Source organism: Vigna umbellata, chromosome 7, assembly GCF_029865625.1.
Source record: "Vigna umbellata cultivar VRB3 chromosome 7, Vumbellata_1.0, whole genome shotgun sequence".
Lineage (NCBI taxonomy): Eukaryota > Viridiplantae > Streptophyta > Magnoliopsida > Fabales > Fabaceae > Vigna > Vigna umbellata.
The window spans coordinates 38,330,678-38,461,713 of NC_142171.1; the positions used below are offsets into that span (position 1 = coordinate 38,330,678).

General features: G+C 31.7%; 14 protein-coding genes across 16 annotated transcripts; 8 read left to right on the forward strand and 6 right to left on the reverse strand.

Annotated features, from left to right (window-relative positions):
• Window positions 1–6,652: 6,652 nt before the first annotated feature.
• On the forward strand, window positions 6,653–8,855 carry LOC124833264 (putative N-acetyltransferase HLS1). The gene is made up of 3 exons (XM_047307693.2): window positions 6,653–7,152; window positions 7,301–7,473; window positions 7,571–8,855. Exons 1-3 carry the CDS (start codon window positions 6,970–6,972, stop codon window positions 8,433–8,435), a joined length of 1,221 nt encoding a protein of 406 aa, XP_047163649.1. The 5' UTR covers window positions 6,653–6,969; the 3' UTR covers window positions 8,436–8,855.
• An 11,653-nt stretch (window positions 8,856–20,508) lies between these two features.
• Window positions 20,509–22,425, reverse strand: LOC124829928 (glucan endo-1,3-beta-glucosidase 13). Its single transcript, XM_047303517.2, has 3 exons — window positions 22,164–22,425; window positions 20,944–22,056; window positions 20,509–20,828 (listed from the first exon to the last, which is right to left on the reverse strand). The coding sequence occupies exons 1-3, from the start codon at window positions 22,282–22,284 to the stop codon at window positions 20,797–20,799; spliced, it is 1,266 nt and encodes a 421-aa protein (XP_047159473.2). The 5' UTR covers window positions 22,285–22,425; the 3' UTR covers window positions 20,509–20,796.
• Window positions 22,426–36,435: 14,010 nt separating this feature from the next.
• LOC148195937 (formin-like protein 6) lies at window positions 36,436–42,333 on the forward strand. The gene is made up of 4 exons (XM_088094292.1): window positions 36,436–38,210; window positions 38,307–38,506; window positions 40,717–40,958; window positions 41,068–42,333. The coding sequence occupies exons 1-4, from the start codon at window positions 36,805–36,807 to the stop codon at window positions 41,857–41,859; spliced, it is 2,640 nt and encodes an 879-aa protein (XP_087950418.1). The 5' UTR covers window positions 36,436–36,804; the 3' UTR covers window positions 41,860–42,333.
• A 9,307-nt stretch (window positions 42,334–51,640) lies between these two features.
• LOC124829929 (BTB/POZ and TAZ domain-containing protein 4) lies at window positions 51,641–53,754 on the reverse strand. The gene is made up of 5 exons (XM_047303518.2): window positions 53,488–53,754; window positions 53,095–53,225; window positions 52,555–52,861; window positions 51,856–52,166; window positions 51,641–51,761 (listed from the first exon to the last, which is right to left on the reverse strand). Exons 1-5 carry the CDS (start codon window positions 53,752–53,754, stop codon window positions 51,641–51,643), a joined length of 1,137 nt encoding a protein of 378 aa, XP_047159474.2.
• A 4,258-nt stretch (window positions 53,755–58,012) lies between these two features.
• On the forward strand, window positions 58,013–65,771 carry LOC148195938 (uncharacterized). 2 transcript variants are annotated; one of them, XM_088094645.1, is made up of 6 exons: window positions 58,013–58,409; window positions 58,480–60,478; window positions 61,075–61,539; window positions 61,625–62,686; window positions 63,690–63,873; window positions 64,631–65,771. In XM_088094645.1, exons 2-6 carry the CDS (start codon window positions 59,429–59,431, stop codon window positions 65,593–65,595), a joined length of 3,726 nt encoding a protein of 1,241 aa, XP_087950771.1. In that variant the 5' UTR covers window positions 58,013–58,409; window positions 58,480–59,428; the 3' UTR covers window positions 65,596–65,771. The 2 variants fall into 2 exon arrangements, with proteins under 2 accessions (XP_087950771.1, XP_087950770.1); XM_088094644.1 differs by having other exon boundaries at window positions 58,013–60,478.
• A 228-nt stretch (window positions 65,772–65,999) lies between these two features.
• Window positions 66,000–71,324, reverse strand: LOC124829926 (calcium-transporting ATPase 2, plasma membrane-type-like). Its single transcript, XM_047303515.2, has 7 exons — window positions 70,735–71,324; window positions 69,644–69,698; window positions 67,623–69,568; window positions 67,379–67,537; window positions 67,073–67,244; window positions 66,660–66,958; window positions 66,000–66,535 (listed from the first exon to the last, which is right to left on the reverse strand). The coding sequence occupies exons 1-7, from the start codon at window positions 70,906–70,908 to the stop codon at window positions 66,296–66,298; spliced, it is 3,045 nt and encodes a 1,014-aa protein (XP_047159471.1). The 5' UTR covers window positions 70,909–71,324; the 3' UTR covers window positions 66,000–66,295.
• Window positions 71,325–74,615: 3,291 nt separating this feature from the next.
• LOC124829924 (protein SIEL-like) lies at window positions 74,616–85,511 on the reverse strand. The gene is made up of 15 exons (XM_088095325.1): window positions 85,458–85,511; window positions 84,474–84,533; window positions 84,074–84,154; window positions 83,814–83,986; window positions 83,367–83,463; window positions 82,701–82,748; window positions 82,266–82,331; window positions 81,399–81,818; window positions 79,842–79,919; window positions 79,479–79,712; window positions 79,190–79,381; window positions 77,936–78,076; window positions 76,937–77,026; window positions 76,335–76,788; window positions 74,616–75,547 (listed from the first exon to the last, which is right to left on the reverse strand). Exons 1-15 carry the CDS (start codon window positions 85,509–85,511, stop codon window positions 75,540–75,542), a joined length of 2,196 nt encoding a protein of 731 aa, XP_087951451.1. The 3' UTR covers window positions 74,616–75,539.
• Window positions 85,512–85,599: 88 nt separating this feature from the next.
• On the forward strand, window positions 85,600–91,076 carry LOC148195939 (mitochondrial outer membrane protein porin 2-like). The gene is made up of 6 exons (XM_088094825.1): window positions 85,600–85,757; window positions 85,865–85,932; window positions 89,927–90,037; window positions 90,119–90,205; window positions 90,292–90,500; window positions 90,602–91,076. The coding sequence occupies exons 1-6, from the start codon at window positions 85,709–85,711 to the stop codon at window positions 90,906–90,908; spliced, it is 831 nt and encodes a 276-aa protein (XP_087950951.1). The 5' UTR covers window positions 85,600–85,708; the 3' UTR covers window positions 90,909–91,076.
• A 3,563-nt stretch (window positions 91,077–94,639) lies between these two features.
• LOC148195940 (large ribosomal subunit protein uL24z) lies at window positions 94,640–95,358 on the reverse strand. The gene has a single exon (XM_088094002.1). It carries the CDS (start codon window positions 95,280–95,282, stop codon window positions 94,842–94,844), a length of 441 nt encoding a protein of 146 aa, XP_087950128.1. The 5' UTR covers window positions 95,283–95,358; the 3' UTR covers window positions 94,640–94,841.
• Window positions 95,359–98,177: 2,819 nt separating this feature from the next.
• LOC124829920 (BTB/POZ domain-containing protein At3g49900-like) lies at window positions 98,178–101,597 on the forward strand. Its single transcript, XM_088095539.1, has 4 exons — window positions 98,178–98,331; window positions 98,416–98,485; window positions 98,883–99,362; window positions 100,842–101,597. Exons 1-4 carry the CDS (start codon window positions 98,216–98,218, stop codon window positions 101,484–101,486), a joined length of 1,311 nt encoding a protein of 436 aa, XP_087951665.1. The 5' UTR covers window positions 98,178–98,215; the 3' UTR covers window positions 101,487–101,597.
• A 1,063-nt stretch (window positions 101,598–102,660) lies between these two features.
• LOC148195941 (adenylyl-sulfate kinase 3-like) lies at window positions 102,661–106,362 on the forward strand. The gene is made up of 8 exons (XM_088094586.1): window positions 102,661–102,830; window positions 102,973–103,234; window positions 104,175–104,315; window positions 104,905–105,054; window positions 105,172–105,290; window positions 105,437–105,521; window positions 105,713–105,759; window positions 106,001–106,362. Exons 2-8 carry the CDS (start codon window positions 102,973–102,975, stop codon window positions 106,097–106,099), a joined length of 903 nt encoding a protein of 300 aa, XP_087950712.1. The 5' UTR covers window positions 102,661–102,830; the 3' UTR covers window positions 106,100–106,362.
• Window positions 106,363–107,776: 1,414 nt separating this feature from the next.
• LOC124829918 (peptidyl-prolyl cis-trans isomerase CYP65) lies at window positions 107,777–116,805 on the forward strand. Of its 2 annotated transcripts, XM_047303504.2 has the most exons (12): window positions 107,777–108,169; window positions 108,265–108,327; window positions 108,413–108,516; window positions 112,558–112,649; window positions 112,735–112,824; window positions 112,918–112,993; window positions 113,112–113,485; window positions 114,355–114,611; window positions 114,694–114,982; window positions 115,549–115,659; window positions 115,750–115,952; window positions 116,358–116,805. In XM_047303504.2, the coding sequence occupies exons 1-12, from the start codon at window positions 108,042–108,044 to the stop codon at window positions 116,464–116,466; spliced, it is 1,896 nt and encodes a 631-aa protein (XP_047159460.1). In that variant the 5' UTR covers window positions 107,777–108,041; the 3' UTR covers window positions 116,467–116,805. The 2 variants fall into 2 exon arrangements, with proteins under 2 accessions (XP_047159460.1, XP_047159462.1); XM_047303506.2 differs by lacking the exon at window positions 116,358–116,805 and having other exon boundaries at window positions 107,779–108,169; window positions 115,750–116,199.
• Window positions 116,806–121,083: 4,278 nt separating this feature from the next.
• On the forward strand, window positions 121,084–123,568 carry LOC124829917 (protein SHORT-ROOT-like). Its single transcript, XM_088093782.1, has one exon. The coding sequence runs from the start codon at window positions 121,865–121,867 to the stop codon at window positions 123,314–123,316; it is 1,452 nt and encodes a 483-aa protein (XP_087949908.1). The 5' UTR covers window positions 121,084–121,864; the 3' UTR covers window positions 123,317–123,568.
• A 2,149-nt stretch (window positions 123,569–125,717) lies between these two features.
• Window positions 125,718–129,762, reverse strand: LOC148195942 (uncharacterized). Its single transcript, XM_088095483.1, has 3 exons — window positions 129,415–129,762; window positions 128,213–128,828; window positions 125,718–126,885 (listed from the first exon to the last, which is right to left on the reverse strand). The coding sequence occupies exons 2-3, from the start codon at window positions 128,765–128,767 to the stop codon at window positions 126,037–126,039; spliced, it is 1,404 nt and encodes a 467-aa protein (XP_087951609.1). The 5' UTR covers window positions 128,768–128,828; window positions 129,415–129,762; the 3' UTR covers window positions 125,718–126,036.
• Window positions 129,763–131,036: the final 1,274 nt, after the last annotated feature.

The window sequence follows — 131,036 nt, forward strand, 5'->3', positions numbered from 1 at the left end:
ACCGGTTTAGCTCAACGAAGATGGAAACAGGTCAAAGGGGCATGTAGCAGTGATGAAGTAAGCAACGTCATTTTTCCACCATCCTACATTATTTTCGTCGTCAAATGTCACCACATAGTCGCTTCACCACAACTACTACTTCTTCATTCTTTTTTCTTTTCCTTCCCCACGTGAACTCCACAACCTTCACTTTGCTTTCATTTCAAAATCCCGCAAGAAAATCGCTTAAGTTGTTTTTTATATATTTTTATTTGTAAGGCTAATGTAACTAACTTTTGTTGAGGTTTTTCACATTATCTCAGAAAATTTATGTGGCTTCCAATTTTAACTTGTTTTGTATTCCCAAGTTCATGAAAAATTTTAATTTTTTATAAATATGTTTTTAATATTTTTTTTTGTATATTTACGTTAAAGTATTTTCTTTTATGTTTGATGTACTTTTTTGTATTTTTTGTATATGTTAAATTAGTATTTAACACATTTACTTGTTGTAAAGATAACTTATTCTTATATTTAAATTTTTGCATATTATGGGTATGATAAATATAATGTATTGTTTCTATGCTAGTTTTGTAATATTTTATACATGTATAATATGTAAAAAGAAATTAAAAACAAAAAAATATTATATAAAAAACACTTTCATTAGGTTTGGTTATAATCATAACTCAAATATAGAGTGATATTTAGTTTCAATTCTTGAAAAACCGAAATCTAATATCCTTTCTAATTAAAAATATTATTTAATTTTAAGGATATTTTACATCAATTCTTCCGATGTCAAATACCTTATTTTGTCTTTGTTCTTGTAAGAATTGATATGAAATAGTCTTAAAATCAAAAATAATTTGTTTCGGTTATTATTTGAACCGAAGACTAATCCACATTTTGTTATATTTGTTATTATTTATTTATAGTTGCATATTTCAATTCCAAGATAATTGAAGCATAATAGATACCTTAATGATTCGTTTGATAAATTAATGAACACAAAAAGTCAATATTTTTTCACCTTGCTTAGATATGTTTCAATTATAAAACCGAAATTCAATATTTAAAATAATTGGTGTCAAAACTCTTTTAGTACCGTAATAATAAACTTCATAAAACATTAACAAACTATACTTATTATAAAAAAATATAAATAAATTTACAAAAATAAAATATTAAACCACTTATTATAAATAGAAATTAATTTAACTTACTTATTTTCATTAAGGAAATAATGAAAGACTTTACAACACAGAATATATCATAAGTAAATTATAACAAATTAACCTAAGTGTTCTTTTTTCCTTTTCGCACTTTTGTGTATATTTGTCTTTTAACTCCTAGTCTTACCATCTCATATAAGTTATTGCCACTATTAAAAAAAACTATGAAATTGATAATATATTAGATTTTAAGTAGTTTAACTGTCCTTTCTCATTTTTGTATTAGATATCAACTACGTAGTATTTTTGTTTTGTTTAGTTGTATGATTTGTGAGATAATGGTTATTTATTTTTAGTGAATATAGTTTGATTCCATGTTTTTATAATTTTTATTGTAGTATAGAGAGCAGTATTTCAATTTATCAAATTCTATTCACATTAAAACTTATAAAAATCAACTAATTACGTCCGTAAAAAATTAAACAGTTTATTTTCTTTCTTTTTTTAGTAATATTCATCTCAATATAATACCGGTTGAAGACTTCTTTTATGTTTTAAATTAATATTTATTTTACAGGAAGAAAAAATAATACATAATAATTTATTTTATTTTCAATTAAAAATATTATAATAATGTTAATATTTCCACATAAAGTCATATATTAAGTGAATTTTGAAATCCCATATATTGAATATCTAAAACTCATCTATTTTATCATCATGAAAAATTATTAAAAATAAAATAATACAAAACATTTTAGAATTTCTCAAATTGTTGTGAATGATAAAAAAAGTAACTTAGATACAAAGAAAGTAAACTAACTTGTATTATTAACTAATGCTGTGAATGGTAAAAAAAAGTTACTTAGATACGAAGAAAGTAAAGAAACTTGTATTATTAACTAAGATCAATATTGTTGTGAGATAACCATATTCTAATTTAAAAAATAAATTATACTATTTTGATGAAAAAGTCAAATTAATTTTTTATTGTTATATGCGTTCCTTTTTATTATCTTTTGGCAAAGCAAACTAAGTGGTGATGTACACTTATTGTCACGCTGTATAAATACATTTATATAATATAACATAATAGAGGTTAGTTCGTCATAAATAAATTTAAATTTAAATATGAAAACAATATTCAATTATTTTTTATTAATGATTATATATATTAAATAAAATACCATTATTAAAAATCGAAATTATTTTGGTTGTATTCTTTTACACTTTGCATTTCTTGTAGTTAATGTCGTTGTCATTAGTTATTATCACAAAAGAAATTAAATATTAGGGAATATTTCTTTATATAAATCAGAGGGAGGAACCATTTGACATGACCCCTATGCATGCATGATGTATACATTATATAGATTTAATTCTTGTTGATTGAATATTCTTGTGCAAGTAGAAAGTTGTATATTATCAGTTTTTCAGCTTTATTATATGAATTGAGGATCATTTCTGCCTCTGTTTTACTTCAATTCGTCACCTACACGGTGTGGAAGAAAAGTTTGGACATGGGAATCAAATAATTTTAACTTTATAGAAACGGTTTCAAATAACCAGCAAACCACAATAAGACAATATGTCAAATTTGCAGGAAATGGTGAAGTTTTGCTCAACCTTTTTCCGGACAAAGATGGCATAAAATATTCAATAAATTTCAATCACACAGAGTAGAGAGTGTTTTTTTTTTCTAAAATTTTAAAAAAAAGAAATTCTTCAGAGTGATAGAGTCAGACTACTTCTAAAATATTAAAATTAAAGGGGTTTCTATACATATTTTATTATTTTAATTTTTGGTATTAAAATGAGAAAAAAAATTATATTTGTGCTTGTTATATTTTGTGATTTTATCGATAAAATCTGCCCTACAATGAAATTATGTTTTTATAAGTTTTAATCAAATGGACAAAGCGTGTTCAAAAAATGTGTCACTATCGTTCTTGTTACTCAAGTTAGAATTAAGAGATTGTTTATGTAGAAAAAACAAATTAATAAAAAGAAGAGAAGAAAGAAGGGAGACAGATGTAACTCAAGCAATTAAATAAAAGAGCATCTGACCTATATTAAACTTTAAATCCTTATTATTTTAGTAAACATTGTACCCTATTTCTTAACCAATAAGTTAAAAATTATAACATATGTTATAATTTTTAAAATATTAAATATTAATACTTAACATCTGACCTATAATTATTTTAGTATGCATACTTAAAATATTAAATATTAATACTTAAATGCTTCCTCGACTTATCTACTAGATGTTGACATGTTAATATTATATAAGAGTTAAAAAAATAATGATGGCAGTGATTTTTTAGAGAGAGGATCAATCATTTAAATAGAAAATAAACTAATATTAACAATTCTTTAGTGTTTTTATTTTGAAATAAATTGTTTCTTATTTTATATTAAAATAATACAAATAATAAATTTTGCATATAAATAAAAATATAGTTATAATTTTATACTAAAACTTATGATTGTACTCAGCATTATGCCATCATTTTTTTTCTAAATGTATCATCTGTAATGGTACGCATATCTTACTAGGTAGAAAATTACACTAATTTAAATATATATATATATATATATATATATATATATATATATATATATATATATATATATATATATATATATATATATATATATATATATCTGCAAATTCAAACCCATTTTAAGAATGACTTATATTATTAGCATCTCTTAGTAGGATAAAGACCTTCATTCCTTCATATTTTATAAAATAGGGTCATTTTATCTTCTCTAGATATAATATCTATAATACTTTCATATCGATATGTATTATTATCTAAAAGCATAAATATACATTATAGAGAATTGAGTCATGCCTTTGAAATCTATGAAATTACATATTAACATTATTAAAGTAAATATAAATATTAAGAATAGTCTTTTCTAGGTAAGAAATTACCTGTGAGCGAAACTTCAGAAATTATAAACATAAGTTAGGGTGGTTGTAGAATGTTGTTCACTAACTCAATGAAAAAAAAGCAAATTAATTAAATTTAATACTTATAACAATATTTTAATTAATAATATAAACTTTTTGTTTATTATAATACAACTACTTTAAGAAAATAGAGGAAAAAATATTAAAAAAAGTTCCCTTAGATTCTTATCACATCCCTTCTAATGTGGCAGTTGCGTCATACAAGAATAAAAGTAATAGAAAATGATTGAGTCATTAATTATTAATTAAAACCCAAAACTATGGTAACGTATTAACTTCTTTCATTACTAATGATGATTAAGGTGGTTTTCAAAATAAACCTTTTGGTTTGCACTACCTTAAATATGCCAAATTGGTGCATTAAACAATAGGACACGTACATAAATGTCAATCAAACACGGTTTAGCCTTAGTCAAGTCCTTTTTTTCATTATAGAATTTGCCTTATATTTATATTTTTTCGAGGTGTTCTAATGAAATATTATTTAATTTAAAAAATCATTTTTAATTAAAAAAATTTATATTTATTGAAAGGAATAAATTATGTTAATAGAATTGTTTAAGAATATAATATACTTATTTTTATCATATTTTTTTTCAATAATGATAGGATTGATCATTTTAAAATTAAAAGCTATCTTGTGAATTGTTAAGATAAGAATAGTTATGCTAGATGCTCTCATCGTATATATTGGGAATAATGTTAAGAGTATAGTTAAAAAATATTAAATAGGTCACAACAAAATAGATATTTTTATTATAATTATATCACTATTGCATTAACATCTTTGAGACAATTAATTTATTATCACTATTGCATTTACAATGCAAATATTTGTAATGTATTTTTTTTTATCTTGTCTCATGGTAATAACACTAACGATATTTATTAACATATTATCTGCAAATGAATAAAATAATCTTAAGAAGGATTTTTTGAAAGCATGACATCTAATGTTGTAAATAGATTTTTTTTGTCATGTACCATGTTATAATGATGTTGATTTTATTAGTATTATTTTTTTGCATAATTAATTAAAAGTGAATTTTTAATCATTACTTTAGGACACGACATCTTCTAATCTTGTGGCAGTATGTACGAGCCTCCCATAGGAGTAGTGAAAATTTTGGCTCATAGGCTTTAATCAGTGGTATGATAAAAGTAAGGAGAATCTTTGCTGCTCACGAGCAAAGAAATCCTAGCAGTCGGTTCAGCGACAATGATATCAACGGCCACGATCGTGTTCAGAAAATCAACTAACAGCAGAGCAGTGTAAGAGGAATCGATTTTGCAGTTCAATGGTCACTGCGACAATACATAAATAAACAAAAATAAATTAGAATTTAATTCTATTAATAATTAAACAATATATAAGAAAATCATAATATTTAGTATATTAAAATTACAATTTTATTTACCATGATTACGTCATATAATATGTGTAGAAAAGGAAGAGATCACGTACTGATATGTCGCTTTTGAATTTTACAATTTAAAACATAAATTTTAAAAAATATATATTAAATTCAATTTCATCGAAAAAGTTGATGGAAAATACAAACTAAATAGGTTGCTGGTTGGGGTTTCACTATAGTTTGGTAGAAAGGGAATACAACATTGATATTATCGCTGGCATCCTATGGATGCAAACAGTTCACAACATTCCACACACACTAATGTGTATGTACCGTAGGTTAAAATATACGTATAATTCAAGGTATATAAGAATTTTTCTCGTGTTTAATTTGAAAAAACAAAATAAAAAGATGAAAATAAAAATAAACATTTTATTGTTGATGAATAAAAATGTCTTAGAATACATGATCAAATTATCTGATGCAAAATAAAGAGATAAATAAAAAAAACAGATGGAAAATAAATACAACTGATTTTATATTTTAAAAATATTTTTAATGTTTTCTATAAATTAAAAAAATAAAACAGGTATGTTCTTCTATGTAATGCATACATAGTAAGGAAAGTGAGAGTATGTAGTAGTATTAAAGGTAATGATTACAAATGGGGTCATGATGGCAACGCATCCTTCCGTATAAAATAAATGATTAAAAATTAAATTAAGAACATCACCACAATACTGCGCAGTCATAGCCGCCACTTATTCGTCCCATTGCCTTTTCTCCTGCCTCTGGCAATCAATATTATTCATTCATTTCCGTCATTATTATTGCTACTCATAAAGAAGAAAATTAAAAATGTTAAGTCCAAAAACAGAAGAAAAAAAAGTCTCCCCAATATAGAAAAAACAATAGATGGAGGAAGGAAGAATAGATAAAGACATATTCCAAATTATTTTAAAGTTATAGTATATATAATTGAATAATAGGAAATGAAAGCAAAAGGAAGTGGTAGATTCTAGAGAGAGAAACTAAAAAATAATCATGTATTGAAAATGAACAAAACCAAGAAAAATATAAACTAACAGAGAAGAACTCAAAAGTTCAGTATTTAAAGGCCACAAGAGTTGTACCTGGCAACTGCGGAGGAATAATAGAAGCTGAAATATCTAAATAAACAGCCCCTTCTCTTCTCTTTCTTTTTTTTATTTATTGACTTTCCAAATTCATTCATACCTATACAAATCATTTTTCAGCCTCTGTTTGGGTTCTCAAATTTCGAACTTGGTAGTTTAGGTTTTTTGCTTATGGCACAGTGTAACTATTAATCAGTCTTGAAAAAGCTGCAATTTCCTCACTCTCAGACTCCTCTATAAAACTCTATCCTTCCCTTGCTATAGTTCTTCGCACTTCCTTCTGCCGTCTATCTCTTCTATCTTATTTCTCACCACCACAGGAATATCCTACCTTTCTTCTGATGGATGAAGAGTTAAAACCTATGCTGTCTGTGAGAGAGTTCGATCCTGATCGAGATAGAGAGAGAGTAGAAGCTGTTGAAAGGATATGCGAAGTTGGACCCAGTGGCAAGCTTTCTCTCTTCACGGACATGCTCGGTGACCCAATTTGCAGGGTTCGCCATTCGCCTGCTTTTCTCATGCTGGTATATATCAACTGACCAACTTCAATCAATGTATCTACACAGACACTTTTCTCACCAACTCAATGAGAGACGATTATGCTACTGTAAAGTTTCAACGAGATAATAAGATGTTCTGTGTACATAATTATTTTCTCATGTGGATCAACAGGTGGCGGAGATTGGTGAAGAGGTAGTAGGAATGATAAGAGGATGCATAAAAACGGTGACATGCGGAAAAAGACTATCCAGGAACGGAAAACACAATGCCAATAACACTAAGCATGTTCCGGTGTACACTAAAGTCGCCTACATACTAGGCCTTCGCGTTTCGCCCAATCAACGGTAAGAATAAATTAGATAGATGATTGTGTTAATGATATACTGATGAAGATGTTGATGAGATGTTAATTGATTATTTGCTTGTGCTGTGATGATGCAGGAGAATGGGAATAGGGTTGAAGCTGGTGCACAGGATGGAGGCGTGGTTCAGGGATAATGGTGCCGAGTATTCCTACATGGCAACGGAAAACGACAATTTAGCTTCCGTTAAACTCTTCACCGACAAATGCGGGTATTCAAAGTTCCGTACCCCGTCCATTCTTGTCAACCCCGTTTTCGCCCACAGAGCAAGGGTGTCCCCCAAGGTCACAATCATTAGCCTTTCCCCTTCCGACGCGGAGGTTCTCTACCGTCGCCGTTTCGCCACGACGGAGTTCTTCCCGCGCGACATTGACTCCGTCCTGAAGAACAAGCTGAGTCTGGGGACGTTTCTGGCGGTCCCGGGCGGGTCCTACAGTGCCGAGACATGGCCTGGGCCAGATCTTTTCCTGTCGGACCCACCCAAGTCGTGGGCCTTGGTGAGCGTGTGGAACTCTAAGGAGGTGTTCACGCTCGAGGTGCGAGGCGCGTCGCGCGTGAAGCGCACGCTCGCGAAGACGACGAGGGTGGTGGACCGGGCCCTGCCGTGGCTGCGGGTACCGTCGATCCCAGACTTGTTCAGGCCATTCGGGTTTCACTTCATGTACGGGCTTGGAGGTGAAGGCCCAGATGCAGCGAAGATGGTGAAGGCCCTCTGTGGGTTCGCTCACAACCTCGCGATGGAAAAAGGTTGCAGGGTGGTGGCCACGGAAGTATCACCAAACGAGCCCTTACGGTCCGGTATACCCCACTGGAAGATGCTGTCTTGTGACGAAGATTTATGGTGTATGAAGCGGTTGGGTGAAGATTACAGTGACGGTTCCGTTGGTGACTGGACCAAATCTCAACCCGGAATGTCCATTTTTGTTGACCCGAGAGAGGTCTAACGAGTCAACGTCCATCTCCACTTTTTGGTTCTCTTGTCTTTTTCTTTCTTTTTCGGTTCCTCCTATTTCCTTTTCTCTCTCCTTTTGTGCATACTTTCTCAAACTATATTATCTAGTTAGGGTAACGAGTTGGGGGTGGAAATGCAGATAGTTGAGGTATATGTGATTTTATTGTCGTTTTTGCTATGTTGAAGGAATATCCTTGTAAGTTATATCCACCATATCCCTTCACCTTTTGTTGTTACGAATTAGCTTTTTCTTAGGACCCTTTTAGTTTCCGCTCTTATTTACCTATCCTCTTTAGCAATTTGGACTTTGCTTCTTTTTTTTATTGTTTTTTATAATATAGTTATTTTACTAAATATAAGTATCGGAATCTATGACTATGCTACGCTTTTATATCAATAATGGGATATGGCTTTTGAGAGAGGGGGATATGAACTCGTGGGTGAATCCCAATATACTTTTTTGTTTGGACATGTCTTGTTTCTAATCTTTTCTTAAAGAACCTTTTTGACGCCAATGTCTTCTGTCCTTTGATAATATGCCCGCAGCTCAGGATCTTATCTTTGCCTAACTTTATTTGATTATTGAGTTCCTCGCATATTTCTTAGATAAATTGTAGTTGCAGGATGCATTTGCATAATTTTTTTATGCAAACAGATTACAACAGAACAAAGAATGTGAGATAAGATTATAAGTGTGATACGATAAAAACCCTGTTATTTAAATTTAAAGAATATAATATACATTTATGTCTTAATGGTGCTAGTACGAGTCAAAAGCTCCCAATTGTAAGCACACCCATGAAATTTATTTAGGCCTCATTATATTCGCAGTTTTTCTTAACTTTTTTCTCTTATTCACTCAATAGCGATGGCTTTTATTCTCCCCATAAAAATTTATTTCTAAACTACTTTGTCCTTTTTTTTTTATTTAACTTCCTTTCTCTCTGATGATTATTTTTTCATCGAAGGATTAAAATGGAATTTTTAAAGTGAGAAAACGTCTAAAAAATGTTATAAAGATAGAGAGTAAGAATAAAAGACAGTTAAGATGATTAAATATGTTGTATTAAAACGGTCAACATATATTTGACACCGTTTTGTATGGTAATTTGATTAGTATTTATGTTAATGGAATGTATAATGTCAGAGTGTTGTAATGGTTTTTTTTTGTGTTATTTAGTAATGTTTGTGTGGGGAAGAAGTAAAGTGTGGAAGGCATGAAAGTAATGGGGAGAGGTGATGATGAGGTGGCGGATGGAGAGTGAAGAGTGTGTGTGGCCTTAGGATTGCACTAAAGTGATGAGTACTAACTTGTTGGAAGTGTGGGACTTAGTGGTGTTATCTTTTCTTTGTGATTCATTTTCCTTCTAATCATAGTATCTTTTTGGGGTTTGCCACCCCCATTCATAATATCCTTCACCCCCATCTTTTTTGGGTGATGGACATGCCATTCATTTTCTTTGACACATGACTCCTCGTTCCAAAAGAGATAGCTACAAAACTGTACCTGCGGTCTGGAAAGGATAACTTAGTCATTTTGCAAGTCAATCGAACTACATGGAGTTGACCACGTACCTAGCATTACCTAATTCCTTCAAAAGTATCGTAGTGCTATCAACTTTGCTCTTATCCTTCACTCACTCCTTGTCGTTTTCCATATATGTCTTTCCCCATTCAAGGATATTTCATTCTTCAAAAAACTCTAATTAACTTTCTAAGTTAAATGTATATTAGTAGTGTTTTGTTTACGGGATTGATGTAATTTGTTTATTATATTTTGGATGTTTGTTTTCATTATTGTTTGTTTTAAAATTTTGTTTGGTCTAAAATTACTTATAAAAGACAATATGACTGAAAATTAATAAAAAAGTTGTTTTGAAAATTATGTATATTGAAAATATAATCAAATATATTTTCACTTCAAATTAGTATGTATAGATTTTAAAATAAACTTTGAATTATCAACTGTCTAACATGATTCGATTGATATTAATTATGTTTTGTCCTAAATGAATCATTATCAGAACTAATTATTTTTTAAAATGACCGAATGGTTACAATTGTTCGTCTCGAATATGATTATCATAATCACTCTTATTATTTTTGATTATATAAATTATTCAATTTAATATAATTAACTTTTAAAATAAAAACATTTTTTTTTCAAATTTAAATATAACATTTTCATCCTATTTTACGAACTAGATAAATTGTACTCTTTACTTTATTTTATTATGTTGAATTTGAGCAGTACAAAATATGTTATCTTGTTAACTCGATGGAGTAACATGATGGGTTAAAAAAATCAATTTAAAAAGAATTGAATCAATTTCATCTAATCCACATCCAACGGCTTAACCACGTTAAATGGAATTTAAAAAAAAAAATTGTAAACTATTGGGTTTATTTTACTATGTTATTGTTATATGTTTACTTTTATAACATATGGAATAAATATAAATAGATTAATAAATTGGTTATACCATAAAAGAAATTGCAGGTTTTATACTAGATACAAATTAATTTATATTCTATTAGTAAATTATTCTACAAATTGGTTTTCTAAAAATAAGTTAAATTTAATTTCACTTTTTAACATGATAAGAAAGTCTGTTTTATTGGATTGGTATTAGATAACTTACAAATATAGAAGTGATAAGAGTGTTAATTATACATTATAAGTAAAAACAACTATCACCTTATAAACATGTAAGTTTATGATAATAAATTAACCTCAAAATTCCTTTTTAATAAGGGATTTAATAAAAAAAATTGAATCAAATTATCAGTTCATTTTTCATCATTAATCTATTGACTCAACAATAAATAAGTCATTAGACAAACTTATTTATAACTAGTCATATATTCATTTTATTCTACACGTTTAAGTTTTTTCACTGTCACGCATTACAAAAAAGTTAAAAACATATTTTATCATTGTTATTTGCATGAATACGTTACTGCACTCTCACACTGATTTTTTTTTTTCATAATAAAATTTTAAATGGACGACTTGCTCCAACTTAATTTTAAGAAAAAAAATATTTATATATTTTTTATTACCAAAAATTCTTTTTTTTATTGTAAACTCCACATTTAATAAGCACCCATGTGTTCTCTATACAAGTTAGTTGGTATATTGCTGGCAAAAATAGATAATTGAACTGACAATGATTTTCAATTTTTTTTTCGTATTATGATATTTTGATCGTTGAATTCAAGAGCAGGGTCATGTATTTCTCTTTCTTTAGGGAAAACGTGATTATCTCCTGTGCTATACTCGTTTTTTTTTTGCCTAAACAAACAGTTGAGTGTAATATTTAATAAAAAGTAAAAAAAGTTATAAAATAATTATATAGAATAAGAAAATTGTTAACATACCATAATCATTAATTTATATATAAAACAAACATAATTTGCAATGGTTGAAAGTCTTAGAAATAAAATTAGTTTAGAGTATATAGGTAAATATAAATTTTAACTTGTAAATTGATTTTGTAAATTTGAATTAAGTTTAAAATCTAATTTTTAATAACCTTCTCGTTCTCAAAATTAGGTTTATGATCATACGTGCATGTAGTTGTTTATGTGACTAAATTCATATTTTCAAACATAATAACATTTGTCCTTTTGTGAGGAGCCTATCGAGAATAGGGGTTCGAAAATTCCGTAAAAATCCAAGGGATACCTTCAACGAATGTAGCACGCGGAAACACCCTAGTCAAGAATGTTAGTGTGAACATTCATAAGAGTAAAATATTGTTAACAATAAAAAAATACAGAGAAAAAGAAAACACATTCAACTTCAACAACAATTATTTACATAATTGAGAAGTTGGTTGCGTTCGTTTACCTTCTGATTATTTAATGACTCAAAATAAATAATACTGAATAGAGTTTGTTTAACTTTCACACCTCATATTTTGTTTTAAATATTACATTTATCTTAGAATAGTTTCCAATCACATGTCTTTTCTCATGCAATATATATGTCAGTGTCAAAATAGTCAACTTGATCTACTACGAGTTTGAACCGAGATAGATTTAAAAAAAATGTAATTTTTTTATACGAATTACTTTTTAACCTGACTGACTTAGAAACCGCTCACCTAGGTCAAATCCGTGGTGAGCTGAGTTGGCTTATCAATGCACCTAATTTAATGACTCAAAATAAACAATAGTGAATAGAATTTGCTTAACTTTCACACCTCATATTTTATTTTAAATATTACATTTATCTTGAATAGTTTCTAATCACATGTCTTCTCTTATGCAATATATATAATAGTCGTGTCAAAATTTCTTCTAACCCGCGAGCCAACTCAACCTACTACAAGTTTGAGTCGGATTGTGTTTGAAAAAAAAATTTAATTTTTTTATGCGGGTTACTTTTCAACCCGACTCACTTAGAAACTGGCTCACCTAGGTTGAACTCGTTGGCTCACCAATTCACCTAATTTAACTTAATTATTTATTATTTTATGTTTCAGTATTATTAGTTAAAATTTTTTAATTATATCGTAGATGGGGATAAAAAAAAATGTTTCAAAGAAGAAAAATATTATAGATTTATCTATTCAAGAGATATTATAAATAGATAAGTGATACAAAAATTATGAATATTAAAAACTTATTTGTTCGTATTTTGTGTTTGTTTTTGGATTATGCTTAGATTATATAATATTTTTTTTATTTTGAATTGTCTTTGGAGTTTAACATCATTTTAGAGTGAAATTTATTTAGATTTGAATTAAAAAAATTATAATTTTTTTTATTTTAAAAAAATTTATAATTAAGTGAGTTAATGAGTAAGTGAGCCAACACGTTTAACCCACTAACTTGTGATAACTCGGACCGAATTCGAATTTTTTCAATTTACTAATAAATGAGCCGAGTTAGATTGATTAACTAAATAATTGTAGAATAGATGAAATATACTATTAGTAAAAATCTCTCGTTAATCTATTACTCAATTATTTGTGACATTCGCAAATAAAAAACATAAACATTAGGTACTCCCGCCACTGAATGCATACAAAGGTTCCGATTTTTAAATTGTGAAGTGATAGATAGATTCAAAGGCCTACCTGTAATTGTAATTATCTGAAACATTAAAATAAGCAGAAAAAAAGATTAGCAATCATATAAAAAGAAGAAGGAAGGAGAAACATGCACGAGTGAAGTGAAGTGAAGTGATCACGGATCAGTGTCTTCCGCGTCTTAAGCCCGAAAGAATAAAAGTAATGATTTGACTAACTAATCTCTTAAACAAATTAGTCTTGATTAATTAGGTCAATAAAACGACCTAAGTTTAATTAATTATATTCTGCAAGCAAACTGCGTAAATTATTATTGGTATTAGTCAATTATGCGAATGGAACATGCCGACTTTTGCCTAATGGTCACTAATTAAACATAATTTAGGTGTAGAAGCTCGTTTCTCGAGTCAGAATTTTCTATTTTAGAGCTTCATAAGACAGACCATGGATACTTCGACGGATCAGGTCAAAGACACAAAAGTGATTCCCAGTTTGCCAAGAAAAGAGAGAGACGTAGAAGATTGAAACGTTTTTCTTTTCCACTATAGAATTTAAAAAAGCTCGATTATAAGCTACTCACCGTGCCTGTTTTCCATTTTCTTTTCCCCCATCTTAGTTTAATGGACCAATTCACTGGTTTGGATTTAAGCACAAAATGACAAATGGTTTGTTATAAAGTTGAAGTCAAGATTGGACGATAGTATTTTTTTTTTTATAGCCTCAGTATTTAACAATTCTCATTTTATGCTTAAATTTGAAATATATGATAACTATGTTATTTTAATCAAATAACTAAGTTAGTTTAGATCAATTCAATGTTAATTGAATTAATGAACTTACAAATCATTTAAAAAATTGAATTAGGTTTAAAATTCAATTTTTAACATAATATTAAAACTATAAATTAAATTTTATTCTCACAAAATATGTTTATTATTCCATTCAGATTCATATTGAGTTGTTATCAAATCATTTATTAATATTTTAGTTCACATTTATACATATCAATACGAGAGAATTTATTAAAATATTACATTAATTAAAAATAAAACTAATTCAAAATATATAAGTAAATATAAATTTCATCACATAATTTGTATAATTATTGACAAAAATAAATTCATTCATCAAATAATAGTAGTTATTATGATAATTTATAGGTTTGATTGAACAAAAGCATTCATAGAAAGGTAAACTTGTTATACATGAATTTTCCGTTAACTTTGTGTAGATTCGTTTAGCCATTTTCAAGTCAAGGACTAGTGTAAAACTTATCTGTTAAATAGCACTACGTATCATTTGTGAAGTGGCTCTATTTTTACTTTTTTTTCATGTCTAAATTAAGGAGAGATAGGACAAAGGTGGCAACTGCTGTCGGAAAGATAATGTCACAATTATGTACTAATTGAATGAGATTACATAAAAATTTATTTGTTTGACACCACATGAACAGAAGGAAATCAAAGAGGGGAAAAGTGTATATTTAATTTGATTGATAAACTCCATGCTTCTTATTATGGTAAAAAAAAAAAGGCTTGTTTATAGGAGAAATAAAGTGTCAAATTAAATGAAAAGGAAAAAATGTATATCCTAAAAAAATTTGTAAGTTAGCTTACTATTTTAAATAGCATTCTTACGTCACACAAAAATGTTTTCTTTTTATAAACTCAAAACAAAGCAAAAGAAAACATAAACCATTTTTCTCCTTTTTTATTTAATATTTTTAGCCTATTTAAATGAACAAAATATTCTATTTCTCCTAATTGTATTTTCTTCTGTTTCAACATATCCAGAAGAAAACAGTTCTATGTCAGTCCAGATTTCTAACAAAGGGGTTAAAAGAGTATTACTAGAATAAATATTTCTCTTATTCAATATTAACCAGAGTGCATAGTACTAAAATTGAAAAGGAGTACCACGTTAACGAATAGAACCTTTTGGACGCAAAATTATTGTGATGAGGTTGAAAGAAGGAAGTGTTGCTCCTTCCACCACCACTCCTTCCTTCATGTACTATTCCATTAATGTTTTATCCCTCTTTTTTATTTTTTCATTCCTATTTTATCTTTAGTAAAATTTTAGGGTTAAAATTTTTTAATCTCTACCCACTCCAATCTTATACATGTATGTCGCGGCAACTCTTCTTCCTTTTTATTGTTCGTCTCCTCATTGTTTCATTGTGCTCTTCTTCCTCTTTTTCACGTTTCACTTCTTCCTCTCATTCTTTAATTGTGATAGGACTTTCATTAGCTGGTGTGCTTAGTGAAAGATTGCAAGTGATGGTGGAAGCAATTGATCAGCCGTGCCAAGATCGGTGTGTGGTGGCGGTGGTGGTGGTGCTTGAAGGATTCGTTGTGAAGGTGCATAATAAACCCTAAAAAAATAAACGTATAATCTTTAAACGGATGTGAGCATCCCTGAGCGGATGTCAACATTCGTTTAAGGAAAAACGAATGTCGATATCCGTTTTGTCTTAAATGAATGTTGACATCCATTGACGGATGCTCACATCCGTTTAAAGTTACATGTTTATTTTCCAATTTATTTTTTTATATTAATTTTGGAGATATTTTAATAATATAATTTATGTTTTGATGTATTATTTTTTAATATATTTTTGATGTATTTTAATAACGCATTTTTGAAGATCTTTATTGTTATTAGTTTATATTTATATTTTTTTGTATTTTGCAGTTATATATAATTAGTTTTTTGTTTTAATGTTTTTGTATAATATATATTTTTTATATATGGTTTTTGTATTCTTTAATAAATTTATAATTATATAAAAAATTATTTATTAGTTTAATTATATGAAATATATAATTTTATTATATTAATATTTTTGTAATTAAAACAAACAGAGAGAGAAGGACAGTTGGGAGGTGAGACTGAGTGAAAAGTAAAAATTGACAGAAAGATAGGGATTGAGTTTAAAGTAAATAAATAGGGTTAAAAATAAAAAATGTTATTTTTATAATTAAATTTTTTTTCAGAAGATTAGGGAGGTGGAGGGAGAAGTGGTGGTGGTGGAGGGAGCAACACCCAAGAAGGAACTAGGCCTGTAACAACATAAAGGCCCAACATGACCTTGTGATTGGGCTTAGCTAGGTCTAATTAAGGAGGGGGCTTCTTCATGCACCCCATAATTATTTTCATCCTGCACCTCTAGATTTTGAATTGATTCATATTTTGCTCCCTCCAAATTATATACTAATAAATGAATAAAACTGTCATCTTCTTCCTCCCTCCCCAAAACTCAAACTATTCTTCCTGCATATTAATCCTTTTTGGGTTTGACACTAAAGAACCAAGCATCCGCCGGATCCATGCTTAGCTTTGGTGATGGACTACCCAACAAAGTGTCATGCAATTTCATTGATTGAATCGAGATAATATTTTATTTTGAAGAGGTAAACAGTAGCGATGGATTCTCTAATGTGATGATTTGAGTTCTCCTATAAGGAACCAAATTACATAATTTGGGCAACGTTTTTGTGCATTGAAATGGGCAATCCAGTTTGAGTCACCGGATCCGGAAGAACTAATCGGATTACCAAATGTGAAGGATGTGAACCGAATCAATCAATCCAGTTACCTTTTATCGCAATTGTACACCCGATTGTCCAGTTCATTAGCTACAACCCTCAAAAGATTACACTTTATTGATTGTTTTGGTTTATATCACATCTCCTAAATTTGATGATTCAGTTTGTCCTCTCAAATTAGGTAATCCAGTTTGTTATCCCGAATCCAATAAGTCAAACCGGAATGGACAATCTGATGCATAGAATGTTGACCCGATTTTCTAATCAGGTGCACAAAATGTTTCCTAAATTTTGTAATCATTTTCATTATGCACAGGTTGGTTATTCTACAAAAGATTTATGCACTCTAGTGGATGTGCAATTATGCATAGAATTTTGTAGTTCTATTAGTTTGTACGCGGTTAAATTTTCATATTTGAGATGAAAGCTTATTCTTTAGGCTTTAATACTCACATGAAATAAATCAAAGCTTCAACATGGAATATTCTTTCATTTTAGTCAATGAAAGTGAAATGAGTTATACTAGACCTTTTTCAAATTATGAAGTATTTTCTACATGTGAAAGCTACTTGAGTGGGTGAGATATTGTTTTTCAATTTGAGTTTGTTATTATTATGTGATATGAGATATCAGTTGGTTTTGTAGGTGTCATTTATCAATAAAAAATGCTAAATGCATTAAAATCAAGTTGTGTCCAAAAAAAGTCACTTACCACATCAGAATCTTCTACACATCTACTTTAATGAATGGATTTATCACACTCTAACAAGATCATTAATTGATGTAATTCAATTTTGTGTCATCTTAAAGATCATTTGGAAGTATATATTGCATTACACAATTGCTCTATTGTAGTGTCAAGAATAAGTAAATTTTTCATATGAAATTGACACTTATCATGTATCAAATGGTTCTATTTATGTATAAAATAATCCCTTTTACTTTATAATTACCACATAAGGTACTAAGAAGAAGAAAAATAGGAATTGGATGAATATTTATGATTTGCAACAATTTTTTGAAGAATTCAAAAATGATGTAATTGAGCCCAAAAATTCGCAATTGAACATCAAATAAGGTGGCCAAGCAAAAATTTGGAACGTTACTTTTGCAGGTAAGCCACAAGAAAATGATGTTGAACACTTAAGGTGATGCATGACTGAAGCACAAGAAAGTGGTGCTCATCCACATAGGTTGTAGAGACAGAAAAAAAAAATCCCTCCATGGAAGGAAACCTTTGTGACTGAGTTTAAAAGTTGGGCTTAGCACAGTCCAAAAAATTTTATGAATAAAGACCTCATGTTCTCATTTTAGACATTGAGTAGAGGATTAAATAAGTAATGGTGGAGTAGAAATAGGTATGTAAAGCTAGAGAAATGTTCTTATTGTAAATCTTATATGTAGATGATGTTGAAATTGTATAACAATATTCTATGGATAGTTGAACTTTCTCACGTTGAAGTTAGATGTAATCAATTTTAATTCACTGTACTCTTATTTCTTGAGTATTTATCTATTATCAATTGGTTTATGTCTCAATTAAAAGGGATAATGACATTTTTCTTGTGCTATTATACTAGGTTGAAGGTCATATTTATATTTCCTATACTAACAACACATGTTTTCCTTGCAGGTTGCTTATTAGCTCTATCAAATCTCATAATAACATAAACAAACCCAAGCTGAAAAGCGATACCTTTCACTCACTTAAGTAAACCATCATGTATAGAAAATACCTAATAAGTTGTAAAAGGCCTAGTATAATCTTCATCTTTCATGAAGTCTCTCAAGTCTAAAGAATAAGCTTCCGTCTCCAATATTAAAATTATAGCCACCTACAAACAACATAAACTAATACGACTACAAAATTCTCTACATAATTGCACATCCACGGGATTGCATGCAAAAATCATTTCTATAATAACCAATCCGTCCATAACGAAGCAGATTACGAAATTCGGGCAACATTCAGTGCACCGAAATCCCCATTCCAGTTTAACTTATCATATCTAAGATAACAAACCAGATTACCTAATCAGGGACAACAAACAAGGTCATCAAATTCGAGAGATGTGATATGAACCAGAGCAATCAATTCAGTGAAAGCTTTTTAGGAATGTAGTTATGCATCTCAATTACTCCGAAACACTAAATTTATTTAAGAAAAAAAAATTAAGCATAGTAAGACTGATATTTCATTTTTCATTCAACACCTATCCAACACCAATAAAATAATATTTGTACTTTAAAATACAAAATAAAATCATTTAGAATGAATAGTCTAGGAAAGTAAAAATATTGTTTTATTGAGTGTTGGAAAGAGGTATAAAAATTGAGAGGTGTACATAAATTTTTTTTTGTCTAAATTAGTCTTGATCTTATGATTAAGAAAGAGAATAAAAGGTGCAGCTTGAGGTGCTTAGGTTTTACCCAAAATTACCCTTTTTTTCACCTATATCCTCTTCAAAACCTTTTAGATCTCTTCAAATACAAACAAGTGCGTTGAATACACACTGTGGCTGACCGTTGCTCCTTTTTCATCCTACTGTAACCCATCCAATAATGCTTTTTAGGCAGAAGCATTTTCTTGAATTTTGTTTCACCTTCTTTCGGAAACACCAAAATATAAAACAAACTGTAAAAAGCTGCAGCAGGTGGGCCATGAAACCCAAAAAGTTGAGAGGACAACACTTAACACTGCCCCCCACATCTTTTAAATCACTCATCAGAACTGTATAATCAAACATTTTATCCTTTCAGTAAAATTTAAAAACCCTTCTTAAATGATAGCTACACAAAATTCATAAATGCGTTATAATGCTTAACCTTTTACAGAAAAAGTAAAATCAAATGCTACAGAAGAAAAATTCAAATTAAGGACTAAAACGTTCCACAAATATCAAACTACCTTGCACAAAATTTTCGATTGTATAACCCAAATCAAACATCATTGTATAAAACTCAAATCATTCTAACCTGACTCCAATAGAATATTTTACACTTTATTATCAGTTTATAAGGAAAAATGGACATCTGAGTACAGCACTGCCCAATATTCAATCCAAATTACTCTTACATGAAATTCTAATAAAACTATAATGCTGACATACCTCGATTTTGTTTATGTGCTAGATGATTAGCGTAGTTCCGGCTTAGATTTTTGAGGAAAAAAACATTTTAGATGACAAAAGGAAAGACATTTCTGTCATACAGAGCAAGAAAAAAACATTGTAGATCAAAAAAGAAAAGACCCTTCGGACAAACAGAGCAAGGATGTTTGAATTGGGGAAGATAATCAACAATGACTGGATTCAAAACGACAAATTGTAATCCTGTTTTGAAAACTAACCATTCAAGATGTTCTATTTCCATACGCAAATTTCTAACTGATTTAAATGGTATGCAAGAAACAAAAATGTGTTGGTACATCTGATAAAATTTGTATTCTTACAGCTAAAACAACAAAAGACAATTCTAGTAGAAAATTGAAGGAAAAATAGACATATAGATCGGAAAAGTAATTCAGAACAGAACTACAACTTAGTTACTACATATATCCATAAACCATGGGAAAACAAACAACATGACGATTATGCTGGAACGTATCTAAGTTAGTCCTTGTTCTATTCCCAATATAGAAGCTGCCTAGGTCCATACATTATAAATAAACAGATTGCAAGGAAATCAAAAGCAATGTCACCTTAACATAAAATCCTCAACACTAACTGCAAGAAAAAGAAGGTCGCCAGCACCACTTTGATTTCGCTTAGCTAAGAATAAACCGACAGTGAAGAAAACCTGCAAATCAATACCACTCTTTCATAATGAAGGGAACAAGAGAAGAAAACAATAGCACCAACCAAGCTAAAACAGATTTGAGAAAACAAAGACAATATGGACAATGCATGCTTACTTGGGTCAGCATTGATCAACATGGCAGTGCCTCCAAAGTTGCATGTTCCGCCATTTCTCTTGTGCTTCTGCCAGTAACTGTTGAAAGCATAGGAAGCGTGAGCAACCACAGTATCAGGATAATAGCAGTTTCCCTGTGGCGTAATCTCCATGCAATCAGCACCACCCTCTCCACAAGCATAATCCATAGCCTGTTGCAGGGTTTCTTCAGGAACACTGGGCTTAGCCACACACCACACCTTCTGGACAGGGAATATCTGGGGGTAAGGTGAGCCATTGTGTAGTGGATCACAAGGAGGGAGTGTGAAACCATGAGGTGAACTAGCTGGAACACCAAATGGTGGCTCTTCAGGGGCAAAAGCGGGAGAAAGAATTGGTGGGGGTGAAGAAACTACTTGTGCTAAAGGAGGCAAAGGTACATTGGAAGGGGTCATTGGTGCCTTGGCTATTTCTGGTGTTGGAGCTGGCCTTACTGGTAAAGAACCTATTGGGCTAAAATCAACAACTGAAAGCTTTCTTGCCGTGCTTTTTCTCCCTTTTGTAACAATGGCGATGACATTTATGTTGCCGAGACAGAAAAATCCAAGCTTTTTCAAGGACTCAAAGTGGGAAGACACCAAGCTCAAACTTTTATCAGAGAAATGGGAGAAGCCATTATGTGGGATCACAGAGTATGTGGAGTTTACCTCTTGGAGAAACTCTAATAGGGGTTTGACCATTTTCAAATCATTGTTAGAATAAACTCTGTTTAGAGACAAACACTCCAGAGTAAAAGCAACAGAAACTTTTATGTCTTTCTCCAAACCCCACCTCTTGAGTGAGTGGTAGACATTTTTCAGGGAAGACAGAACCTCAGAGAGGTGGTTGTGTTGGTGCTGTTGGCAGAAAGCAGTGGTTCCCACAACTATGGTGGTGATATTGGAGGCAGGGTAGTGTGCAAGAACGTTGTGTCTGAGCCATCTTTCAGCCAATAGAATACTGAAAGAGACCTCATTGAGGTCTTCAGCGCTCACTGAAACAGCCAAGGGAAGCTCATCAGCTTGTGATGAGGCTTGTAAAATGTCATCACTCGTCTCACATAGGTTTAGGAACTCAATGGATTCTTGACCAGTTACTGCAAATTTAAACCAACAAAAAACAAATATTAGATTCAGAAGAAGTAAAAAAAACACACTGCACAACATTCAAAGTTGAGAACTTTATGAAAACAAAACACATTACCAGTAAGACCCAGAAAACAAAGAAAGAAAATAGGACATAGCCACCCCATTTTCTTCAGAGCTTTTGTATGAAGCACACTTTTTAAACAAACTCGAACTTGCTGGGAAGTTCTCGGGCTCATGCACTTCTTATATTGGAAATGTGACCTTTTTTAATAGCGCAGAAGAACACTTAACTCGTGTTGCGATGTTTATGAGTTTCTCTTTCTCCACAATGCCTACATCTGCAGTTCCACATCCAAAGTTTGAACCATTTGGGGGAAAAATAGAAAATAAGACTCGTCGTGTAATAACAGTACGAGAAAATAAATAAATACACAAAAAGGACAAACATGCTAACAAATTCTTACAAAGAGAAATGGAGAAATAACATCAGTACACATAATTAATGGTCATGCAATATTGAGAATTAAAGAAAAAGTGACCAACTGAATATATATTTATAATGATAAATACCCAAAGGTAATAATAATACAGTGAAAGACTTCACTTACAATATAATATTAAAGCTAGTATTTACATTGTTTCAGGTAAATTGTTACACTATATACTTTTTCCTAGTATTTTAAATAATAATCATACTATTTTAAAAGTAAATAAATAAATACTCACCTTTTTTATATTTTTAACGAAACAATATTAATATTTTTATTTTTTTTATTAACTAACATTTTTCCTAAAATTTAAATAAGTAAAATAAAATAAAATTTTAAAATGTAAAGTTAAAGAAATTAATTGTTATATGTTAACAATGTCAACAAAATCACACCATTAAAATTACCATATAATTAAACATTCTATATTTTGTAATGCTTTACCAAAATTAAATCACAATCTATTTTATATTTTGTTTGATTAAAATTTTAGTATAAAATTTAATATTTATTGTATAAAAATTAATATTTTTGTATAAAATTTTATTTGATTAAATCCAATCCTATTTAATATTTAAGTATAAAATTTTATTTGATTAAAATTATTAAATAATAATATAAGTTATTTAATGTACTTTATGAACTAAACGTGTATTTTTAATATTAAATAATTCCATTCCTTACATGTTGGACAATATATCCTTTTTTAAAAAAAAAAAACTTAAACAGTTTGAAAATTAACATTTTAAAACTACAAATTTTACGAAAAAAAAAATTAATTTGTGATTCAAACTAGTACTATTAAAGATTAATTAAGTTAGATTAAATTTAATAAAAATGTAAATATTAATCTCTACTTTCCAAGTTCAGTAATTAATTCACTTAAATCGAACCTATATACACCCATAAATAGTAGATGCAACTCCAAGTATACAATCCAACCACTTATAAATAGGAATATTTTGTAAATTTAAAATTTATTGAACACTCAAAATATTAATATTTGCGTTGTATCCAACTTATTTAATTCATTTAGACCTTATTCTTTTGAGTAGATTTGAGAGGATTTGAAGATAAATTTTTTTGTCGTTTATTTGAGTGAATTTGAAGGTAAATAAGAGTGAATTTGAAAATAAATTTTTTTAATTTGTCACGTCAATACAATTCTATATTAATTCTCACAAATTTTATTTCCAAATTCACTCTTATTTACCTTTAAATTCACTCAAATAAATGATAAAAAAATTTATCTTCAAATCCCCTCCAATTCACTCCCTCAAATTCATTCAAAAAGAACAACTGCCTTAAGCATGGTGTTATCAATACAATGGTGATTTTTAAATTGAAATGTGTTCATTGCAACTTGAATGATTGTGATGAAATTTTAAAAGACAAAAACAATAAATCATTCTAAAATTTGTGTCAACTCGTACTAGAAAATAGACCTAGGAAAAAGTGCGCCAAATTGACTAATTTAGGTTAGTTGATGGGAAAGTTACATATTTAAGTTACTTTTTATAAAAATTATAGATGCGTCCTAAATAAATACTACAAAAATAATCATTATTAAATCAAATAATTTTTTATTTTTTAAATTGAAATTATGTTTATAAAACATACTTTCATAGCGGTGATGTTGTGAAAAAACTCACTTAAAATTAATCGTATTTAAAAAAAGTATAGCAGAGAATAACTAATGCAAAAAAATGTACTGACATGTGTTTTCTTTAGTTTTTAAAGTAAAAAAAAAAAAATTAACGCTGTATAAGAAGACGGTTATCAGATGTCAGAGATAAAAAAATTAGGACGTTAATTGACATTGAAAATAAGATAATGTGTTAATTAATGTTAAAAAATGAAAATTTTTTATGTTTATTTTTTTGTCATTGTCAATTTTTTTTATTTTTTTAACTAAAAGTGATTTATTTTTACAATTCTACAAGATATGAAAAGAAGAAAATTAAAAAGATGTAGTCTAATTTTTGGCATTTTATAAAGCACTGATTATAAGCTATGAACTATAAAAAAAAATTGTCACAAGTAAATAGTGTTATGGTGAATAGTAGTATGAACTTGAAATTGTTTTGATAGTTATGGTTATTGTTTTCTGTTAGATTTTTTTTACCACTCTTTAGAACTCGTGTTTCAGAATAAAAAAAACACCAAAAGTCTTTACTTTGAGTCTACATGAAATATAAAAATTATTTAGAAAGTCAATTGTAATATATCTTTAAACAACCATATCATTAGTTTCGATTGACCGATTTGTCGTTATTATATGTTGATTTAGGGTAGAACAAAATTTTCAATCACGTGATAGCTCATGTAGACGGTTGTTCCTTCTAGGTTTAAAAAAAGGTTGTTTTCTATTTTTTGTTAATTTTTTTACAAACTTTGCAAAAATATTTCACATACTTAAACTTTGAATCTTGATCTAATTTTTTCTTTGTGAGAGCTTCTCATGATATTTTGGTGCTTGAACAAATTTTCAAGTCATTTGGAGTTGTTTTGAATATACTTTCAGTTTTACCCCAAGTTGTGATGTACAACATTTAGTATGAACAACAAACAAGTTTAACAATACAACAAACAAATTCAACAATACAGCAAACAAGTTCAACAATATCAATATCAATATCAATATTAATACCAATAGGTTCAACCTTCTTCAAAACGAAAACAAAAACTAACATTTTTGAAGAAAGATTAGTCGAAATAAAGTGTTGTCACCAGTGAAAGAGAAAGGAGAACACGCTAATGATAGAGAACATGAAACCAATAAGTCAAAACGAACAAAAATCATACCTAAAGTAGTTAATCAACATACATTTGTATAAAATGAAAGAGAGATTACATGTGTTGGTCGACAAACTTTGTGGGTTAAAAGTTTAAGCAGAAAAGAAAGTCTCGTGCAAAAATAAAAATCTTTCGCCCAAATTTTTATTGAATTCACTAACATATAACATTTGAAAAGTGATATTTTGATGTCTTATAAAAACTAGGGCCTTTGAGGTCATATGTAAATACATTTTCACTTTTGCGCTAAAAATTTATCTAATATGATGCCAGAATTCTAAATTTCTGACATCTTATAACCAATTTGCGTAAAAAAAAGTCCAAATTCTGACGTCTTAATTGAACTTCTATTTACAAAAATATCAACAATAATTTTTTTAGCGTTAATTTTTTTGTTTTATGAAGTTGAACGTGAGACTTTGAAGCTTTATTTTGCAGTGGTATATATTACACAACTTTATTTAAACGGGATTAATTTTAAATAAAGTTATATTTAATCTTCATCACTAACACAAAAATGATGTTTTGTAAACATGATTTTAATTTCAAAATTTTAAAATTTTATAATTTAATGACAACTTATTTATAATAAAGTCATATCTACTTAACCCAATTTGATTTTATTTATAATTATTTTTTAAAATAACCTAAATCAATCATTTTCAATGTCAATTTGTCGAAAGGAACGTAACACGTGAAACAAAAAAGACGTGAAACTCGTGAATTGAAGAAAAAGACCCACACTGAACGAGCACAGAAAAGGAATCAAGACGTTACAATGAGCCCACCACAGACCCAATGGCCCAATTCTCAGTACCTTGCTGGAAGAGACTGTCAAGGACAATAGCCTCATTGACGGTTCCTACCCCTAACGTACAACTACTGAATCAAAATTCCACCAAACAACTTAAACAATATTGTTTTCCGTTCATGGCTGTCATAGTAAAACATTATGTTTTATCATGTCTATGACAGTAAATTTTCAGATTAATTATTTATATAATAAACTTACAACTAGGTTTAAAATTATTTATTATTTACCTGAAGAAAACAGTTTAATTAATTATTCCATAAATCGAGTTCATAAGCTTGTTTACACTCTGTAATTTTTTTTTCACGTTTGAAAGGTGCTACTAAACAAATATATTGAAAGGGAGCAACTGGACCAATTAAAAAAAATAGCAGCATTGGACAGAACTAGGCCCAAGAGACATCAATTAAAATGAGTCACTTGACATAAATAGCCAGTGGCTACTTGTATTTTAAGTAGTTGATATCACTTGTGTTAAATATGTTTTTCTTAAACAAAAATAATAGGTTCTAGAATACCTGTTCTTTAAATGATTAACTATTTTTTTTTTATAAAAGTTATTTCTAGTTAATGTTGAAAAATACGTCTTGTTTGTATAATGATTATTATAAATAAATTGTTAATTAGTAGTTAATATGTCACATTTGATTAGAAAATAGGAATGAGAATTTCCCATCAATCATATTTCTATGTATTGAACTCTTCTATTTGTTTGTTTTTCAACTCTATGGAAAAAAGATGTTGGTCCATTTATATTTGCTTCCAACTACTCAACCCGAATATTCAATTTATATAAAGAGTAATAATAAGTGTTAAATGAGTATGTAAAATAAATCATTTGGGTATCATTATTTGCCTAAAATACATTCTTAGGTATTCGTGTGAAAGAAAATTAAATGGAAAAGAAAAATATAAAGAAAAAAAACTATATTTTTTTTATTATATGATTGAGGAAAAAAATATATTTACATAGAGAGAAAAAAAGAAGAGAAAAATCATCAAAGTGATTATTAGTTTAATATTAGATAAAATACACTGAAAACACACACTTGATTAATTAAAAATTGTAAGAAAACTTGACATTTCATGAATTTTGTTTAATTTTTATTTTTTTTGTAAATTTTTTGTTTATAAATTACAACCAATAATGAAAAGTGTTTTAAAATATCTACCGACATGTTTTAGTTGATTAAAAATATAAAATATGTTTTCATTTTAAAACTTATCAAATTCGATTTTAGTTTTCTCAATAGATTTTTTCCTTCTAATCTAAAAGTATTTCCCTTATATGTCAATACTTATTTTGTGGTGGTCTATTCTCGTTATTAAATATAAATTATGATTATTTTAAGAACTATAAAAGTAAAATACTTCAAAATTAGGCCAGTAGAAAATGGGTTAGTTTTTAGAAGATTAAAATCGAATTTAAATATCTTGATAATAACTAAAAATGCTTTTTATCCAGGAACATATATAATATTTAAATTAACTGAAATATTAAACAAAAAGGAAAAAAAAAAAACTCTTGTTTCACCATATGATCTGAAACACTTGAATCATGTTAATCAACATCCATGTAAACTTTGAGATGTTAGTGTTCTTTTTTTTCTATGTTATAAGCTAAGAAAGACGTTACTCACTATTTCAGTGTGAAAAAAGATTGTTCGGTGTGAGTTCAGAACACCATATTCCAGCTGGAACCCTAGCTTGAATCCATGATGGTTGGTCCACACAAACCATATCTCTGACTTTTTTTAGAATTTCTTTTTCCACCTTTGGAATCTTAAGCTTATGTGCTTCTTTATAAAACAGGGTGATATACTTCCAAATATAAATTGACTACTCTCCCTGTTTACATGTTGTGTCAATTGTAAGCTAATTAAAATAAAGAAAAAAATATTCATACATATCCAAAATATTCATATTCATAGTAGATACTTCTTTAAAAAAATTAAATAATAGATTTGTAAAATATATAATACGATAAGAAGAAAAATAATAAAAAAGTGTTTAATGTTAGATAGAAGAGTACATAGTTTAATGTCCGAAACTAAAATTTTATACAAGTTGTTTTTTTTAAGTAAAAATATAAAATATTAAAAATCTCATACAATATAACTAAATCATAATATATATATATATATAGTGAGTATAAATATTCAATTAATATTGAAGTTATATGATAAATGGTATTAATATGAACAATATCATTCATTTGTAAACTTATAATGGTTTTGTTGATGAATTGAATGGAGAGTAAGAGAAGCAAAAGGAAATGTTATTAATAATAGATTCTTACCTTTAATTTTCATGGAGGTCCTTGATGGGCTTAATAATTTCACTTGCTACTGAAGAAACATGTAGAAAGAGTGGCGTGAATGGTTTGTTCTTTAGGGAACAAATATGCGTGCACTACATCTTCATCTTAAAACACTGGGTATGTATCACTATTAAATAAGTAATTATTTGAAAAAATTAATTAAGATAATAACAGTTTATTCTGTATTTTATTTAAAAAAATAATCATGTTTTTACTTTAAAAAAATATTAAGGGGATGTCCCTCTTCTTTATTTATGAGCAGATATATAAATTTGATGCAATTTTTTTTAAATACATTTTATCTTTTCATTTTATGATTGTAAAGGTTCTAATTAAAAATAAAATAATTATGGTATTCTCTAATTTCTTTTATTATATGTATTAAATTAATATATGTCAATACATAAGAGGATAGTTACTATAAATATATAAATAAAATTTAAAATTTTAAAATTAATAAAAATGACACTTATTAAATGAGCGAAGATATTAACATCAATTTTTTTATTGACTAATATAAAATATATAATTTATGTCAAATATTAAAAGAACAAACTTAAAGTTTGTTTTGTGTGAAAACACGAGGAAAACATTAATTTGAGTTAATATTTATTTTTTATGTCAAAATGTTGTGGGTTTGGGATTTATTTATGATTAAGTATTCATCTTTAGATGAGGTTTGTTTGTTAAAATATGTATTTTCATTTGTGACTGGTATGTTTTTTTTTTAGGAATTTGGTAATTATTGTCATCTTATTTGTATATTATGTTTTTTCATTATTGATAAAAATATTAGTAACCTCAACTTTCGCATTGGTAAAAATGTTTGTCCTTTAACTTTTAATCCATCACCATCGTCAAACAGTCATACGGGAAGAATATTAAATTATACAAATAAAAATGATATAGAAAGATTAAAATTTCACAATTATGTTTCAATACCTAACTCAATTTTTTAGAGTCCAACTTCATTTAATATGTAACACATACAAATTGAGAAAGTTTAAAAATACTCATTTTATTATAATTTTTTTTATTGGTAGCAAACTTTTATAAGTCAAATATGATATAATTCAACATAAATTTGTCATTTTTATGTAAACTTTATATAATTCCACGTAAATTTATCTATTCTATATTAATATCGAGCTTAAAACAAACATAAAAAAAATCTAAAATAATTAATATAAAAGGTTGTTGTTATGTCAAATAAATGACTAACTTTTTGTCTGTGAATCACGATGAATTAATTATATATATATATATATATATATATATATATATATATATATATATATATATATATATATATATATATATATATATATATATATATATATATATATATATATATATATATTACTTTAAAGACAATAACCGCATTTTTCAAATTCAAGCTATTTTAATTTTATTTTATATCAACCAAGATAAATTATAAATTCGAGAATTTTCCTTTTAATATATTGATAATATGATTTTTTTTTAAAAGTAATTATAAGATGAGAATCATAATTGTTAAAAAAATGTACAAACAATTTTAAATTTTGAATAAATTTAACTAAAACCTTAAGAAATTTGTTCTTTGACTATACACTTAAAATCAATGTGCATTACGGTATATATAAGCCACGAAAATAAAAATTAAATACAACCTTTATACACAAGACACAATATATGTTTTTTTTTTCTGATTAATATGAGCACACAGAGATAGGTATAATAAAAGTGTTAAAATAAATCTCTTTCCATTTTAACCCCTACATTACTTAGGGAATAAAAGAATAAAAATATTTTTTATAAAAACATAACATTCACTTGTAATTGTTTGTCACTACAGATCAACAATAAAATGTTAAATAAATGAAAAGAGTCAATTTCAACTTTTCTAAACAGTCAACTTCACCTTAAAGCACTTAGTTATAGAATTACTTGATAATTTTTCATTTAATTTATTTAATTTAAAAAATTTCAAGTAGTTATCGAAAAACAAATCATTCCATTCTATAAATGACCTAATAATTTACTTAAATGAAAAAGCAACATATAATCTGTCTGTTATGTAACAATTGATAATTTAAATTGAAAGATAATTATATTTTAAAATTTATCAACTTAACACTAGTTTAAAATCTCGGCATTGTTTATTTAGTACATGCTGTGTTACCTCCAAAAGTATTAGCATATTTTTATAAGAAAAAAAAATAAAGAAAACTTCCTTTTTAAGTTAACCTTTTAAAATTGTTTAGTTTTGGGACGACTCACATCAATGGTATTTAGATCTTAATTAAAGACATCATCACAATCAAAAGAACTCTGGTTATAAAAGAAAACATCATTATTATTTTCTTAGTTTTTTAAAAACTAGACAAAAACGTGTTTATTAATTAATTAACTAAAACAACATAGATCTTAGATTTTGTGTAAAAATGGATATAATTTAGCTTAGGTTAAGTTTCAGAGAGGCCTTTTTCATAATGTAGAACACTGCTACTAAAACAAGGGTTTATCCCATGTTTTCCATAATTAAGTTAGACTGAGAAGGAAAATGAGAAAGGGTTGGTGTATTTGAAAAAAAAAATGCATACAAAACATATTTTCTATTAATGGCTTATTCTTTTTGTTGTGATTAGGTAGGAGAAACATAAAGGGGAATATATCTGCAACCATTTAGTAAGGAAGCAAAACATTAAATACAATGTAACATTACAGGATGGTTTGGTTTTATTCCACATGATCTAAGAATATATTCAATTACATGTAAGGATATGGGTAAGACTTTTCCCATAGCATCCTTAAAGAACCGCTGACAAGGGTTCGTTAAAAAATGTGGGTATTTTGATCAATTACCTTCTCAACACCAAATACTATTCCTAATTATGGTTAACGGATACATTAATAATATATAATTAGCCTGATAAATAGGGTCAAAAGAGAGCCAAAAGAATCTAGTGGAGCTTTGTAACTCTTGACCTACTACCACATTTAAGAAACTGCCAAAACAAGGAACTTCAATATTTAGTTTATAGTAATCCATTTTAACACAACAAAAGAGAGGTGTCTGCTAAATAGAGTTGGAAAATTAAAAAAAGTGTATTATCTTTAACATAAAATCTAATATTTATGTTATGTTTGTGAGACGTTATATATATATATATATATATATATATATATATATATATATATATATATATATATTCCTTAATGTTTGCGAGTTTTGTTTTTTTTATCATAATATAAGACATAATTTATCTAATTCATATTTTTTTCTGACCATAGTGATATCATTGTTGAAACTTTTTTATGAGGTTAGACTAAGAAAATTCACCACTTCTAACATAGGAGTTGCACATTTAATATGATGATAAAACGTTCAACACAAAATCTTAAAGTGTACTGTTGATATTTATCTTTTTATATATTATCTTTCTCCTTTATACTCAACCAAATAAACTTCTACTTTTATTTAAATTCTTAACAAGTATAAATATATTTTTTAAATTCATTTACGCTACTCGGCGAAGTGCAACAAGTCGTAAATACATGTTATTCATTTTGATATTTATTTGTTTATATATGTTTATGGTTTTAATATAGTGATGATAAGGAGTAAGTATATATTAGGAAAAGATAAAGAGTGGAAAGAAAGAAGAATGATCTCATAGAATAACGTGATATATATTATGTTGAATGAAAGAGAAAAAAGAGATGGAAGGGCAGTGATAGTTGATGGAAGAGTGAAAAGAAAAGGATTACGTATTTGTTTAAAAATGAAAGGTAATCCTGTAGTTAGAAGTGACAAATTGCATAGTGGTGAAGAAAGGCATAACTTTTGTGAAGAAAAGGAGTTATGGTAAGAGAGTGTGATTGCGTAGTGGAGGAGTCCAAATACAAACAAAAGTGAAAAGGGAGAAAAGAAAAGCTAAAAGCATTAGCCTGGGGCGTGTGCATGTTCCCCACACACCACAAACAGGGTCGGCGAATCAACGAAACAAAGCACAAAGTGGAAGAAGACCATGTCAAAGGTGACCCCACGGTTACATCTTTTCCCACAATTGCAGATTAACTGCTTCCCGACGTTCTATTACAACATCCTCTCACACATAATACACCTCCAGGGTTTACAATAAATATGTTTACCGTTTTCCTAATCACTTCCCTCCATTCCGTCGGCAGGATCCGACAAGCATAGCGTTCCACCTCTCTTTTCTTTTTATGCTTTTCTTCCAGTACTGTCTCGTACCAGTTATAAGTCTTTTAATACAGACTCTTTCTAAAATAATTTTTTTTCCGTGATTAAAAATGTTTTAGATGTAGAGTCGAGGATTTTCATATAACACACTTTATTCCAAGTTAGTTTAAGTAATTCTGACTGTCCTTATTCAAAATCTTTCTTTGGTTACATTCTAAATTGTCCTATTGTACCTGTTAATGTACTCTGACGCACAAATCATCAGTTAATTCGATCGGAATCACAACAAAGTCTTAAATCTTAAATAAATGTAATCACCTACCTTCTTATTTTTTATTTCTATTTATATGTTTCTATATGAGTTTGATATCAGTGAAACCCTAATCACAGTCCAATCATAGTCCACACCTGCTAAGTAATGTTTTTCAATAATCTTAATTAGAGGTGGTGTTTAGGGATAATTTATGGTTGTAGGTTGTCTGTTCAATCTCCATTCTTCTATTATCGAAAGGTGTGTACGTTAATTATTTGAATCATATGAAATTTGGTGGCTGAAAGAAAACTATTCGATCGATCGTTTTCTTTTGATGGTCTCATCCAGTTAGTTCTGCCATAGGTGACCATACAATACAATATCAATTTTGTCAAATTGTATTCCGTTTGATTAACATCAATGAATCTTTGAAAGGATAAAATTTATTGCAATTTTAATAATTTTTCCAAAATATCTTCATATATATATATATATATATATATATATATATATATATATATATGTGACTATGTATTCGTATTTCACTTATTATTTCAAATATTTATATTTATTCATTCATACTGTTTTAATTTGAATTGGTCTCACCAAAATAAATTATTGAACATAATAATATTGTTGGAAGTCATAATTTAGATGATGTCAATTTAATATATATTATTAAAAATTTAAATATAAACATAACTTTCACATTTAAACATTATATAAACGTAAATATCCAACAACAACATTAGAGTTGATGATTAATTTTGGATCCAACTACCATTGTTATATAAGACTCATAACACTTGAAGTCAATTAAATTATCAATAAATATGTAGTTTAGTTCAGAAGATTGTTGCTTAGCTCGAATTGTTGATATAGAAATGACCAAATACAGTGAAACCTATTCACGTGGTTTATAGCAAGACGCCAAAAGCTTGAACCTCACCCATGTTTCCTGTCACAATATGTATAGCTACGAAACACATGGCTAAAATTATTAATAACAAATACTTACGAATTAAGAGATTTCATACGAGTTCACATTGGAGAGGAAAAAAATAAGATATATATAGTGGATAAATTAAATGTTAATATCAAAAGACATCGTGTTAATAAGGGCTCTTTATTTTTTATTACTTAAAGAATTAAAAGTAGACTTTATTAGAATAAATAAATGATGTTAATATTTTTTATTTTACAAATTTCTATAATTTTATCATTGTTTATGTTAATTGCTTAAGAAGAAATTTTATATTTTATCATCTAAACTATTAATTATAATATATAATTAGGCGATGAACTTTTCTAATAATTACTTGAAAATAACATATATTTGAGGTGGTTTCGACATACTTCACCAGATAAATTAATCTCTAATTAGCAGGTGAAACCTACCTTTGCTTCAATTGATAGATCTGCAGTAATAACTAAATTAATAAATAAAATAGGTTATAATAATATTGTTGATCATGTTCGTACATACCAGGCTCTAACCAGGGACGTATTTAAAAATTCAAGCTAAAAGTGATTATAATTTAACACGCATTGGTTATTGTAATAAAAAGGATTATAGTTTACATGTTTGACTTTTTTTAGAAAATGATACAGTAAACCAGGATATGTTATTTTTTCAGTTACTCCACAAATGCTAAAGGCTACCACTTCTATTTTCTTATTATATATGGAACATGAGGTTTAGAGTACTCTTTAAATATATGTATGAAGTCTTAAATATACCATTACTAGTCTAATCTTTAATCTATCAATGTGATCCTTGAATAAAATAATTTATTGTTGTTTTCATTCATAAAAGTATTTTTAATTTTTCAAATAAGTCCCTGTTGGTTATATATATATATATATATATATATATATATATATATATATATATATATATATATATATATATTCCACGATTCAAAATTTTAAAAGCACGAAAAGTAAAATACAATCAAAGAAAGACGTAAATTTTAGATAACAAAGGAACATTAAAGTGCTCCCACTATAAGTTTTATCTGTTAGTGGTGTATATGAATGAACACGACAAAGTGGAGATTTAAAGGACTACATGGATGATTTTTTAAGATATATTTTATGTGAGAAAAGGGTAGAACATTCACAACGGATTTCGAGAATGTGTGGATTGAATTTTCTTTTTTTTTAGTGCTTAATGACAATCTTGAGTTAAATTTAACAATAATAAATGGTTAAATTTTAAAGACAAATCAAAAGCTAGATGTTCTCAAAATAAAATGAAAATATTTATTTTGATATAAATTTTTGAATTATCACATGACTATGAGTCATAAATATTAATGTCCATTATAACAAACGTATATATATACTAGCGGTTCTGTTCGTGTGTGTATATATATATATATATAATCTTTTAATTTATGTGTTTTTTTTTGGTAAATAAAAATAAAATAATTATTATTATACATTGTATTAAAAGAAGATGTTGAGATAAAAAAATAATAATTATATAATATCAAATATTTTAGACATCTACAACTTAATCCTATATATAAGCAATTACTTCTTGTCTTAAATTTGTGGTATTTTATCTCTGCTATTTGTTAGTTTCTTTTTTTTATCATTTTCCTTCATTTTTTTCTATTTTTTTTTATCTTTATATTAGTACTATTTTATTATGGTTTTTTAGTATAATTATTAAGTGTAATATATATATATATATATATATATATATATATATATATATATATATATATATATATATATATATATATATACACACATTAAATGAGGAAATCTCAATTTGTATATATCTCTATCTAAACAATATTAAATCAAAAGTATGTTTTTATAACCTTTTTTAAAATAAACCTACAATAGCTCCCCTCTTTAAAATAATTTATCTTCATGAAAATTATGATAATTATTGACAGTAAAATATACGTTTGTTTATTAATTAAGGATCTCCATCAATAAACAAACCGTCCATTTGATTTTTTTTCACAAACAAACACAATCCAAGACGAAGATAGATACACCTCTAGAATCCAATGGCTATGTCTTCTCATTATTTTGCTTGTCCACTTTTTGGTGTGTGGTCACATTTTCTCCACAAGATCCCTGTTTGCTATTTTTTTTGAATTATTTTTACTATTTTTTTCTTCTGACTAGTGTATTCAAGACACAATGGTAAAAGATTAGTAGACAAAATGATTCTATTCAAAATTAACCCTAACTGTGCAGAAAATTATAATGATAACAATTCATAGAATTAACTAATTTTTAACTTATATTTAAATATTATTCATTTGGATAAAGAATGTAGAAGGGAAGCCATACAAGCAGAATATAACACCAACAAGGGGGAATTTGTGCTTTTCCCTCATTACTTGCAAACAAAAAATAAGGGATCTTAAGGTACTATTCTTTTAACATTACCACTACATAACCATATGTCATATTTTCCTTATACATCCACAATATGTTTATCTACTTCCACGTGTATAATGCGAAAATGAAGAACGTAGAACATTGCCACGTTTCATTCCCACTAATAGTATAATGCTTATAATCTTTCCTCTCTATTCATTGACTTCGTTTACTACACCGTAAATTCATAATTTAGTAAAATTTAGAAACAACATTGCACTTGAGAATGACATAAATTAAAAAAAGATTAAAGTAAAAAACATAAATAAAATAAAATAAAAACGGCTCCTGCTGACGGAAGCTTTGTAGCATCCAGATCTTACATTACAGCCGAAAGAAGCTTCCTCTCTCTCTCTCTCTCTCTCTTTTCAGACACACACACTCTCTTTCTCTCTCTTATTTCGAGGAGAGGAATTTGCGGGAAAGAAACGAAACCCAGACATGAATTGGGTGAAACAAAAGGTAACAAGCGAACCCCACGATAATTCGCCATGAAAGCTCCTCACTTGAGCTTCTTCTACTTCTACATCATCCTCCTCACACTGTTCCTCTTCCTATCCATACCAGTCAACACTGCAAAAAGGGTCAATAGTAATACCAGCGCTAATGAATCTGGTACAAGAAGAATTCTGCACCAGCCATTGTTCCCGGCGAGTTCGGCACCACCGCCACCACTTCCGGTGGAGAGTCCTCCATCGCCGGAAGGCGGAAACATCCCCTTCTTCCACGAGTACCCGGCGGGGCCCCCACCGGATCAGAGCCAAGCAGCCCCGTCCAATTCCAACACTTCAATTGCAAACCCAACTGCAACACAACCCGCAAAGGGAACAAAGAAGGTAGCAATCGCGATCTCAGTGGGGATTGTGACCCTTGGAATGCTATCAGCGTTGGCCTTCTTTTTGTACAAACACAGAGCCAAACACCCAGTGGAGTCTCAGAAACTGGTCGCTGGGAGTGGGAATACCAATAACAATAGCCATATCTCAAACAGAAACGAGGTTGATTCAACTGCGCCACCGTCGAGTTTCCTCTACATTGGGACAGTGGAACCCACGCGAGCCTCTACCAACGACTCGCGAGACAACAGAGATGTTAATAAGGCCAACAGATCGCCGTATCACAAGCTCAAGCGATCCGATCGCTACCGTCCAAGTCCTGAGTTGCAGCCAATGCCACCGCTCAGTAAGCCTCCCGACGGAAACTACCCGCCGGCGGTCTCCTCCTCATCGGAGTCCGATGAGGAAAGCCGCGGCACGGTGTTTCACTCGCCGCAGAACTCGTCGGTCGATGGGTACTACACGCCGGCTTCGCGGCAGAGCTCTCTTGTCAACGGTAGTCCCGCGAAGCGTGACACGAATTCCACGCCCACACCCGTTGTTCCGTTTTCCAAGAGAACTTCGCCCAAGTCACGCGTTTCGGCACCCTCGCCGGAGATACGCCGTGTCATCATTCCGTCGATAAAGCAGCCCCCTCCACCGTCGCCGCCGCTACCTAAGCATTCCAGAAAACCGAAATTTTCGGCGCCTCCCCCACCTCCGAATTTGAAGCATCTTCAGTCAACAACCGACACTGTTTCGCACGTGTCAAATACTTTACTCAATCCTCCTCCACCACCTCCACCTCCGCCTCCTCCACCGCCGCCGCGAAAATCAGAGTCTCCGGCTGTTAGTGTCTCCTCTAATTCTGCATCTGTAAAGAGGCAGTCTTTGTCACCAATTGAAGGTAGTGTGACGAAAGGTTCAGAAGAGGTTGAACAGAGTGTGAGTTCTTCCGAGAGGCTTGAAGCCAATGACAGGGATGGAGCCAAACCAAAATTAAAGGCTCTGCATTGGGATAAAGTGCGTGCGACCTCAGACCGTGCTACAGTGTGGGACCAGATAAAATCAAGCTCGTTTCAGTGAGTTCAATTAGTTAACTAACAGTATTCAGATATTAGTATAACTGGAAGCTAATGTTTCTTTGTTTCTATGATATGGCGTTTTTCTTTAAATAGGTTAAATGAAGACATGATGGAATCGTTGTTTGGATGCAAAGCCACGAATTCTGCTCCGAAAGAACCTCCCAGAAAATCAGTTTTTCCTTCTGTTGATCAGGAGAACAGGGTGTTAGACCCGAAGAAGTCACAGAACATAGCTATACTGCTCAGGGCTTTGAATGTGACCAGAGAGGAGGTGTCTGAAGCTCTTTTAGATGGTAACTTGCTTTTCTCATTTTTTCAAATTAGGGGATCAAATTAGACTTGATACTTGAGGACAGATTTCTAATTTGGGTAAATTATACTAAAAGGGTGATTCGTTCATCTTACTGTTAGACATTTTTGGGGCCCTAAGCTACAGTGTTGACTACTGAGTTCTTCTGCAGTATTCCCTTAATTAGGTTGTTAATGTCACCTACCAAAACAATGCTTCTAAGATATGTTAATATATTCGATTCTGTATACTGTGTGGGGAAACATGGAGTGAGGGGCATAAAGTTCTATCACTGTTTATGCCAGCGATGAAGAGAGAATATATCATACAAGAAGACAGAGTGCATAGTACAAGGACTTCATCTTGAAGTCACCATCATAGCATCTGAAATTAAGTATGAGAATGTCTAAGCAGCATCATGCCATGTGCATTATTATGTTAAGCTATGAAATTAGGTATTCAGTAACTGTGATCTTAAAAGTGCAATATAGATACAATCCAACTCATAAATTATAATACTCTCGGTCATAAAACATCCTTTAGAAGTATAAAAGAATAATTGAACATCCACCAAGGTGGGATCACACCCACTTCATCCTCCACTCCAAACTGAGAAAGATCTTTTATTCACATACTATTCTTTTATTTCTATTGGAATTATTGTCACTAAACTCAATACTGACATGGTCACTGTACTTAATTAGCTTATCATTGTTACAATTCCAAAACTTCCAAGATGTGCAGTTTTGGGCTCTGACTGTCACTAAACAGAGCGGCGACCTTGTTTAACAAACACATGAATTTCACACATGGCACAACCAGACCAACACACCATGTTTGCTTCCTGTGCTAATCCAAAAGATGGATTATTCTTCCTTGTGGGATCACGACATTTCTTCTTTAATCTTTTGTCTTTGTGTCGGTGTATATCCTTTCTTTAGAAGTACTGATATATAATTCCTTGATATAAACTGTGGACAAGCCAGTAAGCAGTTCTAATTTCCTTATAATCCATTGCCTGTCAGCAGTTTTTCCTAGAAACGGTTTAAAGTATATTGCTGTCAAAGATTTAAACGTCATGCAGGTTTACTGTCTATTCATTCTTATCGTTAACAGAGGGTCTGCCTTACTTTTGTACATCCACCTCAAATAGCACTAGTAATTGTAACGTGTTCTATAAAAAAGCCTGCCATTATATTTTACACTCAAATTTAAAGTAAAGCTATTCTTATTTCTTAATAGTGTTTATCTTCTGTGGGGGTTGATAAAAAGTACCGAGGTAAAGAAAAAGACGGACGTAAGGCTTTTTATCCTTCTAAAAGCAGACATATGATAGGGTAATTACTAGCATGAAAACCCGTGAAGGCAAAAATTAGGACTTTCCTGTAACGATAGGTTTACACCATGACTCAATATTAAATCCTTGTTTAATATATAGTCCTGGATGTGTTTACAGGGATATATAGAAGGCTTTATTCAAGTTCATGCATTTTAAGGATGGCATTCTCTTGATCGAGTAATCAAGAAAATAAAAAGAATTCTAAACTTGAATTTTGGAGACAGATTGAAATCAAAGTTTTTTTGCTTGAGGAGAAGAAAATGAAAAATGTGTAATACCACAAGTTTCTGAGTTTATTTACATGGGGATCAATATTACATAATGATAGAGTAGTATATGAATATGGTTACAAGTTGTGTGATTAAAATGGAGAAAGACATGAGGAATTATTTTTTATTCTAAAGTACATATTCAAAAGTTGTTATACTACTATATGATCTGACCGTACCTATGGTGGTAGTAAATGTTAGGCTTTGAAGGTGCAAGAGAAAAAAATGGGATTAGCATAAGTGAGTATATTAAGATGGATGTATGTATGACTACACGAGAGAATAAAGAATACATAATTATTGTATATCGAAGAGATATTGGTGTGATACCTATCTAGAAAATATTGATAGAAACTAGAAAATAAGGTGATTTGGATACAGGCAAAGAAGGCCATTGTAGGCAACTGTGTGTAAGTAAATTGCATGGGATATAGCCATTTGAAAAGAAGTAGAGGAAGAGAAGGGTACTGAAAGAAATTTTCCTTGACATGCCTATTGTTTGTTTTCAAAAGCAATTCCTTATCTGCATCCTGTATTTTCACTTTGAGAACAGCAAAGGATGTATTTTCACTTTGCTAATTGGCAGTATTTCTTTCAATGAAACAGGGAATCCCGAAGGTTTGGGCACTGAGCTATTGGAAACACTAGTAAAGATGGCTCCGACTAAAGAGGAAGAGATAAAGCTTAAAAACTACGATGGTGATCTCTCAAAACTGGGATCTGCAGAAAGGTTTCTTAAAGCAGTGCTTGATATCCCTTTTGCCTTTAAAAGAGTTGAAGCTATGCTCTATAGAGCCAACTTTGATGCAGAAATTAACTACCTTAGAAAGTCTTTTCAAACCATGGAGGTCTAGTTTCTACCCTTTATATCTTTGTTTTTTTGCACAAATTCCTTGTTATCTTTGATTTCTTGATCTCTTACAGGAAAGTGATCATTCAGTTGTTAATATCTTTCAGGCTGCAAGTGATGAATTAAAGAACAGCCGCTTATTCCTCAAACTCCTTGAAGCTGTTCTAAGGACGGGAAACAGAATGAATGTTGGCACTAATCGAGGGGATGCTAAAGCTTTCAAACTGGAGACACTCTTGAAACTAGTAGATATAAAAGGAACAGATGGAAAAACCACATTGCTCCACTTTGTGGTTCAAGAGATCATTAGATCCGAAGGTGCAGGAGCTGAATCTGCAAATGAGAATGTGAAAATGGATTCCAAATTTAATGAGGATGAGTTTAAGAAGCAAGGATTGCAGGTTGTGGCAGGGCTCAGTAGAGATCTTAGTAATGTAAAAAAGGCAGCTGGAATGGATTCAGATGTCTTGAGCAGCTATCTTTCAAAGCTTGAAACAGGACTTGATAAAGTGCGATTGGTTTTGCAATATGAAAAGCCAGATGTGCTTGGCAATTTCTTTAACTCTACGAAGCTATTTCTGAAATATGCTGAAGATGAAATTGTAAGGATTAAAGCGGATGAGAGAAAAGCTTTGTACCTTGTAAAAGAAGTCACCGAATACTTTCATGGGAATGCAGCAAAGGAAGAAGCCCACCCTCTCAGAATTTTCATGATTGTGAGAGACTTTCTGAGTATTTTGGATCTAGTGTGCAAAGAAGTGGAAAAAATGCATGATAAAATTGTTGGTGGTTCTGGCAGATCTTTCCGAATACCTCCAAATGTATCATTACCTGTTCTCAATAGGAACAACCATCCAAAGCAGGATAGAAGCTCAGACGAGGAAAGTTCATCCCCCTAGTGTGTGAATATGAAAGAAACCAATGTCATTCAGAATAACAGGCAAGTAAATGAATGATTTTCGATAACCACCTTCCCAGAATTGGATTCATTGGGGCCATTTCAATTGTAATGGTGGTGAAAAGACAGCCCTCCGTGAGACTGAACATCAAACATCAAAACTCCAAAATGCATGCTGGGGTGGGGTTAAGAAACTGAACTCGCTGGTTTACCGGCGGTATACAGAAATGGGCTGCAAAGGTTCGTGGCATCCTCATCCTACTTCATACGAAGCATAAATAAAATTTTAAATGGGAAGTTCAGCGAATGCGTCATTTTGTTTCTTCTCCAATGCATATTCTACAGTCAAAATAGATTTTATTAGGTCAGAGCTCCACACAATTGTCATATTGTAGAACGTTTCGATTTCACTTAAGAGGCTCCTATATGTATTTTTTAAATCAATTATAAATAATAAATATCAATTTTGCAGCAACTCTTTGTGTGTGTCCAACAAAATACATTCAATGTTTGAAGCACGTGGGATAAGAAAATAAATGTTGCAGTGGGTGATAAACCCCAATCTCTTAAGCACTCTTTTCACTATGGAAAAACCAATCCGTTAGTGAGTTTCGAAAGTGAACATTACCAGTAAGCAAATTTCATCGTCAAAACGTTCCACTGGCTTGGTTACCGAGCCAAAATCCTCTATTCTGAACACTATATATACATAACTTTTATGTTTGTTTTAATCTAAGATCTCGTATAAATTTAAAAAAAAGTTATCGTTACGTATTCTAGTGGGTTATTATATTTTTTTCCAGTGAAGAAGACGTGGAAGGAGGAAATGAGATCTAAACATACCCCAATACCTCCTAGAAGGGAATATGGCGATAGTTTTCTACAGCAGTTTATCATAAAATCAATTTCTATAAAATTCTAGCAATTTATAAACTAACATGTAAGGAAACATTGTGATAGTAGTACGTTGACTAGATTTAAACCAGTCTTTCATTGTTATAATGGTCACCATCATCAATAAATTCCAGTAATTAAAATACAATCAGACACTGATATATGTACCTTTCTAGGGTGAATCATCGTCGGAGTAACTTTATCCACAGTAAATCCTGCTAAAATAGCTTCCAGCTTGAACCATTGTAGATAATACCTGAAAGACACGCGTGAGAGACAGGATCCTTGAACAATATACAACATTTTCTATATGATACCAAAAGAAATATGATCTTAAATATTTGGACAAAGAAATTCAAATGCAAACGGTAGGTAAATGACTAAGACGCCATTTAATCGCATGAATAACACGGGTAACATATACCAAAAATATCTAACTATCTACCAAATAAAATATTGTTGGCATGAACTGGTCAAAATGAGTCTATTAGAACATTTGAACAACTACGCTCAATTTATTAAAATGTTGCTGTTGAGTGGGTTTGAAAATAAACTATTGAAGTTTGATTAGATAATAAGAGGAGAGTAATAGTCTTAATTTCTCTTATTTTCTCCTCATTCTCTGGTTTTTGCTTGAGAGGGGTGAGAGAAAGTTAGAGGTATATGTCCATTTTTTTTTTCTTTTATCTTGTACTGGACTGAGTTGCATCCTCAAACTCATGCTTTCGGCTGTTTTTTCCTGCACCTCCATTTCTTCTTCCTGCACTCCCTAGACTTGATTAAAAGACGATTTTGTCATCTCCTTCTTCCCCGTACCGGCCCTGTACCAGTCTCCTTCTGCACCGGTGAGTTTGGCAGCGAGTTTGGCGGAGAATGTTGAGGGAACGGCGGCACCGAAAGATTGCTAAGCAGGGGTTGCTAAAACCCACGCTTCGCAGCTGCTCGTTCGAAAGGGCTCTGCACAGGTTGCCACGATTGAAGAAGTCCGGAGACGGCAACGGAGAAATCGTGGCGGCAGAGAGCTGCCCCCAACAAACTTGCAACGAAGCTGTGAGTTGACCAAAACGGGCTCAAGTCGTGCCAAAACGACGTTGTCTGCGGTTTCTAGAAAAGCCCAGGCGATTGCAGCGACATCGACGCCGGCGACAATATTTCAGGGAACTGACCCAGATTCTACCTATTTTTTGTGAAGTGAAAGGTGATGGTGGAAAGTTTAGCGGAAAGAAAGAATTGAAATTTTTTTGTAGAAGAAGAAGATGGATGGTAACTACGGTGAAGGATCATGGAGAAGGGAAATTTCGAGAAGAAGAAACCCTGAAGCTAGCTGTTTCAAAAGACATACAAATTTATTTTGGAACACTAGTTCTGAAAATAATAATTATATAAGTGATAAGACTAAAGATTACTTAACAACCTAAATATTTGACATTGTTGTTATTTACTTTTTAGTCTGTTCTTTCTTAAAACAATTTTATTTTTTTCTTTCTTAAAATAATATAAAGTTTAACAATTATTTTATTTTTATAGTATGTATCAAATAAAAGTATATTATCATATTATTATTATAATTATAATTAATTCTGAATTTTTTTTTCTGAAATAAGTTTTCTGCAAGAAATTTTGGATATAGAAAGGTTTTCTAGAACATATGTTTCAAAATTTGTTTTTACTTTCTAAAATGAATATTTTGAAAAATATTTTCAAAACATTCCATCTAGATTATATTTATTTTTCGTGTTTTAAAAGATATTTTTCCAATTTAAAAGTATTTTGAATTATCTAATTCAAAAAATATTAAGAGTAAGAGATGTAACCTTTTTATTATTTTAACAAAGAATAATCTCAAGATTAACACTTTTATGGGATGCAGAACAAACAAAGTAGGGTGCAGAATAAATGGTCATGCATTTTTTTTCTAATGAGTTGATCTAAAAAAAAACATTTGGACAATTCTTTTTAGGACAATTTTAGATTTATCTTTTGATTAACGAAGTCAGGTGAAAAATAATGAAGTGATTAACTAACTTATTTAATGAGCTGATTGTATTTTATAGTATCTTGTCCGCACTCTTCTTCATTTCTTTCATGTTGTTTTTTCTGGTATATGGTCCTCGTGTATATCTTCCATTTTCGTTACATTCAAAGAGTTTTAAGATAGATTTTTCGTTGTAAAAGTGTGGTGGAAGTGTTGTTGTGTTCGTGATTGACATTAGAGTTGGGGAGAGTGATTTTTTAAGTTTTTTTTGTGTCAAACTGGTACATCAGTCTATTTGAAAGCTTCAGGTCTTGATCAGATTTCACAATCCAACACATACTCTCCAGTTATTGACATTCGATCGGATATTAAAATCTGAAAACATGTATATTGAGTGTCAAAATCTGAATCTTCCTCTATTTGGACTTCTATATAATGATATAAAAGAAATTACATTTTGACATCCGATATAGGTTTTCAAATTTTGATATCTGATATGTGTTTAACATGTTCTTAGTGTTATTATCATTTTTGCTTTTTGTGTTTTGCTTCAATTTTAATGATTTTAGCTTTCCTAACTAATAATATATTAGATCCCAATTAATTATTTATGATTATCAATATTATCCTAATCACTGTATTATTATTATTACTCATTTATGACTTTATTGTCGTACATTAAAGTTAGCATTTGTGTTGTGTTTGGTATTTTGATTTGTGCTAGAAAATTAAAAAATTTAATAACCAATGAAACTAATAAAACATGTAGGATATAGAAGTTATTAGTATCAAAAACATTGTATCGGATATGAAAATCTGAAAGAAAAAACACTGGATTTCGAAATCTGGTGTTTCTTCTATCGGATTTTCATATCCGATATAATGTTTTTGATAATTTTTTTATTTTTTAATTATATTATTTATAAATGTTTATTATATTATTTTAAAATGTTTTATTATATTATTTATAAATATTTAATTAGATAATTTATATGAATTAATTTAATTTATGAAAAAAATTAAATTTATTTAAGATTGATAAATTTATATAAAAATGATATGAAAAATTTAAAATTTTTTCTATATAGTGTTAAATATTATTATTTTAGTATTTTTTAAGTATATTAGATTATTTATAACTGTTTAATTTGTTGCATCATTTTATTATTTTTTAATTTAATTATAAATGATTAATTTACAATTATTTTTTATGTTGTTAACATTTTTTTATAAAATAAAGTGTATGATTTTTATTTATTTATTAAAAAAATTGGTATTTAAAATTGTTATGAAAAATTTGTAAAAAGTTTTAGGTAGTTTTGAATAAACTAGTAGTATAAACAACATATATAGATATGGAAATCCTACATTTTTCATAATTATTTTTGTAATTTTTAATTATATTATTTGTAAATGTTTATTATATTATTTTTAAATATTTTGTTATAATATTTGTAAATGTTTAATTAGAGAATTTGTATGAATTTATTTAATTTATTAAAAAATTAAATTTATTGAAAATTGATAAATTTATTTAAAACTGATATGAAAATTTTAAGATATATTTTAGGTAGTATTAAATATTATTATTTTAGTAATTCTTAAGTATATTAGATTATTTATAACTGTTTAATTTGTTGTATTAGTTTATGATTTTTTAATTTAATTATATGATTAATTTATTCTATTAGTTTTTATGTTGTTAACATTTTTTTATAAAATAAAGTGTCAGAACCCATTAAAAACACACCCAAAAACTTCAAGTAGTGGGATCCATGTACCAAGAAGTGAGTGAGCGTCTCAGTTAGTGGAGAACAGGTGGCTGCAGGAGAGTGATCGTTCGTTTTGGGCGACGACATTATTTAAGGCCAAATTTCAAATGTCGTGCCACTTCTCTGCATGCCTTTCTTCTCAGACCCTGCTGAAACCATTTTCTCCTTCTTCTCTCTAAAATCTCCTCCTCCTCTCTAAGAAAACCTCACCATTTCTTCTTCCGATCACCTCTCACGCACCGCTGGAACACTCCCGGCGTCAAGAGCTTCCATTTAAACCGATCGATTTATGATTCTGAGCCGGTGAGTCTCTTTCTCTCTAGTGCGTTCGTTTAAGTCTTGCATGCAACCCTCTATTTCTGGTTGCCTGAGTAGATAGTATAATTCTGAGCGTTTCTGAGTTTCTATGTGGTTCAGTATTCCTAAAACGTGGCCGTCGGACGCTAAGTCTTTGGTAGTAGGGAGCTTTAATCCTGCATAGTTGAGCGTTCGGTTACGTGTCGAGGTAAGGGAAGCTTATATAATTTGATTAAATTCTTGTTTGAACGTTGGCATGTTTGCATGATACGTTGTTTGATTATTTGATGAATATGAGATTTGTGTGTACTGCTTGTTTGAACGTGTGGATGGATGAATGATGCATGTTGTGAATTGAGTTGAGATAGGAATTGATATTCAAACTGTGGTAGTCTGAGTAAAGGTGATAGTATGGTCGAGCGTCATTAGCGAGCGTTCGATTTTTCTTGGGAGTGCATGGTCTTACTTGAATTATCATGCGTTAGGGATAGTGTTTAAGAGTCTTTCTGTAATATTATATAGGAATAGGTAAACTGTGACCGAGAGTTTGTATTCATCGTTCAGTTTTCGTTGAGCGTCCGTTCATGTTAAGTTTTTCTTCTAGAAAGGATTTCGTTAATGAAGAGCCTATTATAATAGTAGATATGTATATATGAGTGTTCAGTATAATTGTAGTTTTTCTTTAGACTTCCTAAACAATTTAGTTAAATGTGTTATATACTACTTAAGTTCGTAGGCATTGTCGTTCTTTTTCCTTCAGAATTAAGTGGTGGCTCAATTGTATAGATTTATATTCATTTGTTTTATGTGAGTTTATTAGTGATCGGTCTTGAATCAAGCGTTTAGTCTCAGTAGCGCTCGTTCATGATAAGCATTTGGTCTTTGACCAACGCTCGTCCAATAGTGTTCGGTTTCTACATGGCTCGGTCTTAAACCAAGCACTGGGTCTTGTTTTCTGTAATATATATTATTACCGTTCTTAGAATGAGAGTCTTCATTCAAACTCAATAGCGTCCGTTACTTCATATTTTCTCATCAGTATTAGTATTTAGTGTAAATTAGTGTTGGTCTTTAAAAGGTGTTCGGCCTAGAGTCTTAGTACTCGGCCTAGGCTTTGTGGCGTCCTGTTGAACTCTTAGGAGTCTGTTTATTGAAGTAGATGAGTAGCGCTCAGTCTCATTAGTTTCTAAGAAGCGTTATTCCAGTGGTACTTGGGTTATGATAAGAGCGTATGATCTTATTTCATTTGAATGTATGGATGATTAAGTATGAGGAAAATTGAGATGTGATGTGTATGAAATAGTTGATTATGAATGAGTATTCCAGGGAGGAATATCTCAGAAAATGGCTATTGATTGGTAAAGTATGAATGTGGGCAAAGCTTAGCGGGCGTTCATCCTGATATTCCATGATTACTCGTTCTCATGTAGAGAGGAGTAAGTCACGTGTGGGAATGGCAGGAGGTCCTAATCCATAAGGTTAACTTGGACGGAACAGATCAACCTCGGGTGGCAGCTGTTGAGGGTATCCCAGTTACTACATCACCCGGGTGCACGAACGTCGTAGCTACACAGGATTCATACAGTCCGGACAGTCAGAGTCATGTGGTCGTTCTTTGCATGCATGAATGTATGAATTATGATGTGGTCGTTGTTGGTTTTGTTATATGTTGTATGTTGTGATTGAATAAATTAAATTACATAAGCTTACCCTGTTTATAATTTTTGTCTGTGTTGTGCGTCCTGTCGTTGTCCTTTTGCAATGATCATGTGAGCAAAAAGAGAAGAACTGTTTGAAGAAGTATTGAAAGATGCAACGAAAGTGAAGGCCGAACCTTGAGAGCGTTCGGTCTGGTGTTGGCGTTATCTTTTGTAAAGACCGTGCGGTATTAGTATATTTTTGGTAAACGTTCGGTCTGATAGTAGCTAGCGTTAGTTTTTAAATTCCCTACTGTTATGTAAGGTCGTTCGACCGTAATGGTAACCGAGCGTTGAACTGATCTGTAGTATTGTTAACATGTGATTATTCTCTATATGGTCTTACACTGTATTTTTGGGATGTTACATAAAGTGTATGAATTTTTTAATTTATTAAAAAGATTGATATTTAAAATTGTTACGAAAAAATTGTAAAAAATTTTAGGTAGTTTTGAAAAACATATATAAATTAATAGTATAAAAAACATATATCGGATATGAAAATCCATATATATTTTTCATAGTTTTTTCTTCAATTTTTAACTATATTATTTGTAAATATTTATTATATTGTTTTAAAATATTTTATTATATTATTTTTAAATGTTTAATTAGATAATTTATATGAATTTATATAATTGATTAAAAAATTAAATTTATTTAAAATTGATAAATTTATTTAAAATTGATATAAAAATTTTAAAATATTTTTTTGTAGTCTTAAGTATTATTATTTTTGTGTTTTTTTTAAGTATATTAGATTATTTAAATATTGAATTATTACAAACAATTAATATTAGTTCAAAATATTTTTATTTAATTAAAATATTGATATAATTACAAAATTATAATATTTCATCAAAAAAATAACAAAATAGCTTCAAATTGTAAAAAATAAAAAAACTACAAAAGAAATAAAACATTAAATAGTTTAAAATAAAAAAATTAATCAATTTAATTAATTCATTAAAAAAATTAAAATAAATATTAAATATATACAAACAAAATTATTTAATTCATAATTAATTTAATTAATTCAAATATTTATATATTTATAAAATCCTAATATTTCATTAAAAAACAACTATATATCTTAAAATTATAAAAAATTTAAAAATTATAAAACAAATAAAACATTAAATAATTAAAAATAATAAAATTTAATTAAAATATAATTAACTATTTAATTACTATAAATATATATGTATCAAATCATAAAATTTTATTAAAAATAAAGCAATTTATAATCACCAAAAATATAATAAATTAAAAATTCTATTTAAAGTACAATTAAATCATTTAAAATAATTAAATTCAAACTGAAAACAGTGGATTTAGAAACACGAGCAGACTTAGAAAATGGATTCATGTTGGTTTGCGTTTCCAAATCCGTTTTCTCATGACACAACTTCTGTATAAAAAATCTCTCTCCTTTCTCTTTCTCTCGTCTAAACCTTTTATATACAAATCTTAATATATATCTAACATATTTCTATTGGATATGCAAGTGTGAGTCTAAGTCCCACATTGGATAAAATTGAGAAAAAAAAAAGTATATAAAGACTATATAAAGATGAAAAACTCCTTAATCCATTGTCTTAAGATTTTGGATAAAAAGTTGTGTCGATCCCTTATATAGTTTCCAATATTATTGGTGTTTGTGTAACCCACAGAAGATTCTAAATAATATATATATATATATATATATATATATATATATATATATATATATATATATATATATTACAAAATCTAAAATATATATTTTTATTTAAAATATATTTCAAATTGTACTATCTAAAACATGTTTTCAAATTTCACAACCTAAAACTTTAAAACACGAACAAATAGTTTTCAAGCACTTCAAGAAGTTGCACAAAGAAACCTTGAGTTTTGAGGAAAAAAACACAACATTCTCTTACTATTTTTTAATAGCACTTGCTGAAAATTAAAAGTTGATTTAATTTAAGTATTAAATTACTTAGGTTAGCTTATCTAGGTCCCTTGAAAAGAGATGTATATAAAACAAATAAAATTCCTAAAAAAATTGTCTACAAAATAAACAAAAATATTAAGTAAATATTATAAAAAATCCAATCTACTATAATTTACTTATTTTATTTAGACTTAAATATATTTTTTTGTCTCTAAACTATTTACTAAACTTGCATTTCGTTGTTGTTTTGAAGTATATATCAGTTTCGTTCCTCAAATTTATAAATAAATATAAATTTACTACACTTTTTCTTCTTATTACACAACTTTTTCTGGTGGTGACAGACTTAGAGGTATCCCTAAAGGTGACGAGCTTGGTGGTGGTGATGGTGGTTATCAGGACAAATCTCCACCACGAACTTTCACCTATAACTACTTATTCGGGGAAGGGGTTAGAGTTATTTCAAATGTCTTGAAGTACACCCTAGAATGGTGTTGGTTGGGGTTGAAGATCTTTGTCACAAACTTCTCTCACGATCTTTATCAAATTCCTTTGTGTGTTTAGGGTTTGTTGATAAACTAATTGGGTTCTCAAGCCGATTTTGAAGATAAATGGTTTTTCATGAAAGTAGTTGGAAAGTTGAAGAAAAATCAAAGAAAAATGGGTTTATCATTCTGGATCATTTTATCCACTTCTTATGAATATTTTTAATTAGTGACGAATAACAAATTTAATAAATAGTTTGAAATGAAAAACATATTTAATCTTTTTATTCGCTATTATGTGTTTTTCTTAATTATAAGTACCCACTTTATTGAAAGCTTAATTCAAATACATACAGCTCATTAATTAAAGATGTACTTACTAATGATGTAAGATGACATCATTGAAAGTCATATACATATTAAATTTCTATTCATAAATATAAATGATAGATTGATATCCACACTTTTGAATAAATAAACAGTTCCATGACCAAATGAATAAGAAACTAAATAAATATATAAAAAATTGACATAAAAAAATAATAAACATATTAGAAAAAGATGTTCTTCTACTTGTTTTTTTTTTAATTAAGGTAACAAAGAGAAAATTTTCATCTTTAACCTTATTTTCTTATTAACACTTACAGAAATTGAATATACAATTAGCATTTGGTTTTAGACCAACTCTTAGTATCCAAAATTTATGCATCTACCACAACATCACAATCATTGTTGCAAAAAACATGATGCTATCTTGATTCCTCTTGTTCTCAAGATATTTTCAACCAAAATTTTCCACCTAATTTCATCTTTCTTGCTTTGTTTTGATATTCGTTCCTTAAAGTTCCTGAAATAAAAAGAAAATGTGTTACTATTGCAGTGGATGAACAAGTTGTAAAAAAGTACATTTTCAATATAAAACACATATTATTATTAATTACCTGCATAAAGGAACTCTACAATCGTCCGGATTAACACATAATCGAGAATGTAACTCGAATAATTGCCACATCCTCTTGCAATGAACACATCCTCCGGGAACTCTCAACTTACATGCAGCAAAATGACGAACAAGCAACTCTAATCCGTTGCATGCTGAATACTTACATGGTTGGTTTGCTTGAAGATCTTTATCATAAGGACCAATAGTTCGACAACCATCTTTACATATGTGAACAAGAGCTTCCATGGCCTCATACAATTGTAGATATACCTTTTTTTCATTCATTTTTCTGATTCTTTCCTTTTTTATCTGCGTAATAAATTAATGTAAAAGCAATTAGATAAATGACTAATCAAATTTCACACCACACGGTAAATAAAAAAGGTTGAGTTGTTTATTTCGTAATATATTTGTCCTTTTATTGAGTTTTAGTTTTCACAGACAAAAACGACAAGTTTAGTTCTTAATGTGAATATAAATTAAGTTTAATCTACATTGCTCAGACTATAAAGAGGTTGAATTGTATAACTTTGCAACAAAAATATTTTTATCGATTATAAATTGTCATAAAAACTACTTTAGATATTTATATATTTTATTTTACACAGGCTAAAATTTAAAATAGAAACAAATCTAAAAAATAGAATGGATCGGTTAGCCAAGATAAAATGAAGGAAAAATAAAAACATGGTCTTACAGTTTCTTCATTGATCATTGACTCTAGAATTTCCTTTTCTAGAAGTGGGTGACTCAACTTCATTGCTTTCCATCCTTCTGACTCTGAAACAACTTTGAAGTTTTTCAATATCTTGCGATGACAAATGAGACTAAGTCTTGGAACATCACATAACAACGCTAGTTGAAACACGTCAACCAAGTTATCCATGGTGAGTAAACCCAATTCTAGTCTTTGTTCACATTCACACTTTAAGTGAGGAACCATGTATACATGTGACAACACCAACAAATGTAGAACAAATTCATCCATATCTTCTTTCTCGTATCTATAAAACAAATTTAACAATGTTTTAACAAATGTATATTAAAATAATATATTATAAAGAAGAGTAAAGACAATGAATTAAGATCAAAACCCTCACTATCATGTTTGATTACATTAACAAATCAATTACATCTAAGTGTAGTAAACAAAATTCAAAATATTATCAAACATTATTGTATAATTGTGTGTGTTATTAATGATTTACATGACATCATGACAAAGGATCAAACATACCTAAAAGTGTACAAATATCGAATAAAAACTTGAACTGCATCATGTGGAACCCCAATGATTGATATTTTTCGCCATCGTCCATGTCGATGTGCTTGCTTTAGCATGCCTTTTAAAACAGGAGAAGCCATGGCCTATTCAAATAATATGAATTAATGACTTCAACAATGGAAGAAAAAAATATTCAATGTGTTTTTAAGGACTGATCATATAATGTATTTATTTTCCGATGATTAATATCATAAAGTAATATAAAACATTCCAAATATCCTTAACTCAATATGAATGACTTTATTTTATGTGTAAACAATACTTTAGAAAAATTTAACATCATATCATAATCTCATAATACGATCATAAGATGAGTCTTTAATGGAATAGGATGAATGAACTTACAATAATGTTAGAATGAGCATAAACAACATCACCACTGTTAGTGTTAATGCAAACATCTGCTTTATAACCTTGATAGAAAAGGCGCTCCCACAAATCCTTTCTTGACGAAGAGTCGTTGTTGTTTTGTGTTCTTGGTTTTGAATTATAAGATGTCTTACAATCGTAAAATGAATTGATTGATATTGAACGTGGCATAGGAGGTGATATAGGAATTAATTTATTGACATTTTGAAGAGACTTAGAATGATCGTTAATCATGTTAGTCATTGTTTTACGCTTTTCTTTTCCTACATAAACAAATATAAAATGTTATTTAGTAAAAAAATTACTATTTATAATATAATTCATATCACATATAATTAATTTTAAAAAAATATTTATTCTAATTTCATAACTCAGTTTACATTTAATTTTAGACAATATTTTAAGAGCAAATAAGAAACATGTGTATTATATACCTATGTAAACATTGAATTATCATTTAATAATGCATCACTTTAAACATCGAACATTTATTTGAATATAATATTTAAATGTTTTTATTTTTAAATCTTAAAAAAAATGAAATCATCTTTCTAAGTCTTCGATGAAAATATCTTAGATCCTTATTTTTTTATGTTAATTTTTGGTTAAAATTTGTTTAATTTTTTGTACTCTTAGTATAAAAAAAGAAACATGAGTAATAACAAATAATCCTATAATTTTAAAAATAATTATACAAAAGTTAATATACAAAAACATATTACACATTTTCATCCATGAAATTCCATTCCATTTTTTTTAAAGATTAAAACCCAACATCGTTTTACTTTCAAGTGTCTTGTTCTTTATAATAAATATCATCAGAAGCATAACAAAATATTCATATTTTCTATGTATATGATATCATTTACACTATCAATGTTATATGAAATGTTTATTATTATTATGATCTTGTTAAAATATAAACCTAAGCTGATTTATCTGATTGTAGCTTCACACAAATAATTGAAAAGAAAGTATCATATGAAATTTTATCCACATCTTTAATACACCAAGGTTGGTGAAGTGGGTTTCATCTTTCTTTATTTTTTCTAAGAAAATTCTGATATATTATATTTATTTTCATAGTTTTAAATATATTTCAGAAATAATCAGTTCTTTAACTTTTGAAAACCAGTTGTCTTAATTGACTGTTGTAGAGAGATTTTATATCAATTAATTAGACAAAAGCAAACTATTAACTAAAAAAATCTAAAGCTTTAATGGATCTATACCTCCAACTTAAACATCTAAAAAATTCATACCAAATACTTTATACCATATCCAGAAGTGTTGGTTCATTTCATAAATTTCAGCATGACATTAGAAATTGCAACAACAGCAAAGTCCAACAATGATGTAGAGTTTGTGATAAATTAGTATTTATATATTGAGTGTTTAATTTCAAATAAAAAATGTATTTATATATCATTTTGAGAAAAGTTTTTGTAAGTTTTTGCATATTGTCTCTCAGCAGGTTTGTAAACAAACTGCATTAAATAATCGAGATTTTTTCCATGTGAAACAAATGAAATTTCTACATACGTGAAAAGGATCTAAATGATATGGTTTATGTGGATCAATTGACAATCTTAAATAAACAACAAAAGATAAACAAATGAATATCAATAGAACAAATTATGATCCAAATTAATAATGAAAAATAAAGAAAGAAAGTGAACTGGATTACCTGGTCTGAACTTTTAAAGTGCTCCTCTGAATATTGTTTCAAAAAACTTACAATCCCAGAGAGGATAAAAACACAACAAAAAATTGTGGAATCACAATAAAATCCTTCAAGACCTTAATCTTAACTAATATAATTAAAATAAATTATTGAAGTAAAACTCTCCTTTCAAGAAGATCACCACCTTTTGCTTTGCATAAGAAATTCAAAAATGGGTGAAGATTGGTGATGCAAAAGAGAATAGGAGAGCGAGGAGGATGAGTTATCAGAGCCTGACTGCAATTTTGCATACGTTTCCATGAAAAAGGAAACATAAAGCTAAAAAAACACCTCAAATCTATCCCCCACTCGTTTTTAGCTATAAATATCAACATCTGTTAATAACACATGCCATATGCACAAAGTTTTTTTTTTTTCACAAAATTATTGTTTGTTTGCTATATTTTAACATAATTTTCAAATAATCGTGCATGTCAGAGTTGTAATACCTCATCAAACTGTGCAACCGTATGTTCACTTGTTTGTGTTTTTGTTATTTTTGCAAGATGTCTCACATTATACACTTGTAATAATGAGAGATATAACATGTTTAAATTATAATTAAAAATGAAAAGAAAAACACATTTTACTAAAATGGTTTTTATTGAAAAATAAACGAGTTAATCAAAATACTTCAAAATATAGTATATGCCTTTTTAATATATTTGATATTGATTAGAAATGATCACCTCCATTTTTATAGCTATTTTAAAAATTGGAGATTTTCCCTGCATAAGCAATTCGTTTAATTTTAAGTGATTTAATTAAATTTCCCGGGTCACTTAAAAGTTTGTATTACTTCAGTTAATTATTTTGTATTATAAGTTTGTATATAATTTTCACGTATACATCTATGTAACACAATTTGTTTTTATAAATTAACTTTCATTGTAATTTTTTTTAATGTGAAATAACTTTTTACATTTAATAGTAAAGATGCATAATTGTATTATTTATTTCATTTTAAAAATATAGATGTTTAATTATTATTATTATTGATATTATTATTAAAATTTGTTATTGAACATGAACAAGCAAGTTCCTCTTAGATAGAGTAAGAAAGAAACAAGTTGATTTGAAAAATATTTACTAAGTTTTATGTTAGTACAATTGAATTTTACGAATTTAAGTGAATAAAGTTATGCTAATATAATTGAATTTTAAGAATTTAAGTCAATGAAAATTATTAACTTTATTTTTCATTGATCTAAATTTAAAAAAGTCATCCACCATTAAAAAAATTACGAACTCGACCTTTCCACGATGAATATACAACATCCCTTCTAGCAAGAGATATTGAAAGTCTCGTCCTAGTTTCACCTTGTTCAAATTTCTCAACCCAATATATATAGAAGCACGGTGTGTTTTTACAAATTCTATATCAAACAAATTGAAATAAAGATTAAAACCAATTAATCAAACAAATAACTAAATTTAAAGAAAATAAATAAACTAATTAAGATCACATAAAATAAATCTTAAACTCTAAACAAAAGAAAAAAATAAATAAAATTAAAAAATAAGGAGAGAGATTTTTTTTACCCTATTCAAAAAGTTCATATAAGGTATTTAGAAAAATTTGGGAATTAAGGAAAAAAATTTGAGATAATTACTCTCTCCACCACACATAGTCCTTTCTGCACCTCTCCAACTTTTCTTATTTCCAAAAGTAACATTATCTAAATATTTACTTTTTACTTTTACATATTTTAATATAAAATCTTTATCTCATTCCCATTTCCTTTTTCACTGCTGCAGTACCCCACACCCTCACATAACCTTCATGGGTGTTGCTCCCTACACCACCCCACTTTGCTCCCTGTACCATCACATTTTTCTAAAATTCCAAAACTATCCTTTATATTTTAAAATATCCTACACCTCCACCTCTTTTCTTCAACGGATGTCAACATCCGTTGAAGAAAAAATTCTTCAACGGATGTGCCACATCCGTTGAGTTTTTTTTTTTAAATTTTTTTTTTAATTTATTGTATTTTAAATTAATATATAAATATTATTTAATTTTTTTAAAATTATTACTTAATTATTTATAAATTAATTTTATTTTATATAATAAAATAATTATTATTAATTTTAATTTATGTATTATTATTTAAATAATAATTAAAAAATTTGTTATAAATATATTAAAACGGATGTGCCACATCCGTTAACGGATGTGGCGACATCCGTTGCATTTTTTTTTTGGTTTTTAGTTTTTTTTTTTTATTTTTTTCTTTTAAATTATTGTATAAATATTATTTAATTATTACTTAATTATTACTTAATTATTTATAAATTTATTTTATTTTATTTAATAAAATAATCATTATTAAATTTAATTTATGTATTATTATTTAAATAATAATTAAAAAATTTGTTATAAATATATTAAAACGGATGTGCCACATCCGTTAACGGATGTGGCGACATCCGTTACCTTTTTTGTTTTTTTGTTTTTAATTTTTTATATTTTAAATTAATATATAAATGTTATTTAATTTTTTAAAAATTATTACTTAATTATTTATAAATTAATTTTATTTTATTTAATAAAATAATTATTATTAATTTAATGTATATATTATTATTTAAATAATAAATAAAATATTTTTTAAAAATTTATTAAACGGATGTCAACATCCGTTGAAGGTGAAACAGATGTTGACATCCGTTTTATAGAAGAGCAGATTAGGTATGGGGAGGTGCAGGGAGTGGTTGGTGGTGGTGGAGGGAGCAACTTCATTACTCCCTTTCACCGTCTTCTTTCTCTCCTTCTCTTAACTCTCTCACTTCTTTTTTTTTCGTTTTCTCCTTCATTTTTTTCTTCCATTGTCACTGACTCATGTGATAGATCTGATGATAAAGGTTTGTTTATGCTCTTTGTAGCAAATGTTAATTAGGTAGTTAGTACTTGTTGTTGATCACTGTAGCTATAAAAAAAGAGTGGAAGCAAATGGAGAAAGGGACAACTAGTAGTGAAGGAGAAGCAGAAGCGCAATACTTCTGCAAGGACTTCCACTGGGAAGACCTACGAGCAAAGGTGGAAGCAAACCCTTCCTATGCCTACCACTTTGAATCCGCGTCTTCTTCGTCACCGTCTCCTCCACCCGAATCTGACGTCCTAACATGGAAGCAATTTCACCTTCGTCACGCTTTTGGAAAATTCTTCAAGGTCCCTTCCGTTTTCCTCTTCGCATTTTTCGCTTTCAAATTTCCAAACCTAACCGCTTATTGCCATTCAGGAAAGACGTTATTTGTTGAAGGAGTTCCCAAAATTACTCTCATGTCCCCCAAACTCTAAGCTTTTGGAAGTTGGTTGCGGCAATGGCAGCACTGCTCTTCCTATTCTACTGTTCTTTCTTCACCTTTTCCTTGTCTTTTCCCATATGCATCACACACCACTATTTATTTCATATTTATCGGTAGTAGATTAAGTTTGTGTCTGGATTCAGCTCAAATTTGTGTTGAAATATCCACTAAAGTTATTAACACTCATATTCTAATTGACCAATTAGGTGGTTAGTACTTGTTGTTCCTGAAGAAGTTTCTCCCATCCCAAATCAAGATAACATAGTCTTCTCGGAAAACGTGTCCTTTGATTCTCCGGTTCAATCAGTTGTTTTTGACCTATTGAAAGAAAATGTGACATTTGATGATCTGCATAATATAACAAGACCATGGATGAACTTAAGAGAATACTGAAGAGTTCAATAGAATGCGGAAGAGTTTAAAGCTGAGAATGCTGGAGAGTTTAAAAGAATGCGGAAGAGTTTAAAGCTAGGTGGTGAAAAATTAAACTGTAACAATATTCGTTTAATTACCGAGATCCGTTTATGCTTAAACGGACTTAGAGATCCGTGAGAGGATGTTGATATCTGATTAAGAATACAACTGATACTCACATCCGTTTGAAGATATAAACAAGATATAAATTATGCTGATGAAAATTAAAAATTTTAACCACAATAAATTAAATATTAGATAAGGTCAAAAGGAGAACGAGAAGGTATAGGAAGTATTGTGTGGTGGTGCAAGGAGTAACACTCAAAATTTGAAGGTGGAGAGCCTTGTGCTTTGAATTTTAAAAAGGCCCAATGAAGACGAGAATTTGAAAATGAATCTTTTCCCTCCTCTTTATGAATTTGAAAAAAGAAGGTCGGAGGTGAGTGATGTTACAGTGGAGAAAGCGTGATGGAGAAGAGGCTTCGTTCTTCTCTGCAATCCTCAGCGGAAGAGTTCATTTCCTTAGCCACCAAACAAAACCTCAAATCTTCAAAATCCTCATTCAAAACCCTAATCCATTCCATTAAACCCTCCTCTCCTCTGTGTACCTCTCTCCCTTCCACCCTCTCCGATTCCATCTCCGCCTCCGTCCAATCCTTCCAGAACCTTCCACGGTCCAACTCCGAACAAAACCCTGGCTCCCCTCACTGTCCTCCCTCCAAGCGTCGCCGAAGCTCCTCCCGCTGCTCCGAACCTGAACCAGTCGACGAGAAACATGGACTTATCGCGCGCCTCGAAATTCTCGCCCACATTGCTCTGCTGTGCGTTTCGCATCCAAGAAAACCGTTCTTGCTCTCTGCTCTGCTTCCCGGCATTCAGGCGCTGCACGATAATTTGATTGTTTTTGAGTCGGAGTTGTCTCTGTCGTCGGCGATTGAGGGTTTGTGCGAGGAATGGTGGAAAGAGAATTTGGTGGGAAGGGAGTCGCTGATTTCGCAGAGTCTCCCTTTCCTGTTGTCTCGGTCGCTCACGCTCAACAAGAAGGTGGACGTGCACAAGGTCTGCCTGCTCCGCGAGGCGTTCACTCTGTTCGATTTCGACGACGAGAGCATCGATGACTTGAAGCTGTTGCTGATTCGGTGTATGATTTCGCCCTTGTATTTGAAAGCGGAGGATGGGAGGAGATTTCTTGCATTTGTCTTTGGGCTGAGCCATCAGGTTGGGAAGGAACTGTTGGCGATGATTCGGTCCCAAATTCCCTTCGGGAGAAAGTCGATGCTGGAGGCTTACGGTGACATTCTGTTTCGGGCGTGGAGAGCTGCCCAAGGGGATTCGAAAAGTGAGATAGAGAATGGGTTCTTGCAGGATTTGATTGATGCTGCCATACATGCTTCTTCCGGACCTTTTGCTTCGTATATTAGGAGAGTCTTGGGAGCTTTTATTAACCAGAGGACCACCGATGGGGTTGAGAAAATGCTTTTTCGTCTCGCCGAGCCTGTCGTCTTTAGGTCTCTGCAGGTAAATGAAGATAGAGTTAATAAAGTCCTCCCCGCCGCCCCCGCACCCCTCCCTCTTCTGGTTTACTTTTGTTGTATGTTGATTTTGATTTTGTTTTTGGCGGGTAGACTATGTTGATTATTAGGTTGCTAAGATCACTAGCGGGGAAGTGTTAAGGTGAAACTGATGGATCCTTAAAAAGTTCAGAAGGTATTTTTTGTAATGGTGTTATATGAGTTTTCTTGAATAATTTATAAGTTTAATGATTTAATTTGTTTGTTGAAAAGGTATACTAGTAGATTATTTTATTTTCCCAACTCCCTCTTTTTTAACCAAACAAGGGGTTCTTCCTCTCCTTCCTTCCGCTAACATTCTTTTCCTTTGTTCCCCTCATTTGAACCAAACTAATTCTATGACTGTTATACTAAATTATAATTTTATAGCTGCTCATATAAATTAAAGGGAACCTGTTAAGTTGAGTTTCTCGAAAACCGTTTTGTTTGAGTTGCAATAAATTTAAACTAGTAAAAGTGATATTGCTGATATATACATCATCTACATTAATCTCTCGTTTTTGTCTCTGCATTCAGAGTTTTACATAGCCTTCTCTTTACTAGGTTGCAAACTCAAATGTTCGTCAAAATGCTTTGCATCTTCTTCTGGACATGTTTCCCCTTGAAGATCCCGATTCCACCAAAGAGGAGAAGGATACATTACTTGATAAGCAGTTTTTCCTGTTAGAAAGGCTACTTATGGATGATTGTCCAGAAGTGAGAACAATTGCTGTTGAAGGTTCTTGTCGCGTCCTCCATCTGTTTTGGGAAGTTATTCCTTCACCAATCATAACAAAGGTATTGACAAAAATATTTGTTGATATGTCTCGTGATGAATGCACTGATGTTAGGGTTTCCACGTTAAACGGAATCATTTATTTGCTTGGAAGTCCCCATTCTCACGAAATCCTTAAGGTGCTCTTGCCAAGACTGCAGCACCTAATGCTGGACAAGGCCCTGGCAGTACGAATTGCTGCAGTAGATCTCTTAGTCCATCTTAAGGATGTTAGAAATTTTCAGTTCAACAAGGTACATGAGTTAAATTATAATTGTTTAGTAAGGTTCTATGTCTAATATAATTCTTAGTAGTATACGTTACCTATTTGTTATATAGGTGATGGAGCTAGATGTGCTATTGTCTGCTCTTGCTATCGATCAACCTCCTGTAGCTCAGAAGATAACAAAATTACTTATGCCTTCGTACTTTCCCTCAAAAGTACCCGTTGAGGAAGCATGTAATCGCTGCATTACACTTGTAAAAAGGGCTCCAACGGCTGGCGCAAGATTTTGCAAGTTTGCCATCTTGGAAGGAGTATCTAAATCTCATCTTATGGAACTGGTTAAAGTATTCCTGAGTTTGATTTTGTCACCACATCAGCTAGATGCTAATCAGATTGAGGGTTTCCTTGCTGCTATTTGCTATGTTTGTGATGACTTAGCTAGTGAACCATACTATATAAATGCTTTCAAAGAGTTACTTGATGGAGAGAAACTAAGAGGTTTACTATCTCTGGTGTCTAAAGGTGAAGTCCGTTCTTCTTTATTCAACATTGTCTCTACTGTGTGTCCAGATGATGTTGTTGGACTTCTTGAAGAATGCATGGGTGTTGTCACAAACTGCAGTGGTTTAACTGAGGATGTTGGTCGACAAACTGAAATCAGGTCTGTACATAAGTTATTATTTTCACTGGGTGGTTTTGATGACTTGATTGAAGCCTTAACGGCCTTCTTGCATAAGGCTGCCTATCGTTGTCATATTAAATTTGGTGCAGACATGCCGAATCAAAGTGTTTCATTTGCCAAAAGAAAGAAATCTAAATTCGCTGGACAATTTTCAATTAAATTGAAGATAATTAACAGAAAGCAGTCTTTTAAGGACGATTATTCAGTAGCTATTGGAGTGGCATGGCAAGTTAGAGATTTGCTTCTGCATGAAGATTTCAGAAAGGCTATTATGAAATCTCAGAGTTTAGAGATGTTGTTTGTTTCTCTTAAGGTGATTTCTGAAGTCAGTATTGTGCATTGTGGGCACTGTAAAAAAATGGACGTATCTCCTGTTTTGGCATATATAGCCCTTGCTCTGCAAATGACTGTTGATAACGTTGGCAGAAGTATACAAAACGGTGATTCAAAGAGGAAGAAAACTAAGATTGATTCTTCTAAATTTTTGTCGGAGGCAAGTAGAATCTTTGCACTTTATTTTTAAATATTCGCCTCGTTATAATTTATCTACCTGACTTTTTTTTTGGATTTCTGATTTTCTCAGATTTTGATGTGTCCGTAGAATGATTTTGTACATTTTCATTGCCTTGCACATTAATGCCAATGATTTTCTTAATTTATTAAATTATAATTGTCTTGCGTCTCATTTCTCTTGTTTCTTTGAATTTTAAAATATATATTATAAACTTTGATCACATGCATGATACCTGCGGCCAGCACCAATGTAATCTTTCTAGGAAGTTTAGAAATGCATTAGCTTGGTGAATTGAAGTGTGCACCAATAAAGTTTGAGCTTTATGGGAACTGCAATTTCATGTTGACTTATTGACTAACATAAGTTTGCCATGGAATTTGATTTACCTATATCTTCTTTTGCCAGTTTTTTTGGTGACTTTTCGTTTTCATTATTTTCTACAACAAAAAAAAAGCAATTGTCTGGCAAACTGTTGAATTTGTTTATCTCTTGAAATTTTCAGGTTTCCAGCAGATTATTATGGTATAATGTTTATACTTCATGAACTAATTAATTTTATTTTTAAGACCTTCTACCATGTTCTTGGACTTATACCAGTTATTAACTTGATCAGAGCATTTGGTTACCAATTTATTGGTCAAACTAATCATTGGTTAACTATACTAAAAAGTTCCCAAACATGTATATAACCAAAAAAGTTCTTATATTAAAAAAAATATTAAAGATTCATATTTTGTATTCAAATTGGTTTTACTGAGTAATCGATTCCATTACATTTTTTGTACAACAACCAGCTAAAACCATTTATATATCACTGCGTCTAGGCCGCAACAGTTTGGTCTGAGCCAGCTTTCATAACACTCCCATTCTTTTTGTTGATGAATTAATATCTGATAACATCATCCATTGACCAGATTGATGTTTCAATCATGGTTTGCCTGATTTGATTCCCTCTGTTTTCTAAAAAAAATCATTTAAGCAGAATATCTTGGAGCTGACAATAGATCATGTGCTCAACTGTTTGGAAAAACTATTTGGAGAAGGTGACATCATGAAAAACCACGATGCAGATTCATGTAAGTCGCAGCCTACTAATAGAACGGATCAAAATTCCACAAAAAGGCGTAGGCTATCTCCTACGGATGCAAGTGGCCCAAGCAACCGAGGTGAGTAAATACATATAAGGCACTGTTTTTTTGGTCACCTAATGGATTAGGTGCTTTTAACCCAATGTAAGTAACTCAAGCACACTGGATAGAAGGAAAAAAAATGCAGCTCAAGCACAATACCTGAAGTTCAATTGATTGCAACCCTTAAGTCAATCCTTGGATTGAAATAAATTTATATGGTTTATATTGAACAAGATATTGGTTTATTGGGTCTGGGGATTATCATTCACAGATTTCTTATACTTTTTTTTAGTTCTAATCAGTCTTTTCAGGTTTCTCGTCTTTTGATCTTCATATTTAATAAGTACCATTAGTCATTCCTATCATAACGAGAATGTCGCACTTTAAACCGTTTATATTATTGGTTCTACAGAATGAGCAAAATATGTCAATTTATTATTCTGAACTGTTAGGAATTAAATATCATCCAAATATCTACAAAAACATGTGTGTTATTTAATTTGTAAAGGCTCAGTTTGCATTTAAATATGAGTCTGTTGAGAAGACATCTGCTTTTTTCTTATTAAGAACAAAAGAGTGTGTTTGATTTCTATATAGCTTGGGACTCGACAAACTCCAATTTTCTGCAGAAGAGAAGAGAATGTGTTTGTATGGTGGTGTTTGTCTTTGCCCATTGTTGCTAACACACTGATCAAAACTTTTGACAAGTTATATTTGTGTATGCAGACACGATCCATGTTATTTCTTTGTATATTTCTTTTATCCGTGACTAATTATCTGAACACATGCATAGGATCCACAAATGATGCCCAACAAGTATTTTGTATGGTAAAGATGCTCACTGCCGTTCTCAAGTTCATGGCTGATGTCACTGCTATGTGTTTTGCTCCTCACAAGCATGGATTATTCTTAAATTGCACATCTAAATGTGTTCAACATATCATATCGTCATTGGACCAACTACATCGTAACCAAATTCAATTTAAGGAAGAGGATAAAAGAAATATTGCTATTTGCCTGAAAAGCTCTTTCACGTATGCAGCGAAAATACTTAATGTGATACTTGCGGGGTCTAGTGGATCCTCACGTACTTTACCAGAAGTTTTTGTTCTTGCAAATAACATGCTTGATTTAATCATTTCAATTGAATCGTGTATGGGTTCTGGGTATGCATGGCGTCTTGTTGCATCAGTAAAGACTTGGCTGCCTGATGTGCTTCTAGGGTTGGGATCTACAAGTTTTCAAAAAAATACTGACTCTGATGAGGAACATTCATCTGTATCTGAACAGATGAAGTTGCATTTTCCAAAATGGCCCTTGATTATAGCCAAGACCGAACTTTTTGAAGTAACTGAAGCTGAAGAAGATGATGAATGTTCTCAACCAGAAAAATTTTCAGCTTTCAGTAAGCTTCTTGCAATGTTGATTATATTACTGAAAAAAAATCGCAATATCATGGATGTAGTTGGCAACATTTTCATGGTTTCTTCACTTGTTGGGCTAGAACAGAAGAACTTTGGGCTGTTATTAGGACTCTTGCGGTTTGTTTGTCTTAAGCTGTTTAAACATGATGACCGGGATTGGGGTGACATTATGCTGTCATCTCTGCAAGAACTTTTTCCCAAGATAGACAGGGAAATTGCAGAAGAAAATGATGAAGATGAGCTGGGAAAACTAATTCGAGCAAAGGAGTTGATTGAACCTCAGTGGATTTATCATCTGTATGAAACTGGAAGAGTCACCTTGATTGATGACTAAAAAATTTGATTTGTGTGTTTCTTTCCTCTGTAGGGATATAAGTATGATTTATAAAAGCTTGTATGTACATACTTTTATACTTGGCAACATTAAAACGATAGTTCACCAGTACATTGTTGTTTTGTTTTTTCCTGAAGTGTACAGAAATGTATCCAACTCCTCTATAGATTGTTTTAGCTTGTTCTATTATTACATACATCCCAACCCCCATCTAGTTTCCCAAAACATTGTTATCTATTTTATCTGAATTGCACAGAAATTTATCATTTAACTAAGGAGCAACGAGGATCGAGGTTCTAGTTTGGTATTACGGCTTGCTATAACTCAGTGAACACGACAAGATTATGACTATGCTCGAGGAAATAGCGTATTTAAATAATGGAAGGGACGATTCAGGACCACAATTATAGAAAAAACAAATGGGATTTGTAAATAACAATTGAAATAAACAGAGGAATCCTAGTAAAAATTTAGTTATTTACATCAACAAGCCATAAATAATTGTGCTTTCTAAGAAAATATGTATCAAAGAAAATGGTTAATGGTTGGTCATTTGCTCCGAGACTCCAGTGATCATCGCTGCTCCATATTTTCTTCCAAGCCAAAGTTAGAGAATGAATAGGAATAACGGGACCTTGAAGCAACTAATGATGATAATCAATGATTGCTTTTTGAGGAAGAGATTATCCATTCACGTGCTTCAAACAGGGATCTTCTTTAAGCGAGCAGCAATTGGCATGCCCAAAAATCCAACGAATAAGCAAAAGAACCACTGTGTCAGGGTGAGAGGTGTTGTGTTTGCGAAGGTTCCCAAGTACTCAACTATTACGATTTGGAAGAAAACTGTAGCGCTGATCACACCCACGAAAACATAATTATCCAATATGCCTTTGAAAACGTTTATTTTCTCCATTTCACGTGAATTTATCTCATTGAAAACCTGCAAAACCAAATCAGCCCACATCTGGTAAGACACTTCTGTACAAAAATCAAACATACATTTTGAATAACATTTTGGATTATAAATAATCCTAAGCAAATTGTCAACTTTTCAGAAAAGTTACCTGACAGAAGACAAATGAGTTGAAAATAAGCGTGTTTAAGACAAGGTCCGAATTGGGGCCGTCAAGTAAAAAGATTGATTTTCCTCTTGACTGAAGAAACCATATCACCATAAACTGATACAAGGATTGTCCCAAGATGTTCCTCCACATGACGTTGCTGATGAAATTCCCCTTCCTTCCAACAGGTGTGCGTTTCATTAAATCATCATTTGGAGGTTCAGTAGCAAGCGCAAGTGCTCCCAGTGTGTCCATTATCATGTTCACCCACAAAAGTTGAACAGCTGTGAGGGGCGCGGTTCCTGGAGAGAGAAAATGCTCGTAAGATCATAAGATAAATAACAAGAACAAAACATTTTTGCAACCTGTCATGCAGGCTTGGGAGAAGTACATCAAAATAAGCTACACTTTCTAACCTGTCAAGCAAGCTGACGTGAAGTTTACTATTAATGCAACCACATTAACGGTCAGCTGAAACTGTACGAACTTCTGAATATTTATGTAAACTGAACGTCCCCATTTGGCCACTGTTACTATCGTGGAGAAGTTATCATCCAGAATTATGACATCTGCGCTTTCTTTTGCGACCTGTACCATACACATATTATGATATTAGCTTCTTCCACTAAAAAGCTAGGAGTAACATTACAATAAATTCCTTTTCTTTTGCTGGGTAGAATGAGTGGTTCTCAAAGGGAAACATTGCATATCATTGCACTCACCTCAGTTCCTGCAATGCCCATTGCAAGTCCAATGTCAGCTTCATGAAGGGCTGGGGCATCGTTAGTTCCATCACCTGTTACGGCTACCACTTCCCCAAACGTGGTGCGCAAGTGTTTCACCAATGTATGTTTGTCCAAAGGTGAAGATCGAGCCATAACCTAAAAGAAATTACACACTATGTTAGTTAAAGTATCAACAGTATGTAGGAATAAAAATATAATGCATATAGAATGTATGTGGCACCTGAATTTTGGGAATCAGTTCAAGCAACTCCTTCTCACTCTTCTCTCTAAACTCTGGTCCTTCAATTGCTATGCCGTCATCAGTTAAAATTCCACACTCCCTGGCTATAGCCTTTGCAGTGTTAATGTTGTCCCCAGTAACCATTCGTACTGTTATTCCAGCTGAGCGACACACTGCCACAGATTCCTTAACACCAGGACGAACAGGATCTTTTATACCAACAACTCCTATGCAAGTATATCCAGAAGCAGGAATAGGGTCTTCAGGAGAGAACCCGTCTTCCAATTCCACATAAGCAAGGCATAGTGTTCTAAGTGCCTCACTTGCAAACTGGTTTATTGTGGCCTGAAGATGGCCCGTTGATTCTTCATCAAGGGGTACAACCTCGCCATTTGAGTTGAGAACTTTGTCACAAGCAGCCAGAATTATCTCGGAAGCACCTTTGCAGTGGGCTCTTAAGCCTCCATCAGGGAGCTCAACCACCACACTCATTTTTTTCTTCGTGGAATTGAATGGCTCAACTTTAACAAGATTACATGCTTGTCTCTCTCCTTGAAAATCTCCACCTAAAGACAAACCATACTCCAATATTGCAGCCTCAGTTGGAGTTCCTAAAATCTCACGTTTTCCGTTTTGGTTAACCACAACCTCTCCTCCTGTATTATTGAATATTGACTGCAGCAGCAGTTTCACAGCAGATTCTGGGAGTTCAGAACACAAACCAGAGGTCTTATTATTGCTCACTTCCTTGCTATTCATGCAAAAGCATGTTTTCACAACAGTCATGTGGTTCGTTGTTAGTGTCCCAGTCTTGTCACTACATATAGTTGTGGCTGATCCCATGGTCTCACAGGCTGCCAAATGTCTCACAAGGGCTTTGTCATTCATCATTTTCTTCATAGCAAATGCAAGGCTCAATGTCACAGCTAATGGCAACCCCTCTGGAACGGCAACGACAACTATAGTGACTGCAACTGCAAAGAACTCTAACAGCTCCAACGCATCATCCCCATTCCAGCTCGACAAGCTTCCTTCTTGGAGTTTTTTGCTTACAAGTCCTTGCACCAGAACTGCAAAAGTAACCACGGCAAAGAATAGACCTATCTTCCCGATAATGGTAGCAACACCGTTCAGCTTCACCTGTAGCGGGGTTTCATCATCTCCACCTTCACTGAGAGTAGCCATCAACTTACCCCATTGGGTCCTCATGCCAACACTGGTAATCAACATCTTGCATGATCCATCTTGGACCTTGGTTCCAGAAAGAAGAAATGGATATTCAGAATTCACCATAACTGGCTCACTCTCGCCTGTTAAGCTTGACTCATCAATCAACACAGAAAATCCTGAAACAAAGAGTCCATCAGCAGGGACTTGATCACCAATGGCAAGATGCACAATGTCGCCCGGAAGTAATTCATATATAGACATTTTCTGCCTGTATCCATTTCTTGTGACCTGAATGGATATTTTCTTCTTCTCCTTGTCTAAATCCTTGAATTGCAATGATTGGCGATAATCACTTGTTGCTGTCACAAAAACAACAAGTAAGATACTTGCAACAATTCCAAGACCATCATGAGCTCCCTTCGGCCATCCTTCAGTTGCAATGCCAACTAATAGTGACACAATAGCACACACTCCAAGTATCATCAGAGTCATGTCTTGAAAGGCTTCCCAAACAAAAACCCAGAAACTTGTAGCTTCACTTTCAGTAAATTTGTTGATTCCATATATCTGCTGTCTCCTATTCAATGACTCGCTGTCACTGTTAAGCCCCTCAGTGGTTGATGTAGAAAGCTTCTCTGCAATGCCATTAACCCCACCATGAAGTCTGAACTTCTTTACATCATGGCCTTCAACTATACACCCCAATTCATCGCCACAGATTTGATAACCTGCAGCTTTAACTTCCTCTGGAACTTTGTAATCGCTTAGTTGCACGCCTGCGGATGTGATCACAAGTTAACATATTGACTCTTAAATAGAAAAGCTATAAGAATGATTCTGAAGAAACTTACTTTGGATAAATTGAATAGCTGCTTTGGAAACCAAAACTGCAATCCTCAGCTTCTCCTGCAGCAAGAAGAGCATAAGTCGTGGAGAAGTAAAACATGGAGATGTCACATTCTACGTGTTGAGGAGATAAAAGCGTGATACTGATTATGAAATTATCAAACCAAGAGAAAATTTAAAAAAAAAATGAATAAAAGAATTTACACTACAACAACAAAAATGAGGAATCAACAGTACGCCATAAAAGGAAAATAAGAACATTACATTATTATTATACTTGTATAGAGCAAGTGTGACTACAGTCAAATGTTGGTCATAATATCCAGCTAGCTCCTAATGTTTTCATAATTATCTTGAGAAGTTTATTACTTGTAGCAATGCATTTTGTATCTTGAAGTTGCTCAACAACAGCCAATTAGATATAAACTCAATAAAACGTACAAACTCTTTAGTGCCAAGTATGTACTTATTATTAACAACAATCATGAAATTAGCTTTAACAGAATGAAGTTGGAGGAACGAGGGAGAAACGAAGATAATGTGAACATCATCATGCATTGGCGATTTGGCTAAATTTCAAAATCGCTGCTCTAACACCTGTAACTCTTCTATCAGTCACTTTTTACGATCAAGGAGTATCTGATTGAGTGCCAAAATTGACTAGAGTCTATTGCATTCAGAGGAAGAAAGAAAACCAATTTCAATTAGTATCCCAAAAGAGTCTATGAATGAAAAAAATATCCAAAGAGTCTAACAAAATATCCCAAAAATTAATGACAGAAGTATATAAGTACAATGATGCTACATAATTCATATATATTTTATTTATCTATTTAGTATCTTAAAAGAATTATAGTTATTTAGTCTGTCATACATTAAGAAAAATGTTTATGAAAAAAATTGTGAAACAGAATTAAGAAAGCGGTCAAACACAGCACGGCTAGTTTTTTTTTTCTTTTTAATTTAATTATCTCAGTGTTTAATCATGAAAAGAGCGTAAATAGAGTAATTAATAGAAAATATATATTTTTTCTTCTGAGCATAGATACCTAAAATATCATCTGAACATCAGAATATGGTGAATAAAAATAGACACCTGATTGGTACGACGCATAGCAGCAGCTTTGTCTCTCATGGGGAGATTGGCTGTGAAACGAAAACGTCTTTTGGGGTTCTTGACAAACCCGCACAGTTTCCTCCATCTCTGAAGAGCCTCTTCAGTAGACCTTTTGGGCTTTACTTCAAAATTCTCATTCAAATAACCCTCCATTATCCTTCAACAACAACAACAGCAGAAAAAAAAAACACTTAGCTTTGCTATGAGCTATTATCCTTTGTGGATGCCTTTGCCAGAATGGACTCCGTCAGACCCGGGTCATATAAAGTGATGGGATGTTTGTCATGTCCCTAATTCCCTGGTTTTAAAACCATTTTATAACAACAAGTAATAGCCTCTTTCTCGGAAATTAGACACCAACTTTGAATGGACTTTCGTGGAAAGAGAGGAAGGTGTGGGTGGACCTCGTAGAAAAGCAGGATGAATTTTCTAATACCTGGTCTTGTGTAAGAGAAGTTGTTCTTCTTGTTCTTGTAGCAGTAGATAGAATAACTATTTTTGGAGGCTATAGGGTGGAAAAACCCGGGTCAAATAGTAAGAATGCTTGTTCTGCTGGTCCTTGTAACTCTTGTGTGGTTTTATGTTATTATATATAGGAAGTTGGAAATTTTTTTTAAAAGAATTGATTACTAGTGGAAAATCTTTATTAAAGAGGTTTCGTTTTCATCTTTAGTTTATGAACATGTTCTTTAGTGTCTTTTTTTTATTTCACCGTGTACGCTAAAAAAAAACTTTCGATTATTGAAACGCAAAAACGCGTGAAGATATTTCCCTATAACAAAACGCAAAACGCGTGAAAGGACGCCTCTGACAAGGATCTCTATTATTGGTCTGCCAATTAGTGTCTTAAAGGACACTCGTCCCCAAGGACCATCCTCACTCATATCATCCTACACATCCAATTTCACTTTTAAAAATTCTACTTTTAACTTTCCCACGTCTGGATCTCTAACTTTTCTAAAAGTTTTATTTTTTAATAAACATATTTTTATTTTCTTCTCTCTTATTAAAAACTCTTTAATAAATATTTCTTTTTATTTTTTCTCTTTTTTATTAAAATCTATCTGCACCATCTTAATAATAATCTAGTTTAATTTAAAATTTAAATATTATTTAATATAATTTTATATTTTAATAATTATTAAAATATGATTTATATCATAATAATAATTATATTAAATATATAAAAATCAAATAACTAAAATAAAACTCATGATAAAAATAAAAATAAAATAATAATAATAATATAAAATTTGATTTAATACAATCAAATATATTAAATTATATTAAAATATTACCATAAATTAAACAGTTATTAAATTTTAAATAAAAACAAAATTTTTAAAAATTTATTTATTGGATATCGTAAAATATGTTAATAGTTTTTTATTTAAAATTTTAAAAAAAATATAATTTAATTGAAAATTATAATATTATTTATTATAATTTATATTTTAATAATTATTAACATATAATATATATTTTCATAATAGTTTTATTAAAATTACTAAAAAAATAATAATAAAATTAATAATAATAATAATAAAAATAATATTTAAAATCACATTTAAATAATTATTAAAATTAAATAAAAAACAAAATTTTAAAAGATTCTTAATATCATATCCGATTCATATATTATCGGATTTCTATATCCGATTAATAAATTTTAAATTTATTTTTATTTAAATTTTAATAATTATTTAATTAAATTAATATTTTAATATAATATAATATATTTAAATATCTTTTATGTGATTTTGAATACTATTTTTATTTTCATTATTATTACTTTTATTTTAGTTATTTTATTTTACTTTTTTAATAAAATTATTATAAAATATAAATAATATTTTAATAATTATTAAATCAGAAAAATATAATAAATAATAATATTATTTTTAATTAAATTAAATATTTATTAAATTTTAAATAAAACACTATTAACATATTTTACGATATCCAATAAATAAGTTTCTAAAAATTTTGTTTTTATTTAAAATTTAATAACTGTTTAATTTATTGTAATAGTTTTATATAATTTAATATATTTGAATATATTAAATAAAAATTTATATTATTGTTATTATTATTTTATTTTTCATTTTTATCATTATTTTAGTTATTTGATTTTTATATATTTAATATAACTATTATTATGATATAAATCATATTTTAATAATTATTAAAATATAAAATTATATTAAATAATATTTAAATTTTAAATTAAATTAGATTATTATTAAGATGATGCAGATGAATTTTAATAAGAAAGAGAAAAAAATAAAAAGGTATTTATTAAAGTGCCTTTAATAAGAGAGAGAAGAAAATAAAAATATATTTATTAAAAAATAAAAATTTTAGAAAAGTTGAAGGTGAAGAGTTGAGAAGGTTAAAAATAGAATTTTTGAAAATGCAGGATGAGATGTTGGAAGTGTAGGATGAAACACTCCTTAAAGAAATAAAGAGACTTCATATTATCTTCATGCCAATATCTGAAAATAAAAAAGTTGAGAATTTTGTTTTTAATTTGTTTTTTATTTTTATTTAATAAGACTTAAGTTCATGTTTAGATTTTTAATAAATTCAAATAAAATTTAATTAGTATTTATAAATATTTTGAGAGTATTTATAAATTTAAAAATCATAAAGAAAAATATATTTACCGGATCATGTGTTTTTGTTTTATATATATATATATATATATATATATATATATATATATATATTAGCATATTATAATTGTACCTTACTTTGAAAGAGTGACGATAACCAGAAACGACCAATAGTTTAGGGACTAAAAACATATTTAACCCAAAAATTACAGTCATGTTAGTAAAATACAACTATTTTTCAATAAAAGTACAATGCTAAAAAGTAAATGATTGAGTTCAAAAGTGAAATAAGATATTTATTTACCTTGTTTTTGTTAAGTAATTGAATTGCGCATCAATATATAAGCGAATTACTTTTAAAAAAATATTTTTAGTTAATTAAATTATTTAATTGCTTTATTATATTTAGTGCTAAATTAATCATACTGACAGGTAAATTAATATATAGTGACGGATAAATACAAAAAGATATGTAACATGTCTATGCACGAATTAAAAAATTGTTTAAATTTAATTAAGTTACACCCCTCAAATAATCATATGGAAAATGATACTTGAACAACCATTTTTGACAACATTTAGACACGCGCACACGTGTCAAAATCTGAGTGGTCCAGTTGGAAAAATTAAATGAAAATGGACCACTCAGATTTTGACACGTGTGCGCGTGTCTAAATGTTGTCAAAAATGGTTGTTCAAGTGTCATTTTCCTAATCATATTTACACCATTTAAAAGTTTAACGATAAAATCAAGAGAGTAAAACAATAAAAAAAGAAAAATGTTAAATTTGACGGAGTGTCTTGTAAGAAAACTTTTGCCTTTTAATTTCAAATAAAAATATTCATATCTATTTATAAAAAAAATCATTTTTGTAATTATCTTATAAGTTTATTTTTTTACACATTTCATTATTAATTTTACTTTAATTAATATAAATTATTTTATTATTTTATCTTTTAAGATTATATTTATTTTAAACAAAATTAATTAACTACTTGTAATAAATTATAAAAAATTATTTACTTTTATCTATCTGTTAATAATCATAATAAAATTATTATTTTTTGTTTTCTAATAAAAGAAAAGGTGAATATATAACATCATATGCATATGTTGGTTAAAAAAACCTTTAAATGTGATTTATTTCTTAGTTAAAAAAAACCATTAAATGACAGGTGAAAGGAACTAAGATCAGTATTTATAGTGCAGCAGTTTCCACTAGCCTATAGCTTAAAGCAGAAAGATAATAATAAATTAATCTTTATTAACCTTGGAAAGATAAACTTGTTTTTCTTTACAAAGAAGTACTAGTTCACGTTTTGGTCCCCCAAACCTTTGGACTGGACCAACATTTTCAAACAAACATTCTGCACCAATGCAAACCTTCAATGTAAGACAATAAGCTTCTGGTGTTCTGTAGAAGGGCGCAACAAATGCAAATTTTCTTACCACTTCAGAGCCTTCAAAGCAGTCCAAATCAAGAAAGACATGTTGTACGAAACCATCATCCAAAGTCATCCTTAGCCACAACTTACTCTCACTTGAAATATTATGGAGAGTGATTTCACATGGTACACCAACGGGTAGCCCTGAAACGAAGGGAAGAGGGTGTTCCATGTCATTGTTGGGAATGCTTAGTTCTGCGTTTACATGTTTGATTGTTTCATGAAGCATAAACTGCTTCAGAGAGAAAAACTTGAGACATGCATCAAACTGAAGTGGACTGCAAGAAGTTCCATCCGTTGAGATGGTACTTAATACTTTCCCAAGTTCAACTACGAAATTGGATGGCAACGCTGAACTTTCTTTTAGGACAGATTCAACACATAAATATAGAGTTTTCAGCCTCTTCAATGTATGATTATGACAGATGATTTCACTTTTACATATCCTGAGAGCACACGTTAATAACATTAGCTCCAAGACGTTTAATTCCTCTTCTGCAGACAAGCCTATAAACCTACTCATCAATTCTTTAACCCTCCTATCAAGCTTTCCCAATTTGAATTCCATTTTTCCTATTCGCTGAGAACACAACTTTTTTTATGGCAGCAAGGGCTCCCATACTTTAGCAAGTAGCTCTATCACCCGGAGGTATAGTATAGTAAATGCCAAAGCATCAGCATCACCAGATCCCAAAGAATCATGTTTCATGGCAGCTAACTCCTTCAAACACCTGCATCATTGGCATCAGCACAGAAATAAATGATTAAAAAGAACAAGGAGAATATTGGGCACATGCATACTGTATTTTAACAATAAAAATATAAGAAAAAGTTATATTATTATTATATTATAAAAGCTTGCACGGCATCTTAAATTTCAAGCAAAAAAGCCAACTAACTAGAATCCCCATATTCTGTATATAGCATAAATTAATCACACAAAATATAAATCAATATGTGGAAATTGAATTATTTTAAAGTTTAATAGTCTTTTTAGCCCCAAGTTTTCTCAGAATTATTTAATACAGTCCCTCAATTTTTTTCTTCATTTCAATTTAGTCCTATTTTTTCTAAAAAAAGATGTAGTTCTTTCCGTTAAAGGTGTTAACATTATTTAGTCGATGACGATGTGGCAGTGTAAATGATGACGTGACACTAAGGTGGCTGGGTTTATCCAATGTGGTATCAAGATGGCTGGACTTAAATGATGTAAGTACCAATATACACAGCCACCTCGTCACTCTCTAAATGATGTGAGTACCAATTTAAAAGAAGAAATCCCATTAACATTTTTTTTTAAAATGAAGACTACATTGAGATGAAAAATAAAAATTGAAGGACCATGTTGAATAATTCTGACAACAATTGGGAGAAAAAATGCTATTAAACCTTTAAATGGTTACTATGCAACTCACACGATACAAATATTGGAAGAAACAACAACAAATACCAAGGTACGTTACTAAAGTTACACAACAATTCCACACCTTAAGGACCTTAGCACTTCATTTGTATTACCTGATTGTATCCTCAGCCACATAGCAGGGGGCTTTGCAAGGATGTAATTTATAACTTCATCATTAAGAGATTGTTGTTGTTGTATCTGGTTATCTGCTAACTCTTTCGGCTCCCTTGTGATATGTGCGCCAATGACCTCATTGCTAGAAAAATTTGGAGCATTATCACCTTCAAATAAAGGCAACTGTTCCTCCCCTACCGTGAGGTTAATATTTGTTGCAGAATACTTTGTAGATCTGCTTTTCTCACATAGGCAGGCCAAAAGGGAATCCCTATCCATGATATCACTAAAAGCATTATAAATTCTACCTAGGAACGTAACTGCATAAGAAAACATAACTGGTGGTATTCTGCCTACATCAACATTCAAGAGTGGAGCAGATATAGAAAGAATTAACAGTGCAGCTATCCTTGCACTATCAAATTCTACATTTCCTTCCAAAGCCGTTTCTACCTGTAAAAATGAAAACAAAAAGTAATCAGTGCCACTACTTCAAAGAAATTTTGGTACATTGTACATCTGTCTCATTGACATGCAAAATATGTGAAAGGATCAAGAAGTTCTTGTATATGATTATATGCAATAATCCAAACAAGCGCACCTCTTCAAACGTGTCCTTCACAATCAGGCTTACAAATTTCTTGTGATTTCGGCCCAGATGAGAAAAAGTAGAAAATACATCAACTTCATCCTGGAAGCACCAAAGTTAAAAGTTAAATGGAATATAGGTTGGTTAAAAAGTAGTTGCATTGAGAATCTTGGCTCCATCTTCTGAAAGAACAGGATTATCCCTTAGTGAGAGGGATGACTTTGTAGCAAATGAGCAAGCAAGTAAGCGGGGGGTACAAAAGAGGTTGCTAGACTGCCCAAAACAGTAAGTTGTTTCACTTAATACAGGATCACTTTACACCTCTTTGTCTGGATGATATAATGAAAAGTGAGGGAATGAAAAAAGAAAGAAAGAGAATAACTTTCTTTGAAGGGCCATTAAATATTCTTTTATTAATGGCTGGTTTTGAATGCCGGGGGACTACTTTGGTATGTAATCCACCCATGCTGTGGTTAATCTAGTTTTCATTTAAATAATAATATCTATAACTCTGTTTAGATTATCCTGTTCTGCTACACATTTTTATGGCTATTACTAATAATTTTGAAGCCATAACAAAAAGTTAAAACAAGATGGAATATTAAGACAACGATGCAGCAAAGATCAAAATATTATGTAAAAGGGTTAAGAATACACGTAATTAAGGATATTCTTCTCAAGGGACACGTCTTTAATTGAGGACATATAAAATTGCCAATGGTGCACTGTGAAAGAAGAGATGATGAAGCAAAACACAAATTATTGCATATTTAAAAACTAAAAACAGAAAATAAAATGGATAGAAAATGGTTAAAAGATATATTCATATGGAATCAAGGAACTCAAGGATATAGTACGCTATTGCCTGAATGGTGAAATAAAAATACATGTAGTATACATAGGTATTTTTGCAGATAAAATAACCTCGAATATTGAAAAAAAAAATTAACAAGAGATTTTACGTAGCCATTGAAAATATAAAAGACAAATGGAACAGAGTATAAAGCAAACCTGTGGATAACTGTCTAAATTTCGCAGGAGTCTGTCAACAGATGATTTGAACAATGCCAGATTGTTTAGCTTCATTACTTTAAGTATTTTCCTATAAGTATATCTTACATCCCAACTATCATCTACCAGGGCTCCAAGAAACTGAAAAATAAAATGAAAAATATATTACTAATATCAATAAGTGCATCATATATATAAGTAATGGCATTAGGTGAGTCAGTTAGAGAAAAATTCACGATTTTGGCAAATTAGGTTTATTGAAAAAGATTAAGATCAATCAAGAATTCAACTAAGAAAACACTCAATGTCCATAACAAGTATCAATAAAATCCCCACCACTGATTCATGCTGTTGGTCAGGTCTTGTTTATGAAAAAAAATTTATCAGCTGAAACTTAAGGACTATCTAAGATAGTTTTTAGTAAAAATGTTTCTTCCTTTTAGAAGAGGAAAAAACCATAACAGTCCCCGGTATTTGACTTGATCACCGACACACACACAAACAATCATTCTTTTCAGTTTGGCAAACCACAAACAGGCAATCTAACTAAGCATTGGTCCCAACAAAAATAACCTTTTCCATGCACCCTGATAGTCATTCATCACTATCCAAATGTAATTTGGTCAACCCTAGGGACCTAGTTCATTCTACAAATCTACTGAAAAGCTCAGGGCCATTTGGTTTGAGAAAAGAATTTCTATTTTCACCTTTTGTTTTCACTTTTAATGATAAAAATGTCGCATTAATTTTACTTGGTTTTCTATTTTCACAAGTTTGTAGTATGTATAGGACATGGTGAAAAAACAACCATAAAAGGTTATTGTCACTGATTTCTTCACAAACTTTTGAAATAGTGAGAAAATGAAAACAAAATGGAACTTTTGTTATTAAAAATAAAAATAGAGAATGAAGAATACACCCAATTAATTTAAAACCATAACAACTATAACCCTACTTATTTACCAGGAAAATAATCACACCACTAGCAAAACTCCTTAACCATAAAACTTCCAAATAAAACATTAGATTTTTCCCCCCAAATTTTGTCCTACCTCGTAGCACAGTAAAATTTCCGATTAAGAAAAAGAAAAGAATACAAATAACCAATAAATCTCCATACATCAATATGAAGAAGGTTCCATAATTTGTCCAACATGAGATGCATCTTGCAGTTTCAAAGAAAGGAAAAACCGTAGGCACTAAAATACATACTAGAAACAGAGCAAAATGATTGATGGAGGATCAGAAACACACCATGTGCAAATGTTTTTCATGAAGCTTTAAACGGCCATTAATTGCCATATGGTGCATGGTTTCTAAAGCTTGTAAGCGAACCACCGCAGAATCATCATTCAACACATCCATTAATGAGTCTAACGCTTCACGTGCAAACTCAGCAGATAGGCTTGTCAGTGTGCGTAAGGACTCACATACAGACTTCCTCACCTTCATATCAGGCACAAATGAAGAAAATACTATCAAACAATCACACAAGGAAAAAACACTATAACTATACCAGATTATTGCTGTCAATTTTAGATACCTCAAAGAACTCATCCTCAAGTCCATGAACTAGTGCACCAGCAACACTACTTGCCAACATGACACATTGTTCAGATGTGCTCTGACCCCCGGTTTCCTTTTGCTTTCCATGTCCTGAAACTCTCTTTGCTAAACTTTGTAAAAGAAGATCCTCCGATACCATTTCCATCTTTCTGAGGCCATTAAATGCTTCAACTCTAACCTTCATATTCATATCTCTTGCCATGGAGCATAGCTATATGAACATACAGTGAAGGAGTTACGTCATACTGAGGGATCAGGCAACAACTGTCCGAAATTCTAGAAAACTAAAACAGATACGTAAGACCAAAAAACTTGAAACATATGAAGCCCAATACTACACCTTGGCAAATACGTCATTGGACCAATAGGCTTTCATCTCTGAGCTAGAAGCTGCCAACATCATACCCCATGAAGCCACCTGGAATATATAATCATTCAAAGACTTACCACCATCAACTAGCTCAAAAAAGAATATTAATCATTCGACAATTGACTGAACTCAACAAGAACACTATCTGATTGACACTAATACTAAAATATCAGATTTTCTCATTTCTAATATTTCCGCAACACAATAACTAGCAATAATAAAAAAGGACTTGACACTTCGTTTAAATGTCATCTAAAAGTATTCCCTACATCACATTGGGCATTGTCTGTTGGTGATGTAGATTATATCAAATTAATCTTAAATGCAGTACATACTCTCATTCTAAAAACGAGCACTTCTACATCATATTGGCCCTTCGTTTATATATCCATTGGTCTTCAAATTACTAGAAGACCAATTTCATGGTATTAACCGACTGAAATACTATGATGTCACCATGGTTTTAAATGCGGTTCACTGCAGTCATCGTATTGCAGTTATCGTATTGCAGTTTTTAAATACCAGCAATTTGTCCACAATTTCAATAATTATTATAGTTAAAAATCATGGGCATCACTATATATTGACAACTTGTATAATTGAAATATACTTTAATAATATAAGGTCATTTTAAAAATTTCTCCAAAAAATTAATTTGAAAGTCACCTTTAAGGAATTCGTGTTCAAACTTAAAATCTCCTTTCAAGTTAACTATCCTAAAAAAAATATCTACACTGTAGTTGCAGGATTTATCAGCATAAACAAATAGTCGTGGTAACATGGCTGGCCAGGACCGAATTTGGCTTTCTTCGTCTTTGTGATTCTCGGAGAGAAAACAGGATCACCCAGTCTTTTTCTAAAATTTAATTAGCTTATATAATTTAATCAAATTATATAATGATCATTTTGGGTAAGAACTAATGAAAAATAAAAATCTTTAAAATTATCTTACTTTAAATTCAAAACATTCAATTAATTATTACAACAGTTAATTTATATTCTCAAATGCAAGCACTTTTAAGACCACAAATTACATTCTTAACCTCCATCTCGTTTTTGCAGAATATCATCCAGTAAAATCAAATTAAATACTTTCATCATTCTCTCTTTTTTTCACTCACTTAGGAGTGCATTCACACAAACTCTTGATCAACCAACCAAAATTACGTCTCACAATTGATCTCCTTCACCCTCTTATTCATAATTTACTCTTTCTCTAAAATTCAAATAATTAAAAATAACCATAAAAATAATTTAAATAATTTATTAAATAAACTAAAAAAATTATATAGGAGAATATTTATCTATTGAAATTTTATTATATATAATTCATCCATCCAAACGTTATCATAAATTTATATTATGTAATTTAGTTTGTAGAATGTCTAAGTTAAAATATTAGTTTTTCCCATTACAAGGGCAAAGGAGTAAAAATAATCTGTGATGAAATAAAGAAATTATTGGAAGAGGGAGAGAAAAGGAGGAAGAGTCTATGGGGATGAAAATGATAGCAGAAGAGAACCTTACCACGCGAACCGCAGAGTACCTAACGCAGGGATCGAAGTCCCGAAGCAATTGAACGGCACGTCGGTAACACGCATCGACCAAGCCAACGTCTTTCAACTCTCCACCGCGCTCGATGAATCGGACGAGCCCTTCAAGCGCCGCGTCTGTAACGTAAGGGTAAGGATCCTTCGTGAACCCCAGCAGCACCGCCAACAGCAAGCCAGGTCGGACCTTGAAACTCGAACCCGCGTTCCGGAGCATCCACGCGCGGGCGGACACGGAGGCGCAGAAGCATAGCGATGTGAAGCGCGCGTCGTCTAGATGGAGGCCTGAGAGGGACGCGCCGATGGCCTCCACAGTGAGGCGGGGGGAGGACTCGGCAGTCGGAAGAGCCATGATGGTGGCGAGGTCGGGGTGGCGAGAAGCGCCGTCGGAGAGGAGCTGGAGAGAGTGAGTAGTGGGGTATAGTGAGATAAAATAGTCAGTTTATATCTAATAACAAAGTAACTATGCAGAATTACATGACTATGCAAAAATTCACTATGCAAAGCTGAAATTTAAAACTAATATACTGACTATCAATATGAACATATAAAATCTAAACAAACCTAATACTGCTATAATCAACTAAACAACAACTAAGCAATTTCAAATTCATCTAACTCTTCTGCACTCAAAGTACAGTATTGATCATTAATGTTTTCAATCTTCTCATTGGGAGGAAAACCTGAACAAGCAGTGAGGCAGGGCAAAACTAATTACAAGAACACAAGTAAAAGTAACTTTAGTATTATATTGAATTCCAATTATTTATTAATTTTTATTAGAAAAATATAAAATAATAAAAAATAAATGCAAAAATCAGTTAAAATAGAGGTAACACTACACCTTGTATATCCTGTGATAAAAAACTTCAAGCAACCTAAGCTCGGTTTGAGGGGACGACAATTCCACCTATGAGAACAATAATAAATGAGCAAGAATTATATCAAAAGAGTCACCACTTCAATAACAAACTGGAGCACTCAACAAACACAGTATACATGCTTCACGTATTTACTTTTTTAAAATTAAAGGAGATTGAGGATATGATTTCAGTAGTCAGTAAGAGTAAGAATACAATCTATGCATGGTAAATTTACAAATGCCATGAGTAAAGTAACTCATTGAGATCAGAACCTAAAAAATGTTTAAAAAAAAGGTACGTGCAGATACAAGTGTAGTTGTTAAACAAATAAAATGTATTTAATCAATGTAAAATGTAATGATCAATTCAACAGTCTGAAATGAGTTCAAGTTAAAAAAGTGTTATATTGTACTCACAAAATCAACTCCGACGGTGTTTATGTAGCTCTCAACGTATGAATCATCCTGTAGCACAGCATTGAAATTAACATTAAAGGTAGTAATTTTAAAAAACAGTATTGAGCATTTATTAACTGTTTCTAAGACAATACAATATGAAAAACAAAGCATTAAGGTTATACTCTTACGCATATGTACTTTAGATAACTAACAAATTGTGACAAAGCTTCAATCATCCAAATTAATAGCAGCACTTGAAGATCTCACTTCATCTTGAAAAGTTATCTTTACAAAAATAAAATAAAATATTCCATAATTTTTGAACACTTAAAATATAAATTAAAAAATATATAAACTTGTCGTATAATCTCACCTTGTTCATGTATTCTTATTCTTTTTCAGGTTATCTGCTTGGAAACGTGGATGTGTTTTCTGATAAGTTAAATAATAACCATCAGAAAACAATATAATCTCTTTATTTTTTAAAAAAGAAATATAACTTTATCCTCTTTTTATGCATGAGAAACATAAATTAAATTCAATAACATGTATTTACAATGAAGAAAACCAGCAAAATTTAAAGCCAATAATGAGAGTTGATTATTCATCAGATCTTAACATTTCCATCCCCACGGTATACAGCAGAAACACACATGAAACTAGAAATGCTAAAATAACATATACCAGGTTGCTAACTGCAGACACATTTTCCAGAATTCCTTTTCCCCCAAAAAAGCCACGACCCAGAGGACTATATGGTACAATGCCAATAATAAGTTCCCTGTACCAATAGAAACATTAGATTAACACAAAAATTCAGCCAGCACATTCTCCATAACTCAGCAATTTTCTTTATCATCCTCACACTGTTATTGTTTTCAGGAATTTAATGTAGGCGTGGAACGAAAGAAAGTCTGTATTTGTATTTAAGGATGTACAAAAAAGAATTACGATAGATAAAATAATAATTATAACAAAATTAAAGTACTAATAATGATGATAATAAATAAAAGATTTCACTCTGCCCTCTCTTCCTCTTTCTTTTCTTTTTTCTATTTTTTTCACTCAGATCCCAGATCCACACATACAAGAGTTCCAGTGGCATGAAGTTAAAAAGAAAATGGAAGTAACCTGCAGAGTGGGATTATCTCTTCCTCAACGTCACGAGTCCACAGAGACCACTCCAGTTGCACAGCTGTGATGGGATGAACTGCGTGCGCTCTCCTTATAGTATCTGGACTCGCTTCAGATAATCCAATATATTTCACTTTACCCTCTTCCACCAGTTTCTTGAGTTCAACCACCTAAAATATAACAAACTATTTAATTACATAATGTGTTGTATATCAGGAAAATCATAGATAGATTTCTGAAAGGAAGAAATCATTAACTGTATCCTCTATAGGTGTAGATTGGTCCACTCTGTGCTGATAATAGAGATCAATGTAATCAAAACCAAGACGCTGCAAAAACTGAGCATTTTCAAGCAATTGTCATTTCACAAATCATTTCAACACGAAAGGACTTTTGAAGTCAATATCAATAATCAGATGGTAAGAATCAACGCAAGAAAAAAATACCGAGAGACCATGGATTTCATCTGTCAAAAGCTAAACAAGACACAAATATACCTCAGGTAAAAAAATGCTGAAAATCACATCGAACCATTAATGCATTATGAAATTAATATGGACAATGCGACTAGGGTTCCCACCAAAAGTCCACGGCGACCTTGTAAACTCACTCAATTTTATTTATCTCTTTTGAAAAGGAAGGGAAAACATCCGTAACCTCGTTGCAGATTTGCTTCTCTTTCCGGTGAGAAGTGTTCTCAGAACCTTCGACATGGTGCTAGAGCCTTTAACAGTTCCGCGACAGCAGAGTGCGGCAAAGCCTTTGACGACGGATGTAACAAAAGATCCGGAGAAAATTGTGATTGAGAAAGGAAATAAGAATGATGGAGAAACGGAACAGGAAAACTGAAACCATAGTTAACTAACTCTACTGAAAATAAGTTCAATATTTTTAAACTTAACTGTTAATAAGTATAATTAGTTTTTTAGTAAAACTCAAATTTATAAAATTAATTAACATCGAATGTTTATAACTTCACATCGGTAGATTTATATTTGATTTAAAGTTAAAAAAGTATTTATAGAAAAAAATAGACAATTTTATTAAAAGTAATTTATTACTTCCAATTTAATTATCACTTTGATGAACTTTAAACTCTGTATGTTTTTCAGACTTAAAGTTGTCAAAATGGATAACTCAGGCGTAGTCCAGTTCATCATGGTTGGTCACTTAGTGAGCAACTCAACTCGGCTCACTTGTTAGCGAGTTGAAAAAATTTGAATCTCGCCCAACCCATCATGAATTGGTGGGTTAAACGGATTAGCTCATTTAATTATAAGTGTTTTCTAAAATAAAAAAATTACAATCGTTCGATGTAACCGTCCTCTGTCCTTCAGAGATAAGATATTGTCTGTTTTGAGTTAAGCTTTCACGGATTTGTTTTTAATACCACTCTATAAAATTTTTACCAATGGAGATATCTAATGTGTATACAAACTTATATCCATCTCTTATTTTATCGGATGGGACATTATTTATACCGAACACCTCCCTCAAACAAAGTGTTATAATTCTCCTTCCTTTCCTTAATGGGAAATTTTTTCTTATCTTCGAGTAGACCACGTTCAATACGGAACATCTTTTAGTTTCTCTTTTATAAAAGACCAACACCTGTACATTTCATATTCTAATATTGTTAACTTGTAAATCACCCTCAATCAAACGAGAGAGCGCGGGCACGATGGTCCCACGCATCACATTCGCTTCCTAAATCAACGGCTAGAAACGCACGATCTGACATAGCCGGTTCAACCATCCAGATTCGCGATTTCTCTATTACATTATTTCACGTTTAAAATAAAAACGTGAAAAAAGGGCGTCATTTCCTCGCCACACCCTGTTTCGTGAAGCGTAGTGCATCAAGATCTCTCTATCTCTCTCTGAAATCGAAAATGAGCAAGGGACCTGGTCTCTTCACCGATATCGGCAAAAAAGCCAAAGGTGAACGAACACGCTCTCTAACATTCTTCGTTATTCATTCCTCCTCATCGCTTTTATCGATCGAAGAAAAATTAAACTAAGCAGTTTTGATTTGTTATTGCTTGTAGATCTTTTGACTAAGGACTACACCTCCGATAGGAAACTCACAGTTTCATCCTATAGCAGCGCCGGAGTTGTAAGCTCTTCGAACTTCCATTATAAATAATATATTGTTTGTATGTGTACGATTTATCGTCAATTACATTTTTGTATGTGAGGTATTGTGGTCAAGATATAATGCGATGCTATACGCGAAAATTAATTTATTCGCACTACAAGGTTGCTGATGAGAGTTGCTCGTTCCTTAAAATCCTTGATTACCTGTTGTATTGACTTTTTTTTGGTAAAAGTCGTTTATCTCCAGTTCGCTTATTTTAATTTGTATTTTTGTCGATTCCGCATTACATTGTCAGTACGTGAAGTTAATCGTATAGGGTAGACAGATTCTTCCCTTTTGCAAAATTAAAAATAAAAGGAAATCGAGGATGTTGGATAGTTAAAATTATTCTGTCTGAATCTGTTTGATGCGTTCTATTCATTTTGTGAGTTCTTTTTTTTTTTTTTTTGCTTCCTCCTAATCCGTATTAGGAATACAAGTATAAGCTGAAACTTCCAAAAGTTGAGTGGTATGTAAGAAAATCAATAACCATTAACCCTTAAGGTTTTATGTGGAATGTGATGTCAAGTATTTTATCTGGGCAACTCATACCTTACAGTGGTCAATCTCCCTGGTTTATCTCACTAAAATATTTTCAAATACCTGTATCAGAGTCCACGGACTGGTCTTGATGTTCGATAGGAATGGCAGCCCGCATGAGCCAATGATGGGGCTGGCACGCTTAACCCAAAAAAATAATTATCATATTTTCATTTTAAGTCAAACAGAACTCTTTTATTTTATTTTTTTATTTTGTAATTCCTCCGTTCTATACTTGAAACTCTAAGTCATTTTTTTAATCTGCATTTTAACATCGATTAATTGCTATAGTTTTTTTTAACTTAGACAATAATTTTTTTTTGTTCATGAAAACATATTTATTTGATGTAAATCTCAATCTTTATGTTTATTTAGTTTATTTCGATTATTGTCAATGATAAACTTATGAGTTCCAACAAAGATGTGAAACATTAAAACAATATTATTGTTACATTATTTGTATGAAGTTTTTTTCAAGATTTTTATGTTGGTTGGCTCACAGGCCCATGGACCGATTATTATTTGGGCAAGTCAATATTCTTATGTGGGGCGGCCTAGCCTAACCTGCTTTTTGTGGGTCAAAATGGGTCGTGACAGCCTGCATTGCCATCCTTAGCGCCTGACTAAGATGGAGACAAGTATGTCCCCAGTGTAGTAAGACCCAACCACATTAAGGGTCCGTGGAATTGTGTTGGGATAAATGAGTAGAACAGGTATGTCCTATTGTGATAGAAGCCTGTTGTAAAACCCAGCTCGCACTTGTGAGAGAGACGGTTAAGAATCCAAGTATGAGTTGAAAGCTCAACTGGATTAGAAATGAAAATGTTGAGTGGTATATAAGAAAATCAAGACCCACAAACATTAAGCCTTTAGGTTTTGTCTTATATGAGAACTCATACCTCAGAAGTGGTCAATCTTCCTATTCTATCCCAGAAAAAAATAAAATTCAACTGTCCATTATGTCCATTAGAAAGGGACATTTGGCTTCAAAATATGCAGTCTGACATACGAGGGTTCTTATCAATTATCAGCTAATACGGCATCATACAACGGAGCATTTGGCTTTCATAACAGGCAATCTGACTTATGAGTTCCAATGAACTATTATTTGATGAAGTTATTTGTACAGAAATCAATCTTTATCCCATTGTAGCATCATTGTTTTATCAAAATCTTAATTAATGGATGGTGACTGGGGAATAGGACTGTATGAACAATACGTGGAGAAAAACAAAAAAGAGATTGTATGTTTGGATCTTATTGGAGTGCATGTTAAACAGTGATATTAGAAAAGTGAGCGACTCATGATAAGCAGTGAAACAGTGATATTAGAAAAGGGAGAGACTCGTATGATAAACAGTTAAACAGTTAAACAGTGATATTAGAAAAGGGGGAGACTCACAGTCTCATAAGAATATCGTTGAGACTACAACTGACTATTTATACGGACTAATGAATGTGCTAACAGAATTACAGATCTCTAACTAACTGATATAACAGTATCATAGGTATCTAACTAACTAATGTGAACGGGAAGGGTTGATTGATTCTTGTGTGCACGTAGGTTTGTGCAGAAGAGAATTGATGTCATCTACCATAAGTTTGATGCAAGAAGTAGTATGAATTTGGAATCATATGTAAGTGAAATTTGGATCCAAGTGTTACAAGCTATATTAAAAGGGGAAATTCTTGACAGTTATTGATTACTGATAAAATTTATCTTGCTGTTCATGCTAGTTTTGTGTTTTTGTGTACCCAGTTTCAGAATTCTGATATATTCTATTAAAGCTGATGATTTTATTTTTTTTTACAAGTAGACATAATGTGTTAGGAGATGGAGGGTATATGAGAGAAGGAATAAAACTTTGAATGCCTAACTGCCTTAGCAGTTAGGAAGGGCGGGAATTCGATTGTATAAATAGCTATTGAATAGCTATGTGGAGTTAGTTGGTTGTTTAGTAGAATTCTAACAGGAAACTATTATTCTTATGGGGGAGGTTAAGCTCTCAATTGTTCATTGTACATTGTGTTCTTGCTGTTGATAATACAAATAGGAGTTATACAGTCAGCCTGGTGTGTTAGTCTGGGTGTGTTAGAGTGAGTTTCTTTAGGTTTCTTGATCAGAAACCTAACATTTGGTCCGACCTTCCGGATCCAAATTGGGCATGAAAACGATAATGGAGAGAAGTACGGAGGGGTGATTGGAGGCAATTGAGATCACTATGGAGGGGATGAAGGCGGAGTTTGCCGCAGTACGAAGGGACTTACAACAGATAATGAGGATACTGGGGCTGCAGGTTAATAGCACGGAGGGGCAGTCAAATGATAGCTTCGTCAACGAGAATCCACGGCGACGAGAGGAGCATGTTGGAGGCAGAGGGGTCGACGATCGCCAGGAAGATCAGAGACCGTGGCGGAAACGGGTGGATTTTCCCACATTCGAAGGGTTGGAACCCCTTAGTTGGATCAATAGGGCGGAGCGTTTTTTCGATATACAGAAAGTGACGGGAGAAGAAAAGGTGGAGCTCGCGTATCTTAGCATGGAGGGCAGTGCGACTTACTAGTTTAAGTTTTGGAAAGAAAAGGCCAAGAACCGTTCTTGGGAAGGCCTTAAGGCAGCCATGGTCAATCATTTTGGAGGCGGATTCCGGGGGACGGTGTTCGAACTATTGGCAACCCTGCGACAGGAGGGTACCGTGGAAGAGTTCGTTCGCGATTTCGAAATACTGGTAGGGCAAACCTGGGGCGTATCGGAAGAACAGGTGTTGGGCTATTTCCTTGCTGTTGATAATACAAAGAGGAGTTATAGAGTCATCCTGGTGTGTTAGTCTGGGTGTGTTAGAGTGAGTTTCTTTAGGTTTCTTGATCAGAAACCTAACATAATGACAAGCGTTTTAAGATATCTACTAGGGGATACAGAACATGAATTATCAAAACAAGTAGCGCACCTTTAGGTATAAAGTATCCGGTGACTGGATGGTGCATGAAAAAGGTCATCAAAGAAAGGTTGATAGTTGGGGGTAGGGGTTTGAAGAAATTGTCTGATGGTTGAAATTTGATTTCTGATATCTAAGAGATTGAAAGTATACGATTGAGAAACTAAATGATCGATTACTTGGATTAATGTGAAAGTAAGGTGATATCTGACTGATAGAGAGGATGAAGATTCAATTCCTGTAACCCACTAAGATAATATAAGATTGACATGGGGGTACTGATATGATCTTTTGACTTCTCTTATAGATCCTTTGGAATTTTGTTTAGCCTGTTGCAAACTGCATGGCTGCTTTAAATTTTTGTCTTGCTGCTTTAATTTTTGTTGTCATGGTCGTCTTTCTAATGCTATGCGTGTGCAACAGCGCACATGGCTACCTGCTAGTAGCAATAGATGTGTAGTGTTCAATTCAATCTGACTTACTTTTTCTTCTTTCAGGCGCTCACTTCAACTGCTGTGAAGAAAGGAGGACTCTCGACTGGGGATGTGGCAGCACTGTACAAGTATAAGAACACTATTATTGATGTTAAACTTGACACGGCATCCATTGTGGGTTACTTTTTCTTTTAAGGTTACTATTGAGTATGCTCTTGAGTAAATCATCTTGTTAACTTGCTCCTTTTTTCCCAGATCTCCACAACCCTCACATTCACTGACATTATTCCGTCCACCAAGACTATTGCTTCGATTAAGCTGCCTGATTATAATTCTGGCAAGGTATAGAAACTTGCATCTTCTGGCTGGGAAATTTGACTAACTGCTAGGCATCGTTTCTAAAAAATTGTCTGATTGGTTTTTGACAGCTAGAGGTTCAATACTTCCATGACCATGCTACCTTGACAACCGCTTTTGCTTTGAATCAATCCCCTGTCATTGATGTTTCTGCTACCGTTGGTACCCCAAGCATTGCTTTCGGTGGTGAGGCAGGCTATGACACTACATCTGGTCGTTTTACTAAATACACTGCTGGGATTAGTGTCACGAAAGCAGATTCATCTGCTTCAATAATCCTGTAAGCTGCTTTTACCTAAAAAAATTGTTTTCCAAACATCTAGCAATGTAATCATGTTATAAGCGTAACAAATTGATATTTAACACGTACTTCCCAAACAGAGGTGACAAGGGTGACAGCATTAAAGCATCATACGTCCATCATCTGGACCTATTGAAGAAGAGTGCTGCTGTTGCAGAGGTCACTAGAAAGTTCTCCACAAATGAGAACATTCTTACAGTGGGAGGGTCTTTTGCTGTTGACCCTCTGACACAGGTCAAAGCAAGGTTCAACAATCAAGGACATCTTGGCGCCCTCTTGCAGCATGAGATCATACCAAAATCAGTGTTGACTATTTCTGGTGAGATCGACACCAAGGCCCTGGATAAAAAACCCAGGTTTGGATTGGGTGTAGCCCTCAAACCGTGAGGCTTGTGTTCATTTTTAGAAAAGTGATCGGAGTTACAAACTTCATTCAATTTTTTTGATGGCCCTTGAAAGGAGGGAAAAATAATTAGCTCCACAGATGAGCATTTCTAGGCTCTTCATGAATGGATAAAAATCTTATAATTCGAATCCTCGAGTGTTTTTTGTTTCCCCTTTTTTTTTATTGAACTTTCTGCTTTTCCTCCAACATTGTGGTAGGCATTACAAGATCTAGAGGTCATGTTGTCTAGGAGGATTTTATCGAGTGTGCTTTTCTTACAATTTTACTTTAAATTTTTCTCTTGGATAATAACTTCCATACCCCTTCAATATTGTTAGTCTTTCAGTGAATTGGGTTCAAAGAAGGGAAGAGGAGGGGAAGGAAAACGATCATCTTATTTGGTCTAAGTATAAGTGTACGAGAGGAGAAATATAATATATTGTTGTGCTCCATAAAATATTAATGGAGAGGGTGAGTCGAAAGACTTTAGGATAATTTAGTTGGTACAATCTAAATTACACAGGACTGTCGTCTTCCAAAAATAAGATAACATTACTTTATGGTTCTCATTTTAATTATCGTCTTCCAAAATTTATATCTAAAAGGGAGAGTTAATTTTTTTCTCTTAATGCAATGGTTGGATTAACAAAAAAATATATATTAAATGTATCATTTTGTCAGAAGATAATTATCTGTACCAATTTTTTTTTATCTAATTTGGACCCAGACATGTATGCAATGTAATAGAAAATTTATTTGTTTTGAATATCATTACCAAAAGAATATGATTTCACACATTATATATGTCAAGTTTCTCAAAGGATAAAGTTGGGTGGTATGAATGTGTCAAGTGGCTTAAATTGTAAAAACAACACAATGAGTTTTTGTGAAGTCATAAATTTATTTCAGTAAATTACATTTATTTCATTAATATCTTTTTCGCTTAAGAATATTCTTTATTTTCTTGATATTTTTATCAATCTTTTTAATGAAAAGACATCGTTATATTTTCCAGAGGAAAGAGTCATTGTATAATTTTTATCTCATTATACTCGACAGTTTAATCCCTTCAACTTTTCTTTGTACACTTAAACATCCTAAACTTTAATTTGTCTTAATTAATCTTTAAATTCGATCTCATTTAAAAATAAACTCCTTAAACTTCAATTTTGTTCCAATCATTCCTTAAACTTTATTTAGAGATAGAATTTTTTAATTTATTGAAGTCCTTAAAAATAATTTTCTATACTTTTTTTTGAAAGGTTTAATGATTTACATCAAATGTCAGCAATTTATTTAATCTTTTGCTTCATTTTTTCAATTCATTTTTTGTATATTGAAATATAATTAAAATAAGAATTTAAAAAAATTATAAAACATCATTTTCATTAATTTAACATTTATATTTCTTTACTACTGCATATATTAGAATAAGACTACTACTAGAAATCCATCCAACTAATTCTTAGTTCTTTTTAAAATAAATCATCAACAAAGCAAATTTTAATGATTTCAGGGAAATATAACTAATATCAATTGATAGGGTAAAAGCTAACTTATTAACGATTTTAATAACCAGGCATGTTACTTCAATTAAATCTGCAAACTTATTTAAAAGTTAATTTTCTTTTTTAACTATTGATCGAAAAATCCTTCCCATCCCCACCCTACCCTTCTCTTGCACTGTGTTTGTCAGCCGAAAATACCAATGCATTTATTAAAATATTAAAGAGGACGTGTGGAATGAGAACACTCTTTAAAATGAGAAATGAAACTAAATTATAGCAACCATCAACATCTATATTATTAATACACAATTTTTTTAACTTTACTTTTTAAGTTATCTTTTGAAAATAAAATAATTATTTTTTCCAATTTTTATCTTTAAATAATTAATTTAAAATTTAAATTTAAATGTAATTATTTTTTAAACTAAAATAATTATCTTATAATCTTATTTTCTTTAATAATCATTTAATTACTAACAATAAAAAAGTGAACATAACATATTTTTCGCTAGTTAAAATAGAATAAGGAGATAAAATTATTTTCAAATCAGTCACCTGCCTTCTTCCTTTCCTTTTCCGTTTATGTTTCCTTTTATCTTCTTCCTCTCATGCATGAACAGTTTACCAGTCGCTTGAAAAATTGTAATGCATATATCATTTACACTACATGAACACTAAGGTTAATGAGGTTTAGAAATTAGCCCAACAGAAAATGATAAATTTCATATTATCTTCCTTTAAAATTTTGTGAATTTGGATCAAATACATTGAAGAACGAACTTACAACTTCCTTAACCTGAATTTCTAAACCATACTCAAATGTTAGGAATTTACGAATGCAGATGTACAGTGAAGGCCTAAAAAACCATATACTATCTACACATGAGCTTTAATTTGAATAGGAAGTAGAAGAGTTGAGAACAAAGTTCACAGGAGAACATTTTGCACATGATACCACCAGACATGGGATTGCAGTTTAGAATATATCTTTCTGTGAACTACAAAGGAAAATAAGAATATCGTGAATTTAATCTGAATAGTTTCATTTTACCACAATGATGGTCAAAAGATTACTATGATGTGTTCTGATGTCTCATTTTAAAAAGAGACCTCATTTGAAACATCCCGTTAAACACACATTTACATATCCGCCTAAACCGGAGACACGAGCAACTTCTGACTACAATTTACATTCTACTTTATAAAAAAATTATTATATAAAAACTTGGAGAAAATGCAATCAAAGAAAATTGAAGTAAAATAGGTATCGAGAAACAATAGTCTGTTTGCAAGCTTCCATTATGGGGTCATCAAAACTGAAATTGACCTAAAAATTTATACCTACCCACCATATTTGCATTCGGCAGAGCATTTCCCAATTTCATCTTTTAAGTTTGGTTAAGGCTTTCCGTATTCCCTTTATATTTTTTCAGGTAAAGTAAAGATATGTTATAAAAAAACAATTACTCCAATAATGACGGAGAAGACATCCTCACTCAACACTTTCAAACTAACTTTTATCTCCTGTGAAGAGATTAGACCACAACCTGCGACCAATAAAATGTAACATAATCCCTGTCTTCCTCTGTTGTAGACAAATTCTGCCAGATTCCAGAAAACAAACAATACTTTCATACAACCAACATGGAAGATCAAAGAGTATAGTGAGTACCCAAAGTAAGCAAATGACATTGTCATAACATGCTCTGAGTTATATAACCTTTAAATGCACCTTTGCATGATTTTTAGAAAAAATGATTGAAGGCTAAATACACTTTATTAAAGTGCATTATGGAAATCTCCATAAAACTAGAATTACTTGACTGCAACTATCTGTATCACAGTCCACTAGAAAGAGTAAAAGTTTGACTAAGTTTCCTCCTACAAACCTTCTGGCATAACACATTTTGCAGTATGAACTTAACTGTGCAAGAAATAGGATAAAACAATCTACTATGGGCTAAAAACAGTTGAATATCACAAACTGTATTATATGACTCAAACACCTTACTAATGAAACCAGAAATAATTTAAAAGTTTTCAATAAAATTTTCCTAATTGGAAAGCAAATGTTAGAAAGTGCATTAGAGTTTATGCAATCACACTCCCATCACAACTATCCAGCCATATTTTAATAAAGTACCCAGCCCCTAGAACCTATTAAGTCCATAAAGATCGAGCGACAGCGTGAAGATCACAAAAGCTGAAGTTATAAACACAATAAATACTAGCAGTAATAATGTCAAACATGTGATTAAAATAAACAAAACAGAAGGGTCTGAGAACACCCAAACCCTTTAGATCCAAAACGCAAGACCCTCAAAGTACCAAAACCGTCAGATAAAATACGACTCTAATGATTGAAACCGAGTTCCAATAAGAACAATAAAAACAACCAGCAATCTATCGAAAACAAAAAATCGAAAACTAATCAACAGTCTGCATGATATCCTCAGGAGCAAACTTTGTACCCTTTTCCTTGTCGGCGGCGGCGCGACCCTTAGCCTTGCGATCGAGCAAGGATTTACGGTCCTTGTCCATTCGCAACTTCGTCACCACGACTTTCGAAGGGTGAATGCCAACATTGACGGTGGAGCCGTTCACCTTCTCGCGAGTGATTCGCTCAATGTGGATAACCCACTTGCGGCGATAGACCTGCACCACCTTGCCCTCGCGACCCTTGTAGGTTCCCCTAACCACTTGCACCTCGTCATCCTTCCGAACAGGAATGGAACGCACGTTGTATTTCGACCGTAGATCCGTTGAGAGCGGCGCGCTCATCAGCACACGGCGGACGCTTGATGGCGCCGTGAAATGGGCCTTGCGGCTCTTGCGCCGGCTAGAGGAAACCCTAGGATTGAACTTCATTTTCTTCTCTCCTTCTGTGACGGCAATGCGAATGGCAAATGAAAGGGAGAGTGTATGAAAAAAAAAATATGAGATTTAGGGTTTACTCTTCTTCCCTTCTTTAATTATTAAATTTTATTTTCATTTTTTTCTGATGGATCAGACCCACTTAGGTCCAAGCTAGCCCAATTTTATTGGGCCTGCTGATCCATTTTGCTGACATACGTTCATATGGAAGAGTAAAAATCTTGGAGAAAATATATAAACGATCAGAACTGCTGTTTAAAAAGTATTTTATTTTCAGAAATATTATTACTAAAAAAATTATTTTGAAAATTAAAATAAAATTAATTTATTATATTTTAAATATTTATAAACTTTGAAAGTGAAAATTAATAATTAAAACAGAAGTTATGAGTAGGTGAAAAAATATTTAGCACAAATCATGTGATAACATGGTAAGTTATAAGGTTATCAGTTTCTTTACTTTTAAAATAATTATTCAAAATTTAGAAAAACTATATAATTAAGTGATGTTATATAAAATTTATCTTATCAAAAGGCTTAGTTTTTAAACAATATCATCTAGTTTTAATGTACATCGTTTTAATTATTTTCGTTATTATTGTCTAAACTTGTATAGATTGACGAGATTAAAAATAGTTGAACTGTAACGGTATATTATTTTGATGGTGTATACTAAATTTATAAAAATATACATAATAATAAAACTATGATCCAATTATTTATATTTAAAAAATAAGCAATAAGTCGATATTGTTTAATATAAATGAGACATAAAACTATTTCGAACTCAAACAAATTTTTATATATGATCTATAACGGTGAATTTCAAGAATAATTTTTGTAATTAAAAATTATCAAGTGGTGTAATACTTAAAACTAGTATCAGCTCATCTCTCCTTTATATATTGTGAGTTTTTTTAACATTTTTATATTGTGGGAAGAAAAACAATTAACTGATATTTTTAAGAAAAATAGTTAAATAGTTTTACTGTATAAACATTTAAGGATTATATGATATATTTTATTATTGATGAATTTAACATCTTAGACACTATTAACGCAATTAATTTTATTTAATAATTTTTGTATTTTATTTACAATGAATTTAACGTTGTATACCGTTATAAAAAAATACCAATTTTATTGAATGAAGCTTTTATTAAATTATAATAAAAGCAACTTTACCCTTACGTTTCATAAATTGTTAACTCTGGGAAGTTAAAAAGCTTGGAATGGCAAAATCATAAATAATCTTTGAAGATAACCACAGGTTATCCACCGTATGGCACGATAATGTTAACATTTTTTGTATTTTTTGTATTTTTTTCATTTGTTTTTTTATTTTTTATTTTTTATGTTTTCATATTTTGAAATGTTATTTTTCAATTTTTCAATTATAATTCAAGTAGACACATTTTCTTAATCGTAATATTTTTTTTATTGTCACGCTCTGTCTCGACATTGTTTTTCTAATTTTATTTGCATTTTTAACTCTTAATTTCTCATATCATAATTTAGTGCAACAATAAAAAAAAAAAGGTATGCAGTCTGTTGTTATATGGATCCACAAACCTAAAATGTTTGAGTATTAAGGTTAATTTAATTGTGCTTTTGGATTTAAGTCGAAATATCTTAATTAAATTTTAATTATTTTTTATACTATTATTATTTTTTATTTTAGTGTACACATTTTTTTTTCTAAATCTTTTTTTTATTAAGTAATAGTTTACTAATTTTATCTTTTAAGTAATCATTATTTTTTTAACTTAATCATTTTAAACTAAAATAATTATTTATAATAAAATATTATATATAAAATAAATAAATAATATTTACAATTGAATCATAAAAAATAATTATATTTATTCTTACAATTAAAGTTTCCACAAGGTTATGGAAAGATGAAAAAGAAAAAAAAATGTGAAAGATAAAATTAGAATTAAAATAAACAACAGAAGAAAAATATTATCACCGAGAAGAACAAGCAAACCATAATTCTCAACTGAAAAGGAAGAAGTGAAGGAAAACTTTTCCTATGTTCTATCCAAGTGGAGGAGGAAAGTATTATCCATATTCATTCGTTTTTTAATTGTAATATTGCCTGTATAATTAAAAACATATTTAAAATTAAATTTTAACAAAAATTGGATATATAAGTAAGAATAACACTAAATATATATTTCTAAAAATAACTTAATGTTTAACAAAAATGGAATACTTTGATTAAAATAATGAGTAATCAATTAAAAAAAGGAAAATAATTTAAAATGAGACATGTATAAATTTTTTTAATTTTAATTATTTCTATTAAAAAATACACCGTTTCATTTTATAAAATAAACACCAAAGCAAAAAAAATCAATTATTAGAAAAAATAGAACAACCACGTTTAATAAAACATGATTGAAGTTCCATAATTTTATATTTTCTCACTATATAATGATATTTTATCTGAAAATACAAACTGAAATATTTTTATCTCCAATTAATATAAAAAAATAATTCAAAAATATCTTGATATTAATTATTTTAATATAAATTAAATTATTAAAATTAATATTCTCATTAAATCGTTTTTTTATTTTTTCATGAAAATATCTATAAAAAATAACAATGCAAAATATTAGTTATATTATTTAATTTACAATAAAATTAAATATTGAAAATTTTAATTTAAAATACAAAAAAAAATTAAAGAAATCTCTTCATGCAAAATATTTAAATTTATGAAAAAATTAAATGGAAACACAAAATTTGAGAATATGAAAACAAGGTCGAAAACAAAGAAAAGCAATTGAATCGTGGCATTGATAACGTCCCATGCCGTATTTATGATTTGCCATAAACTCCATGGAAATAACAGTGCAGCATTATTAAGACAATGTTGAAAACGGTGTGTGGTTTCATTCAAACAAAAAACCAGAGAGATGAGGGCTTTGAAGCACGCCATTGAGACCATCTACGAGGAAGAACACTCCTTCTCTTCTTCTCCACCGTCCATCTCCTCTTCTCCTCCTTCACTCCACTCCATCGTCAATGCTTGGTTCTTACCATTTCTTTCCCATCTCTGTTACACTTTTCTCATACTTCCTTTTCTTCTTCTAAATTAATTAATCTATGCTTTCAGGTCTCTCCATTCCTCCTCTGAACCCAACGTCTTGATAATTGTTCAAGGAACCTGCTTTCGTTTGCACCAGGTATTTTCTGCTGTTTCTTCGTCAAAATTGTTTGCAAAATTTTATGGCTTAAACTTTAGATGATTAAACTGGACTTTACCAGTTTTCAAGTTTGGGATTTGTGTGAATTTCGATTAATAGGATTTTATATGATTAAGAGTTGTATGGCCTTAATAATTTTGCTAAAGTATTCGCTTTCAGTAAGGCTTTGCTACATCTGAAAAGCTCTGCTTTTAGACATAACAAAAGGGACATCCTTTATCACATGAAAATACGTGCAACACTTTGTTTAGTTGTCATACCGAATCCATGAAATATTGAAATGACATGTCGTGATCAATGTTTCATACTTATATTCTGGTATATTCCTTAAAAAAAAACCCTGAAAATTTGGTTGTCCTCTTCTTTCTGACTTTAGGATCGTATGATATCACAAAGTTCATACCTGAAACAGCACCTGATGGGAGTTTCTAATGTAACAATCTCCCCGCCGTTAAACATAACGGCCGAGACTTTCGCCACGGTGGCTGGTTTCTGTTACACCCATAAAGTCCACTTAACGCCGAGCAACATTGCTGCGATGAGAGTGGCGGCGGAGTTGCTGGGTATGACGGAAGGAGATAATCTATGGGAGGTGACAGAATCGTACTTTGAGAGAGTTGTTGGCGTTGATGCATCGATGGTTATTCGTTCGTGCGTGACTATGCTTCCCGAATCCGAAACGACAGCGTCGCTTGTCAGCAGGTGCATTGAAGCTATGATTTGGAACGGCGACGTTTCGTTTTTGGACAACGTCGTTGAGATGCACGCTCAAGATTTTCGAATGGTGGCGTCTTACTTGAACAAACGGCTGCCCAACCACGATGCTCTATACAAGATTATTGATCACTATCTTAAGGTACGCCACGTGTCATTATATCATGCAATAGATGGACCCCTTTTAATATTTCTGAGAACTGTGACTTCTGATTTTTTTAGATGAATATAACTTTGACTGTGTACATGTTTTAATATATAATTTATTAGTAAAATTAATTCAGGATGAATAACATTTACTGATAGGCTAATTTTTTAAAAATGAAAAATATGAAGATACTAAATTTTTGGGTGACTTTTTTGCATTAATTTTTATTTAATATTGTACAATTAATGGCTTATTTAATGCAAATTAATAAAAGAATTAACATAACTAAATTAAAATATGAATTTAGTGTTCATCACTAAAAATAATCATCAAAATTATATTATTTGTAAATTAGTTTAACTGAATAAATACTCTGTCAAAAACTTAGATATAATTTTTATTATTAAAATGTTGATATGACTGATTATATAATTTTAGAGAACACTTTATTCATTATTGAATAGATGTCTATTTATTATTTATCAAAGTAATCGTCCTAACCATATAATGTTAGTCAGCAAGGACAATGATTTTTATCCTTATTTTCCTAAATATTTAAATATCTTTTACTATTACCAGTGAAAATATACTTATGGTGATAAAAAATAATAAAATTATTATTAATAATAATTATAATTGTGAAATTAAATATAAACATTCTTTTCAATTTTATTGTAAATAATTTTTCTTTATTTTATAATTTAAAAAATACTTAAATTTAAAAATTGTTAATTAAAAAATGATTAAGATTGAATAAATAATTAATTAAAAAGTAAAATTGATAAAATTATTATTGTATTTAAAATAAATTTTTAATTAAAGAATAAAATTGAAAAATAAATGTAAACATAAAAAAGGAAATCATCTTTATATACTCATGTGATAATGATTATATCTTAAAATAAATATTTTGTAATCTCTATATAATTATTATATTTTGATTTTAATATTTATAACCTTGTTCTTTTTGTTAACATTTTAGTTGAAAAATTTTCAAATAATTAATTTTAGTTCCTATGAAACGGATAAAGTTTTTTTTTTTCTAACTATAGAATGTTTTCTATTTTATTTCATCCAACAAAAGTATGAAAATAATATTTTTGTTCATAAATTTTGTTCAAAGATAGACAAATAGTATTGTCTCAAGGGAGAAAAACATTAATGTTTTCATGTAGTAACTTCACTTTGCCTTTAATATAAGTATTAGAAAATATGATATCACAATATTGAAAGAAATAAGATATCTCAATATTGAGAAAAAAAATATTTTAACATTTTACAGTTAAAATCTCGATACATTTTATGATATACATTGTTATTAATTATATTATTATTTTGTAATGTTTTTTTTTCTATTTTTTTCATTGAGTGTTATTACAATCGGTTATAACATTTTGAATGTTGAGATAGTACTCTTGCTAGAAAGAAACATTGGTGTATTTGTTTGATAATAATGTTTCAACATTGGTGAAGGAGATCAAGTATGAAAAACTAACGGACGAAGAACATACAGAGATATGTAATAACTTGGATTGTTCTAAGCTCTCACATCACATTATGGTTGAATGTATTCAAAATTCTCGAATGTCACTCAAATTCATAATGAGAGCGATACTCATGGAGCATATCAAAACTCGTCGCTCCCTTGTTGCGACAGTCACCACTACTATGCATGAAACAGAACAAAGGTCACTGATGGAAATTCTCCAACAAGACATTACTCATTGTCACACAACACATATAGAAGATGCAATGGATTCCACCTACTATCGTATTCAAAGCCTTGAGAAAGAATTAAGGGATATGAAGAACCATATTCAACATCATCATCAATTCATGAATAGGAATAAGAACAATAATGTGTTGAACCAAGAACGTTCAATGAGTTTTCATTTTGAACCACCAGAGGATAGTAAAATACGAAGGGGAGGAAGAGGGTCCATTTCGTCATCAAGTTTTTTTCTTGATAATATTATAACGAAGAAACCTAACGAGGTGGAGATGTTCCCTACAGGCAAAACCTCATCAAACAAGAGAAAGTCTTTTCGCTACAAATTCATAAGTAGTTTCATGAATGTATTCGGATGTCGAAATCAACAACAAACTAAAAGGAGTTAGAAAATTAGTTATTGTGTTATTACATTCTCATTTGAGAAATTAATTTACTTATGAATGTGGAGGTAATCGGTAATCATGACTCAGTATAATGTTACATATGACCAGTGGATATTCTGTTATATATATATTTTTGTTGCTTCGTAAATATACATTGTTTTTACTATTGATTTCATTTTTTTTAATCTGTTATGATGATTAGTAGTCAAAGTCTTTTATCGTTACCAATCATATTAAAATAAACAGATTTTAAACATAATTCTATATTATAAAATTGTTTTATACACGGTTTATAACTAGTTGCATGACTTTTTTTCTAACCATTGTAGGATTTTCAACGTATATTGTAAAACTTAAAAAAAATGAAAAACATTTATTGTAAATTAAACATTTAATTTTTCTTCAAATTATTTGGAAAAGATATTAATCTAATGATAATGCAACTATTATTTTAATAACAGAAAAAAAGTCCACTACCCTTAAATTCCAAAATTTCTTTAAAAAAATCAATGGAGGTTGCGCTGACAAGGAATAAGATGAAGCACCGAAGCAGTGACCCACATTAGCAGTGCACACTGTCTCCACTTAAATCATAACTATTGATTTAACACAATCACTGGTGCTAAGTTTGATATCAATCATTATTTCCTTAAAGATAAAAGGATATACCATTGGTTTGGCCACATCAGAATCCATACCAAACGAGTAATGACAAATCATAATATTCTCAGTTTTATCACAATCACAACTCTCTAATTGGTAGTAGTATTAAAGAAAAAACAATAATTGAGAGCAAGTAGTTACCATACAGGTTACGAAAGTTCTTTTGAGAAAAAACAAAGAAATACATATATATTTTATAATTTCAATAAAATATGTATATATATTTTTATTTCTGCACCCAATAAATACATATAAATTAATTAAATATCAATTACAATGATATAAATAAAAAGTAATAATCAATACTGTCTTAAAAAACTTTAAAAATAACAATGAAATAATTTTTTTTTTTTAAAAATACAATACCTAGAGTGGGATTTTTAATGTGTTTAGGCAACAATTGGACACAAAAGTTGAACATCATTATTAAGACCAACGACAAATGCTTGGGTTGTGACTACTGACGTGGCAGCACACATTACTTTTGAATATCCAATGCACCATACGTAGTTCGCTCCCGCCACCACCACATGATGTGTCTTCGCTTTAGCTTCTGCTTCAGTTGTCTGAAACCACGACACTCACTGGCATAAATTTTGTAGGCTATATAAATTTCACTGCTCCAGCAAATTTCTTCTACCAACTGCATACATCACATTTCACAGGGAAATCTACCTTCGCAAGGTACTTCCAGTTTCTTAAAGATCTATAAGAGCCAGGAAACTTGTGTATATGTTATTTGATTTCATCACTTGTAGTGTATTCTATGTTTTCGGCTCTAGCTTTAACGCAATCTTCATTTTAATTTTTTTTTCTGTTGGTGGAGATGAGCGTTGTACAAGCACTGTACCCGCCGTGTAGTTGCGGAATGTTGCAGATCGTCAAATGCGGACATTCGGCGACGGAGAAGTTAGGGTTCACAATATTGTCTGGAATCGAAGCCATTGGATTAAGCCGTCATCGTAAAAGTTTGTTGAAGCCTATTCTGGCAAAGGAAGATAATGGTGCGTCTCGGATCGAGGACGGACATCAAGTGAAGAAGCAGAATGGCCTGACACCTTTGGCCAATCACTCTGCTGCATTATTCGGTACTATCTATATTTTCAGATTCTATCAAGATCTTGAATCTGGTTTTTTTAATGCTCTATTTGTTTATTACATTATTCTTGTTATTTTCTGTTGTTTGTCAATGTAATATGAGATTACGTTTTTAATCATTATTCATAGATGACAGTGGATTGATCTTGGAATGTAAATGTTGATAGTTTTATATTCAATAAAAATTGACAAATTGATGTTCTTGAACTTGCTATATTGTAAATTAATGATGAACTGTCGTCACTGTGCAAAATGGCCATATCATCATTTGTTGAACGTTATATACTATTCATTGATTTGTTGTCCTTTCTCTAACACATAAAAGTCTTCAGTAAAAATTTATCCATCCACTCGATAATGCTTTAAAGGCTAACATGGCACGAATTAAATGATCAGGTGTGATAAAGTTTGGGTAGAAGATGATCTGGTTTGTAATGTAAGAGAATATTTTCACGATATTGGTGTTGTGTGTAAGTCTCTCTTGGGCTAAACGGCCAATTTAAAATCTGGGCACAAGTTCACCAATATTTTTTAGTTGTAAAACATAAAGAGAGTAAGTGGTTCTTGGAAGATGGAGAACAAAAAATTTAGAGTGATTGATTTGTCAGGGAGATCTGATCCTTGGTGAAACATGTGCATAGATCAGGGAAAAAATTAAGGTTACGAAGGTCGTTGTCCAAGTAAACATAATTTCGTTGAGAGAAAAAAAGAGTGTTTCTGTGCACTGCTCATTTTTGAAACCGGAAATCTCATGGACTTCACCAAATAGCTGTTTGGGCTTTATAAATGCTGTTTACCAGGCTTTGACAACATTTTTGTAAGAAAAAAACTGAACTTTTTAATATCTACTACTAGTTCTAAGCAAAGCAATACATGGTTACGATTAAAAAATAATAATTGAAATATTTAACCTGTTTATTATCTATCTAGGTAAAAATCTCGGCGAGAAGTCAGGTATTGGGAATTCGATGAACATTTTGTGGCACGAATGTCCTATTCAGAAACTTGATAGAGAGCATCTTCTTCAGCAAAAGGGCTGCGTCATTTGGTTAACGGGTCTCAGTGGTTCAGGTTTGTGATCGTTTCTGAATCCTCGCTTTAGTTTATTGTTGTTAAGCTGAAGTAAGCACACAATTGTGAGTAATCGAGTCCTATCCTCCTTTTATCATTCTTAAATGCATCCTAGATTCCAATGTGTTCTGATTGCTCGTATTTGATTTTATTTTTTATACGACGTTCATTATTTCCATAGACATGCAAAGGCAGAAACATTAAACATTTATTTTTACATACGTAACATTCTCTGCCACTTCCTATGGTACAATCTGAACTTCTATTAAAGTACAGTTGATCACTTGGACTCATAAGAATGAAATAATGAAGAGAAGCCTGTCAATTCTAATTATTTCTTCGCATATGAATGCTTTAAATAACAGTAAGGTCTTTTATGAATCAAAGTTTAACGTTACTTTCCAATTATAATTGTCTCTCTGCTGTAGAATATACACTGATAGTGAACCAAGAAAATGAAAGCAATTGTCTTTAGTTTCTTTACATTATAAGGATATTCCCTTACCTTTCATTCTTCAATTCTAGACACTGGATACCGGCACTCTCACTCTCTCTGCTTAATTTGACTCTTAAGAGACATTGATTTCAGGAAAAAGCACTCTGGCATGTTTTTTGAGTAGAAGCTTGCACTCCAGAGGAAAGTTGACTTATATCCTTGATGGGGACAATATTAGACATGGTCTAAACCGTGATCTTAGTTTTAGAGCAGAAGATCGTTCAGAGAACATACGAAGGATTGGTTAGTTACTGCATAAGAACATATATACATACACACAAAAGTTCTTCTCTCCATCTTGAACTTTGCTGTAAATATGTTATTTATTAGTATTAAAACAAAATGACAAATAAATTTCAGGTGAGGTTGCGAAACTCTTGGCAGATGCAGGTCTTATTTGTATCGCTAGTTTAATATCACCCTACCGAAAGGATAGGGATGCTTGTCGAGCTTTATTGCCAGAGGGAAATTTTATCGAGGTACTTATTGCGGAGAGTTATGCTACTTGTTTCACATTTGCTAAGTGCTAACAATGATGAACACTGTGAATCTGTGATCATCAAACAAGACAGTAGGTTCATTATTTCCTTTGCAAAGTTTACAATTCTCATTACACATGTTGCAGGTTTTCATAGACGTGCCACTAGAGGTGTGTGAAGCAAGGGATCCGAAGGGACTTTACAAGCTTGCTCGAGCTGGAAAGATCAAAGGTATCTTGGTTTAATATTTTAATAGGTATCTTCTTGGACTATTGGTTATGTGTAATAGTCATGTTTGTACTGGTGTTTGTTATTTAACTATACCAGCTTAACCAGGTTATCTGCTATGATTGGCCTTATTTCTATTTTTGTTCCTGATCAAATTGTATTAGTCTTGAGTTATTATTTCCGAAAATTTTCAGGTTTCACGGGGATAGACGATCCGTATGAACCACCTTACAGCTGTGAGGTGGGTATTTATTGCTTAACTTGTGTTGCACTAGCGTTACATTAGCACAGTGGTTGGTGTTGTGAAATAAGAACAATACGAATAAATTTAGCATGCTAAATTTACTTAGTTATAAAACTTTATCCAACTTTGATGGAAAATTGACATTAATGAGATGTCAGAATAAATTTGTCCCTGCTTTCCCTCTGAAACTTAAGCAGAACTTTCATCAAATTGACTACACTTTCTCGTTTTCTTGCAGATAGTATTACAACAAAAAGGAAGTGAATGTACGTCTCTGAGTGATATGACAAAAATAGTAATATCGTACTTGGATAAAAATGGATACCTCCGAGCTTGACATAACCTGAATGGGGTTTGTCTTCTTCCCTGTTTCTTGTCGTAGGTATTAATGTATGTAACACAGTCTGAGGCACAAAAATCTGCTCATTCCAGCAGCAAGGAAATCATCGTTTGCTTCTGATTATGTAGGTGGAAGTAGTTGAGGTAGATCTATGAGGAAATGTATGTATTAACCTTTAGCATATTTGTCATTGAGTGTGTACTGTAGCCCTGTGAGGATTTGTTCGCTTCCCCATGCTAATGTTTTCATTCTTCGAACCAGTCTTGTCTTAAACTACAAAATCTGACTAGGCAGACCCAAAAAATATAATCAGAATGAACATATTTAGCGAAATATTTTCGACCATTAGTTGTATTTGCGAGTGAAATATAACACATGCATATATATATATATATATATATATATATATATATATATATATAAGAAAAAATATTAAAAATATTTAACCGAGAAAATTTAAAGAATTAAAGTATCATTCTCTTATAGTCTATGTTAATTTATAATATAAGGATGGGAACACGAAACATCTGTAATAAATAATTAGCATTTTAATAATTGCAAATGCACGAAATATATGTTTTTATATACAAATATTTGATTGTATAAATTATGCTCATTATAACGTATCAAATGAATGTCAAGTCAAACAATAATTTATTCAAATTCAAAAGAGGAAGGATTATTTTATAATTATACAATACAAGTTTTGAATTGAATAAAGAATAAATATTTTATTATTTAAAAGTTATAGAAATTATACATAATGCAATATTAATTTATTTTTCTTTTATTTAAATATTTCATCTTTTTAAATTATAAAATATTTGAATTTTGACAAATTCTTATTATTTCTTCAAGCAGAATGTAAAAGTCAAAAAGATAATTTGAGATAATTTAACTTAATCAAAATTTTTCTTGAGTAAGTGTTTACTTCATTTTATTTATTTTTTGGCTTAATTATTCTTTTGTTCAAATTTTAGTTAAATTTTTTAAATTGGCTTTTTTGTTTTTCTTTTAATTAAGTTTAAATTATTTTAAAACTAATTCAGTTACATAATTTTCGTTAGTACTTTATGTTCTTAAACATATGTTATGTGTCAACTTTTTCTATTCATCTTTCATAAAATTTTAATTTTTTATGTTTATGTGTCAAATATTTAAAATTGACAATATCACGTGTGATGTATCAATTGTAATTTATTCTTAAATTATAATTTTAAATATTTTAAAAAGTTTTTTAATGTAACATATTAAAGCATTATGTAAATATTATGAATAATAAAATTATATATTTGGAAAAAACATCTTATTTTATAATGTTAAAAAAGGATAGGCAAACGCTAATTTAAATTTGAATAAAATAACACACTTCTATTCTAAATTAAAAACAATTGCAGTAAAACGTGATTTAAATTTAAAGAAAATAATATAGTCATAACATTCATTTAAGTTTATAAGAACGTTTAAGGTTTTTAAAATCAATGTCGCGTTCGAAAGTTAAGTGAAAAAATTAGAATAACAATAGTATGAAATGCGAATTAATAAGAGGGAAAAGAAAATCACTCTATCTTTACAAAGAAAGCTACTCGCAGAAACAAGAAATTCTAGCACGAGTTTTCTAAATAAACAACTTTGATAATGAATTTTATTTATAAAATAGCGGGATCCGTTTCATTTTCGAAATGTGAAAAAAGAACTAACCAACCCAAGAGTAAACCCGGTCCAAGAACGATTTAACGGCGGTGTTTGGCAAATAGCGTAGTACTGCCAAGGCGGTTGTGAGAGGGGAGAAAAATCGAGCGGCGGGGTCAGTTTCTGAAAATCGCCAGAAAGTGAAGCAGAATCTTACAAATAGGCGCGTTCATTTGCAATTGCAATTGCAATTGCGACTACAAACAGGGTAATTTATCGGTGATTGAGAAGAACCCTAGCAGCAACTATGGGGAAGAAGCAACACAGTAAAGACAGGATGTTCATCACCAAAACAGAGTGGGCAACGGAATGGGGAGGCGCTAAATCCAAAGACAGTCGCACTCCCTTCAAACGTCTTCCCTTCTATTGCTGCGCGTACCAATCCTCATAACCTCTCTCACTTTTACCTTCTTTTCGCTCCATTTTTTTAATCATTCATTCTTTCATTTATTTTCTTCTCCTTGTCTTAGGCTTACGTTTACACCCTTTGAAGAACCTGTCTGCACTGCTGAGGGCAGTGTTTTCGATATCATGTGAGTATTTCTGCGATCCCTTAAGCTTCCCATGTTGTTACCGATTGTTTAATTGATAGATTCATTTTGATAATTTTTTCTCCAGGAATATTACTCCCTATATTATAAAATACGGTAAACATCCAGTCACTGGAACTCCTCTCAAGCTGCCGGATCTCATTCCACTAACTTTCCACAAGAATTCAGAAGGTTATCACTCTTTTTTTTTTTTTCATAATTTTGTGTTAAGTTGGGTTTTTTTTTTATTTTCTCGTGTTCCTTCTTTTAAGTTAACTGCTTCATTTATCTGGGTGTTTTATTGGTAGACTCGTTGAATTAATATTTTTTAGTGTATTAGCTTCACTTCTAATTCTTCGTACGACACTGTTGCCAGGTTGTTGTTGACACTGAATTATTGATAATTTTGCATTGAATTATCATTGTGGTTCCTTGTTCCCTTGACAACGGAGTTCTTCTTTCTAATAATTTTGTTGTGGCTGAAAAGTTATGTGTGTACTGTAATATTTGCCAAAAATGTTCGGTCAACAGTGACGTCCTTTGTTGTGGTGGCGTATGAAGGAATGATTTTGTTTGCATTGAAAAACTGTTGCATTTTTTAATGGTTCACCCTTGCAGTTTAGGAGATGAAACAGTGATTTTACTTCTTAATATGCAAGGTTACACAGGGATGAGCTATATATAGAGTTGTCTAGAAACTTACAATCAATCTGTTTACTGGTAAAATAGCGAACAAGAGAGAAGAAAATGTAAATAAAAAGAATCAAGTTCTATCCTAAACTTCTGGAATTGTTTATCTTAAAAATCTTTTATGGTTATCTTAGGGCTAGTGTTGCTACCTGGTAATGACCAAGCTTATTAGCTAGAGTTGGTTTTCCTCTCAAGAGGTTTAGGTATAGGTGATCCGGAGGTCTTTGTCACGTAATAGAAGAGCTCAAAGATCTTATTCTGATTTACATGGAGATTTTTCTCATTTTTTCTATTGTTCTTTTGTTCGTTGAATCAATATCTAGATACACCCTCACTCTCTAGAACAATTTCCATTGCTTTTATACAGTTGTAACATTGATCCGGAGACAAGGTACTGCTGTTCTACTGACAAGTATACATACAAGGACTACATCAGCTTTGTCAACTGGGGTCAAATTTTTTCTGGATTCGAAAATGATGTATTATTAGGAGGGAAGTAGATAACATATTTTAGTAGTTTTTGTCACATTGCCCAAATCTACTGAAAAGAAGAAGGAAGAAAATCAAAGTCCCTTTACTGTAATTAACCTTCATTATATCAAAGGATGATAAAAACCCGGCTTTGGACCCTTATGGTTCTCCAAGCTTTAACATATTGAATGGAGATATCTCTATCACTGTCTTGGTATTTGGCCATAGGATCTGATTCAATCCTTCAAAACCAAAATGTAAGACGAAAACCGCCCAAGCTTTGTAATCTTTATGTAAGTCACATCTCTCAAGTTGATGTAGGACTAAACCATCATCCTTGATGCCACAATTAAGACAACCCCCAAAAAATCCTCAATCAAGGCAAAGGGATAACCACAATTTAGTTAGCTTTCAAACACTTTCCCTTGTGCCCAGGGCTAGTGATCTAGCACGTGGAGATGGATGGAAATAGATCTAAGATAACATGTGGGACCATCTTAAAATTTGGGCTTAGGATTTTACTCAATCTCATAAGACTAAGTTGAAAGGTGAAGGATCTTCAAACTTTAACTTTATTTATCCACATCTCTAGTTGACGTTGGATTAAACCACCATCTTTGAGTCTCTAAGACTGCAAGTATGCTGTGCTAGGTGTGACCAAAATCAAGGTGCCTTCTTTGAGGTTCTAACACTTTGAAACACCATAGTGTCAAATGGAAATGCTATGGTGTGCACCTGTTATGTTATGTACAGAGACGGATATACAGCATGGGCCCTGGCCCCTTCTCTTTAAAAAAATATAAATTATATATATACTAAAGCAAATGTCAAAACTCGCTTGAGAAGCCAAATACAATTCCTTTGTTAAGAAGCCGTTGTGTCTCTCACAATTCCAAGGGATTTGCAAGTTGCAACCTTTCATCTTTCAAGTGATTTGTAAATTGCACAAATACCGACAGCTTTTTAGTTAATATACTACAACCTACAAGTAAAAATTTCCATTCTTGTCTTATCAATATTTCCACCTTAACCTTCAATTCATGAATGATTGGCTTATTCTTTTTATTTTTATCAATGATATATAGGGTGAGGACAAAATCATTATTATGGGAAAATCATCTACAATTGATGCATATTTTAAAAGAAAAGCTATTGAAACTCCTCAAGCTAGTAAGTCCCCAACTTTTCCATCAACCACACAAATAGTAGACATTGAACAACCTCAATCTAAAGTTCCCAGAGTAGAAGAAAATGAAATTGATATCTCTTCATTCGAGAAAGATCCTAGAAAACGTATTTCTATTTGACAATATCCTCTTGACCAACGTGACAAGGTTCGTAGAGCTTATATAATAGCTGAACCATATCAACCTACCAATATAATGTTTCCACCTTCTAATATTGGAAATCATCGTCGACACTTTCAACCTTCTTGGTTGAAAAAGTTTCCTAGTTGGTTAGAATGTTCAACCCACATGGGTGCTGCATTTTGTTTACCTTGCTACGTCTTCAATAATAATCATGGTGATCAAAATGATGGAAGAAATTCTTTTGCTAAAGTGGGATTTAGGAATTGGAAAAAATCAATGATGGAAAGAATTGTGCATTTTTATGTCATGAAGGAGCTGGTCCTAATTCACTGCATAAAAGATGTTTAAATTTTGTGATGATTTAATGGCTCAATCTCAACATATTGAGTAGGTATCCAATAGGCAAAGTGCTGAAATTATTGCAAACAATGTCTAATCAATAAGAATAACACAAAAGATTTATATTGATTCACCTTAAACACTTGGTCTATGTCCAACTCTCATTTAAGAAACTTTTAAAAGGGTTCCACTAATAAAAAATTGTTTAACGAAGCAAGTACATATACCACTCTGGGCTATCATGAGTACACAGGTCACTTTTGGCTATCCTGTCTTATTCTCCCCTTAAGACTAAAATCTCAAGTATTTTTAAGTGTCACTTCTGGCTAACAAAAACAATGAACATAAGAAACAACTCTCATAAAAAGGATATGCAATGAATGTTTTCTTGCAAAGGTGTAACTTAACTTCACTATGTGAAGTTTACAAGGTCTTCTTTGACTATCAGAGACTAAAAACAGAGAATATAGGCCTGTAGGTTTTTTCTAAGAAAGTAGAATTGTATTTGTGTTAGGATGTATTTTGTGTATTCATTTTTGTCATGTATTTATAGTTCCTCAGGAATATGACTGTTGTAGAGCAATCTTCATTTTGATATCATTGAGTAATTATGATATAGTTTTCCTTTAATCTTGATGTGCAAAATCACTGGAATTAACTAGACTATCCTCTCTTGCGTCTACATACGGAACAACACAAAATATCACAAATAATAAATAATTTTTTCATCTTAGCATCGTGTGATCAAGAGCTCATTTTGTTTTAGGTATTATTTCCATATATTGCTTATACGAAGTCATTTCAAATATTTATTCAAATATAATCAGCTTAATTATAGAACAAGTTTTGGATGCTACTTTTAAACTACTGATTAAATCAAGTAGTACGATTATCATTGAGGTTAATTTTATAAGTGGAAATAAGATTAACTGTGTTCCAATGTTTCCTAGGACAAGGTTGATTTTAGGAGGGGTGGTGTTGTTAAGTATAGAGTATACGGGAATTAGTTATGGCAGTTTGAATTAGTAGTTGGTTATATTAAATGGGAGACCTAAATAAATAGGAGTGAAGGGGAGGAAATTCATGGAGATCGGTTATCCTTTGTAAATTGAGTGCTAGCTCTTTGCTTGGAGGAAGCTCTTGGAGGAGAGTAATCTCTCCTTTTGCGTGTTCTTTCCATTCAATCCGATAAAATCTTTATCTCATTCTGATTTCTATTCTCGGTTCCAAAACATGGTAGTTTATAGCTTATAAACCTGTAGCTTATTTTTTTCTTCCATTCCCTCACTATTTAAATACACCACCCTTTTTACCTTCTCTGAATCATTTTTACGTTTGCCTAATTATTTTTATTTTCAATAAAAAAATTTATCTACTTTGCTTGCTATTTATTATTGACCAACCTTTGTTTGTCATGCTGCAGGAGAATATCATTGTCCAGTGCTAAACAAAGTTTTCACTGAATTTACGCATATTGTGGCAGTGAAGACTACGGGAAATGTGTTCTGCTATGAGGTTTTTATATCCAGCATCCTTTACTTCAATAATGCTAATTTCTTATGTAGATGCCATTTATATTTATGTAAGTTGTGGGAATTAGGCTGTCAAAGAGTTAAACATTAAGACAAAAAACTGGAAGGAGCTCCTCACCGATGAGCCATTCACAAGGAATGACCTTATAACCATTCAGGTAAGTTGGGTTTGAACAAGAACTTTTTTTTTTCTCTTGCTTCATCTTTTGTTGTCTTAATATCAAGTTGCGGTGTTTGTGTACTATGTGCAGAATCCTAATGCACTTGACGACAGGGTTCTTCTGGATTTTGATCATGTTAAGAATGATTTGAAAGTTGATGATGAGGGTATGCTAGCTCATTCATCTTATGTGAGCTATAAATCTCATTGGTCTTGAATCTTGAAGTTACCTTTTTTTTTGTTATTAGTATTAGCTTTGACACGTTCTATTTTATCTACCTTCAGAACTACAGAAAATGAGTTCAGATCCAACCTATAACATAAACATGTCGGGTGATATCAAGCAAATGCTTCAGGAGCTTGGAACTGATAAAGGAAAGGAAACTGCAATGCATGGGGGTGGTGGTGGCAAGGCACAAAAAGAAAGGGCTGCTGCACTTGCTGCCATCATAGCTGCAAGGTCCCGTGTGGATGAAGATTCCAAATCAAATGCAAATAAAGATGCCAAAGCTCCTCAGGCATTCAGTATCGTAGATGCTGCATCAGCTGCAGTACATGGAAGAAGTGCAGCTGCTGCTAAAGCCTCATCAGGTGATAAAACTGCTGCTAGGATAGCTATGCATATGTCTGGTGACAGGGCGCCAGTGAATGCAAAGATGGTGAGTTTCTTAGATATACCCTCCTTTTCACCAATACATATTGAAAGCTAAAATTTGCATATTAAATTATCCTTTCAATGTACATTATGTAACTGTTGGAGATGTAGTATAAAAGAGTTCATTAAGGCCTTTTCTCTTGTATTAAAAGCTTATAGGTGGAAGATTCACTTGAATGATTCTGTATTACATCTGTGACTGTGACGCATGGTTTTAACTAGAAATGGCAAGGGATTGGACCTAACTAACCCCTGAGACCATTAATGTCTTTTCACTTAACAACTTAAGCTTATTTATTGGTGGAAGAATCATGAATGATTTTATATTATACCCGTCACACATGGTTTTAATACTAGAAATTACAAGGGGTAGGACCTAAGTCACTCCACAATTATTAGCTCAATGTGTGAAGATTGTCCAGGGCTAGTGACAAGCCAACGAGAGCATAACCTCTCTCCCCACCCAACCCACTCACACTACCAAGGATTGAACATTTTCAGGTAACTAAATGCCAATTGGATAGACTTATAGAGTTTGGTGTTTAGAAATTGAGAATAGATTGGCCCTGGCATAACACCAAGAGCTAACTCAGAGGGGGTGGGATTGCAAGTCTTATAAATATACTACTTTTGCTATATTTGTTGCTAGCCGATGTGTGATCTCAACATATTGTAAATGTAACATTAAACCAAAACCATTCTTAGGCGATTGGGTGATGTATGAGGGTGAATAAATGTTTCGCGTACCTTTTCCTAAACTCTTAAATTCTTAGGTAAATACACATGAATGTTTTTATATGACATCTCTTATAAGATAGGATAACACTCACTTTGCTATGTATTATGAACTTCTAATGGAGTTACCTGTTTCAGGTAAAAAGCCGTTTCACAACTGGTGCTGCTTCCCGGTCTTTTACTTCAACATCATTTGATCCAGTTACAAAAAATGAATTTGAATATGTGAAAGTTGAGAAGAATCCAAAAAAGAAGGGTTATGTACAGCTGCATACGACACATGGTGATTTGAACATTGAGCTACATTGTGATATAACACCTAGGACGTGTGAAAACTTCATCACTCTTTGTGAGCGGGGATTTTATAATGGAGTTGCTTTTCATCGAAGCATTAGGTTAGGTGTAATAACATAGCATATTTCTTCCCGTAGTAAAGTAAGCCTTAGATTTATGGTCTCATAATCCATTTTTGTGCAGGAATTTTATGATACAGGGTGGGGATCCTACTGGTACTGGTCGAGGAGGTGAATCTATATGGGGAAAGCCTTTTAAAGATGAACTTAACTCCAAACTAGTTCACTCTGGAAGAGGTGTGGTAAGCATGGCGAATAGTGGCCCACACACCAATGGTTCCCAATTCTTCATCTTGTACAAGTCTGCAAATCATCTAAACTTCAAACATACAGTTTTTGGAGTAGTTGTAGGTGGCTTGACCACACTTGCTGCCATGGAAAAGGTTCCAGTTGATGATAATGACCGACCTCTGGTTAGTCGTACTTTCTTTTTATTGTTGATGCAATACATTGTTCCCCCTTTTTTAAGGTTTTATTCTTCTCAAATGCTTTAAGTTTCAACCTGTGTAATTGCAAACATATGATCATAAAATACGGATCTGCTTTAAAAAAGTAGATTCTTATGCCGTTGTACATATTTTGTTATCTTCTGCATAAATATATTCTTTTCCCAAACATCTTTTTAGTTTGGACTTCGGGTTTTGTGCATTAGTTTTTCGTTGTGGGTACTGTTTCTACTGCTACTACAACTCCATATCATTCTATCGTGTGGGATTACAATGTTTGCGCACTTTCGTTTATTACTTTCAGTTATAGACTAACTCGACCACAGTATGATACATTTTGTGTTTCCTTGTGCCTTGAGTGCTTGTTTGTTAATGGTGGCAAGTTTTTACTGGTTTGAAAAGTTGATATAATATATTAACAATACTTGGTTTAATATTTGATGTTTTCTAAATGAACTATACACTATTATCCAGCGTGCCATTCTTGCTACTTCAAACAATGCGTTATGTTCCATACATTTTTCATATTGCAGGAGGAAATCAAGATAACAAGTGTCACGATTTTTGTCAATCCTTACACGGAACCAGATGAAGGAGAAGAGCATGATAATGCCACAGAGAAGAATGTAGAGGATGAGGATAATGTAATATTAATGATCCATAATAGTTGAGACATCTCTCGCCGTTTTTTTTCATACTTGTGAATGGTTTTTGTTAACTGTCGTATGTTTCAGGGTAAGGTAGGCTCATGGTTTAGCAATCCTGGTGCTGGAACATCTGAATCTGGAAGTACGGGGGTCGGTGGTGGTGTCGGCAAGTACTTGAAAGCTAGGAATGCTCAAGCTACATCTGCTAATCTTGATACCAGTACAGCTGTTGTAGGAAAGAAAAGAAAAGTGGGAGTTGCCAGCAGTGACTTTAAAGATTTTTCTGCATGGTAACAATCCCAATTTCGTACAATTTGTAAAAATGTGTAAACTCCTCGTGTAACTTATTATATTTGCATTGGGGAAATTGACGGGATAGCGAGAGATAAAATTTTGCACGCCATTCAGGATTTGTACAATATATGTAGCGTTTTAATTGGATGCAAGCGGAGTAGAATCATTGCCTGGGTTGTCTCTGGTTCCGTCGCTGCATTGTCAGAATTTCGTAATTTGGTCATGGATTTGATACATTGGTTCTCCCAAGAGTATTAGGTATTAGGGGCTTAATATACATTGCATAGCTCTATTATACATCTCCATTCCAAGAAAGAGTTACGCTATGTACATCTTTTAACAGCTCTGTACCATGCTTTCTGGGAGCATTATCAATCCGATCGACTTTTGCTTGCTTGCAGGGAACTTAATTTATTCCTGGTCAGTAATCAGTTGTCTGGCGTGAATGGTAAGTTCAGGCAGGCTAGGGTGGCATTCCCAAGGGCACTTCAAGTTAGTGAGCCTAGCTAGGTTTTCATTGACTTTAGTGACGGACTCCTGGTCACATTTTGGCATCTTATACAGCTACTGTACAATTCATAGTACAGATATCACACTACATTTATCTAAAGTAAAAAATGAGGAATCTATGTATCATTCAACCAAGGAGAACAAATGGAAGGAATCCATTTGATCGCTTAGCAGCAGGTTTCATGCCAGTATCATACGATCCTGTAGCTTTGCAACAATTGTCTTACTATGGATACGGCCTACCCTCTATTGCTCTCAATCCATGCACATGTCTGGCAGTCAATAGTTTAAATGCCTGACTTGAAAGTGCCCAATCCACATAATAATTTGTTGTATTCACGTAATGCTTGAAAATCTAATCTCTTTGAATTTAATAACTTAAAATAAACACAGTTACGTAAGACACAATGGAACAGCTCAATTTCTCAAACGTTGTTTGTTATACTTATTTGACTAGACCTTTACGTAATATTTTTATTTGTTATAAATCAATATCAGCATTTTTTAAAATTGTAATCAAAATTTTGACTAGTCTATCTCTCTTAACTTACGTCTATCTGTTTTGTTAAGTAACAAAATAACGTAAGCTAATAATTTATGACACCAACTTAAAATTTGATGGAATAATCATATAATTTTATTAACTAGTCTAGTGTCAATCAATGATATGAACATATAAAAAATATAATTATGTGTGTGTGAATATATAATTATTATATATATATATATATTACAAGAAATTAGGTCCATGAAGAAATATTGGATTGACAGAAGAAAAAGAGTAGGTACGTGTAAAATTGAATGAATTAGTTGGTATCTGACTAAAAAATAAAAGAAATGTGACATATATAACCACACCAACAGGTTTCAGAATCCCTGCAATGTTTGGGAAATCTACAAAGGTAGAAAGATAACTTTAAGCATGATGATCTTAGCTTTGGCACTCGATGTAGAAAGATTGTAAAGGTAAGGGAAGGGGGTTTAACTGCAGTTCAAAAATTCTGCTTTTAGTGAACTCGACTCTCATGAATCTCATTCGTTTATTTTGGTTCCAAAAGCCTTCACTTTTGCTTACTGATGACGACGGTAAGAAGAATATATTATTTAAAGAAATAAAGATAACCAAAACATTGATCTTTTTCTCGTCGCATGGTTGAAAAATTGAAAGAGCGTGAAAATCAACAAAATTTAATGTATACATTTTTATATTTATGAAAATATTTTATATTTTTTTCCTAACATGAAATTTTGTAAAACCTTTCATTGTTTGTTAAAAGAAATTTTTGTTTTTCAAATAATTTAAATACAAAAAGGAATGATTTTCCGCAATGCCAATTTAAGCCTCACAATGTTTGTTTGTTAGGCTTAATTACTTTTTATTATTTTGTTTATTTTATTAAATTTGACCTTTTTATTAATAAAATATTGAATCAAGCTTTTCCCAAAAATAAATAAATAATCATACGACTCTTTCAATATTCAATCAACTCCTTAATTTTTTTTCCCAAAAATGTAGCAATGTGACATTTGGGTACACTAAAATTAATGTTATTAATTTTATGGATTTTCATCTTGGTTACAAATTGCATTATGCTTAAAATAATTTTATCAGTATTTATTTGTCAACAATTTTACATTAGTTGGATGAAATAAATGGTTACTTTTAAAAAAATTGAGAAGCTTAATCGAATATTTTATTAATGGTGAAACTAAACTGAATAAAATAAACAATTGAAAAAATAATTAAAATTCTCAATCCAAAAACTTTTTTTCTTTTAAATAATTTTTTTAATGCAATTGTTATACATATATTTGGAGACAATTCTATAGAGACAAGATCAGTAATGGTTAAATATTTAATTATGTTTTACTAATTTTTTAATTAGAAGTTCTTAGTATACTCATTTAACTGAAGACATTTATTAATAAATTGTTTTACGGGGGTCTTTTAAGGAATATGACATACTTTATGGTGTCAACCTTTTCTAACTTAAATGGGAGAATATCAACAACACCTGTGTTTTTGTAATATTAAACTCTAAGATTGAATCTACGAAACCCAAATTGGTATACTGATTTATTTTTTTGGTATTCGACAACGGAAAAAACAAAACAAAATTCACACAACCACAACTCCAGTTAAGAAAAACACTGATACCTCAGTATCAGAGATACAGTAATTCGGTACCATCACAATGTTACGGTTGTGACGGTTAAAAATGAAATCCAAAAGAACTTGAATCATTTTTACAATGATTTATTTACATAAGAGAGTATGTTAATATAAAAATTATAAATTACATTACATTAATGTATGCCGTCGTCACATTATGTTTAAAATTAAAAAAAAATTAAATGTTTATGAAAGTAGAATCTGTTAATTACACTCATTTAAAATAAAGAATGCCAATTTAAATGTCAATATATAATAATCTGTGCTATGAACCAAAACAACAGACAAAATTCTTTTTTTTAAATTAAGATTGCACATTGTACTTTCAAGAACAAAATATTAATTTATTCATTTAATTCGAAAAAGTAAATATAGAAATATCATATAAATGAACCCATAATTTAAATAAATTATAGTAATATCTAAATCACATTGGATGAAAAAGAAAATAAAAATGTATATTGCATTAATCATTATCTCTCCATTTGTCCTTCCAAAATTTTTGCCATTTTTAATGCCATTCATGCTATCTTACATTTGTAGAGTGAAATAATTTCGGGATGATGATAGATTACTTATTTTAATAGCCTTTCTTTTGGGATGATGTCAAATTTAATGCCAAGATTATATCAACTGTTCATGTTATTGATAAAAAAGAAAATGGTATTAAAAAGGTGTTAATTTTAATTCGAAATTTGATAATATTTTAATGTTTCATAATATTAATCAGAAACCACTTTAAACATAACTTTTAAAGAAATCGTCATAAAATGAATAATTTATGATCAAATGATAACATAAATTTCTTTGAAGTTAATTTTGTATCATAATAAATGTTTCTGTAAATGGGAAGACAAACATCCTTACAGTTTGTCGGCAAGTTAAGCTGTTGATAATTAATATATGTTTCAGAAAAATGATACAGTTTGTGTTGTGAAATGGAGAATGAGTCCAAAATTACATCCATGGCGATATCCAATAATAAATGAAAAAAGGTTGTAAAAATATTTAGAAGAATGCTCCCTGCGTTGCACGGGTTCCTTGAAAAGTAATTGTCATATTTCATAAAACTTGTTTTTTTCCTTCTATTGAGTCGAAACTGTGACGCATAGTGCGCCCCATGTGTTAAACGATCATAGGAAACACCACAACAACACCATCCATCAATACATCGTAAAAATCATCTTTTACAACGATACAAATTAAGAACAGCACTGTTTCAAAATATATATATATATACGAAGCATTTCTTTTTCTTCAGAAATTCTGAGATAAACACGATCTGCTACACTAGATCACTTTATCAAGTACGAGTGCATTCATGGAGTTGAATTCACAGTCATGAGATGAAAGAAATAGATTAGTATATATCTGCGAAATGACGTGTAACGATAATTAATTTTTTCTTTTTTATCTCTGCTACAGTCCAAACGAAAATAAATTAGTATTTTGTAGTTGTGGCAGTGACATAGCAACTATAGGCTTTCTTACAAATGTAACAGCTTTTTAAATAAAAAGAAAATGAATATGGGGCTCACCTCAACAGCAGCAAAAAGAAAGGATAAAAGCCGCCAATTATGCAGTTCTTTTATCTGCTTTATTGTTTTTATCTCTTTGCAACACACAGAAGGAGAGGGTCTTCACTTCTATATAGTATTCATAGATGAATTTCATCAACTACAGATACAGTTCTTTTCAGGGAACTCGTTTGTTCTTGTGTTTAACTTCATTAAATTGTCAGAGATGTTAATTAATTACCTGAATTTCTGTTTCTTAACTAAGTTTTAATCAGGCTTAGTTCACCATTTGTTTATCTAAAGTGGTTGAACTTTTCGTACTGCATAATATTGGACTAACCGTTATGTGGGGTTGGATTTAAAATGTGAAATAAATATAATGAAAGATTAAGTATTATTGACAAGTTCATTATTTATAGTGTGAATGGAAAATGCTGAATCTCGTGGTGGAGGATGAAAGCAAAAACTACATGGATAATCGGTCATCCCCACCAATTGCTCTTAGAGGAAACAAGAAAAAAGAAAGAAAAAGGGAAAAGGTTATTGGGACTCCCTTTTCTGTTTATATCTATGGTTTTCAGCATGGCTAATATCCTGTCTCATCTTGTCGGGAGCTAATGGCTTAGAAGGAAAGAAAAGAACATTAGCGTACAAGGGTACCGAAAAATGAAGTGATTAAGTTGATGTAGAGGTCAAAATATAAAGTGATTTTTTCCCTAATGATTGAGGAAGAAAAACAAAATAAAGAAGCCGTGCACCTTTTGAAAGAAGACCATGAGAATAATGAAATGGTATAATTGAGAAAAACAAGTTGTCTAATAATAATAATTATAATGTGTAATTAAAGAAAGCAAACGTGGAGATAGCGAAGCCCCAAGAGGATAATCGCAGAAGTGGTTTTAAAAAATAATTAAATGGGAAGTCAATTTGTAACGAGGGTAGGCTGGGCCATGTAAGAAAGAAGGATAAAAAAATGGTTATTATGGTGTGGAGAAAAAGTGAGAAGGCATGCCCTAGAAGTTGGCATTAGAAGGAAAGAAAAGTATATAATAATGGTGGGATTATGAAAATGGATGAAGAAAGTGGGTTTGTTTGAGTTTGAGGAAGATGATTCACGCCGGCAGCTTTACCCTTTCACTCTCTATCTACCCAATTCGAACTTTGGCACGCCTGCTCCCACTCATCAAATACTCCCTCAAACAATGAAAAGGATCCCTTCTCCCTACCTTTTTCCTCACACTTTCTTATTTTTCATCTTTTGTCAGACTCAATTCTATTCTAAGCATCACCTACGCCACACTTCTCACTCCCTCCATGCCCATCCTTTTTTTTTCTTTTTTATTTTATCTTTCAATAAAACAATATTCTTAACCCAACCCCACTTCCCTCTCCCTCTCCCTCGCACATCGATTCCACAAAAAACAACTCCACCTCATCCCCCTAAAATTAACCCACATACATATCACTAACAATTATACGTAACTTTTGTATATAGAATTTCCTTTGGTAAGTATATGTAGTGTATCCAAACCCAATCCATTCAGAATTTCCTATTCCACCGCCACACCCCAATTCCCACCGTTAAAAAACCACGTTACGTCCATTCTGTTTGGTTCGTTGGTTCGTTGATATCCATGCGAGTGAGTGAATGAGTGAGTGAGTGAATCACCAATTGATATCCATGCGAGTCAAAGGTTAATAACCTTAAATGGATACCACGTTGTTTGGTGTAGTGAGATTCCAACATCAACTCCAACCTCCTCAAGGTGATCAAGATCAATCTCTCAACAACTCCACCACCACCACCAGCTCTCCATCCTCCAGACAACACAACTATCCCTACCCACAAGAAGACGAAGAATGCTTCAACTTTTTCATGGATGAAGAAGACCTATCCTCGTCTTCTTCCAAGCACTACTATCCCTATCAACCCCACCCTTCCTCCACTACACCTACCACCACCACCACCGACCTCTCCTTCTCTCCCACCCGAGACGCCGCCTTCCCTTTCCAGCTCTCCGGCAAGTGGGCCAACGACATCCTCCTCGAAACCGCACGTGCCGTCTCCGACAAGAACACCACGCGCCTCCAGCAACTCATGTGGATGCTCAACGAACTCGCCTCCCCCTACGGCGACACCGACCAGAAACTCGCCTCCTACTTCCTCCAAGCCTTCTTCAGCCGCATCACCCAAGCCGGGGACCGAACCTATCGAACCTTGGCCTCGGCCTCCGAGAGAACATGCTCCTTCGAATCCACGCGCAAGACCGTGCTGAAGTTCCAAGAGGTCAGTCCCTGGACAACCTTCGGACACGTGGCGTCCAATGGTGCCATCTTGGAAGCCTTGGAAGGCGAGCCCAAACTACACATAGTTGACATCAGCAACACCTATTGCACCCAATGGCCTACGCTCTTCGAAGCCCTTGCCACTCGAAACGACGACACTCCGCACCTCCGTCTCACCTCCCTCGTCACCGCCGCCTCCGCGCACAAGGTCATGAAGGAAATCGGCACCAGAATGGAGAAATTTGCCAGACTCATGGGCGTGCCCTTTCAATTCAACGTCGTTCAGCACTTAGGTCAACTTTCTGACTTCGATTTCGGCGCCTTGGATATCAAAGAGGACGAGGCTTTGGCTATTAACTGTGTCAATACTTTGCATTCGGTCTCCGCCATCGGGAACCACCGCGAAGCAGTGATATCCTCGCTGAGGAGGCTGCAGCCGAGGATCGTGACGGTGGTGGAGGAGGAGGCGGACTTGGACGTGGGATTGGAGGGGTTGGAGTTCGTGAAGGGTTTTGAAGAGTGTTTGAGGTGGTTTAGGGTTTACTTCGAAGCGTTAGAAGAGAGCTTTCCGAAGACGAGCAACGAGCGGTTGATGCTGGAGCGGGCGGCGGGGAGGGAGGTGGTCGACCTGGTGGCGTGTTCGGCTTCGGATTCGGTGGAGCGACGGGAGAGGGCGGGGCGGTGGACGAGGAGGATGCATGGAGGTGGATTCAATACGGTGGCGTTTAGCGAAGAGGTGTGTGATGACGTGAGAGCGTTGTTGAGGAGGTATAGGGAGGGATGGTCAATGGCACAGTGCTCCGACGCCGGAATATACCTTTCGTGGAAGGACCAGCCGGTGGTGTGGGCCAGTGCATGGAGGGCCTTGACGTAGTGTAGAGGAGAATGACTTGACGTGAGTAATGAGTTGAGGGACTGAATCCCACGTGCTCTCTGTTCTCAAAGCACGTGCCCCTGGCTCAGCCGAGGGCTTCTTTTTTTCTTTTTCTTTAAGCTAATTCATGTCCTTTTTTCCAGTTTGGTACTTAAGACAATGGTATTAATCGGAGGGTATGAGGATGATTGCAGCAAGGGGATTTGCCTGTATTATTCAAAAAGGAATCATCAGACTAAATTTATTTCATCATTCTCTTTTTTCACATTTCCTTTTCATTTTTCAAAATTTCTGTTGTACATATTTTATATAATTATATTTATATTTCGGTTTAATTATATCTCAAGCTATTCAAGCAGTACCATCCCTCTATCTATTAATCTTTTCTCTCGTCCAGAATAGAATTGAAAACAAGAAGCTGTTGCTTCGTTATTCTGGCAGATAAAATGAAAAAGAAATTACAATCACACTTGATGGCTTTTTACTTGTCTCCTAAAATCTGGGACCATTTCCAGCTAAAAAGAACGTTCTTGCGTGACCATTCAATAACTAGGAAAATAGTAATGAATTGTCAATGATTGTGAAATTGTATATTCCTCTCGAGTATTTGTTATTTTATTTTGTCATTAATAAGAAATTGCTAACTTATTAGGCTAAAATATAACTTATTGTCGCAATCCAAATGTGTAGGTTGAAGCGTATTGATTATTGACTAAGTTAAAGCAGGTGGTAGTTGATCATTGATATAAATTATAATTATATATTATCCAAGCTGGTCCAGATATTTGACCAGAGATGAGAAGAAGCATAATTGTTGTGCGTTTTACTAACATAACTTAAGAAGTAGAATTCCGCGATAATCTTGTATTTTAGAGTATATTTAAGATCATCAACAGTAGTGAGACATACAAAAACATTTAATTCATGTTGAATTTGGTGGAAAAGCAAATAGGATTTGGTTTTTTTGCGTATGAAGATGATATTGAAAGTAAAAGTAAAGGAAGATGGAAGCATAAATAAAATGAGGTCGTTATCTAGTTTATGGGAAATAGAATCTTAGGACGGCCACCAAGTTGCGTTATTGGTTGGAATATATGTCATTAAAAGGTGCATAGTCATTAGTGGGTTTAAAGGTTTTAGTGGCCAGCACGCTGTCTTTGAATTGGTCTTATTCTTTTTTTTTCTTTCTCTGAGCCTAAACTATACTAGTATCTATGTATCTATTATCTTTGTATATGGCACCTGTTTTAACTTTAGGGTCTGCATGGCCCCCACAAAACCCTGAGGTCTTTGATGGAGGTAAGAAAGATAAGGGGGGGCTCATGAGAGAGTCCTTTTTCCTAAGAAAGCCAATAAATTGGTAAGTACATAAACAATGAAAAGGAAATAATATGAATAGTGGGTTCATCTTTTTAGGGTTGCACATCTTGAACTTCTGATGAGACTTGCCCCCTCCACGTTAACATATCCACTCTCCACTCTTTCTGCATCTTTTCCCTCCCTCATTTTAAAACATTTATAGCTTCTTTCTTTTGGTTTTTTATTAAAGGGAGTTTGATGCTGGCCCATACCTTCTTCTGCAGGTTTAAGCTTTTCTATCCTTTTCTATACCATTGACAATGACAAGCTCTTCTCTTTATGTTTTTATGGGGCCATCTTCATGTAGAATGCTAACTTCACTCTATTCATTTCAAACTCTTAGTACCTCACCATCTCTCTTTTTCTAATACATTATACAAAAATCTCATCAAACTTCAAACTCAAATTAAAAGGATTTATGCTATCTATATTATCCTACAGCTCTCCTGAATAGCAAAGAAAACAAGGATCAAACTTGTAATTAAATTAAATTAAATGGATCCATGGCATCTACATTCTAGTTTTATGTATATTTAAAGTCCACACAAGATTATATGTTTTACATGTAAGGGCCAGCCACTGGGAACTCTATAGAGTTGGGCTACAGAATTGGGCCCAACGTTAGGAAGAAGAGAGTGAGCGTGTTCCAAAAAACAAAAATCATTGTAGAAAGTTCGTTCTGGAACCCCTTACGCGTGTTTTGGAAGTTCATTCTGGAATACATTACATATATTCTGGAAACTTGTTCTAAAAAATTCGTTGTGAAAAGTATTAATATGTTTCAGAAAGATTGTAACTATACTTTAAATTTGATTTTGACTTAGATCATAAGAAAAGAAAAACTTGAGTTCCACTAATAATGTTTTTATCCATCCTAATATTCCGTGAAAGAAAATAATTGAGGTAGGGATAGGTCATCTCGTGATAGTATTAAATAACCAACGTATGACCTCCACATGTAAGCATGTACGTGAAGCGATTCGAAGGTGGTAACGAAGGATCCCGACCAAAAAAACGAAAATAAAAAACATGGAGTATAGAGTTGTAAAAAGTACACACGTGAAAGAATGATTTACATAAGTGAGAAATAATTACATGATGCCGTGACACAAGTGATGAACAACGCTGGATTATTAGCAAAATTCCAATGAAGTGGATAATCTTTCTCGGTATACATGCGCTCCCTCGATCTAATCTCAACATAGCCTAAATTAAAGTGAGCAAATTATTGAGACTTAGGTTTCCATGTCCGATAGTCTTGATAGAAGTGAGCTTTCCAACTTGACATGCAAAACGGGGTAAGGTATATAACCGTATATAAAATGTTTGTATATGACAATGTACAAAGAGAAGTTACATTATTAGAAGCCGCTCCAGCCGTGAGGCAATCTCCATTTTCTGTGCCAATAGATAGACACTCTAGACCACAGAGGGAATTCAAAGCTGTACTCAAGAGGGTGATCAACAGGTCCTGCCACTATCATAGGCAACCACACGTATCTGGAGTCTCTTAAGTCGGCCGGATTCCACCGGTCCGCCATGAAAATGAATGAACCAGGGAAGCCAGGTAGAGGAAGCACAAAAGTGCTCTGAGCAAAGAAGGTTGTAAGCCTAAACATTTTGTTTCCTCCGATGCATGGATTCCCAATTGTTTCCCAAGGCCCCAAAATGGACTCGGCTGCATGAGCCAGCGCCTCATTTGGCGCCCATCCTGTGCAGCCTGAAGTGATCATGTAATATGTGCCCTCGTGTTTGAACAAAGCTGGAGCTTCTCTGTGTTGTCCCACAAGAATCCTTCTCATCACAGATGTCACGTTCAGATAATCTTCAGTAAGGGGTCCGATGTGCAGTTCACTGTTGTCTTCGGAGGAGTAGATAAGATATGCCGTGCCATCATCGTCTTTGAACACTGTCATATCCCTGCTTTCGTATCCATGGGGTCTTTGGCTGCCGAGATAATCAAATGGTCCATCAGGTGTGTCACTGATTGCTACTCCAGCAGCTGCTTTCGTGTAGTTGGCATCATCAATATGCATCCACATCACATACTTTCCGGTCCTCTCGTTGTAAATAACTTTTGGCCTCTCAAGCACATTAGACGTGTGCAGATCATGGGTTTCATTTGTTTCATCTGCTGCCAATACAATCCCCTCATGTTTCCATGTCCACAAATCCTTCGAAGAATAGCAACCAACTCCAATAATGTCCACCTAGTGCAAAAAGGAGAAAATCACTTCACTTTGCAGATACTGGAAACTGAGATCGTAAAGGGCATCAAAATTATTTCAAAAACATGCAGGCTTAGAGAGCATACTAATTTATAGAAGAAAGTTTACTTTTCATAAATTTCAAGGAGAGAAAGCAAAGGCACAGATAAAAACAAACCACCATCTGGTGCTAACTATATCTTTCATATCAGCATCTATCTGGGCAAGGAATAAAAAAATTCTTCATGTAAACTGACTGGTGATACAATATTTTGCCCGAGTTATTCAGTACAAGTTTTTTCTCGGTGCTTGCGAACCAGATGTATATGTCAATTAACATGGTAAAGTTTGAAACATGTGAAGGATATTTCCCTGACTATTGCCATCACTTAAAGTCTTACCAACTGGATGAGGTAAGGGAACACAGTGTGGAAGGTAAAAAGTCTGGATCATTTAATTTCTTTGCTTTTGAATACAGGAGCCCAGTAAATTTCTGACTCTAACTTGAATAAATTGAACTATTTGGGTGAAACTTTTTCTTGGATTCCGAATTGCAGAAAAACATCGATGTTATGGAAGTATAAACTTTTTACTCAGTGTCAATAACTATATTCAGTGGATTCATGAGAAGTAGCAATAAGAATTCTGAGCACTGATTATGTAATTTCAGTTGTAGCAGGCTTCATGTTCAATAGAAGGAACCACCAAATTCCACCTTCAAATTCAAACTATTGTATGAACTGCATCTTAAGGAATTCAAATCCTTTAGGTTAAATATCAGTCAAGATGACCTTTTTTTTTTCTTTTTAAATAAAAGCTCTTAATATGTTTGTATTTGATCCAAACGGAGAAGACTCTTACATTTATTAATATCTCCATTCGTGCAAATGGAAGGACACTTATATATCCCTTTATCATAGACCAACAAGAATATGGAAATTTTATGACAACGGTAGCATATTAAGAACAAAAATGAGACCTTTGAAACATGACATTTCTCTGCCAAAGACTCCAAGACAACTAAGGAGGATACTAGACAGGTTCAGAAACAACCGGAGGTAAAGATACATATAAACAAATACTATAATCAAACAAACATCTCTAAGCTACGGAGTTCTTGTTAACCAGCCAGTCTTGTAATTTTTCTTTCTCAAAATAAACAAAAGATGAAACCATCTAAACATTGAGCTTACATAGAAAGATGGTAGACACTTTCAGAACCACTAAATGTTCATAAATTATAATAAGCTACATAACATACTACAGCAAAGACGACAATTATTAACTTAGAAACAGAACAGAAGTTCTACTGAAAAAAAAAATGAATTACCCGAGCGGCTCCTTTCTTGTGAACTTGGTAGGTAGGTCCATCTTTATATTCACCATACCAATAGTATGTTCTTGATTTTTTATCATAGACAATGCCGCCTCCATGAGCTTGAATAGGATTTCCATCGGTATCCAACCAAATTCTCCCAGGGTAATAGTAATAACTTTCATTTGCAGGAGTCTGTATTGGATCTATGGTTTTTTTATGACCAGGAAAAAACACATGTCTAAGTTGGGAATTTTCGTCCAGGAATTCGTCAATTAGTGTTGTTGTCCGCTTGGGTCTGCGTTTTGCTGCTCGAGGAGACCTCTTTCCCTTTGGTGGGGGGATTTGAATGTTCTCCTCTTCAACCTCTTGAAGTTCAATGAATTGGGGATGATGGTTCAAGCGCAGTTGAGACTGTCCACCAGTTCTATCTGTGTGATGGATATAGGTATATAAATGAAGCAAAATCAAGCATCCTAACAAGCTCAATACCACAACAGACGTTGAATATCTGCTCCCTGCATTGCAACCTAGTATCGTAGGTTTCCTGTATTTGTTCCTCGTCCTCATTTTCTCTTCCTTTTTATATTCAAAATAAAGCGGCAGCTAATCAAATGCAACCTGTGGAAACCTGATAGATAACACGACCAGATAGAAGTTAAAAACATAACTTCCCTATACGATAACAATTTCATAAACCAAAATCAGTTCAAAATCAATTTATCCCCCCTACACACTAGGAATTTCATAAATCAAAATAGGTGCAAAATGAAACTGCAAATAACGACACCGTATATCTCCCAACTAGGTTTATCACTTTATCCCTTTTTTTTTCTGCTGGTATCCTCTTTGGAAGACAATCCAGTTCTCGATGTTCAGTTGGGCACCATTTTATCCCTTTCCAATTTCATGAACTTTTACACATACTGCAATACAAAAAGTAAACTGCAACAAGTTTCAACGCTTTTGATTGGAAACAATAAATTACCCTCTCTTCCAGGTTTGTTAGAAGTTAATTGAAGTTCAAACCACTACTTTTACCCTACTCTGTATCTAAATACTATAACAACTGCCACCAATTAATCATTCTAATCAACAGAGTTACACCCTCATGTGTCAGATCCATTAGAAGAAAAACCTAATAGTTACACAATAAAAGCAACAGAATAATCAGAAACCAGGGAACAAAGGCAAAGTGTGAGAAGAAGGTCTCTGACCTGGTACCACCCGAACTGTGGAACAGGCAAAACACCCCGTCATGCGGTTTCGTTGGTGGCTTTTGAGGGTCACAGACACAGTGGCATGACGCAACCACCGAACTGAGCTTAGTCCAAATACGAGGTAAGAGAGAGAAAGCAGGAAGAAAAAAAACGAGATGATGTTGGGTAAGGGTAGTTAAGTTCCTATGCAGTTTGGATCTGAGTTTGAGGTTATGACATTGATTTGCAACCAAAGTTGTGCTTCCCTGTGTCTTTTGGTACCGACCCCAGCAACAGTTCTATTCTAGAACTTCTCTTTTACCATAAATGTCTCATCTTGCACTTCATCCTTTAACTAATTTCCTCTCTTTCCTTATTATTACTTGTATCAAATGTGGAACCATTTTATGCCATTTATGTTCAATTCTTCACAGCAAGACTCTATTTTTATTGTTCCATAGTGACACCTTAGCGTTTGAATTCACTTTATTTAATAACCTTAGAGCAAAACGTGATAATGATTGGTAATCTAACTCCATTCATTTCATGCTGTGAACAGCACAAGAGATGTTCAATAAATTGAATTTTGGGGTGAAAATTTTGTTATGTTGAAACGTTGCTATGTGATACTAGCACTAACAGTGCTGGTAACCAATGATTTAGTAGTTACAAAAATTATGAAAAAACAATTTTTTTATTAATCTGAGATGGGCTTTCCTAGATTTAGATTTAAGTGAAGTTAGAGCAAAATTTAAAGAATTAGCAAAATACACCAAAGTGAAACTGTTGAATCTAAGGATTTTCTATTTTGAGAAATGATAACGATCACTATATTTGTGTGAATTTATTTATATACAAGCAAAATTAAGTGTATTGTAACATAACATGTTCGTTAAGGGATTGTTGGTAATTCGTTAACATAAAATCACAGTACTGTACTGTTCCTAATATTACTCATTCTCGAAATAAATAAATGCAGTATTGTCTCATGATGACTTTTTGGTATTGGTTGGAAACGCAGATTTCATGTGCACTTGTTTAATCACTTGACTTAGCTGGTCTTTTCTAACCATCATAATGGTCCTGTTAGCCTGTGGCGGTTACGAAAATAAATGAAGAATTATTATAAATATTAAAAAGGAGTGTATTAAAAATTATGGAATAATAGAAAGAACCTCGTTCTCATCATGATAATAAAAGTTGTTGACAATTATCTAAATTGTAATGCCTACTAACTATGATATTTTTGTCTTAATTATGTTTGACTCAAACCACTCTTGGTTTAATAAAATATTTGTTACAAAAATTAAATAAAGTTCAACAAAATTGAAGCCGCGAATATTTTGTCTCTGGAGAAATTGAAACAGATACCTGGCGCAATGTTAATAAATCTTGAGGTTTTTTTTATCAATTTAATAACAATATTTGATAAATCAACATTGTTAAATTATGTAAATTTTGATATGATAACTAATTATCATTTAAAAATATTTTATATACAAAAATTATAATATTATTTTGATAGTGGAACTTAATACTCAAGCAATATATTACTTAAATGGATTCACTCAAAAGAAGAAAAAAATTGCATACTAATATTTTATATTTATAATATTTAAATCTAAAATTTACTTATTAAT

Bases quoted from the DNA above. Each gene is read 5' to 3' on its own strand.
- LOC148195942 (XM_088095483.1), bottom strand. From the start codon at position 128,767: ATGAGGACGAGGAACAAATACAGGAAACCTACGATACTAGGTTGCAAT. The intron at 126,886-128,212 runs GTAATTCATTTT...TTTTTGCACTAG, and splicing joins ACAAGAAAGGAGCCGCTCGG to GTGGACATTATTGGAGTTGG.
- LOC124829928 (XM_047303517.2), bottom strand. From the start codon at position 22,284: ATGAGCCCGAGAACTTCCCAGCAAGTTCGAGTTTGTTTAAAAAGTGTG. The intron at 22,057-22,163 runs GTAATGTGTTTT...TTAAATTTGCAG, and splicing joins TTGTTTTCTGGGTCTTACTG to TAACTGGTCAAGAATCCATT. The intron at 20,829-20,943 runs GTAAGCATGCAT...ATTGATTTGCAG, and splicing joins GTTGATCAATGCTGACCCAA to GTTTTCTTCACTGTCGGTTT.
- LOC148195938 (XM_088094644.1), top strand. From the start codon at position 59,429: ATGGAGAAGAGGCTTCGTTCTTCTCTGCAATCCTCAGCGGAAGAGTTC. The intron at 60,479-61,074 runs GTAAATGAAGAT...TCTCTTTACTAG, and splicing joins TCGTCTTTAGGTCTCTGCAG to GTTGCAAACTCAAATGTTCG. The intron at 62,687-63,689 runs GCAAGTAGAATC...TCATTTAAGCAG, and splicing joins CTTCTAAATTTTTGTCGGAG to AATATCTTGGAGCTGACAAT.
- LOC148195937 (XM_088094292.1), top strand. From the start codon at position 36,805: ATGAAAGCTCCTCACTTGAGCTTCTTCTACTTCTACATCATCCTCCTC. The intron at 38,211-38,306 runs GTGAGTTCAATT...TTCTTTAAATAG, and splicing joins ATAAAATCAAGCTCGTTTCA to GTTAAATGAAGACATGATGG. The intron at 38,507-40,716 runs GTAACTTGCTTT...TCAATGAAACAG, and splicing joins GTCTGAAGCTCTTTTAGATG to GGAATCCCGAAGGTTTGGGC.
- LOC124829917 (XM_088093782.1), top strand. From the start codon at position 121,865: ATGGATACCACGTTGTTTGGTGTAGTGAGATTCCAACATCAACTCCAA.
- LOC124829929 (XM_047303518.2), bottom strand. From the start codon at position 53,754: ATGACTAACATGATTAACGATCATTCTAAGTCTCTTCAAAATGTCAAT. The intron at 53,226-53,487 runs GTAAGTTCATTC...TTATTTGAATAG, and splicing joins ATGCTCATTCTAACATTATT to GCCATGGCTTCTCCTGTTTT. The intron at 52,862-53,094 runs GTATGTTTGATC...TTTGTTTTATAG, and splicing joins CGATATTTGTACACTTTTAG to ATACGAGAAAGAAGATATGG.
- LOC124829924 (XM_088095325.1), bottom strand. From the start codon at position 85,511: ATGCGTGGGACCATCGTGCCCGCGCTCTCTCGTTTGATTGAGGGTGAT. The intron at 79,382-79,478 runs GTATCTAAAATT...CCTGATATGAAG, and splicing joins TTGAGGATGAGTTCTTTGAG to GTGAGGAAGTCTGTATGTGA. The intron at 77,027-77,935 runs GTTTGCTTTATA...TGGTGCTTCCAG, and splicing joins ATTTAGACAGTTATCCACAG to GATGAAGTTGATGTATTTTC.
- LOC124833264 (XM_047307693.2), top strand. From the start codon at position 6,970: ATGGATGAAGAGTTAAAACCTATGCTGTCTGTGAGAGAGTTCGATCCT. The intron at 7,153-7,300 runs GTATATATCAAC...GTGGATCAACAG, and splicing joins CGCCTGCTTTTCTCATGCTG to GTGGCGGAGATTGGTGAAGA. The intron at 7,474-7,570 runs GTAAGAATAAAT...GTGATGATGCAG, and splicing joins CGCGTTTCGCCCAATCAACG to GAGAATGGGAATAGGGTTGA.
- LOC124829920 (XM_088095539.1), top strand. From the start codon at position 98,216: ATGAGGGCTTTGAAGCACGCCATTGAGACCATCTACGAGGAAGAACAC. The intron at 98,332-98,415 runs GTTCTTACCATT...CTATGCTTTCAG, and splicing joins CACTCCATCGTCAATGCTTG to GTCTCTCCATTCCTCCTCTG. The intron at 99,363-100,841 runs GTACGCCACGTG...ACATTGGTGAAG, and splicing joins TTATTGATCACTATCTTAAG to GAGATCAAGTATGAAAAACT.
- LOC148195939 (XM_088094825.1), top strand. From the start codon at position 85,709: ATGAGCAAGGGACCTGGTCTCTTCACCGATATCGGCAAAAAAGCCAAA. The intron at 85,933-89,926 runs GTAAGCTCTTCG...TTCTTCTTTCAG, and splicing joins CCTATAGCAGCGCCGGAGTT to GCGCTCACTTCAACTGCTGT. The intron at 90,038-90,118 runs GTGGGTTACTTT...CTTTTTTCCCAG, and splicing joins AACTTGACACGGCATCCATT to ATCTCCACAACCCTCACATT.
- LOC124829918 (XM_047303504.2), top strand. From the start codon at position 108,042: ATGGGGAAGAAGCAACACAGTAAAGACAGGATGTTCATCACCAAAACA. The intron at 112,825-112,917 runs GTAAGTTGGGTT...TACTATGTGCAG, and splicing joins ATGACCTTATAACCATTCAG to AATCCTAATGCACTTGACGA. The intron at 115,953-116,357 runs GTAACAATCCCA...GCTTGCTTGCAG, and splicing joins TTTAAAGATTTTTCTGCATG to GGAACTTAATTTATTCCTGG.
- LOC148195941 (XM_088094586.1), top strand. From the start codon at position 102,973: ATGAGCGTTGTACAAGCACTGTACCCGCCGTGTAGTTGCGGAATGTTG. The intron at 105,291-105,436 runs GTACTTATTGCG...CACATGTTGCAG, and splicing joins CAGAGGGAAATTTTATCGAG to GTTTTCATAGACGTGCCACT. The intron at 105,522-105,712 runs GTATCTTGGTTT...GAAAATTTTCAG, and splicing joins TCGAGCTGGAAAGATCAAAG to GTTTCACGGGGATAGACGAT.
- LOC124829926 (XM_047303515.2), bottom strand. From the start codon at position 70,908: ATGGAGGGTTATTTGAATGAGAATTTTGAAGTAAAGCCCAAAAGGTCT. The intron at 67,245-67,378 runs GTGAGTGCAATG...TGTATGGTACAG, and splicing joins TGGGCATTGCAGGAACTGAG to GTCGCAAAAGAAAGCGCAGA. The intron at 66,959-67,072 runs GTTAGAAAGTGT...TTCTCTCTCCAG, and splicing joins CACGTCAGCTTGCTTGACAG to GAACCGCGCCCCTCACAGCT.
- LOC148195940 (XM_088094002.1), bottom strand. From the start codon at position 95,282: ATGAAGTTCAATCCTAGGGTTTCCTCTAGCCGGCGCAAGAGCCGCAAG.